Consider the following 121,896-nt stretch of genomic DNA (forward strand, 5'->3'; position numbering starts at 1 on the left):
ATATTGGAAGTTCTAAAGATACTTTAGTGGAAATTTTGAGGGTAATGGTCCATTCCTCCGATGTGTAGAAATATAACCATTCCTACGCTTAAGGTAGAAGCGCATTCAGCAGTGGCCTGCGCACAGCTGTGCCGTTCTCTAGACCTTACACCACTTGTCTCCTTTCGAGATCTATGAGGACTCGGGACATCCGCCTTAAACGGCTTGATCCGGCGATGGCCTTTTCTGGTCCTCGCAGAGTACCACGGCCTATTGCATGCTTAATACATAGGTTACGTTTAAATGTCGCCTTCATGCGCAAGTACTTGCATTAAATGGACAAGCGGACTCCCCGGTCTGTTCCACATATGGCGTGCTCGACATTGTAGAGCATGTCTTAGTGGCGTGCCCAGCTTATGCACGAGAAAGACTCATGTTAGCATCTGCTTTGAAGACGTTTGACAGGAGACTGCTCTCGGAGGATTTGATCCTCGGCGCTTGGCCAGAGAGTTAGAAAACTCTGCATTCAACGCGGGCACACTCCTTGACTCGCGTTTGTAATGTTAGAGAATGTGCCTTGTCTTTTTTCGTCTGCCTCCTCCCATCATCATCATCCCCCACAGTGACCCTTTTTTTTCTCTTCTTCTTCTTCCCCAGGGCAGAGTGCCATGAATTCCAGAGTGTCATTTTTCCGGCCAACCTCTCTGTCTTTCCCATCACTAAACCCTCTCCCGCTCTCTCTCAAAATAACCATCTTCACCAGCCTGACTGCGCCACAAAGGCCTCCATCGTTCGCAACGATCAATTAACACTGCCTAACAAAACCAATGGGGAACGCTTTTGGCGGTAGGAAAAGCGTTAATAGCAAAAAAAATGAAAAAATGCAAGCCTGCCGAAGACATATCTTCGAGTATATTGATTGTCATAGTGATTTCTCGCGCTATGTAACAGAAATTGCGTTCATAATTTCTTTTCCGTTGATAAATGCTTTCCGTTGATTTTGGGTATGTGAGCTTGTTGTATGCACAGTGTGATTGCAGTCACCGTCCCGACGGAATCAGTCATATATTTTCGACCTGCCGCACGTTTGTGGAGCCGCGTTTTCATGGACTCGACAAGGTCGAGTTGAGTTCGTTTTGGGGGGAAGAAAATCGATTAGCGGGTTCATGTAAATGCCATCGAGACAGGTCTCGGAATCGAGGAGTCGAGTCCAGTCAGCCAAATCAACGCGAAGGCAAGGAGTGGTTTGACTTGCAGACCCCCCCTGCAAATTACACGCAGGATGCCGCGTCTTGCAGTCCTTTTCAGGGTGCAACCTTGAGCGGCGATTCAAGGCGTACGGCTAGTTTGGCACCGACCTCTACCGACATGTAGCGCGCCCCAGGGACTAAGTTTTGCGCGTGCAGCAGCGGCAATGTGCAAGGGGCGGTCCCGTTATCGTTGTCGCTTTCTGACGAAGAAAACGACAAACACTACTACCTCTCTGCCGGGAACCTTAGCCTTAACAGCCAGCGCTTTCAAAAGCTGGCTCCGCATGCGTTTGCGGGACATCTCTGCGGCCGAGGCCACATTGTGCTCTTCAACTTGACAGTGGTCTCAATGTCGTTGCAGCTTTTTTTTTTCTTTCTGGGAGACCGTTCAGCAAGTCTTGATGTTCCTCGCACACGCCTAGTCAAGTGGCTCCGTTTCAATAGATGGCGCTATACAAGAGGCGTTTGCGGGTGCTGACTTGGGAGCCAGTGCCGCCTGTACACGTTGGGCTTGCAGTTGCATGGTGGCCAAATCCAACATATATACCACACCTGTCGACAAGCAACATTCCGATTACGCTGCGCTGTGTATTCGTATTAGCGAGAATTGTAATCGTTTACATTTTTTGCTTTCCTTTTCTCTTACTTCTTATTGTCGATGGTACCACGGCCTTGGTTTGTGTACTATATTAGGATAGGCGGAAATTGACGTGGCACGTCTGCATTTCCTTTCTTAATCTACTATCGCAGGAATTTTGAGCGTTCGCCTTCGTATCGAAACTGCTCGACCAGAAACGGAGACCCTCGGAAGCAAGTTCAAATTACGTATTTAATATCCCCCGCTAAGCAGATGTCAAGAACTCGGCACTTTTCAAATGGCTTATTTCTGGCTCAACATGTGCGAATACTCTGTTCAGATTTGCTTATTGAAATAAACAACAAGACAAGATGGCTTTGACCAACAGACGTTCGCACTTTATTCGGTGAGTCATTCCAGAGCAAACTCTTGTCGTCGTTTGGGATAAAAAATGACGCAGGCTGTTTGCCAACTAAGCACGTCACCAGCCACTTGTACAAATGGAAACCTCGGCAGGGGTGTATCTGCTGGCTGCTTCTCCGCTACTGCAATTCAGATTTATCACCTACGCCATTCAGCCACTTTGCTTCGTGAAGTACCAGCTTTACGCAAGGAAGTTTGGTTGTCCTTCGTTCACATGTATTTACACGCGACACTGTATTAAAGACAGCAAATACCTTTGTAAACCGAAGAGAATATACTGCACTGTATACTATGCAGTACAATACACGTACTGTATTGCAACATTGATGGACATTCACAGAGAGCACTTTGGCAGGCACAAAAATAGCGGGGGGGTTGAGCCCATTAAGCTATGAAGTTAGGGTGACCTTATTCGCTTGTCTCTCAACTGGAAATGTGACCTATACAAGGATGTCAGGCATCAGCATTCTCACAGCTTTCAGCAGCCTGAGTATCCGTCGGCAGCATGAGAGGATTTGAGAAGGATTCACACGTACAGGAATGTGGCAGTTTGGCCAAGAACAGCGTCATGCCTTCTCCTGTCCTGTCGAGGAGACGAAACACCACTTACGCATTTTGTCTTGCAGAAATTGTATGAAACAACTGGAACCGCATTGAGGGACAAGAACACAGATTGATTTATGGTCTGGCATAAGCTGTTTCAGAGAATGAGGTTTTGCCGTTGCGATGAGTTGGACGGTGGGTGAGACTCCTTTTTCTCACGTGTAAGGGAACTCTATAACGCAGTTTATCCAAGCATGAATAGGCGACCTCAGTGCCTCAGTTTCATGTCTAGAAAATCTAATTAGGGGCAGGTTGCCGCTGTGACGTGTCTCGGTACGTCAAACGTTGATAACCTTATTTTCTTGTGCGGAATTAAGAGGACAGTCTGAAACAAGAATGCAATATTTATCAACGCCGTTTTATACAAAAACCGAATGTATCGCTTGCTAATCCTGCAAAAAAGTTTCTCCTGGATTCTTTTATCTTGGCTATTTCTTTTTCCTCACGACGAGGCCACGGCTGCTCTCTGTGGAGTCAGAAAAACTTCCTACAGCATACTTTTTCTGCACTATTCCCAGCCCGTAACTTCTGCTAAACGACGGCAAGCAGCGTGCAGCCTATTGTAGATACTCACAACCAAGCAATGGCTACGTAATAAATACTAAACAAACGTCAACTTGTCGTCGACTGCTGCTGCGGCCTGCATGCCTTGCCTGCGTTGGACGCCAAATGTTGGTTTCACTTTATTCACAAAAACAACCACGATTCCTCCAAGTCTAATAACGCCTTAAAGAGCAATCGCACTTCGGAAAGTTGTAACAGAAGGACAGTAGCAAACGCATCATGCAGTTCTCACTGGAAGGCTCGAGATGTGCCGGGCGCTTTAGATTCCTAACAGAAACAGAGCAGCATACGCGTTTGGGCAGTGGAAAAAGGCGGGCCGCATACCAAGGGTCCTCTCTAGGCAAAGCAGCATTGAAGCTGGAAGAAAAGACAAACACCCTGCGATGCGGACAGTACGGAGCGCAGCGGGAAGGAAACAAGAAACCGCTTAGAAGCTTGATATGACGTCACAAAGAAGGCAGGTGCGCGCTTCATCCTGTCCAGCAATTTGGCTCCTTGCCCCACCGCCGCAGAACGCCAGAGAAATGCTGGGTCACCGGAGGCACGTTACTGGTCATTGCTTTTTCTCTTTGACTTGGCTTGAGTCTGTGTTTGAGAATCATATTTCGTCGCGATCGTCATCATCAGCCTGACAACGCCCACTGCTGGTCAACGGGCTCTCCCGAGTTTCTCAAAATAACCTTGTCCTTTGCCAGCTGCGCCCCCATATCCCCGCAAACTTCTTAATCTAATCCGTCCACCTATATTTCTGCAGCACCCTGCTTCGCTTGCCTTCTTTCAAAATTCATCGGTTATCTTGCCTTCGCATTACATGCCCTCCCTGTCAAGCCCATTTCTTCCTCTTGGCTTCGACTATGATGTCATTAACCTGGGTTTCTTTCCTCACCCACTCTGCCCGCTTCCGGTCTCTTAACGTTAAACCTATCATTCTTCTTTCCATGGCTCGCTGCGTTGTCCTTAACTTAAGCTCAACCCTTTTCGTTAGCCTATTACACGTATCCTCTTTGACCCTAGCTATCCTTTTCCTAGCTCACAATATAATGTGGCATTAAAAGCCTCATCGGAAAAAAAATGTGTCGTCGGTCATAAAATTCGCTTATTGGATACTGCGAAGTGACGTCAGGGAGACCGGATCATTCTCATTGGCTGGAGGGAAGTGAACTCACGAAAGCGAACACCACTGAGGGACAAGGATGGGTACAACCGTCCCCTGGCTCGGCACCCGACGTCTTTGCTGTCACAGCACAGCTAGCGATTAAACATTCGCGTTGCACACTCGTCGCCATCCCGTGATTTTTTCACACGGTAATTGTCGCGAATGTCATTTCGGCAATTAAAAACATTCTTATCACTTATATTGACACACGCACACGCAAACACGCACAACACACACACGCATGCGCGCGGGGACACACACACATTGGACCTGCCCACGTGCCACAGATTCCTACACTCTAAACACGATACACTCTAAACGCTGATTCCTACACTCTAAACACGAAAGGAGTAAAAAGGGTGTAAGCTGACCTATCGCGCACTACACAATCTTCAATCAATCAATTCAATTTTATTTTCACCAAAATAATATATACATGGCGAAAAGGGGGGAGTAGGAGAAAAGGCTGCACAACAGCAGCTTGACAAAGCTCCAACCACCCTGGCAACAATGGCAGCACTGTAACAGTTCAATTTTTTGTTCATTTCACAAAGAAAAAAATCACAGTGAAAAAGAAATTATATAGAGGAGTAGTCTCTAGTTGCACTAATGGGATCGTTAACAAACATCTGCATTGTGTCAGTTTTGTTAAGTGCTGTAGTATTTATATCTTGGTTCGCGAAGTCTTTGAGTGTGTGGGGAAGTGTGTATTCAATGCGTTGCCGGCCATAACTCGTGCGCGTGACAGGAACTTTGCAAAGCAGTTTATGGCGATGAGGATATGCGTATTCTTGTTTGGGGAGATTGGCGAGTGTGAGGAGTGTATCCAACTTGCCCTGTATCGCTCTAGTGTAACTTTTTATTAGTTCGTACTTGTACGGTAAATTTTATCTGCTTTCATTATTTTGCTCTTATCTTTAAAGAGCAGGGTATCCTACCCCAGCCCTGAGGTAGATTTCCATCACTAAAAATACGGAATACTTATGGTTGGCAACGCAAACAAATTCCCTCTTAGAAACGTGTTTTATTCAAGCAGTTCTGAAGATTTTAACCGAGGTTTCAACCTCTTCTGTCTGCTAACCTCAGGACCCCTGGTGCCGCGTTTAAAAGCATCCTCCCATTGCTAACTGCATCAAGTTACTTTACGTGTTTTGCAGTGGGTATATATGCCTCCATTGCCATGAGTTTTTAGTAATCGAAATCTACTTCGGAACTAGCGCGGCATACCCTGCCCCGTAAAGAGTGTGCGCTATAGGACGTCTTACTCCCTTTTTACACCCATACAGGTGTATTCGTATTTAGAGCGTACGAATCCAGGCATACTGGGAGAACTGGGCCGCTCCTCCGGTTGCATTCCGTCCAATCCTGTGGCCACTGCGACTTGAGACGTCGAACCGTTATCAGGGTCGGGAAATAAATGTTTCTCTCTCACACATACATCGCTACAAATTTTTGCTATAAAATACTTCCCGCGCTCACCGCTATTCGCGACGGCCGTACCAAATTGATTGTAAAACATTTTATTCGCCGGGAAGAGCTTGGCAAGAGGTCGCGTTAAGTGGTCGAGAGTACATAGCCCTCGACGACTTTGTCAGCCCACTCCACCGCCAAAACTTGCGTTCTGGGGTCAGAGCTAGCCAGCACGGTTTCCCACCGCTCGAGAGAAGGAGCTGTAACTAGGTCACCCGGAGGTGGCTCTATTTTGCAGTCCCACAGGATGTGATCGTAGGTAGCACGTTGGCCACAGTGTTTGCAGTTTGGGTTGTAAAGATCTGGATAAATGTGCGCGAGGAGTGATGGGGTGCGTATCGATCTCGTCTGTAGACGACGCCACGTAACCTCTTGTTCTTTAGTAAGTCTTTTGTCTGGAGGGGGGAAAATTCTCCTCTCTAGTTTAAAATGATTGGTGAGATCATGATATGTGATCATTGAGTCCTTCGTGAAATTCAGGGAGCCAGACTCATCCACTGCCCGGTCGACGAAACCTCGGGCTTTATTGTGGGCTGCCTCGTTCCCCGGATTCCCCGAATGGGCTGGGACCCATATCAATTCGGAATAATTTGGTGAGAATTTGGTTGCGTTAAGGATTCTAAGGGAGGTGTTTGTAATTCGCCCTTTAGCGAAATTATTGATACCCATTTTGGAATCGCTGAGGATGATGCTCCCTTGGGTATGTGCTAGGGCGAGGGCTATAGCCGCCTCTTCTGCCGTTTCAGAGGATTTCGTTTTGATTGTCGCCGAGACGATGTGGTCACCATTCTCGTTCACAACCACAACTGCAAAGGCATTGGTATTTTTGTATTCTGCCGCATCTACATAAAGTGTTGCAGCGCACTGTCTGTATTTCTTATGTAAGGCTTTGGCTCGTGCTTGTCTTCTACCCTCATGGTGTAAGGGGTGCATGTTTTTGGGGAGTGGTTTGATTAGTAGGGCCGTCCTATAGGCGCGGGGTAAGTCTACTTTAGCATCGTTATTCGTAGGTTGAAAGTTAATTCCGAGCCTGGTAAGAATACTCCTGCCAGTTCTGGAATTGGCTAATCGTGCTGTTTGAGCCATTAAATGGGCTTCTTTCAGTTCATTGTAGGTGTTATGTATTCCTAACCTCATAAGCCTTTCGGTTGAGGCATTTAGTGGGAGTCCTAACGCAGCCTTATAGGCCTGCCGTATCATGCTATCCAATTTGTCCTTTTCTGCTTTCGAAAATTTCAGATAAGGGGTGGCATAGAGTATCCTGCTCAGCGCAAAGGCCTGCACTAGGCGGCATAAATCTCTTTCCCTCACCCCTTGTCTGCGGTTAGCTATGCGGCGGAGTAATCGTGCCGTCGCTTCTACCGTGCATTTTAGCTTAGTCAGTGTGTCAGTATTTTTTCCATTTGTTTGTAAATACAACCCCAGTATTCTCATGGTCTGTACCTCTTTGACAGATCGTCCATTAACATAGACGTTTATTTGCGGGGGGGATGTCGTGGTACGCCTACCTCTTTGTTTACGACGGATCACGAAGAGTTCAGATTTTTGCTCAGAACAAGTGAGGCCGGAATCCCATGCGCATGCCTCGATGATGTCCACTGCTGCTTGGAGTGTGTCTTCTATGTAGCCTTCGCATCCTTTGGTTACCCAAAGTGTGATGTCATCTGCATAGAACGTGTGATGTAGGTCTGGTATTTGTGCCAGTTTGGGGGGAATTTTGATGAGGGAGAGGTTAAAAAGGAAAGGGGACAGGACGGAGCCCTGTGGCGTTCCTTTACTTCCTAGTTTGATTGGGGCAGACTCTATTGTTCCGACCGTTATCACTGCTGTTCTGTTAGTGAGGAAGGATCGGATGTAGTTGTAAGTCCTTTCTCCGGGGTTGATTTCTGACAAGTTTGTCAAGATGGCTTTGTGGGTGACGTTGTCGAAAGCTTTAACAAGGTCTAAACCCAATATTGCTTTCGTTCCTGTTCCCTCGTCAGCTTCAATTATGTCCTTGTTAAGCTGCAAGAGAATGTCCTGGGTAGATAGTTGGGCCCTGAATCCTAACATTGTTTCAGGTAGGAGGTTCATGTCCTCCGCATAGTTTTGGAGCCTATTGAGGATGACATGCTCCATGAGTTTGCCTAGGCATGATGTTAATGAAATTGGGCGTAGATTCTCAGTGCTGAGTTTCTTACCCGCTTTAGGAATAAAAGTGATTTTCGCGTGTTTCCACTCTGGTGGTATGTTGCCTGCATGCCAGTATTTGTTCATAAGGTCTGTAACCGCCGCGATCGACGTTGCGTCTAAGTTCCTGAGAGTCTTATTTGTTACTTTGTCTGGTCCTGCCGCAGATGTTGTCCGCAGTTTTCCAATTGCGTACCAGACCTCTGCGTCTGTGATGTCTGCGTCTAAATTTGGATTAGGAGTCCCCCGGTAGTCTGGTTGTGTGGTACTATCATCCGTGTTTAGATAACGTTCTGCTAGCTCTTTGATTAGGTCTTCAGTTGTACCCTCATATTTATGTATGAGTCTGTACAGTTGACTTTGTTGCACGGGACGTGTTTGTTCTGGATCGAGCAGGTGTCTTAGAAGATGCCATGTCCTCTTATTTCCGAGCTGTCCATTGACGCTTTCACATATTTGGTTCCATTGTTGTGTTTGGAGAGTAAGTGTATGTTCCTCGATTCGCCTCTCGATTTCAGCGATCTTTTTGCGTAGTCGCTTGTTGTGTTTTTGCAGCTTCCAGCGTTTTTGGAGGCCTTTTTGTGCCTGCCACAGGTGTAACAGTTTTGAGTCTGCAATCTGCTCCTCCTTCTCAACTGGCACCACAACGCTAGTGGAGCTGACATCCTCATTCAGGGAGATAACCCAGTCGCTAAGGTTAGAGATCTCCTTTGGAGCTGTTTTGTCGCGAAGTTGCCTGAACTTGTCCCAATCCGTGGTTCGTATTTCTTTTGCTTTGTTTTTAAGTTTTGTCGTGGGGAAGGTGATGCTAAGGATGAAGTGATCACTACCAAGGTTTTGCCCGGTGTTGACCCACTTTGCGTCCTTGACATTTTTAGAGAGGGATAAGTCTGGAGATGTGTCTACACATACACTGTTACCCATGCGTGTGTGGTCGCTCGGGTTGTTTAGCGTTGTGAGCCCTAGTGACTGTATGATTTGCCAGAGCAGGTTCCCTTTCGGAGTTGCTTTGGTATATCCCCATGCTGGGTGTTGAGCGTTGAAGTCTCCCACAATTAATAGTTGAGCCCTAGCAGCCAGCTTTACTGTGTTTATCAACAAGTGTGGGAGTCCATTGCCTTTGTTTCTGGGAGGGTTGTATACATTAAGGATGAAGAGATTTGAGCCTCCTTTTTGCCTTGGCACTATTTCAAGTAGGGTGTAATCTTCTTCCGAATCATTTATAAAATGTTGGATTGCGGTGATATTTCTATGCACCAGAGTGGCTGTGAAGGAGCCGGCTGCGTTACTAGTATCATAATGAGGTGGCAGATATGCTTTATAGCCTGGCAGTGTAGCCCTGCCGCTAGCTTCTTGCAATGCAATCACGTCTGGGGTTGAAACAGACGGTGCTTGTTGGATGTGGAGCTGCAAGTGGGCCCGCTTGCGGCGGAAGCCTCTGCAGTTCCATTGCCAAATTTCAAATTTTTGGCGTGGTGCCATGTTGGGTTATAGATGGTTGTGGCGTCGTGGACAGATCCAAGGTGGGGGGTAGGCGGGCCTCGATAGTTGTAAGCCTATCCATTATTTGCTGCATGCAGGTGGCTATTTGGGATACCTGTCCCTCTAGTGTTGCAAAGCGAATATCTATCTCTGCAAATTTGGTAGTAACGAGGCCTTGGAAGGTTGCTTGTTCTGTTGATATAGCACTAGTTCTCTCTGACAGAGTATTGATGTCTGCCCTGAGTTTGGTAGGCGCTTTCGACGGCTGCGGGGTGTCGGCTTCCGAAGCCTCGGCCTTTCTTTTGGATTCCTCGCCTTCTTTTGTAGGATGCGGTCTTTTAGTTGCTATTCTGGCGTCTGTGTCCGTCGCGTTATGGGCTGAAGACTGGGACGCGTTGGAGGGAGTGTGGCAAATAGCGTCTGTTTCCATCGCATTATTGGTCGAATCCTGGGACGCGGTGGGTGGCATTCTAGCCGCAGTGGCATTCTGTACCTGATGCGCTTGTAACAGGCGTTTAATGTCAGCCAACTCTTTTTTAAGGCTGGCAATTTCTCTGTCTCGGGATTGTAGTTGGATCTGAAACTCCTTCTCTCGAGCGTCAATAGATTGGGAGGCCTCTGCTGGCCAGCTCACCTTTTTATTGGAGCGGCTATCGCTGCGTCCGCGGCTTGAGCTTCTCTTGTCGTTCCCTGCAGGGTTCCCCAGGGGCGGGAAGGAGCTGGAGTTGTTCCGGCTGTGGCTTCCTCCTTGTCCGGTAGCACCGTGTTCCTTCTTCCTGGGCCTAGACTGGTGTCCGTGTAGTGATGAGTCGTTGTCCCCTTGCTTGGGTGTCTGGTTGCCATGGGGCGTTCCTTGTTTGTTCTTGTTGATCAGCCGGAATTTGCAGTTCCGGCTGCCTGTGTTGTGGCCCCCGTTGCAGACGATGCATACGGGTTGGCAGGTTGGCTGTTCTCCCTCAGGTGGAGGCGAGTGATTTTCTCCGCAGCGGCGGCAAAGGTTCGTTGTAGGTTTGTAGCAGACATCGGCCCGGTGTCCTACTCTCCTGCAGTTGTAGCATACCTCATGTTGCTCCCTGAAGGGGTGGACCCGAAAGACGCCGCACTGATAGATTACTTGGCTGGGTAGCTTCTTTCCAAAAAAGGTGATTTGTATTGTTCTGGATTTCCCGATCCTTCGGGCATCCACAACTTCTATTCCTTCGTTTCGGTTTCCGAAGCCTTGGCGAACCGCTTCGGGCGAGTCTCCCGCGTAGGCGTTGTAAATGACCCCTTTTACCGAGTCTTCGGGAGCCGCCACGTACGACGTTATGTTGTAGGTTTGATCTTGGAGGTTCAGTTTTTCAATATTGGCGTATGCAGTCGCCCGTTGACGATCGGGCGTGCATAGCGTAAAGGTGTTGTTGGCCGTATTGACTCTGATAATGTCTTCATTCTTCACCGTATCATACGGCAGCCTGGCCACCTCGCAGGCGCAGAAGAGTAGTAGTCCGGGCGCAAAGTCCCTCAGATTCCAACCATGTGGTCGGCAAACAATTTTGTAGTCGTCGGTCGGTAAGCGCGGGAGAAGGGCTTTCTTGCTGAGTGCAAGTAGCTTCTTCCCGTTCTTTCGCGATGGAAAATTGGAATTAGACTTGCCTTGGCCGTGCCCCTGCGCAGGCTCGTCGTCGGTTGATGCGGGCCCTTTATTCTTCAGGCCTCGTTGTCGGTCGCGGTAACGAAGAATGGTTTCCCATTTTCCGGCCTCGAGCTCCGACGGTGATATTTTCTCGCCTTCCACGGCGTACTCCATCTGTGCGGGTCCCTGGGCGCTCAGTTCCCGGCGGAGAGGTGACGAGCTAGGTCGAGCTCGATGGCTAGGCCGGCAGTCAGCCGGCAATATGCCTAGGTGTCCGTAGATTGGCAAAATCCGGCTGCAGCAGGCACTGGACAATGGCCCGGATGTCGTCCAAAATATTCGAGCCCGAAGGCTGACTCTTTCTGCCGAAAAGTGGCTTCGAGGCGGGAGCCCATGCGAGACACGTCAGCACAGCTCCGTGGATTGGATTGGATTCCCGGCCGTACCAAATCAACAGGATGTGCCGAACGTTCGAAATTCCCGCGGTGGCTATGAGTGTTCAGCGTCACATGGTGGAAGCCGTCCAAACTAATAGCGTTTATTTAGATTTAATAGACTTGAGCCACCAGTCGGAATTGGCGGATATCCCGCAGATGTCCCCGCATATTTAATTGTTTATCGAGGACTGTTAGATTGCTACTAGGCAGCGGTTACCGCCGAGGTGTATAACGCGTCATCTTTTCTAGTTCAAGCCTGGAACTACCTTTGAGGTGGCGATCGAGGCGACCTCCATATCTCGTCCATAGGACAGCAGGCAGTTCGTCCATATTCATATTTCTCATTGGGTAATAAGCACCACTTAATGTTCCGTAACCGCTTTAGAGTGAGTCGCCTCCTGTCCACAGTCGACGCCGACGGCAGCTGCCGGCTGCCTTCAGGCCATGCTGTGCAGACCGGGTCACATATCGGCACCTCCCCCTTATTGTACTCACGCCCTGCGATGTAGGCAGTCGTCGCTTTGAGGGCACTGTGGGCAAAACAACGCCCGACAGCTATTTTCAGGCGCTAAAACTTGCGAATTCGATCTCCGCAATCGCCGAAATCACACACACGAATCCTGCGTACTCGATAGGCCTCGTCACGAAAGCGGCCGGCGGTTCACTGTCGGCCGAAATTCCAGCATCTGGCAGGAGTTCACCGTTTATTAGTAAGAAATTGTGCAGATATGAAATGCAGCCGCTCGTATCGCTTTTTTCGATAAGGATAAGGTACACAAGCGCAGTTTTTCGCGCCGTCTATTCACCGTGCGTGAAGCTTTCGCTCGGCCGCACAAGCCCAGCAGACGGCGGCGAGCGACGAGCGGCACCGTCGTGCGGCGTTTTCTGCCCGTACCGCTCAATTGCCTCGCCGATAGGTTCTATGCGCAGGCGCCGAATGAAAGCACATCTTCGCTGGTGCACGCACATCGCGCATGTCGCCGTGTCTAGCATCACGTACAATAAGTTTTAAATTGTTAACTTCACAGCATGTCATACCACACTCTGCCAGTTCCCACTAAGTTCACCCCTTACACTACTCGTCAGTCGTGCTGGCGTCGTCGTCGGTCCAGCTTGACAAACCAGTGCGTCAGCGATGGCATTTGCATACCGACCAGTCAACCGACCGCCGTCCCATCGGCCTAGTGTAACTGGACCCTATACCTATACCGAAGAAAAACTGCGTTACTCTTATGATTGCTTTTCCGGCACCATTCAATCATATATGGGGGACGACTGCTACTTCGATCGCCCGCGGAAGTGCAGGCGACAAGAGACCTCGCTGCGCACATTGCAGCAACGATAGGAGACGACCGTTGCTCCGTGTATGCCTGTGTGACGTCACGACAGCATTCAAAATGGCGGTCGCTGCCGGTGGGAGGAGTTCCCCGTTCTCAATTACGATCGCATTATTTTGAATATAGAGCGCGTCCAGGGCAGCCAAAATTCGCAAATTCATTCACAAGCTCCTGTATTAGTTACTGAAGCACAAATCTGCAATATGAAGAACGACCATGTCATGGCCCCTTTAAGGGCTTTAGTGGTTTAGTGAGCAGATTTGGTACCACTACCATCGCAACGCTTAAGCGATGTGCCACACCAGTAGCAGGTGGTTGTTTCTATCACAGCCTCCGGTGTACGGATTGTGCGACCGTGACCTCTCGTGACCAGTCATTAATTTAACTTCCACCTGCTGTGCTGGTCAGTTTGCTCACAATCCGGTGGGCACTTTGTGATGACGCCACAAGGTTACGCGACCTATAAGTGGCGCCACGATCCTCCGAACTTACCCGAGCTTCCTCCCATTGGCTGCAGCTTACCCGAGCCAGCCCGAGCTTACAGGAGTCACTCGGGTTAGTTCAGAGCACAGATTCTTGCTCGGGGTTGGTACGCAGAGTGCCTTTGCACTAATAAGCGTGTGGTGAAGCGCATATGGCGGGCTCTCTCAGGTAATGCATGAATGGTAGTTTACTTATATCCCTCAAGAGAGAAGTATACAACACGAGTGTTTTAACGGCACGTGAGAGTCACGTGCCGCTGGTTTAGTAGTTAGTGTGGCTTCACCGCATGACATCAACGTGGCGTGAAATGTGAGTACAAGATTCCGGAGCACTCCCCCCCCCCCCCCCCCCCCCCTCTCCTAAAGCACACTCCACTTTCATATCGTCACGCTGTTCCACAGTGCTAGCGCTACCAGCAGTTGCCCAAGACCACGCAGCCGACCCGTCCACGCTCAAAAAGCGCCACTTTCAAGGGTATGGCGTGCAGTTCGATGTATCGAACGACTGGCGAAGTTGTAGTTTCATATACAGCACGCTATGACTATACTTTTACGCATGCTTTTCACGGGACTCAGGCCCAGCGAAACAGACTGGGCTTTCGGGCCGGACCGAACCCGCACCCGAGTACCAACCAGAACCAGAACCCGAATCTGAACTCGAACCCGTGCACTGCTCTACTGCGACCGCAGTTGTGGTCATGCTTCGGCGATGGACGCGCATTGGTGTGAGGCCGCTTTCGCGCCCATGTTTCAGCAGCGCCACGTTGAATGTCGCAACTAAAGCGCATCACATACATATACTGGTTTGAAAATATGGAAAAAGAGAAAAAAATATATTGTCATCTAGAAAGACCTGAAACCGTGACGTATTTGGCAAGAAAAAAAAGGAGCCCCATGATGTGCTACCCAACTGGGCACATGAGCCAAGCGTGCGATGGGCGGGGGAAATTGGTTGTGAGATGACCAATTCTCGAACCCCGTGATTAGACGACCGGAGAACGACAATGTTTTACGCAGGAGGGCCTTGAACACAGCCTCACACAGTGTTGGGATTTGAAGGCGCGGGCTCCTTTCCCAAGCCATGCACCCTGAGAAGCCGAGCACCAGGCCGGGGAATGGCTTGTACCCATTTTGAGGAAACCGGTGGGTAACCGGCCGGCAGCGGGAGTCGAACCCACCACCTCCCGTAGCCAAGGCGGGTGCTCTACCACGAGGCCACGGCTGCGGTGGGAGCTAGAGCTTCAGGGTTCGTATTTTGTATCTACCGTTAACAACAAACCAGGAAGAAAGAAATCGACATGGGCAAAGAGAACAGAAGAGCAATTTGGTTCCGTCAGAGAACACTTAACTATGCGTGAACCTGCCTGGGATTGAATGATTTTAGTTTTACACCCGCATTTTGATGCCGACATGACAGGTGGCGCTCAGTAGTGGCGCATTGTTTGCTTCTTCTTCAGCGACTATGATAGTAAGGTCTCTAAACCCGTGTTTGGGGCGCTCTCGAGGTTCGAAGCCTAGCTTTTCTGTTATTTTTAGCCCCGAATGACTGCGTAGGAGTCGTTGTTGTGGCGCTACTCTGGTAGCCTCAGTGAGCTCGTCTAGTGAGTTTGAAATCCCCATGTTCACCCTCACAAAAATGGTCGACAGACAGTCTATAGACTACTTATAGACTGTATTGCCTTCCTATAGATATTTCATTTTGTCTAATCATAGTTTATAGACTGTCTATAAACAGCAGTCTACTAATAATGTATGACCATAAATCTATAGATTACCTATAAACTTTCTATAGAATTTGTACTGCTTGTTGACTTCTCTATGGTATGTCTATAGCGAGTCTATAGACTTTATAGACAGAAATCAATGGACAGTCTAAAGACTGTCTAAAGAAATTTTTTGTAAGGGCAGAATGTTCTGGGTGGATGTGTACGGGGAGGCGTCGGGCGGTTTTGATGCCTTTCCTGATTAGGATTTCAATCTTGTTCTTTTCTGCTTTAACTAGCCGTAGGTATGGTGCCAAGTATGGGATTCTACTGATTACGAATGATTGTACCAGTTCAGACGGAATGTAAGTGGTGTCGGGAACTGGCAACCTATGACCACATAATATGGAGGTGTAGCATAGCGCCGCCACCGGCGGATATTACGCCTAATACTTCTCTCGAGCGGTGGGGGGCCGTGTTGGCCAGCCCAGACCCGGTCGTCCAGACCAGGGCAGTGGAGTGGGCCACACAGGTCGCCGTCAGTCATGGTTCGATGGCCATCTAGTACGGAATCGTCCGCACATGTGCTCTAACGAAAATAAAGTTTTTCCATCCATCCATCCACATGCAAATAGAAAAGTCATAGGTAATGATGATGTCGATGTGTCCTACATCGTTTACCTAGCAGGCATGCCAGTCGCCGAGGAGCAGTGAATAAAAATGAAATAAAACATTTCCTGGTGTGATTAGCAAAGCTTCAGAGAGAGAAAAAATGGTAAGGATTCGCTCCACAAGCACGACCGCGTCAAACATTCTTGCGCAAAAATTTTGGATATTTGGAGTTTGTAAGATACTCTAGTGGAAATTTTGATGGTAATGGTTCATTCCTCCGATGTGTAGAAAAATAACCATTCCGAGGCTGAAGCAAGAAGCGCCTTCAGCAGTGGCCTGCGCACAGCTGTGCCGTTCTCTAGACCAGACACCACTTGTCTCCTTTCGGGATCTATGAGGACTCGGGACATCCGCCTTAAACGGCTAGATCCGGCGATGGCCTTTCGCGGAGTACCACGGCCTATTGCATGCTTAATACATAGGTTACGTTTAAACGTCGCCTTGGCGCGCAAGTACTTGAATTTAATCGGACAAGCGGACTCCCCGGACAGTTCCTCATGTTGCGTGCTCGATACAATAGAGCGTGTTTTAGTGGCGTGTCCAGCATATGCACGAGAAAGACTCATGTTAGCATCGGCTTTGAAGTCATTTGACAGGAGACTTGGTTTGGTGACTATTATTTGGTTACTTTTAGCTGAGACACCTGGTATATTCCACCTGCCGCACTTTTCTGGAGTCGTGTTTTCATGTATTCGACAGGGTCGAGTTGAGTTCGTTTTGGGGGGCAGAAAACCCGTTAGCGGGGTCATGTAAACGCTATCGAATCAGGTCTGGAAATCGAGGAGTCGGGTACAGACATCCAAGTCAACCCGACAGCAAGGACTGGGTTGAGACGCAGCCCCCCCGCCCGCAACTTACACAGATGCCGCGCCTTGCGGTCCTTTCAGGATGTAATCTTGAGCGGCGGTTCAAGGCATTCGGCTAGTTTGGCACCGTCTTCTAGTGACAGCGCGTGACACAGCGGCAATGTGCAGGGGGTTGTCACGTGATCGTGGTCACTTTCTGACGATGAACACGACAAACACTGCTACACCTCCCCAGCTGTCAAAAGTTGACGCGACATGAGTTTGCACGACACTATGGGGCCAAGGTCCCAGTGTGATTTTCAACTTCACAGTGGCGTCAGTGTCTTACAGCTTCTTTTCTTTCGCAGCAACTGTTCAGCAAGTGTTGGCGTTACTTGCACACGCCTTGTCAGATGTACAATATGACGCTATTGCTGGGACATTTCAACGTAAAACCTATTACGACTACGTCCAGCGCCAGACTTCATGAAGGAAATGCTAGACCTTCTTGCCGCCAAAGTCAGAAATCATACCACCACCGGCAACACGTGCACTGACGTAGTGGATCAAAATATGCAGGCCTACAGTCGCTCACGAGATATGCCACCTGCCAACGCATTTGGGCGACCACAAAGCCATCGCCATCATATTAGTTTCCATTCACATATCACATGTCTATTCTCTCTCCAGAGTGTAGACATGGGCAACTCAAGGCTGTCGTTTAAATTCGCGTTGCAGGTGGTAACCGTGCAGAGAAGGCTTTACAGCTCAGAGGTTAAATGCCCATTCCTGGGTCTACGTCAGTGGTGCAAGCGCATTTCGTTTGACTGTGCTCTTTTCAAGGCCGAATATCTTACTGCCGCTTTGTCCGACGCGATGGACCGTTAGAGTCAAGTCGATGCAAAGATTCGTTGAGAATTACGCCAGAATCTAAGAGACACTCAAGGAGCTCTTGCAGACACCAGGTTCAGTGACCGAAAGTAGCAAGGATATTTTTATAGGTACGATCGTCTTTTGCAGAAATTTGAAACCTTGTTAGATATCCACATTTCCGTAGCCTTCTTAGGGCCTTTTGATGAATTAGCAAGGGCTCTCCGGAGCTCAACATATCGCGCCGCAGGTGCAAAAAAGGTAGAAGAGGCTCTCTGCGAGGCGATCTCGCAGTTGCGCTCTGAAAATGCGTTCGAGAAGCTTAGGCAGCACACGAGCACAACAGCATGGAGCGCGCCTAGGCCTGAGGGAACCACGTATGTCAAGGCCGACAAAAACTCCTGCGAGGTAGGAGACGACTGGTAGACCTGTCCAGACAGTTGCACTTGACGTTGAGGTCGCCCTGCGCAATGGGTATTTAGCTACTGCCGACCGAATCATAAGGGAAACAAGGCAGCGTTTTGAGCAGCCGGGGATGAAACAGCTCGTAAAACTATAAGAGATCTTAACCACTGCCGCTGGAGGTAGTCGGTATACAGCAAATGAACTAGACGCGACTTTGGGAGTGCGTGCAGTTGATTTTGACTTGTGCAGACTCTCGGCGCAGTTTATGCCATTGTCAACTCTTCTAAACGGTGCTGATTCTAGCACAACTCTGGGCATTTTGGAGATCCTACAAAGGGAATCGCAAAACATTCGCGAGTTGATGGTTCAGGTCGTGAGGTATGCTCAGCTTCTGTTTTCCATACCAGCGTCTGTCGCTTCTGGGGAACGCTCTGTTGGTGCTCTGCGCAGAATCAAAACGTATTTGCGCAACCGAACGACTCAAAAGAGGTTATGGCATCTTTTGATTTTCCATACACAAAGAGACAACGGCGCTCCTAAGTTTAGACGACGTCATCAGGGAGTTTGTGAGCAGAGCAGCTGAGCGACCTTCGCTCCCGCCTAAGCACCTAGAAAGAGCAGCACTGTCCGAAATGTCTGCGGCTTGCGTGCATTATTAGCAACTGTATACATGTGCTGTAGCGCGTTTGCTTGTATTGCGGTATTTAAACAGTTGTTTTATGTTATGGTTTTGTTCATGCGCTAATGCCTGTGAATTTGTCAAATATCAATAAATATATGCGCACCGAAAATTCATTTTGTAATTTTTCTCTTGTTAATGCTTGTATAATATGCACCATCTAGCGTTCAAACGAACACTGCATAAAGAAATAATTTTTTTTCACGCAGTTAATTGCTCTCTCTCTCGAGATACATAAACAAAAAACAAGGAAAAGAAACTTGTACGCCCCCCACCCCTCTCCCCTGAAAATATATTTCCGGCGTCCCTGCTCGTCACGCGGTTCCACAGTGCTAGCGCTAAGAGCGCTTACCCAAGGCCACGCAGCCGACCCGTCCACGCCCAAAAAGTGTCGAAGAGCGCCGTTAGGAGAAGCGCCACTTTCTAGGGTATGGCGTGCAGTTCCATGTATCGAACGACCGGCGAAGTTGTAGTTTCATATACAGCGCCTATGCCTATACTTTTACACATTCTTTTCACGGGACTCAGGGCCAGCGAAAGATACTGGGCTTTCGGGCCAGCCCGAACCCGAGCCCGAGTCCCAACCACAGCCCCAACCAGAACCAGAAACCCAACCAGAACCAGAACCTGAACTCGAACCCGTGCACTGCTCTACTGCGACCGCAGTTGTGGTCATGCTTCGGTGATGGACTCGCAATGGCGTGAGGCCGCTTTCGCGCCCATGTTTCAGCGGCGCCACGTTGCATGTCGCAACTAAAGCGCCTCACATACATACAGTGGTTTGAAAATTTGGAAAGAGGAAAAAAAATATATTGCCATCTTGATAAACCTGAAACCATGACGTCGTTGTTGGCAAGAACAAAAAAAGGAGCCCCATGATGCGCTACCCAACTGGGCACATCAGCCAAGCGTCCGTTGGATGGGGGAAATTGGTTGTGAGTGGACCAATTTTCGAACCCCGTTATTAACGACGACTTTGTTTTTCGCAGTGATGCCTTGAACTCAAGCCTCACACAGTGTTGGGATTCGAAGGCGCGGGCTCCTTTCCCCATGCCATGCACCCTGATAAGCCGAGCACCAGGCCGGGGAATGGCTTGTACCCATTTTGAGGAAACCGGTGGGTAACCGGCCGGCGGCGGGAGTCGAGCCCACCACCTCCCGTAGCCGAGGCGGGTACTCTACCACGAGGCCACGGCTGCGGTGGGAGCTCGAGCCACATGGTTAATATTTTGTATCTACCGTTAACAACAGAGCAGGAAAATAGAAATCGACATGGGCAAAGAGAACAGAAGAGCAATTTGGTTCCGTCAGAGAAAACTTAACTATGCGTGAACCAGCCCGGGATTGAATGATTTTAGTTTTGTACCCGCATTTTGATGCCGACACGACAGGTGGCGCTCAGTATTGGCGCATTGTTTACCTCTTCTTCAACGACTATGATAGTAAGCTCTCTATGCGCGTGTTCGAGCCGCGATCGAGGTTCGAAGTCTAGCTTTTCTATTATTCTTATCCCCGAATGACTGCGTAGAAGCCGTTATTGTTTCGCTACTCTAGTAGCCTCAATGAGCTCGTCTAGTGCGTTTGAAATCCCCATGTCCAGAATGTTCTGGGTGGATGTGCACGGGGGAGCCGTAGGGCGGTTTTGACGCCTTTCCTGATTAGGATTTCAATCTTGTTCTTTTCTGCTTTAACTAGCCGTTGGTATGGTGCCAAGTATGGGATTCTACTTATTACGAATAGTTGTACCAGTTCAGCCGGAATGTAAGTGGTGTCGGGAACTGGCAACCTATGACCACATACTATGGAGCTATAGCATAGCGCCGCCACCGGCGGATATTATGCGTGATACTTCTCTCGAGCGGTGGGAGGCCGTGTTGGCCAGCTGATACCCGGTCGTCCAGACCAGGGCCATGGAGTGGGCCACCCATTTCGCCGTCAGCCATGGGTTAATGACCATCTAGCACGCAGTCGTCCGCATATGTGCTCTAACGAAAATAAAGTTTTTCCATCCATCCATCCACATGCAAATAGGAAAGTCATTGGTAATGTCAATGTCGATATGTCCTACATCGTTCACCTAGCAGGCATGCCAGTAGCCGAGGAGCAGCGAATAAAAATGAAAAAAAAATCCTGGTGTGTACAGCAAAACTTGAGAGAGAAAAAGAATGGTCAAATGTTGCTCCACAAGCATGACCACATCCAACATTCTGGCACAAAAATTTTGCATATTTGGAGTTTGTAAGATACTCTAGTGGAAATGTTGAGGGTAATGGGCCATTCCTCCGATGTGTAGAAAAATAACCATTCCTACGCTTAAGCTAGAAGCGCATTCATCAGTGGCCTGCGCACAGCTGTGCCGTTCTCTAGACCAGACACCACTTGTCTCCTTTCGGGATCTATGAGGACTCGGGATATCCGCCTTAAACGGCTAGATCCGGCGATGGCCTTTTCTGGTCCTCGCGGAATACCACGGCCTATTGCATGCTTAATACATAGGTTACGTTTAAACGTCGCCTTCACGCGCAAGTACTTGCATTTAATTGGACAAGCGGACTCCCCGGACTGTTCCACATATGGCGTGCTCGAGACTGTAGAACATTTTTTACTGGCGTGCCCAGCATATGCACGAGAAAGACTTATGTTAGCATCCGCTTTGAAGTCGTTTGACAGGAGACTGCTCTCGGAGGATTTGATCCTCGGCGCTTGGCCTGAGAGTTCGAAAACTCTACAGGCAACGCGGGCACTCTCACGCTTCTTAAGCGACACGGGCCTTGACTCGCATTTGTAATGTTAGAAAATGTTTCTTGTCTTTTTTCATCCGCCTCCTCCCATCATCAAGATCCCCCATCGTGACCCACTTTTTTCTCCTCTTCTCCAGGGCAGCATAGCAGGCCAGATATTCATTTTTCCGACCAACCTCTCTGCCTTTCTCGTCAGTAAACCCTCTCTCGCTCTCTCTCAAAATAACCATCTTCACCAGCCCGACTGCGCCACAAAGGCCTCCATCGCTCCCATCCATCAATTAATACTGCCGCACAAAACCAATGAGGAACGCTTTTGACGATAGGAAAAGCGTTAATAGCAAAAAAGTGCAAGCCTGCCGACGGGAGATATTCGGATACATTGATTGTTATAGTGAATTCTTACGATATTTAAAAAAAATTGAGTTCATAAACTCTTTTCCGTTGAAAAATGCTTTCCGTTGAATTGTTGGGTATGTGAGCTTGTATGCACAGTGTGATTGCGGTCACGGTCCCGACGGCACCCATCATATTTTTTCGACCTGCTGCACGTTTGTGGAGCCGCGTTTTCATGGACTCGACAAGGTGGAGCTGAGTTCGTTTTTGGAGGCAGAAAACCGGCTAGCGGGTTCATGTCAACGCCATCGTGTCAGGTCTGGGAATCGAGGAGTCGGGTCCAATCAGCCAAGTCAACCCGATATCAAGGAGTGGGTTGACTCGTAGCCCCCCCTGCAAATTACAGGCAAAATGCCGCGCCTCGCAGTCCTTTTTAGGATGCAACCTTGAGCAGCGGTTCAAGGCGTACGGCTAGTTTGGCACCGAACTCTACCGACATGTAGCGCGCCACAGCGACTAAGTTTTGCGCGTGCAGCAGCGGCAATGTGCAAGGGGCGGTCACGTGATCGTGGTCGCTTTCTGACGAAGAACACGACAAACACTACTGCGCGTCTGCGCGGGAACCTTAGCATTAACAGCTAGCGCTGTCAAAAGCTGGCTCCACATGCGTTTGCATGACATCTCTGGGGCCGAGGCCCCATTGTGCTTTTCAACTTGACAATGGCCTCAATGTCGTTTCAGCTGTTTTTTTTTCTTTCTCGGTGACCGTTCAGCAAGTCTTGATGTTCCTCGCACACGCCTAGTCAAGTGGCTCGGATTCAATAGATGGCGCCCTACAAGAGGCGTTTGCGGGTGCTGACTCGGGAGCCAGTGCCGCCTGTACACGTTGGGCTTGCAGTTGCATGGTGGCCAAAGCCAATATATATACCACACCTGTCGACTAGCAGCATCCCGATTACGCTAGGCTGTCTATTCGTATTAGCGATAATTGAAATCGTTTACATTTTTTGTTTTCCTTTTCTCTTCTTGTTGTCGATGGTACCGCGGCCTGGGTTTGTGTACTATATTAAGATAGGCGGAAATTGACGTGGCACGTCTGTATTTCTTTTTTTAATTTACTATCGCAGGAATTTTAAGCGTTCGCCTTCGTAAAGAAACTGCTCGAGCAGAAATGGAGGCCCTCGGATAGATGTTCAAATCCTGCGCCCGTCCTTCTCGTCCATGTTTGTATTATTTTGCGCAGTACCTTTACTCAACGATGTACGACCGACTCGCCCATCAACTTGCACTCCTCAAATTATGTATTTAATATCACCCGCTAAGAAGACGTAAAGAACTCGGCACTTTTCAAATGGCTTATTTCTGGCTCAACATGTGCGAATACTCTGTTCAGATTTGGTTATTGAAATAAACAACAAGACAAGATGGCTTTGACCAACAGACGTTCGCACTTTATTCGGTGAGTCATTCCAGGGCAAACGCTTGTCGTCGTTAGGCAAAGTTCATGGCAAAAAAAAAAGTTGGTCTCTGGGATAAAAAATGACGGAGGCTGTTTGCCAACTAAGCACGTCACCAGCCACTTGTACAAATGGAAACCTCGGCAGTGGCGTATCTGCTGGCTGCTACTCCGGTACTGCATTCAGATTTATCTCCAACGCCATTCAGCCACTTTGCTTCGTGAAGTACCAGCTTTACGCAAGGAAGTTTGGTTGTCCTGCGTTCACATGTATTTACACACGACACTTTATTAAAGACAGCAAAGACCTTTGCAAGCCGAAGACAATATACTGCACTGTATACTATGCAGTACAGTACACGTAGTGTATTGCAACATTGATGGACATTCACAGAGAGCACTTTGGCAGGCACGCAAATGGCCGGGGGGGGGGGGGGGTATCTCAACTGGCAATGTGACCTCTACAAAGATGTCCAGCATCAGCATTCTCATAGTTTTCAACAGCCTGAGTATCCATCGGCAGCATGAAAGGAATTGAGAAGGATTCACACGTACAGGAATGTGGCGTCATGCCTTCTCCTGTCCTGTCGACGAGACGAAACACCACTTATGCATTTTGTCTTGTAGAAATTGTATGAAACAACTGTAACCGCATTGAGGGACAAGAAAACAGATTGATTTATGGTCTGGCATAAGCTGTTTCAGAGAATGAGGTTTTGCCGTTGTGATGATTTGGACGGTGGGTGAGACTCCTTTTTCTGACGTGTAAGGGAACTCTATAACGCAGTTTATCCAAGCATGAATAGGCGACCTCAGTGCCTCAGTTTCATGTCTAGAAAACCTAGTCATGGGCAGGTTGCCACTGTGACGTGTCTTGGTACGTCAAACGTTGATAACCTTATTTTCTTCAGCGGAATTAAGAGGACAGTCTGAAACAAGTATGCAATATTTATCAACGCCGTTTCATACAGAAACCGAATGGCTCGCTTGCTAATCCTGCAAACAAGTTTCTCCTGGGTTCTTTTATCTTGGCTATTCTTTTTTCTCACGATGAAGCCACGGCTGCTCTCTGTGGAGTCAGAAAAACTTCCTACAGCATACTTTTTCTGCACTATTCCCAGCCCGTAACTTCTGCTAAACGACGGCAAGCAGCGTGCAGCCTATTGTAGATACTCACAACCAAGCAAGGGCTACGTAATAAATACTAAACAAACGTCAACTTGTCGTCGACTGCTGCTGCGGCCTGCATGCCTCGCCTGCGTTGGACGCCAAACGTTGGTTTCACTTTATTGAGATAAAAATACACGATTCCTCCAACTTTAATTACGCCTTAAGGAGCAGTCGCACTTCGCAAATTTGTGACAAAAGGACAGTAGCAAACGCAGCATGCAGTTGGCACTGGAAGGCTCAAGATATGCCGGGCGCTTTAGATTGCTAACAGAAACAGAGCAACATACACGTTTGGGCAGTGGAAAAAGGCAGGCCGCATACCAAGGGTCCTCTCTAGACAAAGCAGCATTGAAGCTGGAAGAAACGACAGACACCCTGCGATGCGGACAGTACGAAGCGCAGTGCGAAGGAAACAAGAAACCGCTTAGAAGCTTGATATGACGTCACAGAGAAGGCAGGTGCGCGCTTCATCCTGTCCAGCAACTTGGCTCCTCGCCCCACAGAGAATCTGCGCTTTCTTCCGGCAGTGGGAGTTGAGCGATCGAGAGAGATATTCGTCCAGCAATTCGTCACGTGCACACTGTCTTCTTAGTACGGCAGCAGTAAGCATGGACTGTAACGTCGAGCGGTGGGTGATGTCCCTGGGTGTGCAGGGTGTGGGCCGCGCCGGTGCCTTAACGTCAGCGTCGCCGTTGCGGGGGAGACATCCTCTGCTCAAGAGATGCCCTTTTGGTTCAAAGTTTTGTTGCTGCAAACATATCTTTGTGGACACCAAACTTCCAAATTGCTAGCTTAAATAACTATTCGACGCCATCTTCCAGTACTTTGCGATGTACTGACCTAAAGAGCCTATACTACCGCCTTCCGTTACGATATCGCGCTGGCAGGACATTGCGCTTCTGCTCCGAAATGGCGTCAGTAACCCAACCCTTACCGCAACTGCTTTGACGGAACCACGTCACGGCGATCGAATCGTAGAAGTGGCAGCGGGCCGATGCGGACAATGTACATCCTTCCAGCACAAGAAAAGGGAAAGCCACACCGACAACGAAACACTATAGCGTTTGAGAAAAGAATTTGAGAGAACTCCTGCCGTTTGTCACTCGGCTCGCGAAAGCGAAAACAGTGAGTTGGCGAACGCGACGACAGAATCAAGTATATGAAGGCTTTGGCCCTGGTACCGCGGAAAACTGATTTTCAAGGCACGGCGGAGATCCTAGAAGTTCTAGGGCAAATGACGATACTTTAAGGCAACCCGTGGCGATGCGGAGAAAGATATGCAAGAAGGCGCCTGCCTAGCCTATCCTTAGAGCCGTGGTGAGCTGCCATTGTAACAGTCATCTCCTAAGATTACCAAGCGTGTGACCAAGCCGTTTGTCACGTACTGCTTTCTCCTAACGCGCTACAGTGTTGTTTCTTATTCACATGTGATTCGGTAGGTCACGAGCAGCCGCGATGCCCGGAAAACCGCGTTAGCCGGCGGTGCAAAACAATGCTGCGGACGGCCGTATGCGTTAGTGGCTGTCACACGCGTTGTGGATCATCGCGTGTTCGGCACCCTGTATATCTTGCTCCGCGGTTGTGCTAAGAGTCCTATCGGTTAGTCCCACAGGAATCCAGGTCCGGCAACAATTGCAGACTGCATGAAGTCTGCTGGAAGGCGGGCCATCAGATCTGGCGAAGGCGTCTTGTCGCACTTGTAGTTCTTCCTCTTTCTGCGGCAGAAGCCGATTTTGGTGTCGAAGTAGTATTTATCGGGGCACTTGAACAGCTCGGCCTTCTGCGACTTGCCACCCGTGCAACGGTAGAAGTGGACGCAGTCGCCGTCGAAGGCAAAGTTGCCGTCCTTGTCACACAGTATGAGGTCCTCGAGCTTCTTTGGCTGGCGACTAGAAGGCGACGTTGCAGGCTCCATCGTACTGGCTGCTGGCGTTGTCGGCGCTTCGGTAGTCGCGGCCGGAGTTGAAGCGGCCGTGGTCGGTTCCATCGTGCTTGGCTCGGGAGTCGTGGCTTCGGAAGGCGTCGTTGCTTCGGACGGCGTAGTGGCTTGGGAGGGTGTTGTTGCTTCAGACGGCGTGGTTGCATCAGACGGCATCGTGGCTTCAGACGGTGTGGTGACCTCTGGCGTCGTTTCGGAAGCTGGAGCAGTCGTCTTGTCGCAGGGCGCCGTTGTCGCCTCAATGGGTTCTGGGCGAGGCGGCGGCTGTGGTTGGGGCTGCGGTTCAGGCTGTGGCTGTGCATCGCATGGCGGAGCATCATGAGGCCAGTTGCAAACGCTGTAGCGCTCATCGAATACGAGTCCCGCGGGACAGTCAAAATGGACTGCTGTCAGCCTGCCGTCTTGGTAAGTGTCAACGCAACGGTAAAATTTGTGGCAGTCAGCGGGGTCCCGGAAGAATCCTTCTCTTGTGCACACTGATGAGTCGGCCGGGCGAGGCGGAGGCATGGGATGTGAAGGAGGTGGTCGCGGCTGTGGCGGACTGGGCTGTGGCTGCTGTGGAGGGCCAGGCTGTGGCTGCTGAGGAGGACCGGGCGGCTGTGGCGGCGCGGGACCAGGTGATGGTGCACAGCTGCCGGCCGCGCTTGGGTCTGAAGAGCCGTCACAGGCAGGTGCATCATGAGGCCAGTTGCAGACGCTGTAACGCTCATCGAACACCAGACCCTCGGGGCAGTCGAAGTTAAAGACGACGTAAGTTGCATTCTGGTAGAAGTCTACGCATCGGTAGAACTTAGTGCAATCCCTTGGGTCGCGGAAAAATCCAGTCCTGCTGCACTGTGGCCTGCAGGCCTCTCCTGTAGGAGGCTGACTGGGTGGTTGGCTTGGCGGTTGGCTTGGTGGTTGGCTTGGCGGTTGGCTTGGCGGTTGGCTTGGCGGTTGGCTTGGTGGCTGGCTTGGCGGCTGGCTTGGCGGCTGGCTCGGTGGTTGGCTTGGCGGCTGGCTCGGTGGCTGGCTTGGCGGCTGGCTCGGTGGCTGGCTCGGTGGCTGGCTTGGCGGCTGGCTTGGCGGCTGGCTTGGCGGCTGGCTCGGTGGCTGGCTTGGTGGTTGGCTCGGCGGCTGGCTTGGCGGTTGGCTCGGTGGTTGGCTCGGCGGCTGGCTTGGCGGTTGGCTTGGCGGTTGGCTTGGTGGCTGGCTAGGTGGCTGGCTAGGTGGTTGGCTAGGTGGTTGGCTTGGGGGCTGGCTTGGGGGCTGACTGGGCGGCTGACTGGGCGGCTGGCTTGGGGGTCGGCTTGGTGGAGCGGGAGCAGCGCCTATAGACGGCCCTTGGCCGCCTTCACAGGGAGGTGCATCTTGTGGCCAATTGCAGACGCTAATCCTCTCGTCAAAGACAAGCCCAGCTGGACAGTTGAATTCGTAAACGACATACTGCCCATTTCCAGATTGGTCGACGCATCTGTAGAATCGGTGGCAGTCTTGAGGATGTCTATAAAACCCGGAGGCAGGACAGGGCAGCCCCGAAGCATCAGGTGTTGTGGGCTCTCGAGGCGAGGTCACATCTGTAGCCGGCGGCGCAGGACCTGGTCCTTGCGGCTGCCCGCCTGGAGGACCCGGTGGTGGCTGCGCTCCAGGCTGCCCGGCTGGAGGACCTTGCGGTGGCTGCGCTCCAGGCTGTCCAGCTGGAGGACCTTGCGGTGGCGGCGATCCTGTGTAATTAAAACAGTTGTCGATTTCAGGTTGTGAATACTGTACGAGCAAAAGCAAATTAAAAATAATATGTGCGACGTTATGACACAGGAACAGCAACGTAGATTGTACAATAAACGGCTTCTGCGCAAGGCGGCCTTGCTTGGTGGGTGACGGCGTCTAAACCTATCAATTTTAAGCATATAAAGTGCGAATTCACCGGATTTTCTCAGAGTGCTTCAGGTAACAGTAATTTAGTCGCTTCAGGGCAAACAGGGCGTTTTTCGTTCAATAAATCTTGCAGCAAAGACAATTTAGCGAAACAGCTTGGTAACACGCTTTCCGCTATTGTCTTGATGATAGATTTAGCCACTATTACTAAACCTCTTTTTTATGTCTTGCATCGTGCGCATGTTCACAACAAAATGATTCCACAGTCCCTAGAATGATGATGTCGTAAATACTGGTCCTTTAATATTAGTTTCCATCTGTTTTGACAATTTGTAAAAAAAATAGTGTGAGCCTGTAAAAGTTACCCATTGTCATTTTCGGTTCGAAGACTATCGAATTGGCTTTCTTCAGGCCTGAATATTAGAATTAGGCAGAAAATATTTGTTTTCAATCTATGTTACAGCGCCTGAAAGAGTTAAGTGACGATACTGAGTTTGCCTCAGGAATAGCTTCTGTGTGAGAGGGCGAGAACACAGCGGTCACGATTGACGCCGGGAAATATTTCGGACTATTGGGAAAGCGGGCGTTATCAGGGGACTAAAGTCAAGCCTGCAATGAATAGAGAATTAGTGCGATTCCATAAGCGGGAGAAGAAATTATGGTACGTTGTTGGTAGGGAGGATTCGCTGAGGTCTAAGGCGAATGGGATTAAGCTGTCTTAGTTCGCTGTCTGTACCGAGGGCGGGACCATTGGGATTAAATATAGTAGTCATTATGGGATTAGGGGCTGATTTTGTGTTTTCTTTGTGAGCCAGTTCTCTTCAAATATATTTCTGCTTTGTAATGAAGATAGGGAATTTTTACGGCGCAAGGGCATCTGCGGCCAAAGAGCGCCATGACACAAGGTATTTTGTTTGATCAAGGTAGCAGACCAAAAAAAAAAAAGAACTCAACCCTCCTTGATGATTAATTATGTATTTTCTGTTGTTCCCTGGCATCTCCACGTTACAACTCTGCACTGTTTTTGGGACGTAAGTTGTACATATTTCCACTCATTTTTGTAAGAAGCCATTACGTGGACATTTCTGTTGATTTTGCGACTTTCGAAAGTGTGCGTGACAAGCGAACGGATGTTCCCATGAAGCCGCACATGCTGTTGCGTGGAACGCGGATGGCAATAATAAAAAAAGCTGGTTTTGGCGCTCATTTTGTAAGCCTGCCTTAAAACGATTTTACGGGGCGTCTCGCAGAGGGGTCAGAATATAAGCTGCAGCCATTCGTGACGCGTTATAACCCAGCGGAAACCGAAGCCGACACAAAAGTTGCGTGCCCATTGACTGAAGGGTCTAATACCCCTGTCACATGGGCACTCTAAAGGCACTTTGAACAATGCTCCTTTGCCTCCCAAAGGAGCACTATTTCAAGGGAGTTCGTCCGTGCTACGCGGTCACGGAACGACCTTCGCAAGAAGTTGTTAGCGCCCTCATCGGCGAAAAGCGTTATTAAAATCGCAAACCTCACTGCACATGTAAATACAGAAATGTCACATTTTTTAGTAAATTAGTTTTATAACCGAATTGTGTTAAAGCAACGCAATTTTAACTGCAATAATGACATGATTTTCCAAGTACGGAGCATAACATCACAGTGCTGGCCACACTGAGCCCAACTCGCCCAATCTGGAACGAGAGTATGGCGTGGTGAGACTGCCACAAAACAAATGATCTTCTATTTTAATACACCACTAATCTTATGAAGTGAATTTATAAAATGAAAATTGAACGTTTCTTTCCTCAATTTACTTATGCTGTTAACTCGCTGGGAGAGAGAGTACTCCCTTGAAGCCTCAAAGGACGAACTCGAGCTGCCTTGTTTCGAAGCTCCTTTGAGCTAGGTGTCCTTTGGCGCGTCCTTGTGGCAGCGCGCGTTCGTCCTTAGAGTAATGGAGCATTAGTTCAAAGTACCTTTACAGTGTCCGTGTGACAGGGGTATTAGATACGAATACATGCTAAGGCCAATATTTATTAATGTCAACATTTCTTCAGTAACCTCAAAACCATCTGGAAACAAAATGACCAATCGCATAAAGAAAAAAATGAATTCTGCACCGATCACCGCTGTAAATATAACTGACAGTGCCGCCCGTTGGTAGTGTTTCAAAGTATGCTTATAACAGTATTGAGCAAACAGGGTAGAGCAATGAGGGGCTCGTTAGCACATAGATGTTAAGGAAGCCAACAGTCAGCGACACCAAGGAAAGCATAAAGGGTCATTTTCAACTTGTGGTGTTGATAACTGAGAAATTAGGGGTGTAATCAATGTACGGTTGAGAATTAATACAAATTAGAATAAAAAAACAACCACATTCCGCCAGTGAGATTAGAATCCACAGCCTCCGTTTGTCGCGTACGGTGCTGTACCAAATAAGCTATGGCGGCGGCTGTCCAGTCTAATTAGGCGCGTGTAACCCAACCTTGAGAGGGTTCACCAGCGCCACCCACTGCCCTCCGTTGGAACTAGTTTCGCGTGACACTCTCGGTCATTAAGGACGTTCTACGTCCGCAGCTTAGGACAAAGGTGGCGCTAATGAACACTCTCAACGTTAGCTTGCACGCAACATAAATACCCCCAATAAGTAAGAGTTGGCAGCCATGCACCGCCATAGCTCTCTTAATAGAGCATCGCACGCGACAAGCGGAGATCGCGGGTTCGGACTACTGGTGGTGTTTGGTTGTTTTTCTTCCACTCTGTTACCAATTATTTGCACCAATGAAGTGACTGCATCACTAATTTCCCAATAACCCTTGCGATGTGTAACTGTTTCTACATGCCGCGTTTCGTGCTGTCGACACTTGCGCTCTACCCCCTCCCCCCCCCCCAACCCCATTTGCATTACTCTTGTGTTTTTAAGCGCAGCCTTTATGTGTATGTTTAAAAAATCGTTACCTGGTGGCACACCTGGCTGTCCGGCTGGTGGAGGCGCTGGCGCTCCCGCAGGACCCTCACCTTGCCCCGGCTGTGGACCCGCTGCTTGGTCGCAAGGGGCCGCCTGATCAGGCCAGTTGCAAACGCTGTACCTCTCGTCGAACACAGTTCCTTCTGGACAATCGAACCTGTAGACCACGTAATTTCGGCCGGTCATGTAAAAGTCGACGCAGCGGTAGAACTTCTTGCAGTCGCTCGGGTCTCGGAAGAAGCCCGTCCTCGGACAACTCAAAGCTGATGGCTGACCGTTCGGGTCTCTCACGCCTGGCGTGCCCCCAGGCTGTGGCTGGGGTTGTGGCTGGGGCTGGGGCTGTGGCTGGGGCTGTGGCTGAGGCTGTGGTTGTGGCTGGGGCTGTGGTTGGGGCTGTGGTTGGGGCTGGGGCTGGGGCTGTGGTTGTGGTTGGGGCTGAGGTTGTGGTTGTGGTTGGGGCTGGGGCTGGGGTTGGGGTTGGGGCTGAGGCTGGGGCTGTGGTTGTGGCTGGGGCTGTGGTTGTGGCTGAGGTTGTGGTTGTGGTTGGGGCTGAGGCTGTGGTTGGGGCTGAGGTTGTGGTTGGGGCTGTGGTTGCGGCTGGGGTGGAGTGGGCGCGGTGCTTCCTGGCGTCGGTGTCGTGCCAGTCGTATCGGTACCTGTTGTCACTGAAGGAGTTGCTGCTGTGCTGTCTGTAGGTGTGCTCGCTGGTTCTGTCGGAGTAGTTCCTGTGCTATCAGTAGCAGTGGTGTCAGCTCCAGGAGTTGTAGGCATGGTGTCGGTCACAGCGCCGGTAGTGCCAGTCGGGGTACTAGGAGTTTGAGGTGAGCTCACTGGCGGAGCCGGAGGCTGGGAAGGAGTAGGTGCCGGTGGAGGTGCGGGGCCGGGCGTTGGTTGCCCGGGACTAGGCGGCCTGGGAGCTGGTGCAGGAGCAGGTGGAGGAGGTGGTGGTGGGCGCGGCGCTGGTTGTCCAGGACTAGGTGGTCCTCCACCGGGACTTCCGCCCGGTGCAGGCATGCCGAGAGGCGGTCTTTGGTCGCAAGGAGGAGCAGCATCTGCCCAGTTGCATGTGCTGTAGCGCTCGTCAAACACGAGCCCTTCGGGGCAATTAAACTCGTACGCGACAAAACCGTTGCCAGTGTCAACGCAACGATAAAACCGATGACAGTTGTCGGGGTGCCTGAAAAAGCCTTCTTGGGGGCATGGCAGTCTACTGGGCCCTCCGGGCTGGCTAGGACCAGGTTGACCTGGCTGTCTCGGCGGTACTTGACCTGGTTGTGCAGGTCCTGGTTGACCTTGTCCTGGTTGACCTGGCTGGCTCGGCTGGCCTTGCCCAGGCGGGAATGGTGCGGGCTGCCCGCCTGGTTGCGGTTGCCCTTGCCCTGGTGTTCCCGGTATTGGCTGACCGGGTAGTCGGTCTGGTGGACGCGGTTGCCCTGGCTGACTAGGTCGTCCTTGACCTGGCTGTGCTGGTCCTGGTTGGCCAGATTGTCCCGGCTGACTGGGCGTTACTGGAGGACTTGGCTGACTAGGTGCCTGTGGTGCTTGACCTACTGGTGGAGGCGCAGCACCATCGCACGGCGGCGCATCATATGGCCAGTTGCATGTACTGTAGCGTTCATCGAACACAAGCCCCTCTGGGCAATTAAATTCGTAGATTACAAAATTACTTGGGCTGCTGCCACTAACGCAGCGGTAGAACCGGTAGCAACTTTGCGGGTGTCTGAAGAAACCTTCTCTAGGGCACGATGGCTGCTGTTCTCGGCCACCTTCGTCTCCAGAAGGATGGCTTGGACTAGCACCACCAGGTGTAGGCTGTCCTCCTTGCCCTGGCTGAGTTGGTGTGCCTCCTTGACCAGGTTGTCCTGCTGGCACTGGCTGCCCTGGCAAAGGTGGCTGTCCCGGTTGTCCTGCTGGCACTGGCTGCCCTGGAAAAGGTGGCTGTTCTGGCCTTCCCCCTTGCCCTGGCTGACTGGGTGTACCTCCTTGTCCTGGCTGCTGTGGACTGCCCGGCTGCCCAGGTGTAGGCCCTTGTCCTGGTTGTGCTGGACTGCCTGGCTGACCTTGTGTAGGTCCCTGCCCTGGTAGGCCTGGACTGCCTGGCTGACCCGGTGTAGGCCCCTGCCCTGGTTGTGCTGGACTGCCTGGCTGACCAGGTATAGGTTCCTCTCCTGGCTGGGCTGGACTGCCTGGCTGACCCGATGTACCTCCTTGTCCAGGTGTTCCTGGACCGCCCGGTTGACCTGGTGTAGGTCCCTGTCCTGGTTGTGCTGGAGTACCCGGTTGACCTGGTGTAGGTCCCTGTCCTGGTTGTGCTGGAGTACCTGGCTGACCTGGTGTTCCTTCCTGTCCAGGCGTTCCCGGGCTGCCTGGTGTACCTGGTGAACCACCTTGACCTGGGCTGCCTGGTTGACCCGGTGTGCCTCCTTGTCCTGGACCGCCTGGCCGACCCGATGTGCCTCCTTGTCCTGAACTGCCTGGCCGACCAGGCGTGCCTCCTTGTCCTGAACTGCCTGGCCGACCAGGCGTGCCTCCTTGTCCTGAACTGCCTGGACGACCAGGCGTGCCTCCTTGTCCTGAACTGCCTGGACGACCAGGCGTGCCTCCTTGTCCTGAACTGCCTGGCCGACCAGGCGTGCCTCCTTGTCCTGAACTGCCTGGGCGACCAGGCGTGCCTCCCTGTCCTGAACTGCCTGGCCGACCAGGCGTGCCTCCTTGCCCTGAACTGCCTGGCCGACCCGGCGTTCCTCCTTGTCCTGGCGTACCTCCCTGACCAGGGCTGCCGCCCTGTCCTGGCGATCCTCCCTGTCCTGGAGACCCGCCTTGTCCAGGCGACCCACCTTGACCTGGCGACCCACCTTGACCTGGCCTACCCCCTTGGCCAGATTGGCCACCCTGTCCAGGTTGTACAATAGCAGCCGATGGACTTTCACAGGGAGGTGCCTGGTATGGCCAGTTGCAAACGCTATACCTCTCGTCAAACACGAGTCCTTCGGGACAGTTGAACTCGTAGACGTCAAAGCCATTCCCGCCTTCGCGCCTTACACATCGATAAAATCTGTAGCAGTTGTAAGGATTGCGGTAGAACCCTTCCCTAGGACATGGTAAATTCTGGCTCGAAGGTGCTGATTGTCCAGAACTTGGTCCGCCCTGTTGTCCGGTGGTTTGATTGTCGCATGGCCGCGCGTCACCCGGAACCGGTCGGCCACCGGTTCCTCCAGGCTGGCTGCCTCCACTGCCCTGCTGCGGCTGCCCCTGAGGCTGTGTCGGGAAAGTAGGCTGTTGAGATGGGCCGGGCTTTGCGTTCCTGCACGGTCCCTCCACGGCATATGGGTAGTTGCACGTGCTTTGTGCTTCGTCCCAGACTAGTGACTCCCCACAGCTGAAAACGTACACGACAAAAGAGTCCGCGCCACCCGAAACGCATCTGTAAAACTTGTTGCAGTCGTCTGGGTGGCCGAAGAAACCTTCCCTTGTGCACTTGGGGACACCTTGGCTATCCGCTTGGCTAGTTCCGGGACCTTGCGGCTGGCCTTGAGCTTGACCGTGTTGCACGGACTCCTGACCTTCGATTGGGTATGCATTGGTATCACTGTGGGTGCCACTGCTTTCGGGCTGACCCTGCTGGATGCTCTCGTGGGTGCTTCCTCCTTGGCTCTGGCTGTCCTCGGGAACGGCATCAGCTCGTGACCAGCCCGAAGAACCTGTGCCACTTGGACTGCCTTGGCTCCAGCTACTGTTTCTGGTCGCCTGTTGGCGGTTCGTGACGCACTCCGAGTAGCTGTACTCGGCGTAGTTGCAGGTACCAGTGCCTTCGTCGAAGACGAGAGTTGCAGGGCAGTTGAACTCATAGATGCTGTAGAAGGAGTCTTGCTCGTACCTCACGCATCGGTAGAACCTGCAAGAATTTTAGAAGTGGTTTTTAGAAGTGCGCGTCGGAGCGTAATTCAATCGGATTTTATGACTAAAGAAAAACAAATATTAAATCATCTGCGAATAGGGCGCTCCTGGCTCGCGGCCTCTAGATCGAGGCCATGAGGCTGCACCAGTTGGTTAAATATTCGTGGATTACAGTAAATTTCTGCCGGTTCTCATGTTTTTCACTGCGATCCCCGGGTGCTGTGCGATGTCAGTGCACGTTAAAGATCCCCAGGTCATCGAAATTATTCCGGAGCCCTCCACAACGGCACCTTTCATTCTTTCTTCTTTCACTCCATCTTTTATCTCTTCCCTTACGGCGCGGTTCACGTGTCCAACGATTTATGAGACAGCTACTGCGCCATTTCCTTTCCCCCCAAATCAATTATTATTATTGTCCAGAAATTCTTATTGGTTGAGAGAGGTGGCTTGATTTCATGGCATCATCACAACCTGCCCTGATGTGCCGCCACCCTTATTGGCTGGGAAAGGTAGTGTGACCTTGTGACGAGACACAACCTGCCCACCGTGACAGGTGGCGACGTGGCAGCCGATCTGTGAGCACGGGTACCTGACGGCGCCGATCACGCGCCCGAAAGACCCCGATGAAAAGCCATGATGACGCCACCAACAAAGACGAAAGGAGCTCCTCTCCAAGACTCCTAATTGTGATGACCCTCCACCCTCCATTCTTCCACGATGTGCTCAGGTGTTCCTTAACCGGGCGCGGTCCGGGTATGCTTACGCCGACGACGTCGTCGCCCTCTGGCGCCGCCAAGGGCGCAGAATGGTCCAGCGCTTGGAATACGGCAGTGACGCCCCTCCTATAGCATCACCGCCTATCAGATGCTTCGCATGAAGGCAGGAGGGGACCCCGACGATACGTCACGTTATTTTGCACTGAATAGGAGCCCAGGCAGTACATTCCACACTTGGATTTTGACGTATTAAGCCCGGACTCGGCAGCGCGGGTGGCATAGGGGGACACTGGACGCGTAGCGATGCTTCGTATGCGAGGCGGCCATAGCCGGCCACTATAAATCCCGCAGTTCCATAACTCTCTCCGCCTTCGAGCTCTTCCTACAATAAACGTACTTGAATTGTGAGCAATCTGCACACCATGGAAGGCGGCCACGGTGGCCACCTGTCAAAATCCCCCAAAATTTTAAATGTAAGCCAACCCCCAAAACGGATTAAAGTGTATTAGTGGGATTCGTTGTGGATTAAGGAGGACTAGTTGGTCAGATTAGTATAATCGCTTTTGATAATACAATGGAAGGCACTCGAACATTCTAGGTGATGACTCACGCATTCCATATAAGGGCAATGGTACCAGATCCAAGCAGTGTTTAGGCGGGAAAATCGCAAGAACATTTGGCACTCATTGTAGACACTATAGCAGGTAACCTAAATGCTATCCCATTTTATTCTTCAAAAATAAGGCTTTGAAGGCCGCTAAGTTATTGTACCGCGTTAGCAGTAGTCCTCTCTTGGCGGAAAGCCACTGTTTGTCTGTGAAAAGTAACTTCCGGAGGGTGCAATTGTGGCCTACACGAATATAAATATTTTTCTCCTACAAATGATATTATCATAGCCTACTCTTCCTGATCGCTTAAAATGTGACCGGTAAAATACTTCCAGCACTCACTCCTACTATTTCCGCCTGCCATATAAAATCAATGGGGATGTAATTAATAATAATTAATTTGGGGGGAAAGGAAATGGCGCAGGATCTGTCTCATATATCGTTGGACACCTGAACCGCGTCGTAAGGGAAGGGATAAAGGAGGGAGAGAAAGAAGAAAGGAAGAGGGGCCGTAGTGGAGGGCTCCGGAATAATTTCGACCACCTGGGGATCTTTAACGTGCACTGACATCGCACAGCACACGGGCGCCTTAGCGTTTTTCCTTCATAAAAACACAGCCGCCGCGGTCGGGTTCGAACCCGGGAGGGATGTACAAAAAATTTAGAATTTTCTGGGATGTACAGAAAATTCTAAATTCCCGGGGTGATTCTGACCGTTCACCGCCACGACGCTGTTGGCGGAAGCCGGGCATGCAAGAAGCGCTTGTGCAGATTTCCCGGGCTTGATTATCGACAGAACTCAAAATGTAGGCCCTGTTACTGGCCTGTCACTCTCGTTCTTTGGTCCACGTTGTTTAGCACTACTAATTACGCCTGGCTATTTTAATCACTAATTAGCCTAGTTTTATGCTTTAAATGAATCTATGGAACTTTCTAGTCGATAAAACAGCAGCCAATGCGGTTTTCCCACAATTTAGTTTTGATTGTAAACGTTTATATAGAAAATTTCAAGCCTGTCGAGGGGAGATATGCGAATATATTGATCGTTATAGGGAAATTTACAATATATGAAAAAAATTGGCTGTGGTTTAAACATTGGTTAACCCTTGTGAGAAGCGAAAGCATCCTTTGCATGGCTGCGTTCAGAAACGCTACACACACTGACGAATGGATTGTCCCTAAAGGGTCGATGAAATGCCTGATGGGGCAGTTGTCACCTGCCACGGTGGGCAGATTGCGATGATGTCAGTAGGTCACATGACCTGCCACGTGACACCTGCCACGACACCACGTGACACCTGCCACGCACTGACGCTGCCCTCTTGAAAACCTAGCGTAGTGAAGCTTTCTCTTCAAAATTCACAGGATGGTTATGACTATGTAACGCAATATACAGCTATAGCTGTGTAGACATTTAGCTTTGTCTGGCGGCCGTTCCAAACGGAGCCATCCATAGGCTTATGCGACCCAGGTTGGCCGAGACATAAGATGACATCAGACGACGAGACACACAGACGCGCACAATTAATAAAGGCATTAACACATCCTACGTGGTGTCGTGCAGAATGAAAACTATACCAAGGTTACCATGGTAACCGGTGGGTGCGTTAGAATGGTGACCATGGTAACGTACCCACCGGTTACGCCGACGGTGACGCGGAAGCCACGGAAGAATGCCGAACAGCTATCGCTGTACAATGCTTTTATCTATAATTATCAGACCCGCCCCGGTGGCTCAGTGGTTAGGCGGCTCGGCTACTGATACGGAGCACCTGGGTTCGAACCCGACCGCGGCGGCCGCGTTTCGATGGAGGCGAAACGCAAAAGGCGCCCGTGTGCTGTGTCATGTCAGTGCACATTAAAGATGCCCAAGTGTTCGGAATTGTTCCGGAGCCCTCCACTACGGCACCTCTTTCTTCCTTTCTTCTTTCACTCCCTCCTTTATCTCTTTCCTTACGGCGCGGTTCAAGTGTCCGCAGATGTGCGAGACAGATACTGCACCATTTCCTTTAATAATAATTGGTTTATGCGGAAAGGAAATTGTGCATTATCTGCCTCACATATCGTCGGACACCTCAACCGCGCTGTAAGGGAAAGGATGAAGGAGGGAGTGAAAGAGGAAAGGAAGAAAGAGGTGTCGTAGTCGAAGGCGCCTTACCGTTTTTCCTCCATAAAAACGCAGTCGCCGCGGTCGGGTTCGAACCCGGGAGCTCCGGATCAGTAGTCGAGCGCCCTAACCACTGAGCCACCGCGGCGGGTCCATTTCCTTTCCCCAAAAACCAATTATCATAATTGTTAGGTATGCACAGTTACAGATGCTGTGCCTCCGTAGCCTTCCCTTCATTGCCAGGAAAAGTACTGCAGGGTGCAACCGACCTGTTGCAGTCGTAGGGGTGGCCGTGGAAGCCGTCGCCGCGGCAGGGAAGCGCCTGTCCCTCCCGGAAGCTGGAACGCACGGGCGCCCGGAACGACTGCAGCGGAGGCCTCAGGTGGACGTCGTAGGCAGGGCCCCGCGCCACCTGGTTGTAGCAGGGGTCGTCGCCGTGCGGGACCAGGCACAGCCGCTGGTATTCGTCGAACGCGGTGCCCTCGGGGCAGCCGTACGTGTAGAGGGTGTAGACGCCCTGTCGGTTGCGCACCGGCGCGCACCGGTAGAAGCGGCCGCAGTGGTTCGGGTCCCGGTAGAAGCCCTCCTGGTAGCACGGGTAGCCTGCATGCGTACGGGCGAAGCAAAGAGGTGAGGAAAGAAGGACGGGTATACAGTCCAGAGCAGAAGTTGTGTATACTGTGTGGTCTATATATAGGGAGCAAACGGGGTGTTTGCATATAGCCTGTAAAGTTTCATTTCTCACAGGCTTATCACGATGTGATTTCCATTTTTTGAAAAAAATTACGCCCCGCCGCGGTGGCTCAGTGGTTAGGGCGCTCGACTACTGATCCGGAGTTCCCGGGTTCGAACCCGACCGCGGCGGCTGCGTTTTTATGGAGGAAAAACGCCAAGGCGCCCGTGTGCTGTGCGATGCCAGTGCACGTTAAAGATCCCCAGGTGGTCGAAATTATTCCGGAGCCCTCCACTACGGCACCTCTTCTTCCTTTCTTCTTTCACTCCCTCCTTTATCCCTTCCCTTACGGCGCGGTTCAGGTGTCCAACGATATATGAGACAGATACTGCGCCATTTCCTTTCCCCAAAAACCAATTATTATTATTAAAAAAATTGCAGGATTGCACTTAAAGGGGCTCTGAAACACCTACCGAGGAGCGTATATCAACTTGGTCAATCACTGCATTGTGTTTTTATGAACACCTGAGCCAAATAATACACCTCTGCAAGCAGCAGAGAACCCACAATCACGGGCGAAAGTTGGCGAGCCCTTCCGGGTGACTTTTTCATGCTCGCGCCCTCCTTCGTCGCTCGCATCTACGTATACAAGTTGAGAGATGGCCATTGGTTAGATTCTTGCAGACGTCAGGCAGCTACCGTGGCCGCGGCCAATAAGCCGCGTAGCTCCGGCGGGTCAGGAAGCTCTCCCCCAGAGGTGGGTCCGGCGGAGGAGCGCCAACCTTCCAGCGTGCAAAAAGTGACGAGAGGAGAGGGAAAGGCGCGAAGACTCTGAAATACAAATTTTGAGTACAGATAACTCTGTTTCTACGAAGCGCATTAAAAAAATTCTTCCTGGACAATATTCGTGAAGCGCCGTGCTTTCACATCCCAAGCGTACCGCAACTTTATTAGAGCCCCTTTAAGTCTACTTAAGAGCGGAAATGCAGAAGCATTTCCCTTTCCTCTCTTTCTCTCGCCATTGTTCATTTTCATTTTTTTATTTTTATTGTTCGAAAGTTTGTTATGTTTTTATTTTATTTTTGTACTACAGTAGCCGTTATCACGCATTCACGTCGTTTTTCATCGAATCAAAGACACAAAAACTGCTTCAAACGCAGCATTTATTTTCATTAGTTTACTGTAATTAATTAACGAATTGCAATTCATCAACCAAACTTTTCCCATTTCAAGATCTACTCACGCACTACTTAACACAATGAAACAATTGCTGACTTATCTCCACAGAACATTATCGTGCGGACAAAATTTGCAAACACCTTTTTGCTGATGCGACATAACATAACCATATAATGCTTTCGCATTATTAAGTTTGCTTATACTACGGAACAATCCTGTGACTCACTATTTATAGTAGGATACAACTTTAAAAAAAAAGCAGCAGTTCCTAACACTTGGTCACTGCGTACTGTGTTACTCCGCTAGGCAGTGACAAAAATAAACGAAATCAGCTTTTTAATGCTTGCTTTTTTAAACAGGCCAGGTATCACATTTCTATAACTTATAACTTTTTTCTCGCGATTAGCTTCTTGTTTAGGTGACAAGAAAAGTTTTCTCATGGCGGAGTTCCGTGCTTTGGTCCTGAATGTCGGCGGAGATTCACTGCAGACTTGAATTTCATCAAACTATATAGTTATCGTGCATTGCTCCTGTAATTTTATATACTTCCTGGGCCTTCGACTATTATGTAGTTAAGGATACCTCCGTTGAGTTGCGTGGCTTTCGCAAATGGCGACTAATAGATGACGCTAGTTGGTGCCGTCTAGAAAACCTGGAAGAGTTATTATTATGAATATTATTCAATTTGTGTATGCATTGTTGTCTGCATCAGTTGTTGTTGCCCTCCAGTATTTTTTTCGGATTCGGTAAATTATTTGAGCATATGGTTAGATGCCGGCCTTCTTTTTTTATTCACTTATCCTACATATGCGCCGAACTACGTAAAGCCGTCTGTTTATTTTACCTCGTCAAAATATGTTTACCTGTGTCTATCCGGAAAATGTTTGTTCATCTGTTAGCCTACAGTGTACATTATTACAGTGTACAGGCGGATGATATTAACAAGACTGCAGGGATAAGCTGGCCGCGGGTGGCGTTGAACAGGATTAATCGGAGAGATAAAAGGGAGAGGCTTTTGTCCTGCAGTGGGCGTAGTCAGGCTGATGATGATGAGTATGATGTTTTCAGGTATGAAATTACAACACTTGTTAGTTGTTCTGCTATCTGGCGTCAAGTTGTTAGCAGGTTATTAAAATGTGCGTCAAAAGGCGTGACATGACGTGTAGGCTAGACAAGATGTGAACCTTTTTCAAACACTAAGAATGCAGAAATTTCCTATCACTTTTTTTCATACAGTAGTGCTCAGACATTTCTGGAGCAATGCGTTTAAAGTACCCACTGTTTTTTGCTGACGTTCACGTTATGCACCCGCATTTTCAGTTGCCCACACATGTACCGGATTTGGCAAATATGCTCGAGCCTGCTATTTATGTACCAGACATATTTAATGTTTTTCCTTCGGGGGCACTAATTCCTGTGAGCTAATACGTGACATTCGCAAAACCCTGAAGCAATTATACTTATGCCAGAATTTTCGCTGAGTTTGGGCTGGCGGCGGCAAAGCTGAGGTTCACAAAGAAGTTTATTATCCGTACCTGTAGCCTTTATTGCAAGCTTTGCCGCATCAAAGGAGTGTGCTGCGGCGAAGAGCTTCACTTACTGGCACTGCTAAAAGGATGCTTAAAGATCAAGTAGCACCACATAAATATGAGCACTGCTGTTTTAAGGAAGGACGTTTTGTAAGTTTTTACTGATTCCTCTTTACATTTAGCGCAGCAGATGGTGGCAGAAGGTTAGGTGGGCGGATGAGATTAAGAAGTTTGAGAGGATAGGGTGGCCCAGCTGGCACAGGACAGGGTTAATTGGAGAGACATGGGAGAGGTCTTTGTCCTGCAGTGGGCGTAGTCAGGCTGATGATGATGATTATGACGATGATGATGTCGATTATTTACATTTATTGCAAAAGAAAGAGAACAAAGTCGTACAAACTAAGTTCGCAGATTGTACATTACTCTATTGTCTTTATCGTGAACGCATGTCGTGTTAAGGCCGGCATGCTAACCTTTAATGTGGACGCTTAACACTTAAATATCTGTGAAGTCCTTGAACTTCCTCAGTGCGCTGCCGTTTAGAACAAAGATAAATTTAAAGAAATGAATGCTACCTCCCGAAGCATTACAGAGAAGCACGCTTTCAAGTGGAGCTACTATGGAAGTCAGTTTAATGGGCAACGAAGTACGACTGCACGGGCTGATTCATTGTAAACGTATGGAAAGCATTAAATTAAAGGCCGTTTCGTTAAACATTTTAGTTAAATATGAATTTTTGTTGCAATCATTAAGGGCCAAAAATTTAAAGAGTAAGGTCTCTTTGCTTACGGAAATCACCTACACCGCAATTAACCTTCATGATTCGCGAATTCATGATTTTCTTACATGCCACCAGATCACACAGAGAACTACTCATCGCATCCTTGGCTAACCATTGCCCATTGTATGCGCGTGCTGTAAAAATGTAACGAGCTGTAAAATGTCGTATCTAACTGAGAACTTTAGTTCATATCCACGAGTCCAAGAGAATGCAACGCGACACTCTTGAAGTAAAAAATTGATAAATAAAACGAAAATCGAAACGAGTGTACTGCTTTGAGAGAGAGAAAACATTATTCTGCCGCCCAGGGCCGGGTCGCTGATTCAATTCAGTGGCTTGAGGCGGTGTGGTGGCTACACAAGTCAAGGCTGATGTTCGCAGGGATTATATCTGGATGCCTTTATTGACTGCTATTCTTGTCAGACGGTCGTTCAGACGAAACATATTTTTCTATTTTTTGGAATAAAATAATAATAATAATTGGTTTTTGGGGGAAAGGAAATGGCGCAGTATCTGTCTCATATATCGTTGGACACCTGAACCGCGCCGTAAGGGAAGGGATAAAGGAGGGAGTGAAAGAAGAAAGGAAGAAGAGGTGCCGTAGTGGAGGGCTCCGGAATAATTTCGACCACCTGGGAATAAAATCGGCCGACGTGCCGCCGTAAGCGCACACACACCCCCTCGTCAAAAGTTTTCAGGTTTTTTTTTTTTAGCACAAACGGGCTTTGCTTGCAGTATAGAACACTCGAGGTTCCCGTCAAGCTGTAACCTCCTCTAAGGGCGACAAGAGCCGCAGTCCCAGACTTTCAGGGTCCTTTGGTCTTTAAGGATGCCGTATGAGGGCGCCACTATGCAGCTCAACAACAGATCGTATGGCCCGAATACATTAGAACAAGACTGTGCACATATACATGTTTGTAGGAATTAAACTTCAACCTGAGCTGCAATCCGCGCTTGTTTTCTCGTTGGGGTGTCCACCCTAGCGAGTCCGCCACTGACGTACAAGCGAAAATCCTTGAAAGGATCCGCAACAGCGCCTCTCTGCCTTGAAGCGAATGTGTGCGAAGACAGCGTCGGATATGAAACCCCGCAATTCTCGCACAGGACGGGGAAGGGGGGGATTGAAGAGACGAATCTTGGAATTAATCCCACTACGAGGTGACGTCAGAGGGGCGCGGGGGCCGTCATTTGTCCGAGGCGTGTTGTTCCCGACAGAGGTGAGCGGCGACAGGCCGTGACACTGTGCGTTGAGAGGCGGCGCCGTGAAAGCAACGGCGGGGACGATGCGGGCACGCATCAGCCACCCGGTATAGAGTACCGCATCAGCGCGAATTTAAGCCTCGCGCAATTGTTTCCGTGCACTCGCTGCTCTTTTAACGCGTTAGCATTCCCTTGCAGAAATTTCTTCATTCAGTCTATAGACTGTCCATAGACTACTGTCTATGGATTGTCTATGGAGTCTATAGACCCTTTATAGACAAACTCTAGAGAACAGTCAATACAAATCTACCCTAGAGCAATACAAATCTTATAGAAAAATCTATCGACAATCTATAGGTTTATGGTCATAGACCTTTTTAGTAGACTTTGGTCTATAGACAGTCTATAAACTATGAATAGCCTAAAATAAATATCCATAGGAAGGCAATAGAGGCTATAAGGTCTCTATAGACTGTCTATAGACCATTTTTGTAAGGGTTAGTACGGCATGTGAAACCGGAAATGGCGACCGCCGTCTGTTAGTAGCCAGTAGGAAAGGATATGAACGAACTTAGTAGACTACCTCAGGTATGACGTATGGCACATCGGATATATCAAACCTAAGTATGCATGCCACCTCGGGTATAGCGAAGTTTCGTGTGGAATGATTTACCAGCATCTCTCTTAGAGCCCAGTACGTTAACAACGTTTGAAAAAAGGCTATTTCTACCTAGCACTAAAATGTTTTACAGATGCAATACATACACCTAATCGGTTGGTGATTGCATCTCGCCTAAAGTGAAGACGCAAATGTAGAAATGTTTTCCTTTTTCTTTTTTGTGTGTGAATTATCTGAATCCGGAATGAATATTTATTAACACTGCTTCTGTAAAATAACACATCACGTTGCAAGAACTGTGATTGTATTATGAAGATCGACAAGCTTTCCGCTGGCCTGGTGCTGAGCTTATCTGCGGTAAATGGGTCTTGGAAAATGGGTCTTTGACCTTGAGTAGGCGAAAAACACCTTGCGTCATGGCGCTCTTTGGTCATAGATGCCCTTGCGCCATAAAAATCCACAATGATCATGAAGAACTTGTATTTCTGTAAATTGCAAGTTAACGTATTGCTTCTCAAGTGTCACTCCCCACAACTTGTAACGGCCCCACGGCCAGCAGTATATGCAAATAAAAATAAATAAATAACGAACTTAAGTATTCCAACTCGAATATAACAAATTTATTGTGCTGACCTCTCCCCACAACTTGTAACGGCCCCACGGCCAGCAGTATATGCAAATAAAAATAAATAAATAACGAACTTAAGTATTCCAACTCGAATATAACAAATTTATTGTGCTGACCTCGGTTATAACAAACATTAGTGAACCAAATCGCCTCGGATATATCGAACTTTGGTGTGTCATCCTCGAATATAACAAACGTTTGGCTGATGACGCACCGAGACCGAGAATCGCCTAATAGTGTTGTTTTTTTAATGAACGCTAATATTATTTTTATATGTCGGTCACGCGCCCTCAACAACAAACGTGAGGTTCAAACTATGCTCACGTATTCTGTTCGGCCTTCTCGCAAAAATAAGGTGTCATACGACACTTTTTGGGATTAAACTACGCCTGACGGAATCATCTCTATTTTGATTTTGACTGTACAGTCGGAAACAAAAGTGGCGCATACCACGCGAGCTTCGGTTGGGTTGCATCGCCGTGCCAAGCAATTTTCGGCAGCGCCCTCTGTCGGGACAGAGAAGTAGATGACCATTTTTATCTTCAGGCTCGTCAGTCAGCTCGTTTCGATCCATTATGCTCTTCTTTGGTAAAAACGTAAAAAGGCCCCGAAATGGCAGCGAGCCATGTTACAGATTTGTATCACAGGGGATGTGAAAGCAGATGAACTTATGAAGAAAAAAAAAACAAACAGTACGAAACTAAAAAAATAAAAAGTTCTTTATGAGTTTGACTGCCACGCACAATAGATTCTAACACGTGAGGCCGATTAGCGAATCGTTTTATTATGCTCAGAAATTTTTGCAAGGGTATCCCGACCACCGCACTGCATCACGTCCTTAAATACTGCGATACATTTTTTTTCCTCAAAAGTGGCTAGGCTAGTATGTAACAAAAACAGGTTAATGCAATATTACAATATTTAAATTCATGGGTGAGTTATTCGTGATATGGATTCTGAATGCCGGATTTCAAGTTTTTTTGAACGGTTAAGGAAAGATGACCATAACAGTGGTGTTTCGCATCTCTGCAGGTGATACTGCTAACAAAAAGAAACATGATTCTGAATCATGACAAAGCAGCCTTTAAGATTAAAAAAAAAAGTCAGAATAGAGTGAAAAGAAGGAAGGTGATAACGGCATTATTCCTCCTTGTTTATCATCATGTTTTTGCTGGTCAATCATCTGCGCAGATTCTGCTCTTAGTAACGTACAGCACAGCGCAGTAGCAAAGATATGCGCATTACCCGGACTGAAGATTATCGCGACACCTGGCGCTGTGCAGTGAACAGTTGAGGCGTTACTCGAAAGGAAAGTTGAAGGGCACCGCTGCCTGATCCCACAGCCTACCAGGTGACGCCCCCTTCTGAGAGCTTCTGGCATCTGCCCCATCTCCCCTGGAGTTAGCCATATCTTTAAACACAGTTTCGTAATTGCAAGCTTGAACAAAAGGGGTATGCCGAAGTTTGCTGACCAACGTTTCGACAAGTTCGACAATTCGAGCAAGTTCTACCACGAATACGACGAGAAATCTTGACGATATTCCGGCGGTTGCCAGGTGAGGGCAGATCCTCCTGTCGAATACTTGGTAGGTGGACTTCGCTCCCACTTCCTGTTCAAGCGTGCACTTCCAGAATAATGTCTCTATTCTAGAGAACTATTTTAGAGAGCTTCGTAGCTGGTGTAACTGAAGAAAAGATTCGCTCGAGGCAGATTTTACATTCTACTCTTAGTATTGTCGTCGCGTAACCGTTTGCCGTATGTAGCCGTTAGGATTACCGGAATATGCGACGCGTTTCCGATTGACACCTATGCAGTAGATTGCATTCGTGCAAATAATGAGACATCGGCTACGAATCTGTGAACGCAAACGCATCTTGATTCTTCTGTAGTTTCGTGGTCCATGGTTGCGTAGGAAAAAAAATTGGAGGGTCTTTAAAAGTGGAACGCGACAGCGTGTTGCAGCGCTGCCAGGGAGTCCACGGTACGCCATCGCCCGTTCAGCACGACGCCTTGCTCGTTGGAAACAGCTTTGAACGCATTTTTCATTTTTTAACTGTTTCATGAATTAATTTATCAAATACGCACTCTAAATTGCCTTAATTATCATCAACTATTAAGAATAGCAATAATTGGTTTTTGGGGAAAGGAAATGGCGCAGTATCTGTCTTACATATCTTTGGACACCTGAACCGCGCCGTAAGGGAAGGGATAAAAAAGGGAGTTAAAGAAGAAAGGAAGAAGAGGTGCTGTAGTGGAGGGCTCCGGAATAATTTCGACCACCTGGGGATCTTTAACGTGCACTGACATCACACAGCAAACGGGCGCCTTACCGTTTTGCCTCCATAAAAACGCAGCCGCCGCGGTCGGGTTCGAGCCCGGGAACTCCGGATCAGTAGCCCAGCGCTCTAACCACTGAGCCACCGCGGCGGGGCTCATCAATCATTCGCTTTTTCATTCCGAGCATTTTGACACCCTGAGCCCCCTTTTGCAATTTTTTTTCATTTCTTCAATTAATCAAATAGCCGATTAATTGCGATGATTTCATTAATTCGTCATCGCCTATCATGCACCGATTAGTCCTCACTCACAAGGACCACAAATTACCATGATGCGATTTTTGTTTTACGCAGCCCCCGATTATTTACGGCACGCTATGCAAACCACAACTACGCCGACGGCTTTTCGACGAAACGAGCTGTGTACGCTGTCGCGTAAAAAAGTGTGCCGACTGGGGAGAGGGGGGCTTAAATGCGCGTTGATACGGTACAGACCCGCTACGGCGGTGCAAGGGGTCGCGCTCAGTGAGGAGACGCTCTCAAGGCTACACGTCGCCCAGTCGGGGTAACGCGAGTCACGGAACTGTCGGTCGCGCGCGTTGACGACGCGACTGCGACGTGTACCCGGAAAGCCGCGACGCCCCGAGTGACCGCGCGGCAACTATACGCGTTCAGCAGCCGTCAACATGCGCCAAACACCAACGCGTACACCGCATCACGGAGCTCACGTTTTTCGGTGCCAGAGCGTGCCACGTCTGTATCTATACTTTTCCGGGGACAGTTGCATAAAGGACGATACCCGGCGTTTGGGGTGCCGATAGCGCTAGTGAACGAGCAATATGTGACGTCATAGCATCACGTGAACGCATTCTGAGTGCAGCACCTTCCACAGTGACACCGCAACGTTATTCGGAATGGGTCGTGAAGGTGAAGTTTGACATTAACTGGCGGTGGTCATAGAGTGGGCTTACGTTATAATTAATAATAATAATGATTGGTTTTTGGAGAAAGGAAATGACGCAGTATCTGTCTCATATATCGGCGGACACCTGAACAGCGCCGTAAGGGAAGGGATAAAGGAAGGAGTGAAAGAAGAAAGGAAGAAAGAGGTGCCGTAGTGGAGGGCTCCGGAATAATTTCGTCCACCTGGGGATCTTTAACGTGCACTGACATCGCACAGCAGACGGGCGCCTTAGCGTTTTGCCTCCATAAAAATGCAGCCACTGCCGTAGGGTTACGCCATAATTTAACAAAAAATTATTTCAAAATTATTTAGTGCTTCATGACGTAAAGTGCTATACTAGTTAATCTTATTGGAAAACTTTTTTTTAGCTCTTCTTATCATAAATATTTTTCTTTTTGTCGGCGCCTTCTCATAGCCGCGGTATAGGTAGATACTTCACGTGGTGTAGTGGCCGCTGATACATGTGATCCGTTGTGCGTACGCACAACGGATCAAATGCTAATTGTCACAATGCAGGGAGTGGCAGATGAAAGGAGATAGTCCCCTCCCTTCATTGGCGTGCAGCTCCCTGCATTGTCACGCTATCAGGGTCATGTGAATCGGCCGACGCCATTGTCTGGAAGTGGGTCCTTTGACGGGGAAAAGACGATTCGGTCGTCATTTGTACCCGACTATAGCAAAGCTGAAACACCCGGGGTGTGTGTGAAGCCGCAACCTTTGACATCTGACGAAGCGCCGGCGGCGGATGAGTATGGGATAACCATAAGGATCAGATAGTAAGGAAAATAGTAGAGGCATATCACATTGACAAGGGGTGCGCAGCATGCATTAGCAAGCCCTCATTATCACTGGCTAACCGCGAAATCACCTTTTTGGAGCATGCATTTGTAGAAATGTAGATTTAAGATGTTCAGTGATGACGCCGTGTTTCTTCAATATTTTTTGTTCTGTTTAGCGTTTGGCGGGAATAGTATATGTACACATGTGCGTAATAAATCACCAGTTGAAAGTCGGCGCTTGTGCCGTCGTGTTTGTTCCGTCCTCGTGTTTTCCCGCGCTGTTTTACCATGAAGAGTATGGTGGTTCGTCTTCTCTTCTTTCTGGTCCCCAGTCATCCCTGTCCGGCGTTACGCCCCTCCCCCCGCCCCCCCACCCCTCAGTCTGTTTATCTATCTCCTTACGTGACAATGCCATTCCCAGCTACGCTTTCCTTCCCCTGCTAAGCATTTTGTTATCCTATAGCTAACCAAGCACCTGTCGTCTGCTCCATCTATTCCGTCTGTAGTCCAAATCTATACCTCATCTCACCAGCCACTATACCACCATCATCAACACCGGCATCCAGATTACGTTCATAATCCTTATCATCATCATCATCATCCTGACTACACCCACTGCAGGACAGAGGCATCTTACTCTCACCTCCATTAACCCTGCCCTGCGTCAGCTGCGGCCACCTTATCCACGCAAGCTTCTCAGTTTCATCCGCCCACATGACTTTCTGCCTCCACCTGCCATACGTGTGTCCTCTCTTGGAATCCACTCCGTTGCCCTTAACGACCATAGGTTGCCTTCCATTACGTACAATGATCGACAAAGACCTTCCCCGTAATCTTTAGGTATTCCCGGTAATCTTTAGCCGCCTTTGGCACATTTTTTTTGTCTTACCTCTGCACCCGAATCTGCACCCGGCCCTTGTCATACGTTCCCCTTTGCTTGGAATCCACTCTATTACCCTAACAGGACATTGGTTGTCCGTACCCTGCTTTACACGTACCCATTACCAGTCGGTGTAACTGAGTACGTGTAATTCAGCCAAGATAACAACACCGCGCCTTCGTAGGGGCACCCGTCTTCGCAAGGGTCGCGTCTCTCTCGCGGCCGACGACTGCGTCCGAGGAAGAAAAAAGTGCGCGGCGCCGTCCGCGCTATAATCGTCGCGGCGCGCCCTAAATTATTATGCAACGCGCGTCGTCAACTGTCGACTGGGCGTGTCCGGCGCGCTGACCTCCGCCGCCAGAGCATCGGGGGGACAGGCCGCTTGGCGTGACCTCCGGCCAGCTTTTCCTCAGCCGTCCTCCTCCCTACAAAGCGCGAGCCGGCGTCGAGTGCGAGCTGATTTCGCACCCTCGGCTGCTGGCGCCCAGAGAAGGGCGGGGAGATTCCTTACGGACCACTAGTTCACGTTTCTGACACCAGATGCCGCGAGTGCCTTCAAAAACCTAGAGTTACTGTAACTCTACAAAAACACACTCGCAAAAGAAAATGCTGCAAAGTCGACGGTGGAGCTCTAATAACCAGCTAAATCCGAGATTAAAAGGGCCATTTTTTTTTACAGTTCCAAAGGGAGTGATTTACTTTTCGAGGTCACGGCTGGGCGCTTGAAGACGAATCTTTACCGGCAAAAATTTGAAACTACAGATTCCCAGGTGGTCGAAATTATTCCGGAGCCCTCCACTACGGCGTCTCGTTCTTCCTTTCTTCTTTCACTCCTTCCTTTATGCCTTCCCTTAGGGCGCGGTTCGTGTGTCCGCTGAGATATGTGAGACAGTTACTGCGCCATTTCCTCTCCTCAAAAAAAAAAAAAAACCGATGACGTTTGCTGCTGCTGCATGGAAGACAGGGAAACGATAAACACATTCTTATCCTGTGTAAGATCCTGCAACCCTCAGTGCGCGATGCCGCCTCAGGAATCCGCGAATCACTGGGGTTTCGGGATAGTCAGGACATGCTCAATTTCCAAAAATTAGAAACAAGTGACGACAGAGGATTGTTGGAGAAATATCAAGAGAGTAATCTATAAATGGGAAGGAAATTGAAAGAAAATCCGAAGCTATTGAGCATGCTATGAATTAATTTCTAGGTGAATCTTGTCACCACCCCAATACGAAGGAGAGGCTAATAATTATCTAACTTATTTATGCCTTTACGAAGACTGAAACTCCTTGCGTGGCGTACGTGAAAAAAGCAACAGCTAGTGTTCAATCAGATCGTACTACAGTGCCACTATCACCCTTACGTTGAACCTGGAGTGTGGGTTATTATACGGTGGGAGGGGAGTGTGCTTCACCGCCATGGAGGTACTTCAAAGCAGTTAATTTCCGCGAGGACATAATTTCAGCGTTTTTCCTACAATCGCTTGCAAGGAGCGGAAAAATTTTTTTCCGCGCATTCGGCAAGAAACAAGAAACATGTTACGTAACGTCTTCTCTTCAGTAGGCATTTGATAGAAATGAACGTTGCGAGGCGAAATTCGCGCTCACTCAAAAACGCGTAGCAGTTGGCGCTAAGAGCAGCGCCAGCTAGCGAGAAAGGTCATACTTTGAGGCTTGAGATAACTACCCAAGAAGCACAAGTAATTGGCCCAACATTGGAACTGTATTGGCAAAGTTGGCCCTACAAAGGACCAAGATGGGACCATCCTGTTGCAATATTGGGCCGATGACCGGTGCTGCTTGGGTACAGTCGAATACAACTCACGAATGAAGCGGCTTTACCCCGCCAAAGGATCATTTTCCAGCCAGTGGCGTCGGTGGTGGTAGTGGTTTTATTAAAAATAATAGTAAAAAGGAAGGAAAAGATTTTTGCTAGCCCCGGCATCTGCCATCGATACTGAAGCACCTGAGCTGGGGCAGCGGAAATAAAGGACAGCAGGCAGAATGGAGAAATGAAATGAAAGAGGTGAGGGGACAGGAGTAGAGGACAGGGGGAGAAGTAATATGTACAAACTATTTACACAATAAGTAATGTGTCCAGGTTGTGCGCGTGATTAGTTCAGTTTAGAGAAATTAAATCACACACGCGCACAGCACTGTGTAGGTTACAACTGGAGTGGGGCGTCCAGTTATTATTCGTTCAAGGTAGAACTCGCGGAGCGTTCGGTCACTGCGTGTAACTACCTGACGGAGAACAGACGGGACGTCAAGCCCGTGTGTTCGAGGAATGCACAGAGGCTCACCAAAGTTCGCTCACGAGTGCGCGCACTGCCCTGCGGCCACAATAGCGTCTTGATGGAGTCTGGTAGTATGCCCTGCGCCCTATAGGCCGCGAGCATATCGCGACGAGCATCGGCGAACGCGGAGCAGCGAAGGAGCAGATGTTCTAGTGTTTCCACTGCACCGCATCCGTCACACACATCACTCGTCGCGATTCCGTGACGCACCCGTCGTTCCCCGGGCCACACGCAGCCGATGCGCGCGCGGAGGATCATTGCACGTTGCGACCGTGTAAGTGCGCGACAGCCGGTGACACTGTCGATGCGCTCACCTCCCGCGATGCGTGGGTCGGGGTGCTGCTTTCGGAGATGGTCGTGAATTACCGCACGCACGTCCTCCAGCGCAAGGGGCAGATCGCTGGCAGGTAGTTGGTGTGCAGCGGTCGCGAGGTCGTCAGCTTCTTCGTTGCCGGCGATGCCGCAGTGACCGGGCACCCACTGTGCACGCACGGCACAGCCTCTCTGCGCGAGGCGCTCGATGCGCGAGCGAATTTCCCGCACTAGTGGGGTACCGCGGCCGTTAGATTGCAGGCGGCTGAGGGCGGCGCGGGAGTCGCACAGCAGAGCACTCCTGGGCGGCGGAGGGCCGAGGGTGAGCAGCAGGTCCAGCCCGAGCCGGATCCCCATCAACTCCGCCGTGGTGGAGGAGCCCAGGAAGGTTGCGTGTTGCTGGCTGTGCAGTCGCAGGGCGGGGATGGTGGCCGCCGCAGCAAGGGAGCAGCTGTCGCGGGCCACTGAGCCGTCGGTGTACACGAGGAGATGGTCCTGGAGCTCCTCGTGTATGACGGCTCTGGCCAGCTGCTGCACAGCGCAGAGGGGTGTGCTCCGCTTTCCCGCGATGCCGACGATCTCTCGCTGTACCTCCGAGGCAGCAGGCCAGGGCGCGCAGGAGCCGTAGGGGGGTGGGCCTTGGGTCAATTGCTCATACTCGAGCAGCGCCGCGCCCATTCGTGAGCGCGGGTGCGAGCGCATACGCTGCAGCAGCGAGCCGCCGTCCGGTGCGCGGTGAAGCCGGTCGATGTGATTCAGTGCCCTGCGCGCTGCTTGGAGCTCAAGGGGCCACGCTCCTGCCTCGGCCAACGTTGCGGCGCACTGCGAGTTTTTGGGCAGGCCTAGGCACACGCGCAGGGACTTGCGGTGCTGAAGCTCGAGCTTCTTCCAGCACGGCTTGCGCACCGTGACGAGCGGCAGCGCATAGAGCACCGCCCCCAAAGCTGCGGCATTGTATAGACGCAGCGCGGCTTGCTGGGAGATGCCCTGGCCTCGAGCGGTGAGCTTGTGCACGGCGGCGGTGATCCTCTTCATCTGCAGACAGGCCTTGGTCGCCGCGGGGCGGAAGGAAAGGCGCCAGTCGATGTCCAGGCCAAGGTACCGCACCGATTTACGCCAAGGAATCGGAGTCCCGTCCAGTGACAGTGGCGCAAGGTGCGCGCGCGAGCGCGAAACGCAGGCCATGGCCACCGATTTGTCCGCGCTCAGTGACAGACCAAGGCCGCGCAATCTGGCATCGATTGCGGTCAGGGCTCCCTGAAGGCACCCCCGCACGCGGAACGCCTCGCCCGGTGGTCCCCGGCACCACAGAGCTATGTCGTCTGCATATATGGACATGTACACATGGTGTCGCCCGCTCGTGGGGAGGGAGGCCGGCACCACCGACATGGCCACATTAAACAGAAATGGTGATAGGACAGAGCCCTGCGGCACGCCCATGTCGACCGGGCGAGGCTTGGAGAGCTTAACCCCTACTCGTACGCGCATGGTGCGCCCGCTCAGGAAGCCATGAACGTATCGCAAAAGGCGCCCGCTCACACCGGCCCCCTCAAGCACCGCGAGAATTGGTGCGCGGTGAACGTTGTCAAAAGCGCCCGAGACGTCCAGTAGCAGCAGCAGCGCAACCTGGCCTGCTGCCCTGGCATGCTCCAGCGCTGTAACAACGTCCGATATAGAATCAGCCGTGCACCGCATCCCACGGAAACCCGTCTGCCGCTCGTCAAACAAATCAGCCTCCGCAGCCCGCTCGTTCAGACGCTGCAACGCCATATGCTCCATGAGCTTACCTGCCGCCGATGTTAATGCCACTGGCCGGTATCCGCTCAGCTCCGTAGGTGGGCGCCCTGCCTTTCGGATGGGACAAATGACCGCGGTTCGCCAATCCTCCGGAAGCTCCCCGCGTTCCCACACCAGGTTGATCTGCTGCAGGAGGATCTGTCGTTGCTGCGCATCCAGGTTTCGTAGCATTTGGTATGTCACCCCGTCCGGTCCGGGCGCCGAGCGGCGGCGGCAGCGCTGCAGCGCATTGTTCAATTCCGCCGCGGTGAACGGCGCATCACATGGACCTTCCGAGGCGACGGGCGAGGGACTGGCGTCGCTTCTGGGGCTCTCAGGAGCAGCTATGTTAGCGGCGTTTGCGGGGCTGGGCGGCGCGAACCGATCGGCAAACCGCTCTGCCAATTCTACAAAGCTGAGCCCGCTGGAGATTGCGAGGGCGGCCAGCGGTTGACGGTTTGCCTGTGGTTCGGTGATGCGCCGCAGGGTGTCAAACAGCCTCCGCGAGCTGACATCTTCCTCCATCCTTTGGCATAGTGGCGTCGGCCGATTCTCGTGCGCCTGCTAGCGTGACAATGCAGAGTGGCAGATGAAAGGGATACTCCCCTCCCGCCATGGTCGGGGATAGACTCCTCTCTGCATTGTCACGCCGCTTCCCTGCACTATGACGCTTGTAGGTTCATGAGAATCGGCCGACGCTGTTGGCTGGAAAGGGGTCTTTTGGCGGGGGAAAAGCCGTTTCTTTCTGGAGTTGTATTCAACTATAGGGAGGAAGATGAGAAGGTTATATATGATGAGCCCTGTTTATGTCGCACCCATAAACAGAAGTGCAATGGAGGTCACGTGGTCTACTTTCGCACTGAAAACTGTGCTGGCAAGCTGCCCTTACCTAGGAAGAAAGCTATAAGAAACGGAGCAACAGAGGAGAGCATAGACCACTCCGATGCGTCGCTGTTTCCCGCCCTCTCACAGCCCATCCGGCCACGGGAATGTGGTTAAAGAAGGTAAAATGTCTCATAGGGGGCAATGTTTGGCTCCCATCATACGGAAACCTTGTTTGCTAATGCTGTTTACTATCAAAGTTATCGGCTTTGTACAATGGCCTATTATACCACATTCACGCCCCGTCCCCACCCACACCGACAGCAAGCATTCTGTCATAATTTCGGTTTCAGCGACCGCTCTGCGGTTGTCAGAACCTCCCAGCCTTGCGGACTGGAAGGCGGAGGAGGCGTAATCAGAGAAAAAGCAATGCAGGAAACAGAGCGATAAAAAAAAAACGCTTAGGGAGGAGCTCTCTTGTCAAGACGGAGGTACTCCCGCTTCCGGCTTCGCTGGATGCTGACGTCAGCTCCTCTCCTAACCTCTTCCTTCCTCCAGGTCTAGAACCGTGCCCTGAGGTAGTCCGAGGCGGCCACGTGACGTCACTCTCCGTCGTCGCACAAACGTGCCGGAGGTGCACTTAGCTCCACGGCAGTCTGGAGGATGGTGTGCACTTTCTTCTCTGGCATCAGCGGGTGTACATGCACGGTGCCGGAGTTTCGGTTGATACGCGTGACCTTCCATGCTTTTTACAAACTGCCTAGCGTGGGACGGCCTTCGAAGAACACTTTCTCTGCTAGTGACGCCCTACCAAGAGGCCGACTGAGGCGACAGGTATACCTACATGCAGGGAACGCCGCTATCGTGCGAGGCGTGTTGGCAATAAACCCGCGACATTCCATGTTTATTTCTCCACTAAAGTTGTAAAAGAAACAAGGTAACCATACTGGCTACTCGAACAAAAACGGGAACACAAGAAGTACGCAGGACAGCGCTTCCCTGTGTATTAAAGGGTCAATGAGCAATAGGTTCGACTCTGTAACTTAATTCTTTAGTTTACTCGAACACTATCTCCGCCGGTGTTCGGTGCGGATTTTTTTTTTTTTTCGATCAAATTTGTATTCAGCGTAAAGGCGGTCGCACTGTGTGGCGTTCGGCTTTCTTTTTTGCGTATTAGGCGTTTTTGTCATTGTAGTGCTTCGCACTTTATTACCCCTCACGAACTCGGAAGGAGCTTTCCTAGTAGTTAATCATCACGTTACTTCACGTTACTTCGCGTTACTTCACGTTTTCAGTGCTTTCATTCCTGAGAAACAAAGTATGAGACGCAGCTTTCTCATCTGAAAACTGTGATATTGTGACGGACTAGAAGAAGACAAACTGTGCAGTGGCGCGGGCAGGAGTGCTGGCGCCAGGCCGCCCTCCATTAAAATAATTCTGTAGCCATCTGTCATCTCAGTTCATTGCCGTCCCGATTTGTGTTGTAGTGTGTAGAACAGCATGCATGGGAGCGACCACGTTTCACCGTTTCCTGTGTTGAAAAACAAAAGAAAAAAATCTTCCATACTTGACATTCTTGAAAAGTAGCCTGGGTGGTGGAAGTGGTGGAGGTAGTATGAATGTATACAGGCAGGATTGGCCTTACAGTGGCCTGTCCGCAAATGTTCCGCCTGAGTCACTGTTTTAAATGATTACGTCTCTACCACTGTTCCATAATGCCAGCGTCCTCTAAAGACTTGACGAGTGACTGTGACACTGAACGCCGCTCAGTTCTCTTGCAAAAGTAACCGATCGATCTGATCTCACTTCAATGCGTTTTTATGGAGGCAAATCGCTAAGGCGCCCGTGTGCTGTGCGATGTCAGTGCACGCTAAAGATCCCCAGGTGGTCGAAATTATTCCGGAGCCCTCCACTACGGCACCTCCTTCTTCTCTCACTCCCTCCTTTATCCCTTCCCTTACGGCGCGGTTCAGGTGTCCGCCGATATGTGACACAGATACTGCGCCATTTACTTTACCAAATACCAATTATTATTATTATTATTATTATTATTATTATTATTATTATTATTATTATTATTATTATTATTATTATTATTATTATTAATATTATTATTAGTACCTCCAAGACAAGCCGCAGGCCCTTATTACTCAGCGATCAATGGATTAAGACCGAGGCCATGGAGGATTATTTGATCACGGTACTCTTTCAATTGTCGCTACTGCCGCTCACTAAGTATCGAATTATTTGATAGAGGCGAACCTTCGATCGAGACCAACTTTCGATTGTGGCTAAATGCAGAACCGCCCGTGTCCTGTGCTCGAAATTAATGCGGAGCTCTCCACTAAGGTGGGGGACCAGGTGGGCCGCATGGTCCGCCGGGTTTCCAACAAACGCGGAGGGTTACGAAGTAAGGATGCCTTGCGGCTGGCAAACGCCTTCGTAACTAGTCGAATTCTCTATTCGACTCCTTATCTCCACCTACGGAAACAAGAGGAGGACGCCCTTGAGGTCATCCTTCGCAAAATTGTTAAACGTGCCCTTGACCTCCCCATCACTACTTCAAACAGCCGGCTTATGGCTCTTGGGGTGGTGAACACTTTCCGGGAGCTCCGGGAGGCGCCCCTTACAAACCAGTACACGCGCCTGTCGCTAACGGAGTCGGGTCGCCGCCTTCTTGCTCGACTCCATATCCAACACACCCGTCCAATGGAAGACAGGTTTCGCATCCCGGAACTGTGGAGACGTGCCCTCCACGTGCGGCCTCTTCCAGCAAACATGTCACACGAAGACCATAATGGTCGGCGCCTGGCACGAGCGGAAGCGCTAGCCCGATATTATGGCAACAAAACAGGTGTCTACTACGTGGACGCCTCCGGCCCTCACCACGGGGGATGGTACACGGCCGCGGTAGTTCACAACAGCAACACAGTTAACGGCCTAACTTTCAGAGCCCGCAGTGTAACACAAGCAGAAGAGGTCGCGATTGCTCTCGCGGCCTCACATTCCAATTCAAAATACATAATCACCGACTCGCGAGGGGCCTGTCGGAACGTCGAACAAGGCTGCACTCCCTTCCTAGCCTATCGAATATACCAAAATTGCATACGGGATACGGACCCCGCACACCGTTACCTCATATGGGCCCCTGCTCATCAGGGGTTGGCAGGAAACGAGGCAGCAGACGCAGCCGCCCGCGCGCTCTCTCACCGGGCTGTTTTCTCCTCCCCATCCGATCAGGAACCCGATTTTATTCCGGTCTATACATTCAAAGATATTACAACATATTATCAAAATTGTCATCGCCTTTACCCTAGTCCATGTAAAGGCCTGAAGAAGGCGGATGAGCGGCTCCTTCTCCGCCTTCTCACCAATACATTGCTGTGCCCGGCAGCGCTAAAACATTTTGACCCCTCCTTTAGTGGCAGCTGCCCACACTGTAGTGCAGTGTCCTCTGACACCTATCACATGGTTTGGGCCTGCCCCTCCAACCCCGCTATTCCCCCCATCCCCAACCCAACCCGGTAGGACTGGGAGGCGACCCTGCTCGGCTGCCACGACTTACAGGCCCAACAAGCCTTAGTCGGGCGCGCCCGGGCGGCGGCAACCGCCACTGGGGTCCCATACTAGGGACCTCCACCTAGTGCTTGTACGGATCGGTCCCTTACGGGCTGATCCAAACATACCTCCTATTCATCCGTAATAAATGTTTTCACCACCACCACCCACTGCGGCGTATATAATTCGTACCCCATATCCGTACAGCTTCGGGGTGGTAAACCCCTCCTACTACTTTGTTCTTCCAGCTCGATCGGTTGTTCGAAGTGGCAGGGAGAATATACAAGCGCTAACAAACAGCTGTCCACGTCGAGCAGCGGAGACTCACCCTGTGATTGTGCGCTGGCCAGGGAAGCCGCCAAGACTGCGGCGGCGGCCAGCAGCGCCCCTTGCGTCGGCCGCGGTAGCCGCATCGTGCACCAGCCTGCATGAGAGATAGATATATATTCAACACAAATTAGGGAGTCCAGGATTGCTTTTGAAGTGCATAACAATAAGTAAGACATAAAGTGGGGACTCTACAGTCATTTCGCTGAAGAAACTCTTGAAAGCAGTGTGGCAAATTTGTCCCTGCGACCTTCTTAAGAGGCCAAGGGACAAGAACACTTCTTAAATCCCAGAAATAGCGTCGTTCTGCCAGTCGTTGCTTCAGCTAGGAGGATTGTGGGCTGACTCCTGTAACGTTTCTTTCAAGGATTGACAGTTAAGTAGACAAACAAAGAGTTAAGTTGGCAGATAAGCCAGCGGTTCCTCTTTTTGAAGAGGGCCTAAAATCTCAAGCCGCCGCGGTGGCTGAGTGGTTATGGCACTCGGCTGCTGGCCCGAAAGACGCGGGTTCGATTCCGGCCGCGGCGGTCGGATTTCGATGGAGGCGAAATTCTAGAGGCTCGTGTACTGTGCGACGTCAGCGCACGTTAAAGAACCCCAGGTGAATAATAATAATAATTGGTTTTGGGTGGGAAAGGAAATGGCGCAGTATCTGTCTCATACATCGTTGGACACCTGAACCGCGCCGTAAGGGAAGGGATAAAGGAGGGAGTGAAAGAAGAAAGGAAGAGATAGGTGCCGTAGTGGAGGGCTCCGGAATAATTTCGACCACCTGGGGATCTTTAACGTGCACTGACATCGCACAGCACACGGGCGCCTTAGCGTTTTTCCTCCATAAAAACGCAGGGTTCGAAATTTCCGGAGCCCTTCACTACGGCGTCCCTCATAGCCTTAGTCGCTTTGGGACGTTAAACCCCCATAAAACCAAAACCAAGCCGGAAATCTGGTCGTGCTGCAAAGGCAGGCCGACAGGCTCCAGCCTCGTTGCAGAGAACGGCAGAGTCGTGACCGCCTTGCTGTGTGCCTATATACAAAGACGCATTGAGCTTTCTCCTCGCCCTTCCATCACCGTCGCCTCTGAACGGGCGTGGAAAGTCCGGCGAGATGTAGCGAGATGCACGCGCGCTCACAAAGCGCCCAGTATTTAGGAGCGTGACACAAGCGGTGACTGTGGGTGCGAGGATGTATGTACATTGGTGGCCGCGTCGTCCTTGCCGCTAAGCGTCGCCCCCCGTGAACCCTCGTTACACGCCACGCGGGACGGAGATTACGACGACGCCGCGAATCGGACAGCCGCGGCAACGTCGCGTGACCAACGGGACGCTGATTGTTCCGTGCAGCGCTGCTGCCTGTGCAGTTCATCAGCTCTGACTGTGCACCAGCCAACTCCTATGCACTTTTAACTACAACGCACCGAAACATGTTGATAAACAACGCGATGTTAAGCCTACGTTAGTCGAATTCTAATTAATACATCTCATCGCATCGGTCGCGCGTAATCTCGATACTCTGACCTTTTTTTGTGTTGGTTTTTGGGTGGATGTGGAGAACTTTCACGGACCTTTGCCAATAGTGCGAATCTTATTGCAGTCTTGTTTGTCTGGATTATCTTCCATTAGCTTTTGTTTTGGATTTTTTCTTCGAGCCGTCGTAATTTCCCGAGCGAAAAAACTTGAAGCGCACGTGGGATTTGGGAAGAGCGGAAAACAAAATTTCGGAAGAGCTGAAATTTCACAAAAGGCGACAGATATGGACGAGAGCTCGTCCGTACTAGCCTACTAGCCGAGGCGGTACTGGCGACATACGTCACCCGCTTGGGATACATAAAGTTGTTCCTCACTCAATCACTTACCAAGTACATCGATCAACCACCCTTCTGCATGAAAATATAGCCAGCTCATTCGGCGCGCTTTATAAGAGACATTTAGAATAGGGGGACCTTATGGATTAGGGGCATAGGGGCACAGCGGGGTGCCAGAGCGCAGGCGCAGAACAATACCGCCCATCCTGCGCATGCGCACTGGCGCTTCACTCCTGCTCCTTATCAATAGGGTACCCTTATTTTAAAAGTATCTGTTACCCCAAACAACACCACAGCAGTAAAGTAGCTTACGGTGTATACCGCCATCGCGAGAAGAGTAGCCTTCGAACGCACTGCACCCAACTCCACCGAGCGGCGTTCGGATCACGCGTCGTCCCTGGCCTTCGGGGGCCGCGCGACAACCGAAGCCGCGTCGCCGGCGTCAAAAGAAACCGCGCGTTGATTGCGCTCCCAGTCGCCTCGAAACAAAGGAGGCAATCTCTGAGGAGCGGAACCGCCGCGGCGCGGCCGCAACAATTCACCGGGGTGTGTGTGCGTACACCGCGTTGCGTTTCTTTCGTCGGCGTTCTGGTGCCTGGAGCGCGTGCCGTACGGGTCTGTGTTTACCCGTCGTCCCGCAGGTGTTTACCCGCACCTTTTGTTTTATTCCGCCCTTCACAGAGGGAGCGGCAATTTGCTGCGCGCTCCGCTCTCCACGGACCCTGTTCCGATGCCGCTTGGTCGAAAGGCAACAAGGACGACGTAAGGAACAACACGTCGTAAGTTCACATCCATTGGTCGGCGATAACACATTACGCCGCAACTTCCCTAGGAACTTCCATGCACATTAAAGACACCGATATGAGGGTTGTATCGAAAGTAATTCAAAAATTGACATAACCTCTTTATTACCTGATATCATCATCATCATCATCAGCCTGACTACCACCACTGCATGGCAAAGGCCTCTCCCATGTCTCTCCAATTAACCGTGTCCTTTGCCAGCTGCGCCCACCCCATCCCAGCAAACTTCTTAATCACATCCGCCCACCTAACCTTCTGCCGTCCCTTGCTACGCTTGCATTCTCTTGGAATCCACTCCGTTACCATTTAGGACCAGCGGATATCTTGCCTTCGCATTACATGCCCTGCCCAAGCCCATTTCTTTCTCTTGATTTCGACTAGGATGTAATTAACCCGCGTTTGTTCTCTCACCCACTCTGCCCGCTTCCCGTCACTTAACGTTACACCTACCATTTTTCTTTCCATGGCTCGCTGTGCTGTCCGTAACTTGAGCTGAACCTGATATAGATTGTTCAAATTCTACGTGTTTGTAGAATGACTGTTCTTATATAATAACCATCCGCCCTTCTGCAGGCAGGCAATAGAATTTTTGAAAGTAATGGATCTTTTTCAAAGCATTTAGCCCATGGATTCCGGGTAGAAGCAACGGACTGTCATAGTTTTTGACGAAGGAATGATGTAGGCTGTCCGATATTCAAAGAAGACTACTGAAATTTTGCGGAGACGACAGCACTGAGAAGCGCAGTGTGCTTGGATGGATTAAGTTTAAACAAGTAGTAACAGCACTGAAGATAAACCACGTAGTGGGAGAACATCAACTGTGACTGGTTCAGTAGTATTGCTTGTAATGGAGACTACGTTGAATAGTACTTCTGTATAGAGAAAGAGTTGCTTTACAAGCATGTGGAATTTTAATGACGTATATCGGTTAATGAAAAAGTTATACCAACGTTTACATTACTTTTGGATACTACCCCATCATCATTTAAATCGAATCCGCGAATTTTTCGCCGAAAATTCTTTTGTTGCGCGCTATTATGTCATCGTGATTACAACACTACCTGCAGTTTATAATAACAGTAATAACCGCTCTATTTATAAAAAACAGAAATCTTAGCGAAACGTAGAATGCATGCAGAACCGCCTTTGACACACGTGAAAAACGTTGTTTATTTTCTGTAGACTCTTTTTTTTTTTGTCTTGTAACTACCGTGGGCAAAGTTTTTTGCACGGGATACACATCCGGCTTAATTCTGAGCACCAGCGCATAGGGTGCTCTTGCTGCTGGTAACAAACACTCGCACACAAAAGTAGACTGGGGATGGCAAAAAATTGCGTTTCAAACGAAATCTAATAACAATGTATAATTGAACTGAACACAAATCGGCCAGTGCCACAGCAACTTCATTTTTCTTTTCATTCCATTTACCTTAGACTGCATAACGGAAACGAGCCTTCCTGCACATGACACCACCCCTCCGTAGCGAAACGAATTACTCTGCTTGTACGCATGAAAATAAACACGCCTTATAGCCGCCGCGGTGGCTGAGTGGTTATGGCGCTCGGCTGCTTGCCCGAAAGACGCGGGTTGGATCCGGGCCGCGGCGGTCGAATTTCGATGGAGGCGAAATTCTAGACGCCCGTGTACTGTGCGATGTCAGCGCGCGTTAAAGAACCCCAGGTGGTCGAAATTTCCGGAGCCCTTTACTACGGCCTCTCTCATAGCCTGAGTCGCTTTGGGACGTTAAACCCCCATAAAACCAAAACCAAACCAAACATGCCTTATTAACACACCTACAAGAATTTGTTCTTCACAAGTAACTTCTTCGCGGTGTTTTCGCATAGTTCGAGCGAAACTTAAGCTATAAAAATAACTACGTTCAAGTTCGCACGAGGTTACCGCATGATGGTGCAACAAGTTTACAATAACACCGGAAGAAAAGTTTTCAAAAAATACTTGGCAGCACTGCGGCTCTATAAAACGAATTTTTTCCTAACATATTGAAACCACGATGTATCTTCCGAAAACCACGGGACGGACGGACGCTGTCCTGTCTTTAGCATTACGACTGTGCTCGGCCTCGTTTTTGCGCTGCCCTCTTACGACTTAGGTCTGAACCCACTGGCTAAAACACACATTTTAATTTTGTTCGCGTTAGCCTACCGCAAAGCGCGCGTCCATTTGTGAGAGCGTTCTCCTTGAAAAGGCCGAGCACAGCTCGGGACAAGCCGAGGAACACGCTAGAAAATTGTTGCAGCCGTTTACACAGCTCGAGCACAACCATTCAGCGAACGCACAACAATCCTCACCGCTTTCGCATTCTCTGCGAACATACCTCCGTTCTTCTTCCCTTGCCTGCCACCTGAGAAAGATTAACAGTCTTCCGAAGCCAGCGTCTCAAAAAAAAAAAAAAACGCTCGTTAGTGGCAGAAAAAGCAAAAAACATAGACAGAATGTCCGGCTTCCGGGGAGGGGGGTTGAACACCAAAGAATGAGCATCCATGCATGGTTCGGTGGCAGAGACTAGGAAAGGTGGACCCTCGATGTTTACGCAGTGATGAGGGTAAAAGCTGCGACTGGAGGGAACACAGACGAACCTCCCTGTACATGGATGGCACTGCCCAAGAAGAAGCAGCAGCAGAAGCCAGCGAAAGGACGAGGGGTCGTCCGTTTAACTGCGCTCCGAGCAGGACCGGAGAGCGGTGGTTCCGGGAATCGGCGTCGCCCGCCCTACGCGGGCAAATGGCCTTTTTCTTTTTTTTTTCTTTTTCGCAATGGACAAGAGCGCGGAGTCGCCGAGGAGGGGACGTTGTCCTTCTCCGAACAAGCTTTGGAAGCGGCTCAACCTTGAACCCTGGGCGAACAACGCGATGACCTCCCGCGACCTCCTCCTCCTGGTGCGTAGGAAGACAGGGTGGCCGCCGGGGGTCAGGCGCCGTTCGGGACCGGTCATCTCTGGAAAGTCGCCAGCCAGGAGGGCACCAGCGCGCTAATGGTCATTTGCATGCGCCGACCGACCAACGGCTCGCCGCTGCCTGCCATGACGCGTAACCGTATCATCCAGCGGTCAAGGCGAAATGGTTTCGATGGTCGCGCTTTGCTCTTGGCTGCAGACTATGCCAGCTTTTTTTTTTTTCCGGCGCCTATTTATAAGGAATAGAGAGAGGGAAAGAGCTTGTATTTTCACCGCTGCGGGGGGTTGTGCGTGGAAGCCCTCAGGGGATAGAAGAGATTACGCAGAGCTCAGCGTTCCTACGCCTTCCGGTGGAATGCGGCTGTGATCGTCGGAAAGTTGCGTGGCAGCTTTCTGAACGGGGCCAGTTGGCTACGCGGTGCCAAGGTTAACGGCATTCGAAGCCTAGGAAAGAACACAATGCTGGGAAGGAAATAAAGGATTTGCAACACGATGTTTAAACGGGCTAATTTATTGAGCACGTATAGATTCTGAAGGTCAGCACAATGGTTAGTAAGACATCAAATGGGTGGAAACTTTACAACACTGAGGCCAGTATGAACGTTTGAAGGGTGCGCAAGAGCGATGGACAGGACAAAATGATGTGTCCTCTGGAGCATTACATTGTCACCCGCCGCGGTGGCTCAGTGGTTAGGGCGCTCGGCTACTGATCCGGAGTTCCCGGGTTCGAACCCGACCGCGGCGGCTGCGTTTTTATGGAGGAAAAACGCTAAGGCGCCCGTGTGCTGTGCGATGTCAGTGCACGTTAAAGATCCCCAGGTGGCCGAAATTATTCCGGAGCCCTCCACTACGGCACCTCTCTCTTCCTTTCTTCTTTAACTCCCTCCTTTATCTCTTCCCTTACAGCGCGGTTCAGGTGTCCAACGATATATGAGAGAGATACTGCGCCATTTCCTTTCCCCCCAAAACCAATTATTATTATTATTATTATTATTATTATTATTATTATTATTATTATTATTATTATTATTATTATTATTATTGTAGCTGCGTAGCGGTTTCCCGGACATTGGTATTAGTTGCGTAGAGCTTGACATCTTTCAGTTCCAGCAGGTTACGATAAGCAGCGAACCGTTGGAAGTGGTAGGTGAATACATCTACTTAGTGCAGGTAGTGACCGCAGGTCCGGACCACGAGAGTGAATGAAATGACTAGGCGAATAAGAAAGAATGGGGTGGTGTGCTTTTGTCAGATGCTCCGAGATCGTGAATAAAAATTTGCCAGTGTCGCTCAAGAGGAAAGTATATAACAGCTGTGTGTCACGGGTACTCATCTATGGGCAGAAACGCGGAGGCTAACGAAAGGGGTAAAATGATAAGTGCAGCATCAAAATGTATGAAGAGAGAAGAGTGGGTGAGGGAAAAAACGCGGGTTAATGACATCCTAGTGGAAATCAAGAAGAAGAAATGGGCTTTGGCATTGCATGTACTGCGAACGCACGGTAACCGCTGGTCCTTAAGGGTAACGGAGCTGATTCGAAGAGGATGCGAGCAGGGATAGCAGGGGGCGGCAGAAAATCAGGTCTGCCGACGAGATGAAGTTTGCGGAAATAGGCCGCAGCTTTTACAGGCCAGGGTTAATTGGAGAGCTGTGGGAAAGGCCTTTGTCAGGCAGTGGATGTAGACAGGCTGAAAACAATGCACCTTTCATTGTTTAGGAATGCTAGTCATGATTAGCCGGTGCTTACCTACGCGTTAGCGTTTGGACGAAGGCAATGCTCGGTCCTGTATCAGTTATTTGCGGCCGTGCTGGGGATGTCTGTGGATTGCAGCGACATAAGGAACTCTTCGTTTACGCCCCAGCGCGTTAAAATTGGTTTGGTTTATAGGGGTTTAACGTCCCAAAGCGACTCAGGCAATGAGGGACGCCGTAGTGAAGGGCTCCGGGAATTTCGATCACCTGGGGTTCTTTAACGTGCACTGACATCGCACAGTACACGGGCCTCTATAATTTCTCTTCCATCGAAATTCGACCACCGCGGCCGGGATCGAACCCGCGTCTTTCGGGCCAGCAGCCGAGCGCCATAACCACTCAGCCACCGCGGCGGCCACGTTAAAATTGTACAGCATTTTGGAGAGCAACGTTGGCAGTATGCATAATTCACGAAACGAAGTCAGTCTTCATTTTTTTGTTTGCTTTAAGAGTGATTCGTAATTGGCCTGTGCCTAGGGTGGCCTTGCTTGCTTGCTGGGGTGCTCAATCACGACCCCGGCCACGGCCAGTCACGGATAGCTCTTACCTGGAAGCGGCTTCGAGATTTCAGCCTAGGTGGTCACTTCCACCCCGTTCATCTCTTCGCTCGCGGCATTGCTTAAACGCACCCCCCCTCCCCCTCCACTTTCCCAGGGGGGTGAGGAAATTGCTGTCTCTTTCCCTTCTTCATAACCACCACCCTCCCTGTCTCCACAACACTTGCACAGCACTGCACCGTTTTTTTTCTTGCGGCAGGGTACACTGATGTTCCTTATAGAACGATCCTATCATTATTGATTGGTCAACGCAACGTCTTTATCTAAACAGCGGAAGACCGCAGTCGTTGTTATTGCCACTGCTAGTTACCATGATGCATTTGTTCTGATCTGTCGCAGTAGAGGTCATGATTGAGTGGAAACTGGTTCTGTTGCATAAAGCAGTGCGTTAGTATGCAACGAAGCAAGAGCGCAGCATTTGTGTGAGTTAATTGTTACGAACTACATGTACCTATCGCGTTCATCACCTACAAACGCTCTAGAAAAGTTCTGGCGTACTATAAGTCGGACTGAAAGCTAAACATTTCGTCAGCATTGCCTCTCTGGTTGGGTTTGAGAACTTATGGTAAACTGCGAGACATTTCCAGCCAAAACAAAAAAAAAATGTTTGCAGATGTCTTGCAGATCACTATAATTCTGATACAACTCAAGAACGAAGCAGCAGATGTCCCACAGAGGAGACAATCCAGCCAATGACGTCGACCGATTCTCATGACGTCGTGGACGTCGTGGACCTAATAAAGTGACATCGCAGGGTGTGGCCGATGAAGGGCGATTAACCACGGCTCAGTCGAATTAAACCGCGATGTCGTGAAAATCGGTCGAGGCCATTGGCTGGAGGGCATCCTTTGAGGGGCATCTTCCGCTTCGTTTTTGAGTTGTATCCACTATGATACGCTTACGCCTGGCTTCCCCGAGAGTCCAGAATAGTCCCATGTTTGCTCGAGCGACCTTCCTGACTGCAAGGCTATCTGCAAGGCTATCTGCTTGCACTTTCAGAAGTCTGTTGCGCCTCTGATAATTGGCTATTTTAAACTGAACTGGAGAGTACTTGTGCCGCGCAAGTTAGCTGCCCGCTAATTCGAAGTGCTGGCCTACTGCTTCCAGTGCCGCCCGATCAAGCGTACGGATTAACCGCACCTTCTTCGCCAAGCATCTATTGCCCTGGCTGCTAACTCCAGCTGCTTTGTAATCAGCGCGAATTCCAGCGTGTTCGCATGTGCACTCAAGACGGCAACGCAGTAAAACATTGGCAAATGTTGTGAATTCACCCCACCAGACCGCCCACAGAGAGCTTGCCCGAGCTGTCAGTTTCGTCCTTGAAGAATCAAGGTTCGGAGAGTGGATAAGACTTCCTCTGGCACCGCCTCTACAGCTCCATGCCATCTAATCGACATACTAGGTTTCGAAAGGCAGTGCCTTACTAGACGTTGCAGGAATGCTTCCCTCCGACAGGCACCCTCCGGTCCACGCAAAAGTAAGCGTCTACATAGTTCAGCTAGGCCTAAGGTCCGCACCTCTTCGCATCGCCGGGAAGACCCACGAGATAAATCTTCCCCGGACTCTCAGCAACAACAAAGAGGACCACACTGCGTTAATGAATGTTAATTACCCACAGCTAGGTTGAAGGTTAGTTGAGTGGAAGTGACGTGATGAATAGCGAAGCACTCTAATCAGTCGCGAACTTGAAAACATTTCGCTGTCGCACCCTACCAACTCGCAAATCTTGAACCCTGCCTTAAGTTGAACAGCGGGGGCCCGCCTCCCTTTTCCTCTTCTGTGTGGAGTACAAAGCGGCCGCAGTTAATTAGGGACTTTTAATTAAGCGCGAGGCGGAGATGAGCGACGCCGCCTCAGTGCTGCACGGGAGGGGCAGTCCATCCATTAGCACCAGAGGCAGCGGCGTCAGCGAATGAAGGGTTGGAGGAGGAAGAACCGACGCCTTGGCGTGTGAACCACTTGGTTCAAGATGAATGCCAGTGAGGGCCCGGAGCACGATGCATGACGGAAGACCACCAGGCGTGATGTGCCGGGAACGCCCCCTATCTCCGCCACGAGCACCGCCAAAGGAGCATGCATGTTTTGCCACCGATCGAGCGTAGAGCCGTGAATCCTGTATCCTTGTCGGCGAGGATTCTTCTTCCGCAAGCAGAAGCGAGTTCTTAGAGCATAGAATAATTGGCCGGATCATACATTGAGCACTCTAATTTTAACGAAATTAATAATGACTTGTTGAAAAGTTTTCATGTAACCGGTACTTTGTTAGAGGCGTCGATAGCAAAAACAGAGTAGCAGCTTGACAGAATGCGGAGAGGCAGTATACAGCGTGGTCCGAATGAAGAAGTTTGTTAACAACGGCAGCAGGTTTCAATGGACTCTGTAGTCTCACGCACGGCTTGTGACTCAGAGTCCGAAGAATCTTCTATAGGCATCAAGCGAAAGAGCAGGCCAATTGAAATGCTCGGCGGTTCTTGCAGTATACGCCACTTCAAGAGGCCTGCGAACTTCTGGAAGTCGTCTTTGTCGACTACGGCCCTCATCAACAAGTATCTTCCTGTGCAAACAACACGTTTGGTTGTCGTAAATGGCGCATCTGCACAAAACGCGTCTGCTCCTGATTTCTGAGATAGCGAGAGAACTAATTTTTCAGCTCAAGTGCGAACCTTGAACCTGTACGGCCCCCTTTTAGCCGCCTCATGTACATTAAGGTTTGTAGTTGTGCTAATTGGTTGAGCTGCCACCTGTACATTTAGGGCTAGAAACTCGGCTTGTTGTAACGACGTCACATGCATGGTAAAACCAAAGGACGGCGAAGAAAAGAGACTATATACCCTTGATTGTCCCTTCTTTAAACTCACTTTGCATAGATATCTTCCGAACGCAGGTAGGCAAAAAGACGAGGAGACAGAGAACACAAAGTGAGGTGAGCAAGTCCTCTTGCGTGTCGTCCCTTTTCCGGCGGCATATTTCTACCCTTTAAACACACTGACTCAACTTAGCCCCTCAACGTGTCTTACTGAATTCTCCTTGTATCCCTGCTGTTTAGTTTTTTCTTTTTTTTCGCGCTCACAAAAACGAGGCCGCTGCGATGGCGATGGGGCCGTTCTTCTTCACCCTGCCGATCCGTCGTTGACGCTGGCGTCGCCTCCGAGGTCGCACGTCGCTGTTGCGGCAAGCAAGCCGCAGGGCGGAGCGCGCGAGTCGCTCACGCGACGCTGCCTGCACAGCGCATCTACCGCCGAGTCCCCTCCACTGATGCGGCGCGTGGTGTTGCTGTGTATACCACACACCTCCCCAGCGCAAGCCGGCGTACACACGACACAAGGTCCGCGAGCGGCTTCTTTTGTTTCGTCCCGATCGCGTCGTCTGTTTTGCGTCCGATTCGTCATCCGGGCGTGCTTGCCGCCGCGCAGACGACGGCCAGCCCTCCTCGTTCGACGTTGATGGGGGCCGTCAGTCTCGCGAGACGACGACGTGTGTTTATTCACAGCGTCGCGTGGCTGCCCAGGAAGACCACCGAAGGCCGTAGCCGTCTTCTCTGCGCTACTCAGATCCTCCTCTCCCCAAGCCGAGCTTCGAATAACCCCCTCTGCTTCGACGTTTTTGTTTTTGTTTGTTTTTTCTCCTCTCCGCGCGTTATACGCATACCGCTGAGGCTTTTCTGGCGTTTGAAGGAGATTCGCAAGCGAGAGGGTGTCTGCGCTAGTATGGTAACGCGGCGTGCGCTAAAAGCGAACGCTATCAGCGTCGCGTCAAGGATGCGGGTTGACAAACACCCCCCTCTCTCTCTTCCCAACTGGAGACGGCGCTCGTCAGAGGTGCGGGTTCCGAAAGCTCGGAGAGTTCCGACGAGGCGAGGGGTGAGGCGTTCGTCGAAAACGAAGCGTTCTTGTTGTGATTTTCAGAATCATTTTCTTTTGAGTCGCGAAACCGTAAAACAGGCGATTGTGCGTGTACGTTCGCCAATGATGCGCTTCCGGCACGATTGTGTTTTTGTTTGACGGGTGAAGCGACGGGTAGATTGCGGCTGACTAGTAATAGTCGAGGACTGAACGAAGCGGAGCCAACGTAAATTGAGGCAACGCGAACGGTGGGGTCGTTTGCAGTTTCGTGGACGTATCCGTGATTATTGTATGACTCATGTCACCGACGTATCGGTCTTCTCAATGTGCAGTCTGACAGCAGCTCTCGATTATTCCTTCACTTAAAAAGAGCACAATATAAAATTGAATTCGCAAATGATTATCATCGCTACTGCTTGACAACCGCGCGTGAAAGAAATCTATTTATTCCCGCGTACAAGTGCGGACATACATGTGATGCGGGGACTTTCCCATATTTGTACAACTGGCGTGGTACGTAAAAAAAAAAATGTTCTTTTTCTCGTTAATGTCAGTTTTTTTCTTCTCTCTACTGAGACTTGGTGGGGTAGACAGTCTATAGACAAGCTATAGATTTATGGCCATACAATTTTAGTACACTTTCGTCCATAGATATTCTATAGACTATGAATAGACAAAAAGAAATCTATAGGAAGGCAATAGAGTTCATAGACCATTTTTGTCTATAGACCATTTTTGTAAGGGCGCGGCTAGCAGCATCTGTTCCTTCCATTGTTATCCTATTATTAAATAGCCACTAACAACAACAACAACAACAACAAGAGCGACTAATCTATCCTTCCTTTTACAAAAGGGAGTGCTGAAGGGGAGTGCTCTAGAGGACAACTAACTCCCTTTTTACTCCCATATAGGCGTATTCGTGTCTAGAGCATGCTCTCAGCTGTCCACTTCTCATGCACGTTCTCCGCGGACCTCCAGCAGCGTTTAGCACAGACGCGGCAGGCGTTAGCAGCCACGCAGCCAGTCTCGAAGAAACCACTTGCGTTTTCCCCCGAGATACACGGGAGGTCACTCCTATGATGCATGCAAGTTTTATGCGCGAGCTGCGCGTGCCATTCACGTTCATCGTTTTCTGCTTGTAGCGCGCGCGGGAAAGGCACGGAAGAGGCGGAAAATAAAAAAAGAGAGGGGGGTTAAATTAACGTTTTCTGAAGGCTGGAATTTTGATAACTCTGTCGCCGCTTCGGGAGCCGCGCGCTTTTTGATTTGCGCGAGGAATCTCGACAAAAAAAAAAAAACGACTCTGCTGAAGGAACGTCCCAAGCGAAGCTGCGTATTTGCTACGCCTCGCTAAAACGGTGCAGTGGTGTGGAGGGTGTACGTGCAGTTGGTGGCGTCTCGAGTGACCAGAAGTTCGACTCGCGATTGCCTGGAGTTCTGGCCTTGCTGTAACCCTGGCTGCCACGATAGGTCAGCGGATGGGGCTCCGGTCAAGCAGCAGCCTTGTTCTCAAACATGCTCTCTCCACCTTTATTAAATTAGTTCGTCTCTCTCAAACGTGCTGACAGCTGTGCATAGTGGTAACCTGTTTATAACGAAGTCGTCAGTATAACGAAGAAAGCGAATGGACCGCCTATTTTAACTTAGCGCAGTGTTTTCAAAGCAATGGGGAAAGGGATAGAGTGGTACGTTTTTCAGTGTATTAGAAAATGCACAGCTGGGGAAGGAACACAGACGCGTTCATTCATCTGTGTTCCTTTGCATTCGTCCCATGTCTCTGTGCTTATTGCTCTCAATGCGCGTGCGTTTGTTTGTGCGTGCGCTCACAACGCGTACGTAAAACGAGGTGCTCCCCTTACAAACATTTCTTTAGACAGTCTGTAGACTGTCCATAGACTTCCGTCTATAAAGTTTATAGACTCTTCATAGAAAAAGTTTAGAGAACAGTCTATAGGCAATGCAAATCCTATAGATAGTCTATAGACAACATATAGATTTATGGCCATGCACTTTAATAGACTTTGGTCTATAGACTATGAATAGACAAAAATAAATATCTATAAGAAAGCAGTAGAGTCTATCGGAAGTCTATGGACAGTCTATAGGCCATTTTTGTAGGTGTCGTCCCGTGTCTCTGTTCTTTGCTCGACACATCGTTCTTTTGACGCACTGACAACATCCGCCAAGTTTTAACGTAACGTCATTAGCTACGGGTATGACGAAAAATGTAAAGAACCAATGTCAGCGCTGCTTACAAATCTGCCACAACGAGTCTTAACTGCTGTCGACGGTAGCTGTAGCTTCCAGGTCGCTGCACGGTTTTTATCCGAGACCGGTGTCTCTGCGCGCACGCCCGCGCAACCTTGGCAGACACTGTTTGCACTCACATTCTGCGTGCCCATTCGGAATCGGCGCACAATCCAATCTTTCATCTCGGAACGTGGTGGGGCGCGCTTCGCGCCTAAGCCCGTTTTGACTCGGGACATCCGGGCCTCTGACGGACGGCTTCTACGATGCGTCGATGCGCGCGCGCCCCTCGCTATAAAAAGGAAAGCCTTATTGGATGACGTCACCGCTTAGCGATGCGCGCGCGGTGCCTTTCATTTACAATGCATCACGCGGCTCGTTAAAAGGCTCCGGTTGTTTACACATTGCTCGCTGCTTGAAAGCGCGGAGTTTTTGTGTAAAGGTTGCTTGAGGGAAACGTGGCGCTGCTGTCGGTAGCAGCGTGTCTCTATGCGTGTTGTTCTTCCAGCGTGACATCCATTGGACTTTGTAGATTCAGTTTTTCATGAAAACCTGTACACCTGACCGTATTTAAGTTAATTTACTTCTGCATAATTTGTTTTGTTTAGAGGATTATAATGGCTACAATTGTGTCTTAGTGGCTTCGGCTTCTCAGCCCAAAGGACGCGGGCTGGAGTCCCGGCTGTGGTGGCTGCATTTCGAGGGAGATGAAGACTCTCGCGTGCTGTGCGATTGTGAAGTAGTTGAAGTAGGTGAAGTGGGTCTTTAAAAATATTGTGTTAGGTTTGTTGTTCATAAAACTGTGTTGGCGCCTTACAGTGCAAGACGAGTTCCATATGCATGGACTTTGTGGTCCAAGGAGCCGTTTAAATACAAGTAAAAGCACATGAGCATTTTTAATGACATTCGAAGACAACTGTATCGAGATTCATCTACTTTCCGTCATTGCCATGCTGGATATACCAAGAAGCACCAGACTGCCCTGTACCATGTTTCCTATGAAACTGTATCCATCAAATGTGCAACCAATTGAAGGGGGATGTCTGTACGGTTTGGTTAATGGCTCTCCAAGCATTATGATCGATCACTTCGATTCATCATCTCTGAGTCGTTAGCATCGACAGCGGTTAAGACACGTTTTTGCCGTCACGGAGCAAAAAGCTCAACGGTCGTGATCAGTTCGCAGTAAGGAAAAAAAAAAGAAATATCGAAAAATGTTTGAGACTAAGCGGCTGTCTAGCTAACGACCGTAAAAGTCCTGTAGATTGCTGCCACAGAGGTTTATACCAGAAAGAACCCTACTGATTTTAGTTATATCATGCGCCTCCGACAGTTTTCCATACTTTAATTATATTTCTAAAAAAATGTATTTTCAGGGCGCACAATACGTTTATGTAGCACTCGACAGTATATATGACGGGTGTTCTTTCTTTTGTACCATTGCATCAGGTCTAGCGATGTTTGTTTTTGTTTATTTTTACAATTCCTGCCTCTAGGTGTTATTGCAAGTGTGAGAAAGGTTGTAATAAAGAATTTTATAACACTAATAAGAAAAAAAAGGCCAAAAGTAGTTACACAGCATCAGCGCCTGTAACACAACTGTTTCCCAGCCAGGTTCAGGTGCTCGTAAGAGCTAAGAGCATGTAATGCGAAGGCAAGGTAACCGCTGGTCCTTATGTGTAACGCAGTGAATTCCAAGAGAAGGCAAGCGTAGCAGGGGGCAGCAGAAAGTTAGGTGAGCGGATGATATAAATAGGTTTGCGGGATACGGTGGGCGCAGCTGGCAAAGGACAGGGTTAATTCGAGAGACATGGGAAAGGCCTTTGCCATGCATGCGGTGGGTGTAGTCGGGCTGATGATGATGATGAAGAGCTTTTAGCCAAAAAAAAAACAGCTTCAGGCATACTAATATCGCAAAAGGTCTCGCTGCAAGGTGCTGCTCGAGCAGCCCAACCAGTAGCCAGCGAAGAGAACTACAACAAACAAAAAACCCGCTACAAGCCACCTCTGTCCGGAGCCCAACGAAACACCCTGGGCCTTCTTACGCAAGCACCATTAGGCGCTCCGTCCGCCTCCTCCCCACAACAGCCGACAACGCAGCACAAAGCTCCGCTTCGTACGGATTCCGTCTTCCCCCGTTCGACGCCTGCCAAGAACTTCGACGCCCCCCCGAGGCCTTTTTTTTTTTTTCCCCGATTGGCACCGCAGAGAGAGCTCTGCCGCTACTGCGTGTCGCCTTGTGGCCGACCCAATCGGCCCTTTTAATCTGCGCTGCGTCTTCTCTGAGTGACTGGCCGCGCGTGCGGTGGCGGTGATGGAAGACCTCCCCTCAAGGAGAAGAAGCCGCTCGACGACGTCTGCAAGCCGTGCGTTGCTCGACGCGCACACCTTACGCAAGCTGCGCCCCTTGATTTCATTCGCGAATGTCTCTCGTGTGTGTTGTGTGCGTGCGGTGGTCGGGGCAAGTTGGCAAGCAACGAACTCATCTTTCGACTGCCATCTGCAGTGGTTCAACCACATCCGCCTTCTGCTTACTGGTCTTCGCCCCGTTTGTTACTAAGCGTGTGGGGGCGTGTGTGTGAAAACAAAGAGTGGTTGTTCCCACTGTTCCGTTCTTTTCCGCGGCTAACTTAATCCTGCGAGGTTGCGACGCTGTTGCATAGGGAGCTGCGGGCATTGTTTGCGTCTGCGGCGACGTCTTGCCGTGGATGTTATTTGGGCGGTTCCAACCGACACTGGAAATCTCTGCTGCTGCCCGAGTGCCCAGAAGGCCCGGTTCCTTGTTTCTTACTCTGTTTTTTTTTTTTCAGCTGCAGCTCTTTTTTTGTTTATTTTTTACCCTGTCCTGCAGCAACCGCTCTTTGCTTGAGTGGTTCGAGTGTTGTGCAGTCTTTGTTGCTGCCTCATTGGTCTCCTCAGAACTTCGTTTGTTTTTTTTTTGTCGATGTGCAACGTTCACTTCTCTTTGTGTTTCTTTTCATAAAGCAAGAAATTCCGGTAGCTTGAAGAATGTACTTTCTGTCAACCATTCCTTCACACATTTTTGATCATTTTCGTTCAGTTGCTTTTCATTCTACAGGAATCCTCAGTGCTCCAAGGACGCACTAAGTGCGCGGTTGAGCGCAGCAGAGCTTTCGCCATCGTTGTGACCACACTGGCAACGCGGGCACCTTTGACGCAATAAACAAAGTTATATTTAAGACGAACTACAGTTTTCACAAAGGTGGGTAAAAGAGTAAAGGCGAACAATAATGTATAGATAGCCTTGTTAACCAGAACAGGTGTTACGTGTCAGCTAAACTAAAAAATAAGACAAACTTAACCTGATCAGGAGAGGCACGTTAGGTACAACGCCGGTTTTGTAGGTCGTCCCAATTCAGCGTAGCAGGTGAGAACTAACGGGCTCAGTTAATTCCTTGCATTTTGTATTGAGAAAGAAATTCTCCACACATGAGAGAGATACTGCATTAAGGCAGAAACTTGGGCTAGTTGGATATTGTTTGAACTCATATTTTCTAGCGCTTAGTGAACACAAGGGACAAGAACACAAATACACAGGACGTACGCTAGGTCCTGCATTAACTGCATTAACACCTACCTCTTTTTGGGCAAGTTGGTGCATACTTGAATTGGAGAAAAACTAGCGCCAAACCATGCAAACCACAAGACAAGAACGAAGACGAGACACAACCGCTTGTGTCTCGTCTTCGTTTTTGTCTTGTGATTTGCATGCTTTGGCGCGACTTTTTTTTTTTCTCCAGTTCAAGATGAGAGAGATTAAGCAGGGGCAAGAAAACTGAACACGACGATTATAATGCGGAAAGAACCGTTCCGTTACGACACACACTTAGTATGCCTTATTGCGTATACCCTTATCGTAGTGGTTATATAACTATATGGATTGGCTATACACTTTACTAGCAAGCCGCCGCGGTGGCTGAGTGGTTATGGCGCTCGGCTGCTGGCCCGAAAGACGCGGGTTCGATCCCGGCCGGGGCGGTCGAATTTCGATGGAGGCGAAATTCTAGAGGCCCGTGTACTGCGCGATGTCAGTGCACGTTACACAACCCCAGGTGGTCGAAATTTCCGGAGCCCTTCACTACGGCGTCCCTCATAGCCTGAGTCGCTTTGGGACGTTAAACCCTCATAAAATCGAATCAACCTTACTATCAAAATATTGGCAGCCTTGCTTATACAGGAACAGGTATGTTATACCATTATATATTATGGTATAACATACCTGTTCCTAGTATTCAAAACCAGTAAACAGCATCACAGAAACGGCTCGAATCAGCTCTACTCGGGTGACCGGTGGAGAGATCTTGATAAAAAATGCATCTTTGCAGTGAGGAAAATCTGGTAATCGCAAAAAAAAAAAACGACATGAGGAAATGGTATGGAAAATAATTTTGACAGAAAGGCGCGTGCCAGTACCAGGAATCAAGAGCAGTAAGCATCTGCGTAACACTTGGACTGCAACCAACAGGACTTGTACGCAGATTCATGACCACGCGAATAGCATACCAGCATTGGAGTACGCTGTTCGAGATCACGTGTCATACCCTCACAAATATGGTCTATAGAGAGTCCATAGACTCCTTGTAGAGCCTATTGCCTTCCTATACATGTTCCTTTTTGTGTACTCAAAATTTATAGAATGTCTATAGACAAAGTGTATTAAAAGTGTATAGCCTTAAATCTATAGATCGTCTATAGACTGTCTATACGATTTGTATTGCCTGTAGACTGTTCTTTTGGGTTCTTCTATACAGAGTCTATAAACTCTATGGACAGAAGTCTATGGACAATCTATAGACTGTCCAAATAAGTTTTTGTAAGGGTATTTCCAATTACCCTCAGGGGACCAAGGTGGCAAAGCTGACAAACTGCATGCGAGTTGTATCACTCGTGTTAGGAAGCACGGATGAATAGTGCCACAACACAGCACAACGTAGTACAGTACGCGCCATAGTTAGAGGGAACAAGAGAAGTGCCTAAACCGACTCCTAACTCGAGAAAAGCAGGCTTCACCGCAAACCGAGAAGGAGGCGCAGAGAGTTCGAAAGAAGGAACCTGAAGCCACGCTCCTGCTTTGCAGTGAAACCTACTTTTCTCCGCGTTAAAGACCGGTTAAACCATTTCTCGCGTTCCCTTTAAGTATGAGACATACTGTTCACCTGGCTTGTTCTTTAACAATATCACTGACCGTCGAACAAACAGAATACAGCGCACTCGACAAAGCGGAAACGTGTAATAGGCTGCAAACGGCACGTAGTACGTATGTATGTATGTATGTATGTATGTATGTATGTATGTATGTATGTATGTATGTATGTATGTATGTATGTATGTATGTATGTATGTATGTATGTATGTATGTATGTATGTATGTATGTATGTATGTATGTATGTATGTATGTATGTATGTATGTATGTATGTATGTATGTATGTATGTATGTATGCAGGTATGTATGTATGTATCCATTCATGCATGTATGTATGTACGTACGTACAGTACTCACGGATTGAAATAGGACATTCGGAGCGCGTGGCCGTCGCTTCATGGAGCGCCGCCCGTAGACGCTCATGGAACCAAGGTGGTGCATTGTGGTATGGCGTGAGAGGGAGAACATCTACAAAGCAGAATTGTTCCTTCCAGTAGCCAATCAGCCGGCCTGTGGTTTACCACATGCCTGCGTGGCACTGCAAGGCTAGCGCTCCGAATGTCCTATTTCAATCCGTGAGTACTGTACTTTGTGCGCATGCGTGTTCTCGCCCGTTTCGCCGGCTTGCTTCGTCACACTGCACTGCACAGCCACTTGTTTGATTCTCGGGTAATAATGTTAAAGAATTAATGAAAGCCGTGCAAATTTTGGGCATCCCGAAGGTGAACTGGCGCCCTGAATACACTGTCGATGAGCAGGCGGTTCATCGTGTTCAATATGATAAAACAGTGTTCCGTGAGCTTCTAATTCTCATATATATTGAAGACTGTCATCGCGGACTTTGATGATGGATGCCCCAAGGCAAGGAAGCCATTACGCCGTGGCGGCGGCGTAACTCAATTTTTTTTATTCTTTTACCTCTCTTTATCCCGTGTAATCCGCTACCCGGAGTCCAACAAGTCGAGGCAGTTTGACAGCTCTAGGCAGAAGAAATAAAGCAAAGAGCTGTGCGCTCGGTACAGTTCGAAGGACACGTAAAAAACGTGCTGCATACAAAATGAACAACGTCGCGTACCTAAAGGCCTGCAGCTCTTGGCATTGAACGCCGGCTCGCGTAAAGACAGGGTAATTAAAACGACCGGTGCACGTGGTGTAGTAGTGTGTTTTGAAACCTTCGCGTACGTCACCTTGCCTGTCCAGTGTGTACCGTCCGGATATCGCCGAGTCGAATTGCCACTGCTGCGACGGGACGAGGATGGCGGCGGGGTCGGAAGAGGTCAAGGGGACCACGAGCGAGGGTTGCACCTACTTGTAATAATAATAATAATAATAATAATAATAATAATAATAATAATAATAATAATAATAATAATAATAATAATAATAATAATAATAATAGGTTTTGGGGGAAAGGAAATGGCGCAGTATCTGTCTCATATATCGTTGGACACCCGAACCGCGCCGTAAGGGAAGGGATAAAGGGGGGAGTGAAAGAAGAAAGGAAGAAAGAGGTGCCGTAGTGGAGGGCTCCGGAATATAATAATAATTGGTTTTTGAGGGAAAGGAAATGGTGCAGTATCTGTCTCATATATCGTTGGACACCTGAACTGTGCAGTGCCGTAAGGGAAGGGATAAGAGAGGGAGTGAAAGAAGAAAGGAAGAGAGAGGTGCCGTAGTGGAGGGCTCCGGAATAATTTCGACCACCTGGGGATCTTTAACGTGCACTGACATCGCACAGCACACGGGCGCCTTAGCGTTTTGCCTCCATAAAAACGCAGCCGCCGCGGTCCGGAATAATTTCAGACTGAAGTTTAGGACTGATGCAAAAAGAAAAGGAAAAAAAATCCGAAAACAGTGTGGTCATATGAAGAGAAAGGGCAGTTGTTTAATTAGAAGAAAGCTCAGCATTATGGTGACACATCTACCGGACACGGTCTCTAATTCACGGCTCTTCATGAAAAATTATGTACTAAAGCTATCCACTAGTTTTGTTCTTTGCGTGCAAGGATAAAAAAGAAGTATGACACGAAGAGAGAGAAAGGGAAATATAGTCTGGAGTCGGCCGCGACGTCACTTTGCGGTCAGCTGTGTATCGCTCCATTGTAACAGTATACAACACGTGACCTAACGGCTATGCCAGGCTAATTCACTTATAGCTTTAATTTATTCGATTCAAGTATTATCCGAACTCCACTGCAGAAAAAAATACTACAATCTAAGACGTGACTGCGCTGCTAAGAAGAAGGTGTATACAACAACAATTAACAATTGGTTTTGGGGGGAAAGGAAATGGCGCAGTATCTGTCCCATATATCTTTGGACACCTGAGTCGCGCAGTAAGGGAAGGGTAAAGGAGGGAGCGAAAGGTGAAAGGAAGGAGGAGGTGCCGTAGTGGATGGCTCCGGAATAATTTCGACCACGTGGGGATCTTTAACGTGCACTGACATCGCACAGCACACGGGCGCCTTAGCGTTTTGCCTCCATAAAAACGCAGCCGCCGCGGTCGGGTTCGAACCCGGGAACTCCCGAACCCATGCATGGTGCTCTTGTCCTCCTGAGTCTCTTTCTTAGTCCTCACACGACTGTGCCGCAGATAATTACGAAACAAACGATAAAAACCACAATATGGCATCGTCTTTGCCAGGGTCAACAAACCACAATAAGGTGTCCTACTTGTGACCCGTATACAGGCGTGGTTAATTGCTGATGAAGTTTTGTCTTCTTAAACAAAAACTTTATAACCTGTGAAGGACGTCGTAGTCAAGGGTTCCGGCTTTAACGCGATAGCGTTAGGAATTTCGTATTGAAGAAAGTCCGGCGACGGCGTCATTGACCGTGAACGAAAAATCCCCAGAGGGGCAACCTAGGAGCAATATGGGCCACCTATAGGTCACGTGACCTTGTGACGTCATCACAACCTGCCCACCGGATGGTGAGCAAACTGCCCACCGTGGCAGGTGGCTGTTGAATTAATTATTGGTCGCAAGAGGTTGCTCGGGAAGACGAGCCTCGATCGCACAAGTCCTAACCGGTGGAAGCAGCTGCCATCGGAAGACAGTGGTGCATCGCTGGACAGCTGCACCACTGCGCCAGCAGTAGTATGAGGACTCCCAAGGATCTATCAATGTAGAGAATTACCTTCTGCATGTATTGGTATTAACCCATTACGCTATCTTGTCATACGCTTAATTAAGGCGGAGCTTAAGTGTCCCTCCTTCAATTTTTATTTTCAACCGCCTGGCACTCCTGGACCTGCACTGGAATTCCGATCTCGGGTGTTTTTGGATTTCGCCTCGATGAAAATGCGAACACATAAAATTGCTCCCAATAAGCACACAATGCGCACTAAACAAGGACGTCCTTTTCACTGTCATAATCACTTTGGCAGGGCATCAAATTAAACTGTCAAGTTACCATCTAATTATCCCCTCCCCTCCGCACGCAAGAAGACAAGTCAACGGAGCCTGGGGGCACTGCAGACTCCGCGTCGCTCGTCTCGGAGTCATCCAAGGGCGACTGACCTCTCATCCCGCTGCGCACCGCTAAAAACGTCGCCTATCGCCCACTGGCATCTCTCGTCTCCGGGGGAGAGAACTGCCGCCGAAGCAGAGAGATACCGTTGGTTCGGCCGCTGGGGAGGCGAAGGCGGAAGTGGCTTTCAGCCGGACTGACGACACGCGGCGGCCTGCTTCGATGGACACAAGTTCGAGGTTACTATCGCTGAGGAATCCGGAAAGAAACGCGCAGACGAAAAGACACAAACAAAAAAGGGGGTGGAAGGGAGGGAGGCGACTGACCATACAGAAATAGAAAGTAGAGTATACGGTTTCGGACGCGCGCAAGTTGTGTGCAGCGGAGCAAGGACAAAATTGCAAGAGGCTGTGCGCGACTGCATTCCCTGCCGGTTCTCTTCGAGGTGCAGTTGAACAATTGATTGATTGGTTGATTGATTGATTGATTGATTGATTGATTGATTGATTGATTGATTACTGAGAAAATCTATGACAACGACCGGTCACGAGACTCTGCAGGGGCTAATGGCTGCAACCTCCTCATTGTTATAATTGATTTAATTGTATCTTTCGATCTGAGCGAGCGGCTAAGGCCAAAATACACAAAATTATGTTTTAATGAGTAACTGTTCGGCGCAGCAGAGCAGATTAAGAGTATAGTATCACAAAGTAGGAAAGAAATGCATCTCTTCCCGTTCTCTGTGAGAGGGTGGCTATTCCCGCTGGTAGCGTATCGTCAGCCGTTGCGCCGTCAGAACGCCTCCTGGTGAGCGTGCGTTAATACAGTTCCCTGTAGTCGTCCTCAAACCACCCAAGGTCGATGTGGTATTTACGCGATAGCGTAAGGCTCCCGTTGTGCAGAAAATCCGGCGTTGTTAGCGAAAAACCGTCGCAGAAGCAACCTAGGTGGACCACCTTGGTTACGTGACCTTGTGGCGCCATCACAACCTGCCCACCGGATTGTGAGCACACCGACCACCGTGGAAGGTGGCAGGTAAATGAATCACTGGTCGTGAGAGCTTAATAATAATAATAATTGGTTTTGGGGGGAAAGGAAATGGTGCAGTATCTGTCTCATATATCGTTGGACACCTGAACCGCGCCGTAAGGGAAGGGTAAAGGAGGGAGTGAAAAGAGAAAGGAAGAGAGAGGTGCCGTAGTGGAGGGCTCCGGAATTATTTCGACCACCTGGGGATCTTTAACATGCCCTGACATCGCACAGCACACGGGCGCCTTAGCGTTTTTCCTCCATCAAAACGCGGGCGCCGCGGTCGGGTTCGAACCCGGGAACTACGGATCAGTCGGGAAGAGCAACCAGGGTCAGACAAGCCCCAGCGGTGCCAGCACCTGCCATCGCAGGGCAGTTGCGCATCGCTTATCCGCTGTACCATTTCGCCAGGAGTGGTATGAGCTAGGACTTTCAGGGATCTATGAATGGAAAGGCGAGAATGACCGGCGGAGCTTAACTGTCCCCTCCAATTTTCTTGTTTTGTTATTCTGTGCAACCTGCCAAAACGCTTGGAGGCTCTTACTGTCGGTTTTATAGCAGCACGTGTGCTCAGTGTTGCTGGAAGGAACGGCGGACACCTGAACCACGCCGTAAGGGAAGGGATAAAGGAGGGACTGAGAGAAGAAAGAGGTGCCGTAGTGGAGGGCTCCGGAATAATTTCGACCACCTGGGGATATTTAACGTGCACTGACATCGCACAGCACACGGGCGCCTTATGCATTTAATAATAAACTTGGAAAGGAAAGGGCGCAGTATCTGGCTCATATATCGGTGGACACCTGAACCGCGCCTAAAGGGAAGGGATAAATGAGGGAGTGAAAGAAGAATGGAAGAAAGAGGTGCCGTAGTGGAAGGCTCTGGAATAATTTCGAACACCTGGGGATCTTTAACGTGCACTGACATCGCACAGCACACGGGCGCCTTAGCGTTTTTCCTCCATAAAAACGCAGCCGCCGCGGTCGGGTTCGAACCCGGGAACTCCGAATCAGTATCCGAGCACATAACCACTGAGCCACCGCGGCGGGTCTTTTTTTTTTCGCCTGCATCGGCGTTTCGCCTGCATCGAAACGCGGCCGCCTCGGCCGGGTTCGAACCCGGGTACTCACGCTCAATAGCCAAGCGCTCTAAGCACTGAGACACTACGGCTGTGGTCAAAATTATTCCGGACGCCTCCAATACAGCGCCTTTTTCTCTTCCTTCTTTAATTGCCTGCTTCCTCCCTTCCGTCACGGCGTGGTTTGGGTGGGCAGGTGGCAACCGGCAGGTAGCAGCCTACCCATCGTGTTACGAACGAGCTTAGTATACTACCTATACAAACTTAATATACTACCTCGGATATAACGTACCTAAGTGGACCACTTCGGATATAGCGAATTGCAGTGTGTAAACTTCGGATATAACGTACGTTGGGCTGCTAACGCATTCAAACGATCAACCGAGCAACGCATAAGATTTTTTTTTTTTTTTTACCACGCGTAGGAGTAAACGCATCTTGTCCACACCCGGCAGATGCGCTCAAGACCACGGAACTCGGAATATTTTTATTTACGCTCAAGAGTTGTTTTCGGGCCTCGCAGAACAACGTGCGCGTCTCTCCTACTGCGACTGTTAACACTTGGCAATTTTTTACTCTCGCTAGATGATCCTTATAGGCCTAGAACACAATGTGTACGTCGCTTCAGATCTTGTGTACACCATTCTCTGCGCCGACTTCTTTTCGGCGTCCAACGCTCCTGCCAACGTGGGGCAGTAGTGCACGCTACAGAGTAGCGCGTCCGTGAGGCGAGATGCACGCTGTGCACACAGCCCAGCCGGCCTCGCGTAGCGAAGCGCATTCGCTGCAACGCACGGAAGGCAGTGATCGGCGCAAGGGCGAGGAACGGAACACGGAGGCGTCCACAGATGGCGGAGGCGGCGGTAAGAAAGTGGACCGGCCACCGTCAGACGCGATGAGGGGGACGCCGGAGAGAGGCCGCGAACGTGACCCGAATGCCGGGAGCGGCGGCGGCGACTCGTCGATTATGTCAACAACAACGCGCGCCTCCGGTACTACGTGCGAAAGGAATGACGCCGTGCCGGTCGTCGACCCAGTGCACTATCTTGGAAGAGGCAGTCGTCCCGCCGCCGTCTCCGCTGCCCGGAGCGAGACGAGCCAAACTTTCTCCGTGCGCTTCGAACGTGTTACAGGCGCGGAGGTCACGTGACTACTACTACGCAACTCCACAGGGCTTCTTCCTGTTTATGGCGTTCGGCCGCCACTAAGTTAAGAGACGAGCGGTGGAATGCGCAGTTCTTTCGAAAGGCCCCGCTGCATTGAAACAGGAATCGCGGGACACGTTTGGAGGAATGAATCACCGCCGGTTTTTTTGCCGAGTCACTCGGCAGCTTCTCATCGGGAGCGCCTGTGGCGTAGCGATGGTCCGATGACCCTTGGACGCGTGATGGGGGGTAGTTCTTGGCAGCGGCGGCAATTTGGAGCCGCTGAGAGACAACGGGGGCAAGGTTAATTTGCCGAGGCGTGAGACGATGGTAATCGATACCTGATTGGCACTCCTAGAAATATCGACCCCGTAGGAAGAAGGTGTCCACTAGCGATATAATTGCAGGTATTAGCGAGTGGCAGGTCACGTTCGCGCTAAGAAGGCAGGGAGGAGGAATAGCCCTTTATTGAAAAGTAGGGACCGTGTAGTCGCCTTGGATTTTACGCGGTGATGATTCAAAGTTATTGAGAGGAGGACCCACTGAACGCGATGTCAGAAAAGAAACCAGAAAAGAAAAGAGGCGAACGGCATTTGATGTTAGGCGATGTTAGCGAAATTTATTAAATATGGAAGGCATGCTAAGCCTTCTCAACACAGCCATTCTTGCAGCTTGGAGAACTGTCAAGGCCTTGACCTGCCTTGACTCTGCTCTCGTTGACCTCTAAATAAGGTGGGGCCTTCCTTAGAAAGCAGGCTGGGAACGAACGTCACAAGGCACTTTCTCTCCCTATATCTGTCCCGCCTGAGAGGAGAGTCTCACGCACAAATATTTAAGCTCCAAAATGCGTCTTCTTATGAGCTATACATGTTCTTAGAATTCAAACGCCGTCATGAATGTGCACGCATTTAGCAGTGAGAGCTATTTCTTGACGCAAACTAGTTAGGAAAAAATTGTTTCCCACCAGTAGTCACGTGAAGAATGTGTTCGACAAATGGCCAATGCCGTTGACATTATGCAACATTCTTCTTTTGCTTTATAACAGCCTAAACACAGCTGTCTGCTGACCTAGTGGGTATAAAATACTGAATTTTGAAAACGGAGATATAGATAAAGTACAAGAGGACAGGACAAGGGCTCGTCCCGTCGTCTTCTGTTCTGTTGCCCTTTGCCTTTACCTGCGGTTTCAGAACTTCTGCATTTTATAACAGCCGTAGTGCCATTCCATTCGAAGGAACGTCGATGTGTGCTTATAGCTGTCGTACAGTACCTGGAGTATAAACTGCTCCCTGAGCATGCACTTGCAATTATGCATCCTGAGGTAGGCACCCGGAACGCATGGAGAAGTTTGTAGCTTTATAGTCGGACTGCGACCTGACTGCTTTCTAAAAAAGAACGTTCGATTTCGTATTCGTAGAACCCATGCTATAACCCCTCCCTCTTTTTTTTTGTCGTGCAAGTAAAGAAAAATCTGTGCCACTGCCAAATCGATTAAGATATTGTATGCGAGATCCAGGGATAATAATCATAATAATAATAATAATAATAATAATAATAATTGGTTTTGGGGGAAAGGAAATGGCGCAGTATCTGTCTCATATATCGTTGGACACCTGTACCGCGCCGTAAGGGAAGGATAAAGAAAGGAGTGAAAGAAGAAAGGAAGAGAGAGGTGCCGTAGTGGAGGGCTCCGGAATAATTTCGACCACCTGGGGATCTTTAACGTGCACTGACATCGCACAGCACACGGGCGCCTTAGCGTTTTTCCTCCACAAAAACGCAGCCGCCGCGGTCGGGTTCGAGCCCGGGAACTCCGGATCAGTAGTCGAGCGCCCTAACCACTGAGCCACAGGAGAATTCAAAATTCGGTGGTAGCCATTCTTTTCGTTGTTGTCATCTCGTGATACTCTTTAGCTGTGGACGTCGAAAGGGCGTTGCTGAGTGGCGCGTAGAACCAGCACTGAAATGACAGCTGAAAGTTCCGTTTTCTCTATTCGTTATCATCATCATCATCAGCCTGACTACACCCACTGCAGGGCAAAGGCCTCTCCCATGTCTCTCCAATTAACCCTGTCCTTTACCAGCTGCGCCCACCCTATGCCCGCAAACTTCCTAATCTCATCCGCCCACCTAACCTTCTGCCGTCCCCTGCTACGCTTGCCTTCTCTTGGAATACCCTCCGCTGCGTCTCAGGTCTGGCCGCCGCCTTGGTCAGTTGCTCCGCAGCCACTGGAGGCATGCTCAACACTGAGGTAGCCGCTTCTCTGCAAAGCGGTATCGTCATCAATTTTCACCCACTCGAAACTTTCCAACACATCCTGTTTGGGCTTCGTTATGCCTATTAGCACTGCAAACCATGCGTATGCCACAACCGTAGTCCAGGCGTAGTTGTCAGTATGGAATTCCCACTAAATGTCATTCCAGCGTTGGGCCGTCTTCTGCGCACCGCTCGTCTGCGTGTCTTCGCGCGTTCTCCCGCCGGCGCTCGCCTCTGACAACATGGCTGCGCGTGATCACGTAGGTATACGGTGGCCAACGCAGCGGCACGCATTGATACATCGCGGTCACACACAACACAACCCGTTCGACCGAAAGCCCCACTGAGTCACAAACTCAGCGGGCGTGCTCTGTTCCGAGGAAGGGAAAAAAGAAAGTGGGTATCCGCCTCTCGTCGGTCAGCGGGGGAGCGCCTCCTGGCGACGGTGCGAGGAACCCCGTGGAGGACTCAGTGGAGCGCCGTCGGCGGCCATAGAGAGAGCCGAAGATGCCGGCCAGCAACTGTCTGAGCTGGAACCCCACTGAGCGCCCGTACCAGGACCGCTTCCAAGTGGGGGCTCAGGTGGCTGCAAGTGGTAGCACTGACGAGCCCCCCCAACTAAGCTCCAGACGACGGCGTCACGACGGCTACCGAAACCAGGCTTCTTGTCCCCTTGTTCGTTTACTTCAAGGGTAATTCAACGCTGCCCGGGAGACGTGGCTGAGCACGAAAACGGGTGCGTGACGTGTATATGCCGCGTTCAGTTTTGCAAAATGTATCATGAACGAGCGTACGCGAAGAGTGCACGTTAAATTAAGCGCACTGCAATATATCCGTTATCCTCCCCCCCCCCCCCCCCCCCCCCTGGCCTGTATTAGAGTTTAGCAAAAGCCGACGCAGATGCTGTTAGAATCTGTACGCAGTGTTTAATTGAGCTGCCGCAGTCAGTAAAATATTTTTTTCTTTCTAGCGTGTTATGACATAGCAGCAATTATGATGATATTATGCTTGGCGAGATGCTAGCAAAAAACGCTCCCAATTTCTGAAGGCAGTATTACCGGCAGGAGTACAGCTTTAGGTTTGTACTTCAGAACAGGCTCCGAAACACTCAGAGCCACCTTTCCCCAGTGTTGCCCGAGACACCCTGCGAAACCTGTCTCCGCTGAAATCGCCAGTTCGTGCAAATAGAACACTAAAGCTAATCAATGCGCAAGTAAAAGATCGAAATCAGCAATTCAGCCAACGTCTTTGTTTTGTTCACGAACAAAAAAAAATTGGCGGCGGTTTAGCTCTGGTTAAACCTGGAGTGACGCGATAGCTACAGCTGGCCGAGTGGAACTTGCGTTTCAGGGTGGCGGCGCAGCCACGCTGAAGGCTCGAAATGCTACCGTAATGTAGCTATCGCTACAAAACGCTGCCTCTGCTTGTGCTGCCCTCTTTACTCAGGCACAGCAAGGCGCGACATTCTTCGCGCAATCTTCAAATATAACAGGATCATACATCCGCTCCCACAGCTATATTCACGAGCAACACGAAAAATTGGAGGATAGACTAAATATTCGCCTTAAGTGTATAACGCGATAGCGTAACCGGTTATTTCCCATATGTGCAAAAGGTCATTCTCTGCATTCATGTATACCTGGGAGTCCTCACCTCATACCACTCCTGGCGCGGTGTGGCAGCGGTTAAGCGATGCGCCACTGCCCTGCAATGGCAGGTGCTGCCACCCATACAGCTTATGCGACCCAGGTCGCTCTTTCTGAGCGACCAATCAATAATTAAACTGCCACCTGTCACGGTGGGCAATTTGTTCACAATCCGATGGGCAAGTTGTGATAACAACGCAAGGTGAAGTGACCAAGGTGATACACCTGTCTCCTATAGGTTGCTCTCTGGGGACCATCTGCCAAAGCCATGCTCGTGATTTCTCGCTCACAACGCTGACAACGCCAACATCGGATTTTCTGGTGAACTCTATAGCGTTAAAAAGTACAATGTCAGTCCCACTACAAACACGTCTCGTGTTGCTCCACCTTCCTTTACTCACAGGTTCCACCGAGTCAGAACGAAACAACATTTGAGGAACATGCTCTGTCACGTTAATCGACACTCGGACATCCCCGTGTGCACGAGCCTGTCTTTACCGCAGATTCAAGGTCGCGCTAGTGACACCATCAGGGGACCTATGTTTTGCGTTGGCAGGCGGGTCACGTCATGTGTCATTTCGATGGAGCTTTACACTGATACTATGGTGGGGCTAAGAAAAAGAATTGGAGAAAAGGTGTCTTCGCCCGTACCACTATGTATAACAGGCTATACTCCAATATGAAGTAGAAAAATAACAAATAATGAAAGGAATTTTGCATAGAAGAAAATAAAATAAAAAATAAAAAATGTTTTTACTGTTAGAGCCGAAGCCATTGGAACGGCTGTTAAGGAGTACGATGAAGGTGAATAATAACTCCTTTTTGTCGGAACCGCATACCTGCTCGGTATTTCCAGCAGCTACGTTTCCAGCAAGTTTTCCCAGCCAGCATCACCGTTTTGTGGCTATTGCCGCTACTGTCAGGCTCAAGTGCGAGGTCTGAAAAAGTGCAATTTCGTACTGCTTTGCCCTGTAGTTAAGCTGCGGCTGTGAGGGAGACGGACTGCTTGAAAGTTCATCATCATCATCATCATCATCATCATCATCAACAGCCCTACTACACCCACTGCAGGGCAAAGGCCTCTCCCATGTCTCTCCAATTAACCCTATCCTTTGCCAGCTGCATCCACCCTTTGCCTGCAAACTTCTTAATCTCATCCGCCCATCTAACCTTCTGCCGCCCCCTGCTACGCTTACTTTCTCTTGGAATCCACTCCGTTACCCTTAAGGACCAGCGGTTATCTTGCCTTTGCATTGCATGCCCTGCCCAAGCCCATTTCTTCCTCATGATTTCGACTAGGATGTCATTAACACGCGTTTGTTCCCTCACCCACTCTGCCCGCTTCCGATCTCTTAACGTTACACCTATCATTTTTCTTTCCATGGCCGCTTAACGCCGACCTTATCTGTTGAGTAGACGTGAAATAGACAGCGTCATCTCGGTCGAACTTATATGACGGATTGGGTCTTCGATTAATCGGCTTGCGATGCGATCTCCAACAAGTCCTTTACTAGCACCGAATGACTGACTAACCCAAAAATAGAACGCAGAGGAGGTTTCGAGCCGACGTAAACAAAATACAACCTCGCGATCCGCGTCAACCCGCGAAAATTACAATGCAGGCTTTCAATGTCTAGTCCCGTGGTCAACGCCAACCAGGACAGTCGGTTTGCATTGATGGAAGAGGTTCGATTTCTAGCAGTGCTTTCTCTTTTTGGAGGAATTCTCGCTTTACGCCCCAATCCCCCTCAATGCTCTTCTGTCTCGTCACTCCCACGGCTTTCTCCGCATGAGGTCTCACGTTCCTGGACCACAGAGGCAGTGCCTTCGGGGAACTTGGACGTGGCTCTCTTGTTCGGTGCGGATATCCCCACAGGTGCTGCTGCTGACTACGGGGCAATCCACAGCGCCTGCACTGCAACGTCTTTGTAGGCCGGTACTTGAGCGCACTGCCGAATAAAAGGGCATGCACTCCCAGCGTGACACCCGAGGCAGCAGCCCGGTATACCTGCTGGCGCCACGGGATAATGAGAAAGGGCGAAGTATGCCACAGCTCTCAGCAGGGCTCGAAAGTGACGCCTCACGACACACGCTGCGTTTTCTTGTGTTGTTGTAGTTGCTGAGAAATCCCGGTAGCCGAGCCAAGACGATTGTCATTTTGAAGAAAGAAAGCAGGATATATAGACGGGAGTCGACTAAGCTTTTTTGCCTGCCGTGCATTCGCTGACCGCCTGCAGCGCCCGGGGAACAGAGATCGAATATATAAAGGAGACGCGATACTCGTCGCAAAGCGGGAGGTCGTCAAGGGTTTCCAGAAAGGCAGGCCATGTTGTCTGAGACCAAAAGTCTAGCTTCGACTGCCTCCGCTGGAAGGCGTTCCTTTTGATGAGCTCCATTCGTCGTACATTCTATGTTTCCTGTTCGAAGGGAATGCTTTGTGACTGGTACAGGTTTGTTAAGACAAACTGGCTGTGCCTTTGTTTTATAGTTGTCTATCTAAACCTAATATAAATAGTCTGGACACTGTAAAAGAGCGCGTCTGTAGTGGGTAAATGTTTCTTTAAAGTTGCATGCCACGGTATAAATTTTCGTACAGATAACAAAAACATTGTTGAACTCATCGCAATTTCTTGTTTGGGATGCCCACATTTTACCCGCCGCGGTGGCTCAGTGGTTAGGGCGCTCGACTACTGATCCGGAGTTCCCGGGTTCGAACCCGACCGCGGCGGCTGCGTTTTTATGGAGGCAAAACGCTAAGGCACCCGCGTGCTGTGCGATGTCAGCGCACGTTAAAGATCCCCAAGTGGTCGAAATTATTCCGGAGCCCTCCACTACGGAACCTCTTTCTTCCTTTCTTCTCTCACTCCCTCCTTTACCCCTTCCCTTACGGCGCTGTTCAGGTGTCCAACGATATATATGAGACAGATACTGCGCCATTTCCTTTCCCCCAAAACCAATTACTATTATATTATATTATGCCCACAGACTTCATTGCAGTGCAAAATGCGCGGGCTCTGTACCAGGCTGATGGTATATCGGCCAATGCGCACGCTTCCATCACATCCATAGGCGACGGCTACTCAAAGTGCCCCGCCCCTTCCCATGTAATTTATCAATAAATAAAAAACTAAATGAAACGAAAATTAAATCTCAAACCAGAGGCTTCACGGCTTCTCCTGTAGCGTTACTGCCATTAAACAAGTACACAAAGGAAAGTGAACGTAGCCGCCCTTATAAAAATGGTGTATAGACTTCTTATAGACTCCATTGCCTTCCTATAGATATTTTTTTTTCTAGTCATAGTCTATGGACTGTCTATAGACAAAAGTCTACTAAAAGTATATGGCCATAAAACTATAGATTGTCTATAGACTGTGTATGGGATTTATATTGCCTATAGACTGTTCGATAGAGTTAGTCTATAGAGTCTATAGACAGAAGTCTGTTGACAGTCTATAGACTGTCTAAAGAAATTTTTGTAAGGGGGCCCACTATCGCATTTAGTCCATGATTTCCAAAAATAAAAAAAATACGGTACTGTTGCTACCCAGAGGAAGAAACCCAGTATTGTTGCCCACAGGAATGTCTAGGATACCCTACGTATTAACTGCGGCATTATGAGAATCGGAGGGCGCCATTTATCTAGGGGGCCTCTTTTGATGGGCATCTGCTACTTGGTTCTTGAGTGTTCGCTAGAAACCATTTTGGCCCCAGACCTGTGTTGTGCCAGTCCGAGACTGCTTCAGCGATCGCAAAGAAGAAGACGCATGCGCTGTGAAATTGATAGAATCGATGTTTTCACGTTGGTTTCACGAAATGTGAAATTGACAGAATCGATGTTTTTACGTTGGTTTCACGAACTGCTCATACACGCCACCTGCCGCGGTGGCTCAGTGGTTAGGGCTCTCGACTACTGATACGGAGTTCCCGGGTTCGAACCCGACCGCGGCGGGTGCGTTTTTATGGAGGAAAAACGCTAGGGCGCCCGTGTGCTGTGCGATGTCAGTGCACGTTAAAGATCCCCAGGTGGTCGAAATTATTCCGGAGCCCTGCACTACGGCACCTCTTTCTTCCTTTCTTCTTTCACTCCCTCCTTTATCCCTTCCCTTACGGCGCGGTTCAGATGTCCAACGATATATGAGACAGATACTGCGCCATTTCCTTTCCCCAAAAAACCAATTATTATTATTATACACGCCCAAAATGACATCTATTTTTTTCCCCTTCCTTGCTGATTGCTTGCAAGGCTTCGCTTGAGCGGCCTTGCCCAAGTGACTACACGTTTCTTTCATGCGCTTCCATTCGATGTCAAACAAAGAAAGCGTATAGAAGATCGACCTTGTCAAAAACGCAGGAGGCAGACAGGCGAGGAAGGCGAAAAGTTAATTACTTCATCACTCCTTCTTCTAAAAGGGGTAAAACAAAAATGGAGAATTGATTGAAAAGGCGGAAACTCTGTGGAAATCGCTTAACTTTCCGCGCTGAAATTAGGAAGCGGCATGCCAAATATGCCACCTACAGCGCGGAGATTGTTTCTTCTTCCTTTATTTTTTTTTTCTCGCTAGGCTACATCTGCGGCAATTTCGGTGTTTTTCCGGCTTCGCGCGTATAACCCTGCACATCACTTCGCGGTCGCCGGCTAACATTGGCCTGTATAGAAAGTGGGGGAAGGGCACGCGACGGCCGAGAGAGGGGGCAGTAATCACACCCCTGCGAAGCCGCAAATTACGCGCCAACGGGCTCCGTGAAGCGAGGGCGCACCGCGCGTGAATTAGGAGGACACACGTAGCTCCACCCACAAAGCCTGCGGGCTGCCAACTGTGACGTCATCATTGAGAGGCCTGCGCCCGTCGTGAGGACACTTGCATAGCCTAGTTGCCGCCGGGGGCACATGCACATGCGTGACCATTGGAACCAGAATTTTATAATGTAATTTAGTTGATGCCCCGCCACGGTAGCTCAGTGGTTAGGGCGCTCGACTACTGATCCGGAGTTCCCGGGTTCGAACCCGACCGCGGCGGCTGCGTTTTTATGGAGGAAAAACGCCAAGGCGCCCGTGTGCTGTGCCATGTCAGTGCACGTTAAAGATCCCCAGGTGGTCGAAATTATTCCGGAGCCCTCCACTACGGCACCTCTCTCTTCCTTTCTTCTGTCACTCCCGCCTTTATCCCTACCCTTACGGCGCGGTTCAGGTGTCCAACGATATATGAGACAGATACTGCGCCATTTCCTTTCCCCCAAAACCAATTATTATTATTAATTTAGTTGATGAGTACAGACTGATACGCAGAAGGAGATCCCATAGTCGACGACTGAAAGGAGATCTTCCTGTACAGAATAGCCTTGTGATGACTAACACAACGTGCAGCATTTTAGGAATGAAAGGTGACGCTTAATTGGAACATGACACACACAATTGGACAATTGGTTTTTGGGGAAAGGAAATGGCGCAGTATTTGTCTCATATATCGTTGGACACCTGAACCGCGCCGGAAGGGAAGGGATAAAGGAGGGAGTGAAAGAAGAAAGGAAGAAGAGGTGCCGTAGTGGAGGGCTCCGGAATAATTTCGACCACCTGGGGATCTTTAACGTGCACTGACACCGTGCGATGTCAGTGCACGTTAAAGATCCCCAGGTGGTCGAAATTATTCCGGAGCCCTCCACTACGGCACCTCTTCTTCCTTTCTTCTTTCACTCCCTCCTTTATCCCTTCCCTTACGGCGCGGTTCAGGTGTCCAACGATATATGAGACAGATACTGCGCCATTTCCTTTCCCCCAAAACCAATTATTATTATTATTACACACGTTGAACACGAACTTTAACAACTAAAGTATACTAATGGTTAACTAATGGCTTTTAGGTGTCGTTTTAGTGTTCTTTTAAAATTAAGTATAGTGTACGGGAATTTTTAATGTTCAGAGGTAAGGTGCTGCATGATCATATTGATAAAAACCTAAAAGTCTGCTTATCATAGTTTGTATGAACTTTTGGTAGAAGTAAATTTTTGTTAGAAGTGAACCAGGTAATGCTTAAATTGATGAGGCCAGATGATAGGAACTGTGCAGGTGGTAATTGGTTGTCTTAGAAACAGATTATGCCTTATCAGTAGGTGCGGGGAAGTTCTGATTAAGGCGCATAGACATAAACTTCCTCCCACCATCCTTCTTATCTTGCTCTCTCTCACACACTCCCACTGTTCACTCATTCACTGCTCACTATCGATTCATTACTAACTCACTCGTTTTCCTGCAGGCCACTGGTCGATTAACTCATTCGCGCAAACTTCGGTGTGCATGATGACATCCGGCATGGCCGCCGTCAAGGATATGCGGTGGTCTCCCAATGATGACGTCACAGCTGGCGGACACTGGCAGGTTTTGTCTGTTGTACAACACCACGCCAGCCGTCGGTGCGAGCAATGGAGGAGACAGACTCGAGAGCCTGCTGGAATACTGCGCCCATAATCCTCTCCGGTCTCCTTTATTTTCTCTCTCTCACCACCCCTGCAACCACGCATTCATTGACATCCACTTGAATAAACTCCTAACCTCTTCCGATTCCTTCTCCTGCATACCCAAATTGCACCGAACCCTATTCGCTTGTGGTATCTGTTTTTTCTGCCTCCGTCCTCTTTTTGCACTGTTTTTTTTTCCAAGGTGCTGTATGCTAACTATAGTTGGATACAACTCAAGAACGCAGCGGCTTTCCTCCGTCAAAGGACCCTCCTTCCAGCCAATGGAGTCGGCCGATTGTCATGAGCCTGCTAGCGCGACAAAGCAGGGAGTGGTAGATTAAAGGGGATAACCCTTTCCCTCTATAGTCGGGGATACACCCCTCTCTCCGTTGTGGCCCTGCTCCCTGCATTGTCACGCTGGCAGGGTCATAAGAATCGGCCTACGCCATTGGCTGGAACGGTGTACTTTGACGGTAAAAAGCTGCTCCGTTCTTGAGTTGCATCCTACCATAGCTCAGATGACGGTATTACCTTATAATAATCTGTAATATTCCCTCGTTTCTTGCCTCCTTGTCATTCAACTTACCCTTCACCACATTCCTCTGCCTCGATCAAGGAGGTGGGCCTGGCTAGCCTCAGACCAGCTGAAAGACCAACTGGTTTTGCTGACACTGGCGCAGGATATCCTCGACGCTTAATGTTGCATGCGCGTCTTAAAAAAAATCACAAGGACACCTAATAGCATTCGAAGCTGTCGATGCCTTCGCCGGAAGTGACGTCGCTCCCCTGTAACCAATGGGTGAACTGTAGAAGGACGCCAGATTGGGCGAGTTGGTGTTCCATGCTAACAAGAAAATTCAGACAGCGCTAGACAACAGGACCAGAAAGAGGAGGAGACAAACACAGCGCTGAAATTAGAGTTGTAAGTTGTTACCAGTGGGTGAATTTTAAGAAGAGGACGTATTTTGGCCCTATGAAGCTTCTAATCCTATCGAATTAATAAAGTAATAATAATAATTAGTTTTTTGGTGGAAAGGAAATGGCGCAGTATCTGTCTCATATATCGTTGGACACCTGAACCGCGCCGTAAGGGAAGGGACAAAGGAGGGAGTGAAAGAAGAGAGGAACAAATAGGTCCGTAGTGGAGGGCTCCGGAATAATTTCGACCACCGGGGATCTTTAACGTGCACTGACATCGCACAGCACACGGGCGCCTTAGCGTTTTTCCTCCATAAAAACGCAGCCGCCGCGGTCGGGTTTGAACCCGGGAACTCCGGATCAGTAGTCGAGCGCCCTAACCACTGAGCCACCACGGCGGGGCCGAATTAATAAAGCTGTTTCTCTCTCTCTTTCGGCTTTTCAGGAGGACCAGCATACACAAGTTCATTTTCGTTTATCGTTTGAGGAGGCAAAGCTCTCCGGGATGCTTAGTGGGCTAAAGAGGATGCGCCTTCAAGAAGATAAAGTTTCTTCCTTTTGTCCTGCGCGTAGTCCAATGGTCTCAACTTATGCTACCACGGGAGAGGCTCACACATAACTAATTATCACTCGTGCTCGACACCTCACAGCGTTCTACAAATGCAACTGAGCAGCCAATCGACCATGACCTTGCTACCGATACTGATGTCGCTACGCTGCCAGCGCTCACTGTGATTTGTGCTCAACCTTTTCTTGGACGTCGTGATTGTACAGCCCAGGGACGCACTCGGCTTAAATGTTTTAGAACCGCGCCGGACCCATGCTTCCGCGCTTCGTGCGTTGTGACAGCGGAACAAGCAGGAACAGGCGCCTACTCAGATATTCGTTTCGTAATACAGTTGAACCTCGTTATAACGAAGTCGAAGGGGACCGGCGATTACTTCGCTATAGCCGTCGTTTCGTTATAGCCCGTGTTGACCGAGCTTCCCAGGGGAATCGTCATTCCTTCGTTATGTCCATCATTTCGTTATAAACAGTTTCGTTATACCAAGGTTCAGCTGTATCAGCGACGCCCGATCGCAGAGCAACAGGCAACCCTGGCGAAAACACTTCGTGCGCCTTGATGGAGCACTGGCTGCCGCGACCTCAACCAGTGATGCTGCAGCCGTGTTTCGATGGAGGCGAAACGCAAAAGGCGCCCGTGTGCTGTGCGATGTGAGCGCACGTTTGAGATCCCCAGGTGGTCGAAATTACTCCGGAGGTCCACTTAAACCCCGCCTCTGCCTTCCTTCGGTCACTATCCCCTTATTTTCCCTCACGGCGTGGTAGAAGTGTACACCGAGAAGTGAGACAGATACTGCGATATTTCCTTTCCCCAAAAAACAATTTTTAAGAGCTTTAAGAATGGAGTGTATCCGAGTTGACTGGTTGCGCCAACGTGTGATCGGATAAGCGGAACAGGCTAAGACGCAGCCGCCTTTAGATTCCCCTCGGGCATTAATGCAAGATAGCAATTTTGCAATTTGAACCCCAGTGTCACAATGTGAAACTTTTAATTTAAAATTCACATATTTGCTTCTCATCCACGAAGTGAGATTGGACCCTTCATCATATATATCATGAATACCGGCAATAAGTACTAGACATTCGCCACCAGAGAACTTCGCTGAAAACCTACCTCGCACGTACAAATGTGCATAAGACTTTCTCGTTTCCCCAAGCAAGAGATAAGTGCAATACCTGACCCGTACGTACCGCATCAACCGCGTTGAGGCAGGCGGTGGTCACCATGTTTTATTTTTTATATACGTTTTTCACATCTGTGTCGCAGCTTCAGCCTCAACTTTTGTGTGTTTGCGTCTGTTTCTTCGCAAATTTCGGTCCATCAACCGTTATATTCTGACAGCTATATATCTGCAGTAGCAGGTATCCGCTACGCTGTGACGATGCCCGCATTTTCATATATCGCATTTTCCCCCCTCATTTTGGATTTGGATTCGCTATCTCTGTTGTTGTCTCTAAACTAGGTCGCTGACAACAAGATGTGATGACGTATCAAGGTCACGTGACCTTTCTCGACCAATCATTAATTTAATTTCCACCTTCCACGGTGGGCAGGTTGTGATGATGTCATAAGGTAACGTGACCTCTCTCGACGAATCAGGGTGCAAAGTGAGCATTTTGCGAAGTGAACTGGTCGGGAGACGAATTCCACCCAATCATGAAGAAGGCGCCGAGTTGGCACCGAGAAGTCGGTTCTCCCACGAGACCATGGTCGGAGTATCACGGTTTTTTTTTTTCTCTCTAATCTGGACGGCCCATCAGGACAGGTTGTGATAACGTCACAAGGTCACGTGACCTCTCTCGTGCAACAAGCTAATTTCTTGACAACTCTAATGATATCGCATTAATAACAACTGAAAAAGCAGATATGCGAAAGACACCAGGTGCTGCGTCATTTCTCTCTCCTCCACTGTCCATGCATTTAGCGACTCATCTGATCCAATGACACCATGACACGAATCCTCGAGGCACCGAAAACGGCGACATCGGTGCAGTAAACGCCCTCTCCACTGCTTTCATACAGGCGCACCGAAAACTACCGCGCGAAGCCAACAGAAAAGTGCGGCCTTGCCAGTCGGGGCTCGATCGGGCGCGTGCGGCATCGATGCTGCGGCGAAGACAGCTGCGAGGAGGAAAGAGAGAGAGAGGGGGGGGAGGGAGGCATCTTTTGTGCGGGGAGCAAACGCGCCCGCTCCTTCCTCGTGACGGGAGAAAGGAGGCGGCGAAGCCAAGGCCGTTGGCGTGTCTCCCCCGGTGCTTTCACCGTGGCGGCCTTCCAAGGACCCACGAGCATGCCGGTGTTGCTGATTATCCTCGCCCTCTTACACCGGGTCAGGTGCGTGCGCCCTACTCCGAGAGCGCCTTTCGAGGTGGTGCGGCTAAGTTTGTTGGGGATCGCCACTTCGCCGTCTATTTGCTCTATTTTAAGCTAGTTTTTTGACACGCCGCGGTGGCTCAGTGGTTAGGGCGCTCGGCTACTGATCCGGAGTTCCCGGGTTCGAACCCGACCGCGGCGGCTGCGTTTCGATGGGGGCGAAACGTTAAGGCGCCCGTGTGCTGTGCGATGTCAGTGCACGTTAAAGATCTCCAGGTGGTCGATATTATTCCCGAGTCCTCCAGTACCGCACCTCTATTATCCTTTCTTCTTTCACTCCCTCCTCTATCTTCTTCTTTCACTCCCTTACGGCGCGGTTCAGGTGTCTAACGATATATGAGACAGATATTGCGCCATTTAATTTCCCCAAAAACCAATTATTATTATTATTGATGCCTGACATGTTTGGTAAATATGTATCTGCAAGGAATGCGTTTATAATTGCTAATGCCACTTTGTGCAATCGGCAGTGGTGATCACGTCAAGCTTCTCCGCGCAGCTTTGGCGCGACCCTTGCCGTGTAGCGAGCAAATAAGTGAAATGAAGTGATATCATAACAAAGAATCAGTGTCATTTGCACGATATCAGCTCAATGAATGAAGGAATTAATATCAACGGGATGGCTCGACGGCCCCTTTAAGTAAAGGGGAAAAAAATTGGCGGTGGTTTAGCTCTGGTTAAACCTGGAGTGACGCGATAGCTACAGCTGGCCAAATGGAATTTGGTCACGTGAGCAACCACGCGATCAGCCACGGCTCCGCGCCGCCGGCAGCTGCTTCGCACCATGGGACTAACCACGTGACAGCTGGCGGCGCCGCCACGCTGAAGGATCGAAATGCTACCTTAATGTAGCTATCGCTACAAAAATGGCTATTGCCGTCTTCAGACCTCAATTTCTCCGTTCTTGGCAAAAACCGGCCGTGAGAGATATGCATCGTTTCGGCAAAGCCGCTGTTAACGTTCATAAACTTCCACGACAACAATAAACACCTCAAAAAGCATAGCCAACATTTAGCACTTTTCTAGTGTCTTGAGTGGCTTGGGTAAAATACCATGCTATTCAGTAGGCCTTCGAAGAAGTCGCCCTATGTACAATATAAGTGGACATCCGTGAGAATCGCTTCGTTCTATTGTCCTACCAGTAAGAAATGAAACGAGAACAAGAAAATTGAAAGGCCTGCGCAAATACACGAAAACATTAGGTTTTGGAGAGAGAATACAAGCGACACCGATTAGCACTTCTACAGGACAGTCTTCGAACCATCGAGCGGAAATTACCTGCGCTACCTTCCCGCGGTTAGGACTTTGTCATTTTGCTGTTCGCGCTACAGTTGTCTTGTCTGCATTTCGTTCCTTGCCGATAGTACGTATACTACGTCCTTAAGCATGCTCAGAATAGTTCAGTTTTCAACATTATTTTTCATATTTAAGATTTCTCTCATAAGAGCAGCTGCCGAAGCCCGACAAATGCTAGGCTCCGTTGGGACATGCGCGACTAGTAAAATCAGTGGAAGTTGCCGCCGGTTCAACTAATGGTCAACTGAACCTCCATTGAACATATAAGTCGAACGGATGTATGTACCCGCCGCGGTGGCTCAGTGGTTAGAGCGCTCGGCTACTGATCCGGAGTTCCCGGGTACGAACCCGACCGCGGCGGCTGCGTTTTTATGGAGGAAAAACGCTAAGGCGCCCGTGTGCTGTGCGATGTCAGTGCACGTTAAAGATCCCCAAGTGGTCGAAATTATTCCGGAGCCCTCCACTAGGGCACCTCCTTCTTCCCTTCTTCTTTCACTCCCTCCTAGGTCCCTTCCCTTACGGCGTGGTTCAGGTGTCCAACGATATATGAGACAAGATACTGCGCCATATCCTTTCCCCAAAAACCAATTATTAACGGATGTATGTATTAACCCTTATAAAAATTTTCTATAGACAGTCTATAGATTTCTTGTAGACGGTATTGCCTTCCTATATATACTTCTTTTTGTCTATTCATAGTCTATATACTGTCTATAGAAAAAATTTACTAAACGTGTATGGCCATAAATCAATAGATTGTCTATAAACTGTTTATAGAATTTGTATTGCCTATAGACTGTTCCCTATCGTTTGTCTGTAGAGAGTCTATAGTCCTTATAGACAGAAGTTTATGGACAGTCCAGAGATTGCCTAAAGAAATTTTTGTAACGGAAGAGCCATGCAGGAACAATCATAGAGGGACCTCCGATTTCGCTCGAGAATTCAGGACTTCTTTTACCAGCACGAAAATCCGAGTTGCCGTACTCCCTTCACGGTTTGGCACCATCCATTTCGCCGTTGTCGAGAGAGGCCACATCCGTGACCCCCGCGCCGAAACCAATCACGCCGGATGCTCGATCAAGCGTGCGCCGCCGACAGCTGCAGCACGCGTCGCGACCACAAACAAGCCCGTTCACGCGTTGTACTTTCGCCAAGCCTTCCGGTGGCGAAACCGGAACTACGCGCAAGACCAGGTGTATACGCCGGTCTTCTTGCAGATGTGGCTACAGTCTCGCGCAACACATTCGCTCGTCTACCTGTCAATCCTGCTTTGTTGAACTGCATGTAGGCGCGCGTAACCACGCCACTATTTCAATACTATTTTCGAGAAAACAGTGCGCCGAGTTCGAAATTCCCGCGAGAAGATGCGTCTTAGAAACGGGGTCACGAAGCCTATATCTCTGACAGCATCTTCGAGCTGGGCCTGATAGGCAGAAAAAGTTGACGTTACGCCGCCCAGTTGTGTCGTTGCAGGCAAGTGTCGATTACAGAGGCTCTGCGGACGAATGCCTCGTTCTACTTCCGGGTCAATTCTGTGATGTGCATGGGCGTCGAAAAGGGGCGAACAGTCATTGACGGTGCACACGTCTTCTAACGCTTCGGGTCAAAGGTCACGGAGCAAAGTGCAGATGTATAGATGTCATTACTGAATAGTGGGACAACTCAACAGTACCCTGCAGTCAAGCGAAGGATGTCCGGCTTACTCAATGATAAAGCAGTGTATGTACATCGAGCGTTGCAATGAGTATCTGGAAGCCGCAAACTTCTCAAATCAATCACGCGTGCGAAACAGCGCTCGCCTATTCAAGCAAGCTGCCGGAACAACCTTTTCGCAGTGCTATTTAGCTGCGTTCCGGGAGTCTTTCTATATCATCAATATCAAGTGGTACAGCGTTTCAGAACTGAACTGAATTTAAGTCAAAGCTTATAGTATTTACGGGTTGAAATACGTACATTCGATTGTACAGGAAAGAACGGCTGGATGTGTCGCTTTCGATCGGGGTCAATGCTTTTTGAATGAAGGAACTTGTCACGGGAGGTGTTTCCGCACCCTAACAACCAATTCAAATCTGTTTTTCCGTTCTCATGTCGCACATCAGGGACGAAATGGACCGTAACAAAGTGTAACAACCACGTGCCGGGCTTGGAAGTCTGTCCCTTTAAATTGGCGAAGGTGTTGCCGGTCATGCACTTTTCTCTGGCATAAATGCCGATCCTAATGAACCTGCTATCCTGATAATTCAGGGAGTGTCAGATGAACGGGGATTGTCCTCTCCCTCCATAGTCACGCCACTGCCTTCATTGTAACGCCACTCACGTTTGCAGGCTCATGAGAATCGGCCGACGCCATTGGCTGGAAGGGGGTCCTTTGACGGGGGAAAAGCCGCTTTTTTCTTAATTTGTATCGGAGTATAGTTTTCCTGTTGACGTATGACATCCAAAAGTCATTTTCAACTTTAGCAGAGAATTAACTAAAGAATGAGCCTTTTTGTGTGAACTGGTTGTTCCCATTAATATTGGAGGGATCTTTATACAAAGGCGATTATTCCGCCTAGCGGTACAGCCCTTAAAAAAAATTTTAGACAATAGACTGTCCATAGATTTCTGCCTATAAAGTCGATAGACTGTGTATAGATAAATCCTAGAGAACAATCCTTTGTCAATACAAATGCTAAAATGCTATAGACAGACTATATCCAGGCCGCGGCGGTCGAATTTCGATGGAGACGAAATTCTAGAGGCCCATGTTCAGTGCGGTGTCAGTGCACGTTAAAGAACCCCAGGTGGTCGAAATTTCCGGAGCCCTTCACTACGGGGTCTCTCATAGCCTGAGTCAGTTTGGGACGTTAAACCTCCTTAAACCATAAACCATATAGACAGACTATAGACAATCTAGACTTATGTCCATACACTTTCAGTAGACTTTTGTTTATAGGCTATGAATAGACAAAAAGAACTATCTATAGGACGGTAATAGAGTCTATAAGAGGTCTATAGACTGTCTATAGACCACTTTTATAAGGGCTAGCTTCGCCTCGCCCCTGAAAAAAGATCCCCGACAAAACGTCGGTTATTGTGCGCGCGGACTATAGCAATACTGGATCCCGTGAAAACGAACGGCAATCGTCCGCTGACGTGGATGAGCCCAAGACGCGACTGACGCCAACACCGGTACCGTTTAGGCCTCCGTGCACACACAGAATCAGAGAGCGTAGAGACGACTGTGCCGTACACGCAAAGACACACACACATACATCGATCGTGCCATCTCCCGCCCATCATGCGTGCGCCTGTACAGACTGAGTGGCACATGGCATTGGGAAACGCTGCTTCCTGGGACAAGACCGTGACAGACTGTCCCCCGGAGAAGAGACGCGACTGCCTCTCGAGGCGGATCTCCTAGCGCACGACGGCCGGACCCGTAATCGAGACGCGGAATCCCGTACCGTGCCACGGCAATTCCGGGCGGCCGATCGAGAAGTTTTCTTCGATTTCTCTTCTTTTTTTTTTTTTGTCGTCATGAATCTTACAAACCCTTCGCCCCTTGCATCCGGGCCCTAGAGGGGAAGGGGGGGGGGGGGGGGCAGTAGCGTCGGCGACGCATCGGCGGCATTGAGTCACGTGCCGAAGGGTTAAAAACGGGCCTTCTCCCGGAGCCTGGCAACAAAGTGCCTTTCGAAACGCAACACGACGATGACGTCGAAGATTCATCTCTCTATAGTGCCTCCCCGCTTATGGTTTCCCTGAACCCGTATACCGTATCTCTCTAGAAGGAAGTAGCCTGCCTGTCTCGTCACCGACGGTGGGTCGTAATTATGACGAGGTTTCACTCAGTGGGCATCGACGGCCCGGTGTGGAAGCCACCTGAGCTCATAGAGCAGTTGATGTCTTTCGTATGTCATCTAGCTCCTACCGGTGAATATAAAGCAATACTCGTGACGGCTTCTACGTATACGTACCGCTGTCACCGTGCACTCTAATACGCCTAAATGGGAGTTAGCTCTCCTCTAGCACTCTCTTTAATAAAAGGGAGTGTTCTAGAGGACTGCTTTACACCCTTCTTACTCCTTTCTGCTCAGAGTCGCCGACCGGCGGGATTCTTAAAGATTGGATACATAACTTTCAATGAAACATGTCAGCTGAGGTGCCAAGCTGCGAACTATAGGATGCTTCGCAAATATGTGAAAGCCGACTTAGGAAATTAAATTTTCGACGTAGCAACCGACGCATATTAGCCACTTGACCGGTTAACCTTTTTAGGCTCCGTGAAAAATATGCGGCCCAGCGAGTTTGTTTTTCATACCATCCAATGTGGCTCGTTTTTGCCTTGCCAGCACTTCTCTCGTACATGAGGAGAGATCTCGTCCACAATACCTCCGGAACACAGGATTTTCCCCATTCGCGGTTTAGCGGGAATCGCCCTGACCTGCATATTTTCGACAAAGACTGCACATCCCAGTGCTGTCTCGAATGCGGCTCGGCAAATATGAAAGGAGGTCTGAGAAAGTTTTGGCGCAAAGCTCGGAAGAAGCTCAGACCCAATGTGAGCAAGAAAACAACCGCGTTTTTACCGCGAACAGAGCGAATTGATGAGACAGTGAACAGTATCTATAAATATTGGCTCATTATGAAGTCTTACCGAGAGAATTCAATAGATTCTTCTTTGACTGCGTACGGAGCGAATTCATTTAGCGAAGGCACGAAACAAGCTTCATAAAACAGACTCATTACGAAGTCTGGCCGAGCCAATTTTATGGAATTTGTTTTCACTGCGAACAGAGTGAGTTCATGTAGCGAAGGCACAAAACAAGCTCTGAAAAATTCGACTCATTATAAAGTCTTACGGAGGCAATTCTATCGAATTTGTTTTGACTGCGAACGGAGCGAGTTCATATAGTGAAGGCACGAAACAAATTGCATAAAAATTGCTGTTTATGAAGTCTTACAGAGACAATTCTGCAAACTTGTTTGTACTGCGTACAGGGCAAAATTGTATAGTTAGGTCTCGTTAAAGAGTAAATAGACTACTTAATGAGCTGGCTCGATAGGCATCGAGTTCCTATATAGATCCTTCAGAATCATTAGGCTCCCTATACATGTTTAAGCGAAACTCGGTATCCAATTTTACCATGACAACCAAGGAAGAAAGGGTTAGCGTGTCCATCACATACTGAAAGCGATCTATCGCCACTTTCACTTTGAAGATTAAGGTGACAAGAAGAGTCTTAGTTCGCATCGTTCCGATGAAGTCAATGCACAGACAAGATGGCACACAGATCGCTGTTCCCAGTGACGCGTCCCCGCTAATGCAGACATCTAATGATATCGCATTCAGGCTCTCTTATACCAGCCGCCAATGGTTACAACATAAAATGCCGGAGAAGGTACAGTCTCTAAAAAGTCTTAAGGCCACAGCGTTCAGCTGCAGGGATATTAATGTTCCTAGAATGCCCCGCGTAGCGGATCATTCAAAACACAAGTCAAGCAGGAAGCTTCACTACCACAAGAAGCTTCACTACCTTCTGCTACCATTTCAAGGTCATCATGTCGTTAATAGTGCTGTAATGGTTCTGTTATGCGGCTGAACCGAAAAGCCTTAAGACTTTTGACCAAGACTGTACGCATAGTGAAGACGTTCTTCCCCTTGTTTTGGGACGAACAGACCGGCGATAACCCGAAGCGGACTCTCTTCTAAATGCAGACGAGCCGCATAGTGTTTTTTCGTTCCCTCCCTTAAATGAGCTTTAAAACGACGTAAATTATCGTCGTCTTCGTAATATGCTAGTAACCTATCTCAGTCAAGGAATGGTTACAGTGATTACTTTTTACACACTTTAGCAGAACAGCCGCTCAACTTTGTGATTCTGTAATGCTAAGACCAAGGTACAATCAGAGTTCCTTGCAGGATGAATGGAGGACGCAGGCAAACCACAGGAGAAGAAGCGTCACTGCTTTTTTTTGTCGGAACAGCTATCTTCGTGTAGACTAGGAGGCAGTCGCGTACCCTTCGTATAAGCACCTCGCGTTCGATAGCTCACCGATCATGAGGCAATGAGGAAACTCAGAATGAAGTCAAGGAGAAGCTTCGTGTCTGAGACGACGGGAAGAGAATGAGGGAGAAACTCCCTCTGTCCTGAGTTCCGCGATTGGCGCAGTGCTGCTATATAGACTCTCAATCAAGCGCATTGCTGAGTTACTACTCATCTCAGAAGACATTCATGCCTCGTTTTCAACATTCCCTCTGCCTGTTGCCGATACGTGAGTTTTCGGTATAACCCCCACAAATAGTAGGTATAACCCCCACTAATAGTAAAGTATCTGTTACGGGTCCAATTGGACTTATTTTTGGACATGTGGCGGAGAGCTTGAAGAATGCTTCACTCCCGCCACCGATTGGCCCGGTATTGCACTACCTCCGGGATCGGCCTTGTCTTTAGCGCGTCTTTACTATCCTGTCTTTCTATCCCATCTTTCAACTCTCCTTCTATCTACACGTGGTAGCGATTGTGGCTCGGCTTGAGCCAGTGGGCAGGCCTGTGCACTTTCTTTTTCTTTCTTCCTGGCAACAATCTATCTATCCTACAAATATGAGCGAGGGGTTCGCTCTTGCAACAAACAGCAAGGAAAAACGGTTTTGCTCTATTGTTTAACATCACTAGTGCATAACAGATGCTGTACACAGTGATTGAATTTCGCGAATTGTGCCTAATTCTTCTGCGTGTAACAAAGTCTCCAGCTGTGTTGCTGTATGCTTTTAGGCCTCTTTTGTTTCACAGATTGTACGCCTGCTAGGATGTCTGTGTATGAAGCGCGTAAGATATGATTAGTGCATACAATTCCGTTCCACGTCGGCTTGATTGCTGCGCTAGTTCTGTACATCAACGTCCACACAATTCGTTACTTCGGCAAAGTTGCACAGGACGATAGCATGACCCGTATACAAGTGAGTGCAGGGCTTCGCTAGGCCGAGCTGGCCAGCGCTGTTGCGAGCGCGAATCGCTTTCTTGTGCTTTTGAAAGTTTACACTTATGAAAAGTTTCGTGACTTCTGGTTGCGTCGTTCTTCCATAACTTCCGCTAGTATCTGGTTATTTTGTTACCCCTCTATTTTTTCTCGGTTTCTTGCACATGTTCCCGCCGATCTGTCTTTTTATTCATACGTAACTGGCTTGATTGCTTCCTCATATCTTTAGCAGTGACTTTGTGTTGTGTTGTGTTGAGTTTGATGGCACCTAGGCAACTAAGGCCATCGTGCGTCAAGCTCGTTTTAGTGTTTTGTGTTTCATTGCTAATCTGTAGGGTTTTTGTTTCGTGCGTCCCCTCCTATGCAATACCCCTTACGGCCTTTAGGGTATCTGTAATAAATAAACAAATAAAATTTTAAAAATTCTCAAATGCGTTAAGCCCGCCAAAACTGCAGGACAACCACGCACGCACAGCTGGCGCTTTCCAGACACCTCGACAAAGAGTGCCGACAAAGCAACGCACTCTGCGACCTCAGGCAGCCGAGGCGCTCTGCGGAGTCACATACACTGAAAATGAAGGCCGCCCCGACATTCCCTTCCCTTAATGAACGCCGCGTTATTGCCCGGACGCGCAAAAGGTGTGCGGAGCGGATGGCTATCGCCGCTAGCTACGCCCCTTCCGAGCGTTGGCTACACTACGTTCCATCCTTGCCGCTGCTGCTACTGTTTGCGCTGCCGAAGCAGTCTCGTCGCTACTGCTACTGCACAACCCTCTCCTCCCGTGGTCAGAAGAAGCCTTTCCTTAGCGATGACAGCGTTGTACAGCCGCACTGCTGCATAACCTCTCCTTCCAGCCAAGACATTAGCCGAGAGCGCAGAAAGTGAAAGACGCGGTTCCGAGGAAAAAGCTCGCGGACGGCGGAGGCAGACGACGGCGCATCCCGACGTGCTTTTGGCCGATGCAAACGACGGGGCCGCGGGGCGAAAGGCACAGAAGAGACAAGTAAAGATAGAAGAAAAGAAAAAGCAAAGAAGAAGGAGAAGAGGAAATGAAAGAAAGCGGACGGAGAAGCACCTCTCTTTCACATTTCTCCGCTCTCTCTCTCCGAAAGGGAGAGAGGGGTGAGAGAGCGGCGGACAAGATGACAGGAATAATCGTAGCGCAATAGGCGGCATCAGGACAGCGCTGGGCTGTCTCGCGCCTCGGGGATTACTGGCCGCGTCTCTTATGCACACTCGACGTCGACCACGTCGCGGTAAGAGGAGGAGGGAGAGGAGGAAGGGGCTCCTGCGGTTTTCCTTAGCCGAGGAAGAAAAAAAAGCAGCGCCGCTTCTCGCTTCTTTGGGACGACGCGAGCGAAAGTGCAGGCCCGCCGCAAGCCTTCTGCCCCTCGGGGCTGAGCGAAGCGCCGGGAATATTGCGAGGGAAAAGAAAACAAAAAAAAAATCGCGCGGACCGGAGCGGGTCTCGATGCCGTTTCTTTTTTTTTAGTTCTTTTTTTGTTTTCATTTTGATGACCCTCGTCACTCCACGACGTTCGCACAAATCCGCTGACGAAAATCGGCCGTTTTCTCTTTCGTCTGTGTCGATGGGATGTGTTGTCGGGTAGAAAAAAAAAGCTATAAGCTCGGCTACGCTACCACAAAAAACATTCAGTGACCCCGGAGCGCGCTGTAAAGGAACACGTACTCCCGCTGAATCTGCCATCCCCCGATGCGATGCGGGAAACTTGAAAATGTTTTTTTTTTCTTCCGTCTATACCTTTCTTTTCGTCTGCCGTCCGCAGTTTATTCAGAAATGTGAGTAAACTTGCCTAGTTCCTTTCGCTGTTTTGATTAATTTCTGCCGGTGACGTGAGTAGGACGACGTCAGCTTCCAGCCTACGCTGAGCTCATTTCATTTCGTAGCGCAGTCGTCTCAAGTATTACGTAGTACCTGGCTTACCGCTCGGGTGCTGATATCACGGATGTAAATTTTAGGAGTCAAAGAGGAAGCAGTAGCGGAGGTAGGCGTATTTACACAACACGGTCGATGGGGTCATTCACGAAAATGCGGATGTCGAGTGTTCAGATTTGTGTTTTCTTTTTTTTCTTTTTACGGAGATGGCACGTACGAATGGACGGGTTACTGCACGCGTGGTGTGCGTTCAGAAGAGCGTGAAGACATGGCTTCCCGCTGGACTTTATTTGTTGTTTACACGGGGTACTTACAAATGGACGAGCGTGGCTGACACGTGAGAGTCGAGTGACGTGCAGATCGCGTGCGGAAGCGTTTTCTCATTCATCACGAGCTGTGAGCATTTATGCTGGTGATGTGCACGCCGCCGAGTCACATTCATTTGTAGTGAACCGTTATGAAAACAAGGCGGCCCGTCTGTAGTCGGATACAACTCAAGAAAGAAGCGGCTTTTCCCCCGTCAAAGGACACCCTTCCAGCCAATGGCGTCGGCCGATTCTCATGACCCTGCTAGCGTGACAATGCAGGTAGGGGACTATCCCCTTTTATCTGCCACTCCGTGCATTGTTACGCTAGCAGGGTCATGATAATCAGCCGACGCCACTGGCTGGAAGGGGGTCCTTTGACGGGGAAAAGCCTCGTCGTTCTTGAGTTGTACCTGACTATAGCTAAGTAGAGCAATTATAGATCGGAGAATAGCCGTGAAAAGTTGTGGAAGGACCATACTGAATTATCTCTGAGATCAGCAAGTATTGTTATGGAAAGCTGGCTTGCGTGTGTCAACTTACAGTGCGCAATCCATGGCCTCGCTGATATTTAGCTCAAACTTACCTACGTAAGGGGCCAATTCATTTGAAGGGCAATTCATGCTGTAATGCTTATAGGGATCAAGGTGAGAATTCTCGGGGATATTTGAGCATTTCCGGTTAGCATATGTACGTTTCCGAAGTTCTAAAGGCTTTGCTTCAGCTGGCCCCACTTGTCTAGTTGTGGTCGTTGTTTCGGATGTATGCCTCCCACGTCTGTGCGCTGTTTCCACCGACTGTAATGCTCTCATATTGCAATACTCCCACATTGTGATACTTCCATATTGTATTTTTCACAACAACGACCGTCCTCCGAGAGATTACTTTCTCTATCGTACTCCTTTCTTCAAGTTCGTTAATGGCGTTTTTTGATTCGAGAATAATGGGGAATATGCGTCTTTTTTTTTTTTGCGAAAACAAAATACGAAAAAACAATGCGTTAAAACTGCCCTGCGTATAAAATGCCCATTTCTCGGTGCTCAAAAGTACAAATATCTGGCAGCGCCTACCACGCCAAACGCAAGCCGGTATATATCACCAGACCACGTCTTGGCCAAAGCCGCTTTCCTGGAGTCGTGCCCGTAGCAATCCATAAAAAGACCGCTTCGCTAAAGAAGAAACCGTTAGTAACTGTCAAATACTCGCTGATGGAGTAAATTAGTCACCAGACGAGGTAAACTGCACTCTGCCGATTTAGCATCGCACCAGTGCCTGCGCACGCTTTCTCAATTTATGCCAGCAGCGGCATAAGCGGAACCTACGCCTCTCGCGTGCCCCCTACTTGGGCTGTAGTCCAACTTTTGGCTCGAGAACGGATCGTAATGAGCAGGCTCGCGTAGGCCCCAACACAAAGGACTCGAGGTTGGCCGGAGAGGCTCGGCGCATCTCCGAGTGGCGATACATCAGCCGGAGAATAGCCGTTACGCTAACAAGTTTTATTACCCTATACTGGAGTGCGGCGATCAATATTCGCCCGGTTTCCGCGTGCAGGCATTTATTGATGTCGTAACTGTGCTTTACTGAACACCACTGTTTATTTTTTCCAAATTCTTTTGCAGGACGTTCAGAGTCACGTAAACAGGAAAGAAGGGTGCGACGTTTCTATTGCAAGAGAATGTTTATGAAGCGTGTTCTTAACGCGTCGAAATCTTTATCTCGGTAAGCTTTTCAATAAACCGATTTTCTTTTCCGGAGCATTACGATACGAAATTCTTGAGCTGTTTAGTAAACGGCAATAGTTACTTCAGAGCTTTTGTAACTAGCACAAAATCACCGGCAATGACCGGGACTCATACACAACGACGAAGCAACAAAGTATGTTCCAGATGTTAAAACTATGCACAGAATAACCTCGTCATAGCGAAGTAAAGGGGACCGGCGATTACTTCTTTATAGCCGTAGCTTCTTTATAGAACGCGTTGATCCAGTTTCCAAGGGGAATCGTCAATCCTTCGTTATATCCATTATTTCTTTGAAAATCCTATCGTTATAACGAGGTTCGACTGTAAAATCCTTCTTGGCTCAAGGAACGCCAGTAATCGTGCCTGTGCAAATCCACCACGGCGCGTATATTAAAGACATCATCCCATAAACCGTTACCAATGCAGCCGACAAGTATTGCTATCAAAGTTTCTGTAAAGGACACCGAACGTCAACCTATGTACATAACCGAGAGTTCGACGGGTTGTATTGACAAATACGGCTTTATAAGCTGACCAAGAGTTTAAATTCCCACAGGCGTTTCAGCCTAAGAGGAACAAAGTTTCATATCCGAAACAGCAGTAGAGAGAGATATGGGTCAGCTGCGCTATACGCGCGCAGAGGAAGGTGGGCTTCCCCACTTGACCACTACGCATGCGCAGAAGCATCCGAGCGCTTGCACGCTATGCTGAAACTCTCTGTTAAAAATCGAGTTTTTTGGTCGATGCCAGAAGCCGCTTACTTTTGATCTACATGCCAGCCTGTTATTAAAGTTCAGCGTCCGTCTTGTTCGCAAGTGTGCCTTGAGTTGTCCTCGTATTTTTTTTGCGCTTTTTCTACAAGTCCAACCAATTAGTTTGTGCATTAGTCACTGGCATACTTATTATTTTAATTTGTTTATGTTCTATCAAGGCCCAGAGGTCATTGAAGAGGGGAGTCAGCATTTACTATATAGCAGATAAGATCACACTACAACCTATGTCAAAAAAAAAACACAGCCCAAGGTTTTAACTTCCGAGCCTTCCGGTGCGGTTTGTCTTGCATCCTGAGAGACCTTAATCTCCATAGTCGGATGCAACTCAAGAAAAAAGCTACTTTTTTCCATCAAAAGACCCCCTTCCAGCCAATAGCGTCGGCCGATTCTCGTGAACCTGCTAGCGAGTGTAGCACGACAATGCAGGGAGTGGCGTCACAATGAAGACAGGGGACATCGCCACTCCTTGCATTGCCACGCTAGCAGGTTCATGAGCACCGGCCGACGCCATTAGCATGAAGGGGGTGCTTTGACGGGAAATTTTTTTCTTTTTCTTGAGTTGTATCTGACTACAGGAGATGGAAGGGACGTGCGTTCTCAACCAGCACCTCTTTTAGGAGGCAATGCCTCAACCCTCCCGAGTTTATAGGTCTGCCAAATGCGCTAGAAAAGACTGCGGCGCGGCTTAGAAACAACCCCTTTGAGCTGTATATTTTTGTGGTTTATGGGAGTTTACCGTCCCAAAGCGAATCGGTCTATGAGAGACGCCGTAGTGGAGGGCTCCGGAAATTTCGACCACCTGGGATTATTTAACGTGCACTGACATCGCACAGTATACACGGGCCTCTAGAATTTCGCCTCCAGCGAAATTCGACCGCCTCGGCCGGAATCAAACCCGCTTCTTTAGGGTCTGCAGACGAGTGCCATAACCACTCAGCCGGCGCGGCGATTTTTGATCAAGGCTTTGCAACAGGTTATTTGGAATCGCTGGAGCAACGCATGTAGCGCATGAAAATTATAAGTGACATCGTCATACAGGAATACATAGCGAATAAAGTACAAACATACAATATTACAAGAAAAATTGTGCCGTACGCTGTAGAGACAACGGGTTTATTGTTGCCAATACGACCTGAACACTGAAGTGCGCCTTGCCGTTCCAACAGAAGCTACCGCAATTACCGCACCTCGCGCGGGGTATACGGTGGCTTCCAAGAGCGGTTCCTCTCCAACTATACAGCGACCCCCTCGCAAACTGCGCGCGCTAAGTCGCGTGCGAGTGTGTGACCCGGCGGCGGACGGGAAGTGATTACGTTAGCGGTGTTTATACGAAGCGTCCCGCGAGTTCCTCAAGGCAGCCACCGTAAGGTCAGCCGCTGCAAGAGAGAAATCCCCTGCAGGCGCCTCGAACAATGCATCCCAAAGAGTGAAAAAAAAAAAAGCGGCGGCCAAGCACACAACCAGACCGCTGAGATTGAGGACGAGGAAGACGCAGTGTCTACGGACTGGGCGCGGGTCCAGACATTTCCACGTGGAATGGTGGACTCTCTTAATTCCCCGAGTGAAACGCTTCGCTCCGTGATGGTCTTTATCCTTGGTTCTTTGGGCGAGAAAGCATAGCGCGCCAATGTAATGGGGCTGTCGAAGCATCATGTTATCGCGTTGTCAGGATTGAGTAGTAACACTCATTTAACAATCACTGAACATAAACTGCGGCTATTCTGCGGCACTCATCGAGCCACCATAACCGAGGGCCTATTGAGTAGGCTGTACAGCCAACAATACGCGGATGAAAAATGTTTCCATTTTCAGCTCTATTATGGAACTGGAAATCGTGTCCAGCTGGAATATTTCTTGTTTCCAGCTGGAAAATTTCCTTATACAGCTAGCTCCAGCAAGAAAATTTTCATTTCCAGCTAGAATTAGAAATGGAAACGTAGTTTCCAGCCACTCAGCGGGAAATTCAACTGGAAAAGTGTTTTTCCAGCTAGAAATAGTGCCACCATTGTCGTATGGGATATACATTTTGTTTTATCCTAAAATAGTGTCAGGTGTGCCTGACTCCTTAGTGTAGGGCTTCTGATTGATTTCGACTACAGTCGGATGCAACTCAAGAACGCAATGGCAAATATCTTTCGAAGAAGGGCGAAGGGCCTTCAGCCAATGGCGTCGGCCGTTTGTCATGACGTCGAGATCAATCCCATGTCAAGGAGGCACCTACCGGTCACCAGCGATTTCGCGCTATTGGGGATTAACTGCGGCGTGTCATTGGTTGAAGGCCCTCCTTTGATGGGCATTCGCCGCTGTTGTCTTGAGTTTAATCTAACTATAGTCCTGGAATTATTTACCGCGTACTGGAATCTCAGTAAAAGGGCTTTGATGTGCCTCGAATCAATGAAAATGCGGCCACACGCAGCGACCGGGCGTCGAACCTACGACCCCGTGCGTGGCTGCCGGATGCCATGAGGAAGGACCGCCTTTTCAACGTTGCGGCGACGTCCTTGCCACTCCGGATTGATTAATCATTACTCTGTCGACGGTTGCCGAGCGGCGTTTGGCGCGTTCTGTCAATGCCAAGGCCGCTCCCATCGATTATCTGTTATGCTCCGGACGGCACGGTTCTCCGACACGTGTTTACAATCCCAAAACGAAGACGGTTTGCCATCGAATGACACCGAACGCTCCCCTGGGAAGCCATGCGAGTGGCAGTTTCGGTCAGGTATAATTCAGGTTAGCCGGACGTATTGCGGCATGTACTATCCAGAACCTTGAATAAAATGCGTACCCAACATTTCTGGACGGAAGCATTTATGAACGCAATTTTTGCATATAATGTAAGATTTCACTATAACAATCAATATATCTGCATATCACTCAACGGCAGTCTTGCATATTTTTTCCATTAATGTTTTTGCTATCGTCAAAAGCTTTCCCGCATTTGTTTTCTACGGCATTCTTAACTGTTGGATGCGATCGACGGAAACACTTTAAAAGAAAGATTTTGCTACTTATCACAATAGTGGACTTCAATACTTCATAACATATTTTCATAAAAGTATCTTACAGTTTTCCAAGTTTCAAAATTTTTCGGGCTGCTACAGAGGCGAGCACCCCTTTGGGCAAACTTTTACCAGAAATCATTGTTCGTTAATTGTCGGGAATGACTGCTGTGTCAGGAGCTCTCGCTTAATTCTATATCTGAATAAAAATGAGAACAATAAAAAGAATGTTGGCGTAGTGACGAGGACGCGATGCCTGCTGCACATCGCGATATTTCCCAATACCGAATCGATAGAGTTCGATGAGGCGGGGCGGGTGACATCGAGATGAGTTATCTCAATTTCCTCTAACGTCATTTGTACAGCGCATGACAGGAGACGTGACTTGTTCTCCGCAACACGGTAGCAAGTACAGTACTGCGGCAGAGCCTACGTCTCAGGAAACATGTCTCCGCGTCAAAACAAAATAAAAAACAGAGGAGCGAAGTCGGGGAAAGTTCTGTCAATTCACCCAGTCGTGTCTAAGAGCGAGAAAGGCGCTTCAAACTGCTGGTTAAGATTTCTAGGAAGGCTCGTGTATTTTTTTTTTTTTTTGCTTACTTGTGCCCTTGAGACGAAGACATTCATTGACAACTACACAAGCATACAATAAACGCATTGTTCAAGTCCGCTTTTCATTGTAGACAGTGATTACTCTTTATAGAAATTCCTATGTATTCCGAATTTCATGAGCTCGACGAAACTGCGTTCCTGACGAGGCAAACATTTCTGATTAGCTTAATAAAAATTACTTTGTTTGAAATAACTCTTTAGTAGCCTTCACCTCTCTCGCGGTCTCATAAAACTGCCACAATATATTCATCGCATCCAGTTTTACCGAAATGATTGTTATATTGTAAGTTTTCACCGCCATGCAGACTGCCAAGGAGGGTTCATTTACACAGCGACTATTCTAGATGCTGCAGTGCGTTTCCATCTCGTCGCTTTATAACGAAATATCGCCTATGCTGAATGTTTTCGCCATGTTGAAGACACAATTAACAGTGGCAGCATTAGGTGCTTCCGCTGTATTTCCATCTCGTGCGGAGAAACTGGTGCTCAAGCACGTGCGTTTCAGGAAAAAAAATACTGTTTTTACCAAAACTTTTCACCTCAAAAAAGAAGTCCGGACTATGCGGTGGCAGGGCCTGTAATGGCCTTGTTCAGTCCTGTACATTTAACATCAGCGACTAACTTCGTTCTTGACGATAGGAGGAAAGGATTGATGATATTAATAAAAGATAATCATCTCTAGATCATTGTTCCTACATCAGGAAAGATGGCTGCGCCGTACGGGCGCACACCCACGAATCGGAGCAATGACGCCAAGGTTGGCAGGGACACTAACCTTTGACGCTCGCCGGTGACGTTTCGGAGAGCTTCGCAGTCAGCCGATGTCACAAGTTCTGTGGTCCCCTGTCTTTCGGCGTTCGATCAGCCGGCGTCTGCACTCACACCCCTCTCACTCAGTCGCACACACACGTGTCAAATACAGCGCGAGGAACAACCGCCTAGTGTCATGGCCACCGACCCAATGAATGGTGGTTGATGCCTTGGGTGTTCGAACAGCGCACACCGTTCCCCACGGCCTGTTGCGGTGCCGCGTGTTTTTTCCGGAGACCGAGCACCGAAGGCACACGTTTTATAAAAAGCCGCCGCGCGCAAGCGCCCTCTTCCCCGCGCGATTTCCTCCTCGCCCTCGACTGCGAGCGCGCGATTTGATTGGTCGAGAGGGGAGACCCTCCGTCGCTTCCGATTGGCCCCCGCGCGGTCACTTCCTCGCGCGAGCGCAACGCAGCGGCGAGTTTGAAAGCGAACGCGGCAGCGTCGTCACGCGGTTGACGGTCAATGCCTTCGTCGCGGCGACCGAGACCTTCCTTCCTTTCCTCGCGGGCGTTTGCGGTGCGGGGAAGCCCCTCTCCGTGACCTGTCTCTCTCCTGTGTTGGGTTCGGTACTTGGTACTTAGCGAGCAGCACTTTGGAAGGTGCGCGAGTGATGGTTGTTTATTGATTTCAGCATACGGTGGGCCTAGTGAAAGGCCCCGGCAGCAGGGACACATTGGAAATAAAAAAAAGGACAAAACAGAACGTGAAGAAAAACAGCAAGTCAACGAATGTCCTGTTCTAAAGCATCAGTACTAGTAAGAGACGATGATAGCTGGTTCCACTCTGTTATCAAGTTATGACACGGAAAAAAAAACACAATTTCAAGATGCTCGTTCTTGCCAAGTATGATGTTAATGATTGCGTGCCTGTTTCTTGTTGACATGAAAGCTAGCGGTGTAATATTAAAATCAGGAGCCGATGTCAACGTGAAACGCTTCAGCAAAAATCGAAATTTCAGTCTTTGGTTTGCAGAGGCTTTATGTCAGGTTAAGGCATCAGACTCGACGGCGAGTCAGTTCTTTCGAAGAAAAAAATGTGTGGCGGTTTAGCATTGCTAAGCACGAAATATTGTGCGAAAAAAAAAAAGCTTATGCAGGTGGAAACCACCGCCACGTACCTGAAAGCGTGATTGAGGTGCCCACTGACCCAGGGAGTAAGTTATGCGCGTCTTCAACTTTTTCAACGTCAATGCCAATTTACACAATGTACTCTGCCAGCCTATGCTGAAGTGGCGCGTTTGTGCAGCAATGTTGTTCATGTCAACGCATGCAGCACACATCTCTCTGTCACTGCGGCCACATAGCTCAAATCGCGAAGTTTGATAGTAGTATTAGTATAGAATGTGTTGCAGCTCAAAACGAGGTGTGATCGGCTGCGGCAATAACCGAGTGCTCTCGCGCATTGGCCAGTGAAGCTGATCTCTGCTTGCGATGTCTGTGGTTCGAATCCCAGGAGCGAATATTTATTTCATTTATTTTTGGTTATTTGTTTCTCTTGGCACAAATCCACAAACGTCGCAAGATCTTCCTCAGGGTTCACCCATCGAAATAGCGCTTTGCGTTAAAACGCGCTTAGACGAGTGTTTTTTTTTTTTTTTACCTGACGTACAGGAGAGTATAAAAGTGAGCAGGTTATCAGCTTTCAACCGATTATTGGTGCAGGTGTAAAGGCGACCAGCATGCTTCGTCTTTTCTAAATTTTTTTGCAAAATTAAACCAGAAAAAGCATCCCAGCCTTGCACCTGCAGCTTCTACATCCCAGTGCCGACTGTCCGAAACGATTGCTTTAAATTTATTTTTAATAATAATTAATAATAATTGGTTTTGGGGGAAAGGAAATGGCGCAGTATGTCTCATATATTGTTGGACACCTGAACCGCGCCGTAAGGAAAGGGTAAAGGAGGGAGTGAAAGAAGAAAGGAAGAGAGAGGTGCCGTAGTGGAGAGCTCCGGAATAATTTCGACCACCTGGGGATCTTTAACGTGCACTGACATCGCACAGCACACGGGCGCCTTAGCGTTTTTCCTCCATAAAAACGCAGCCGCCGCGGTCGGGTTCGAACCCGGGAACTCCTGATCAGTAGTCGAGCGCCCTAACCACTGAGCCACCGCGGCGGGGCAAATTTATTTTTCCCGAGAATTATTAAGGAATGGAACATGCCACCAAACTCCCTTGTCACATTACCATCACTTAGCGAATGTTGTTAACACGTTTCCAAACAAGGATATTCTGTGAAGCCTCGGAGTAGCTCGAGTTAGTTCAGAGAAACATCGCGCAAGCTGCAGCCAATGGGAAGAAGCTCGGGGAAGTTTGGAGCAGCGTTGCGCCAGTTGTAGCCAACGGGAGGGTGACCTTGGCGAAATCCAACATAGCAACAACGCATGCAGAAATAAAATAAATATTGTCGTGACTGGGTTTCGAAACCGCGGCGGCGCGAACGGTGGCTTCGTGCAGTGGCTTCGCTGTCCGCTGCACGGGAGCACTATGCTATTGCTGCAGCCGAGCACGCCACGTGTTAAACTGCAACTCTGCTGTTGTTGTTGTTGTTATCCTCATACTATAACAACAACAACAACGCACTCTTGCACTGTGCACTGGACATCGTCGTCTTCGTCAACTTCTAACTGCGGCGCGAACAGATCAGGTCACCTTAACCCCGATTAGAGATAAACTTGGGCCTAATATCGTCGCCAGACGTGCCGACGCCCAGCGAAGCATATTTACGAGGCAATCAGGCTAGACCCATGCTTTTGCATGTTTACACTACGTAACTACGCTATAACCCTGCCAATTTTCAGATAAACTGCACAGTGTTTAATCTCCTTCTTGATTCCTTCGCCGGTGTCTTATTTTGTACAAGCGACAAACGCTATTTGTATGAAATATAAGGCTGATATTAATGTTTGTTTTATTTTGTTGTTGCTTTTTTGTGCCATGTTTAAACATGCACTACTGTGTATAAGCCTTTGATCAGTGCTGGCGGTATGAAAGAGTGAAATGAACGAATGAATCTAGTTTTACTCCGGGTGAATATTGTCCATAAAACATTTCAGCTTCAGTGCAGAAATAAAATCGTTATTTTTGCGCAAGCTGGCTTTCCCAGTTTAACATTGGAGCTGCATGTGCCTTTTTAATAACGAAGTAATTACTTACCTAATCTACCCACTGCGTTCAAATTTCTGACTTCGTTAGAAGTGTGTGTCTATCCATTTCACATGCAAACGCATTTGTCTTTGTCGGTGTTCGATTTGTGCAGTTTCAGTTCAGTGCAGTAATAAACCATCTAGCGGGAGAAGTCTTGACTGAAGTGCCTTTGCTAATCCCTTCATACTTATGTCTGTACCATGACATATGCTGCCTGGTTCCCACAAAGTTTTCAGCTGTAACAGTGCATGCTTGTGTTGGATTTAAAAAACTTGTGCAGCACTATAGGGGCAGCTGCGCGTATACTGCTCTGCTTGGTCATTTTTGACAGCCTTGGGGCAGCGACTTATTAAGATACGACTGAGCTTGGTTCACCGTAAATGACGTAAAAAATGTAAAAACCTACACTCTGATCAGAATCACTCAGGCGCTGTAGTTGTCTCGTTTTGGCGGCTCGCTGCTGTCTGTAGAAACAGCAGCAGGATGGGCACGCTCTACAGTATGCGACTATAGTGACCTCCGCTTTTCAAGGGACGATAAACTTAGCGATGCGTTGATGGCAGTTATGCTGGAATGAAGTGAATAGTTTCTATAGTCGACTTCAACCCAAGTACGAAACGGCTTTTCTCCGTCAAAGGACCCTGTTCCAGCCAATGGCGTCGGCCCATTCTCATGAGCCTCATAGCTTGACAATGCAGGGAGTGGCAGACGAAAGGGGACAGTCCCCTCCATCTATGGTCAGTGAAAGTCGCCTCCCTGCAGTGTCACAGGGTCATGACAATCTGCCGACGCTATTGGCTAGAATGTGTCCTTTGACGCAGAAAAGCCGCTTCGTTCTTGAGTTCATTCTTTTTTTCACTCCCTCCTTTAACCCTTCCCTTACAGCGTGGTCCAGGTGTCCAACGATATATGAGACAGATACTGCGCCATTTCCTTTCCCCAGAAACCAATTATTATTATTATTCTTGAGTTGCATCCGACTACGGTTATAAATGTGCCTGCGTTATTTTGCACCGACTCGTGTAAGATTTCGCGAGGCTTCCCAGGATCTTGGCGGATGAGGTCCTCAAGCTTGAAAACAACACCTGTGCGCTGTTAGTGGCGGCAAGAAGTCAAGTGGGTATATGCGTGAGAAACTTGGTGATGTTGTCATAGGCAGAGAAAGTATACACATTGCAGAACTTCCGTCTGATTCATCGCGTCGTTCATTTGCGCAGTACGCGGACTTGCGACGAAGCTAATTTTATTGTGACGTCTTTGGGTCTTTAGCCCTTTTGCCTTGTATCCGCGGCGTCGAAAGAAAAAAAAGTGCGGAATAAAAACGCAACAGGTGCTTCGTTGATAAGCGTGGTAAACGTGGCGTGTGTGCGGCGTTACCAACAGAATTTAACGACCTTGGCCACTTTCGAAATGCCTGTTTGCGCGGTCGACGATAGGCGCAGGTTTGCGAAAAAGGCCGGAAGCTTTGCACTACAGATCTTGACTATTTTCTCTTCGCTCGCTGAATGCAGTTGTACGACACATGGTGAGCATGCCTGAGCTGATCCTCGTCAGCAGTTAATCATGTCTGTTTGCATCCTGTAAACAACCATTATAAACTACGTGGACCTACTCAAATAGATCTCTGTCGATTTCCAAATGATAGTTACTGCGTATTTCTACATTCATTACATTCACGTACTCAGCAACCCACTAAGTCCAGCTCATAGAATCAGGAAGAAGGAAGCTAAAAGGGTGAGGGGAGTTACGGAAGATAAAGTATTTACACCATGCATGTAACTGATTTTCTGTAAAAGCATTGGGTTGTGTTATCACGCGAGACCTTTTGGCGTTTAGTGTCACGGCCAAGCTGACCTGTGCAGATTTTTGGCCGGTGCATAGTTATCTATGGTCATTTCATCATCATTTTGTGTTTCGGCGCGCGTGGGGCAACATAAATTTTAATGAACTGCCCATGCGTTACTACGAAAAGTATGCGAAAGCGGTATTGAACGGTTTAGGTTTAGGTTTGGTTTATGGGGTTTTAACGTCCCAAAGCGACTCAGGCTATGAGAGACGCCGTAGTGAAGGGCTCCGGAAATTTCGACCACCTGGGGTTCTTTAACGTGCACTGACATCGCACAGCACACGGGCCTCTAGAATTTCGTCTCCATCGAAATTCGACCACCGCGGCCAGGATCGAACGAGCCTCTTTCCGGCAAGCAGCCGAGCGCCATAACCACTCAGCCACCGCGGCGGATGAAAGCGGTATTTAATGTCAAAGGAAATGTTTAGGTTAGCGTAGTATGCCACTGGGTCT

The 121,896-nt window shown here is 49.3% G+C and overlaps 1 protein-coding gene across 1 annotated transcript; it reads right to left on the reverse strand.

Moving 5' to 3' along the window:
* Positions 1-23,161: 23,161 nt before the first annotated feature.
* LOC144101153 (uncharacterized) lies at positions 23,162-116,703 on the reverse strand. The gene is made up of 5 exons (XM_077634192.1): positions 116,417-116,703; positions 59,036-59,131; positions 38,707-39,040; positions 31,101-35,005; positions 23,162-28,003 (listed from the first exon to the last, which is right to left on the reverse strand). Exons 2-5 carry the CDS (start codon positions 59,118-59,120, stop codon positions 25,962-25,964), a joined length of 6,366 nt encoding a protein of 2,121 aa, XP_077490318.1. The 5' UTR covers positions 59,121-59,131; positions 116,417-116,703; the 3' UTR covers positions 23,162-25,961.
* Positions 116,704-121,896: the final 5,193 nt, after the last annotated feature.

Source organism: Amblyomma americanum, chromosome 8 (genome assembly GCF_052857255.1).
Source record: "Amblyomma americanum isolate KBUSLIRL-KWMA chromosome 8, ASM5285725v1, whole genome shotgun sequence".
Lineage (NCBI taxonomy): Eukaryota > Metazoa > Arthropoda > Arachnida > Ixodida > Ixodidae > Amblyomma > Amblyomma americanum.

Excerpts from the sequence above, each read along its gene's own strand:
- LOC144101153 (XM_077634192.1), bottom strand. The coding sequence starts at position 59,120 with ATGCGGCTACCGCGGCCGACGCAAGGGGCGCTGCTGGCCGCCGCCGCA. Across the intron at positions 35,006-38,706 it reads CACCCCTACGACTGCAACAG|GTTCTACCGATGCGTGAGGT; the intron begins GTCGGTTGCACC and ends AAATTCTTGCAG. Across the intron at positions 28,004-31,100 it reads ACAGCCAGGTGTGCCACCAG|GATCGCCGCCACCGCAAGGT; the intron begins GTAACGATTTTT and ends TTAATTACACAG.